Source organism: Solanum dulcamara, chromosome 8 (assembly GCF_947179165.1).
Source record: "Solanum dulcamara chromosome 8, daSolDulc1.2, whole genome shotgun sequence".
Lineage (NCBI taxonomy): Eukaryota > Viridiplantae > Streptophyta > Magnoliopsida > Solanales > Solanaceae > Solanum > Solanum dulcamara.
Genome location: NC_077244.1, coordinates 53,997,884 through 54,142,062, shown reverse-complemented (window position 1 = coordinate 54,142,062; position 144,179 = coordinate 53,997,884). Strand labels below are relative to the sequence as shown.

At 35.8% G+C, this 144,179-nt stretch overlaps 1 protein-coding gene, 3 long non-coding RNA genes and 1 pseudogene across 5 annotated transcripts; 4 read left to right on the top strand and 1 right to left on the bottom strand.

The window, feature by feature from the left end:
- Positions 1 to 34,095: 34,095 nt before the first annotated feature.
- LOC129899962 (DNA-directed RNA polymerases II, IV and V subunit 6A-like) lies at positions 34,096 to 35,028 on the top strand (annotated as a pseudogene).
- A 54,021-nt stretch (positions 35,029 to 89,049) lies between these two features.
- Positions 89,050 to 91,478, top strand: LOC129900611 (BAG family molecular chaperone regulator 1-like). Of its 2 annotated transcripts, none has more exons than XM_055975625.1 (5): positions 89,050 to 89,393; positions 89,589 to 89,799; positions 89,886 to 90,142; positions 90,372 to 90,518; positions 90,782 to 91,478. In XM_055975625.1, the coding sequence occupies exons 2-5, from the start codon at positions 89,604 to 89,606 to the stop codon at positions 91,160 to 91,162; spliced, it is 981 nt and encodes a 326-aa protein (XP_055831600.1). In that variant the 5' UTR covers positions 89,050 to 89,393; positions 89,589 to 89,603; the 3' UTR covers positions 91,163 to 91,478. The 2 variants fall into 2 exon arrangements, with proteins under 2 accessions (XP_055831600.1, XP_055831599.1); XM_055975624.1 differs by having other exon boundaries at positions 89,512 to 89,799.
- A 7,137-nt stretch (positions 91,479 to 98,615) lies between these two features.
- LOC129901643 (uncharacterized) lies at positions 98,616 to 103,212 on the bottom strand. Its single transcript, XR_008769890.1, has 2 exons — positions 101,370 to 103,212; positions 98,616 to 98,933 (listed from the first exon to the last, which is right to left on the bottom strand). It is a non-coding gene; the product is annotated as an uncharacterized LOC129901643 (long non-coding RNA).
- Positions 103,213 to 107,622: 4,410 nt separating this feature from the next.
- LOC129901722 (uncharacterized) lies at positions 107,623 to 110,398 on the top strand. Its single transcript, XR_008769926.1, has 2 exons — positions 107,623 to 108,788; positions 110,089 to 110,398. It is a non-coding gene; the product is annotated as an uncharacterized LOC129901722 (long non-coding RNA).
- Positions 110,399 to 115,384: 4,986 nt separating this feature from the next.
- Positions 115,385 to 119,781, top strand: LOC129901650 (uncharacterized). Its single transcript, XR_008769891.1, has 2 exons — positions 115,385 to 116,296; positions 119,443 to 119,781. It is a non-coding gene; the product is annotated as an uncharacterized LOC129901650 (long non-coding RNA).
- Positions 119,782 to 144,179: the final 24,398 nt, after the last annotated feature.

The window sequence follows — 144,179 nt, the reverse complement described above, 5'->3', positions numbered from 1 at the left end:
GTCTCCCATGATGCCCAATGGTATTTTATTTTTTCTTTGTCCCATCCCCAAAAGAAGTCTGCTATTAGGGATTTTATTTGTTTGAGTGTAGTAGAAGTTGGAATCACAGCAGATAAGAGATGAATTGGAAGGGACTGCAACACATACTTCACAAGAGTAGCTCTCCCCCCATAACTGAGAATTTTGGTATGCCATCCTCTAATTTTGGATGTTACTTTGGACACCATACTAGTAAAGTATATGATCCTTTGACCTCCAATATATAAGGGGCAACCCAAGTAAGTAATAGGGCCATGACTTGTTTTGAAACCAGTGGTAGAAGTGACCCTTTCAGTGATCTCAGGATCAGCATTCAGAGGGATCATGCACTGACTCTTTTTTGTGTTAATAAGCTGGCCTGAAGTCTGCTCATACACTTCCAGTGTCTTCATGATCAGCTTGAGAGAGTAACTACATGTTGAAGTGAAAATGATTATATCATCAGCAAAGCTCAAATGATTAATCAATGGACCTTTCTTCTCCATGTGGAAACCTTTGTACAAATAGTGTTGATGAAGATTATTGAGCATTCTTGATAGTACCTCAGCACCTAAAATAAATAGGGCTGGGGATAGTGGATCTCCCTGTTTGAGGCCTCTTGTAGAGTGGAAGAAACCATGCCTACCTCTATTCACAATAACTGAATACCAGTTATTAGCCATAAGTCTCCAAACCATGTCAATAAATACTTCTCCAAATCCAAACCTTCTCATGACTAGACATATAAATGCCCAGGACACCCTATCATAGGCTTTGGCCATGTCTAATTTGATCACAACATTATCTCCAAGCTTTGTTTTTTTAATGCTATGAGTGATTTCCTGTGCCAACATAATGTTTTCAGATATACTTCTTCCCTTAACAAAACCTGACTGATTTTCAGAGATCAGTTGAGGAAGAATAGGAGCAAGTCTGAGACATAGGATCTTTGAAATAACTTTATTGGTGAAGTTACTTAGTGATATAGGCCTGAAATCTGATAACTTATTAGGATGATCTACTTTTGGGAGTAGGACCAAACAAGCATGTGAGATGAACTTGGGAATAGAATGCCCACAAAAAAAGTATTTCACCAAATTGAATAAGTCTTCACTGATGATATCCCAGCAAGTTTGGAAGAACTTGCCATTAAAACCATCTGGACCTGCAGCAGATACATCACTGAGGGAAAATACAGCTTCTTTCAGCTCCTCTTTAGTTGGCATAGCATTAAGAGCCTGGTTTTGATTATCTGTGATGGATTTGGGGATACATCTGAGGATATCTTCATTGATAGCATCATCCTTACCAGTAAAGATCTTCTCAAAGTACTCACATGCAGCAGTAGCTATATTCTGATCACCTTGAATAGTATTATCTTGTTCATCAGTAATCTGATGGATGAATAATCTTCTTCTCCTTCCTCTAATAATAGCATGAAAGTACTTGGAATTGGCATCTCCCTCCTTAAACCACTGAAGCTTAGTTTTTTTTTAAGGATGGATTGTTCAGTCTTCAAGTATTTAATGTACTGAGCATTCACAAGATTCAGCTTGATCTTGTTATCCTCAGACTTGTCTTGGATGAGATCAACTTCAGCTTGCTTTACCTTCTCTTCAAACTCTTTGACAGCTTCATATATGTCCCCATACTGTTGCCTTGACCAGCTACTAAGGGTGTTAGCCACCCTCTTAAGTTTCAAGTGGAATATTCTCATTGGATTACCCTCTACTGGTCTTTCCCAACAGACTCTAACAGTGTACTGGAAAGTCTCATTATCCACCCAACAGTTGAGGAACTTGAAGTATTTGATAGGATTACTGTGAGTCTCCTTACATTCAAGTAATAGAGGGGAGTGATCTGAACCTGTTGAAGCAAGATGAGCCACAGTAGTCATGGGCATCATCTCTAACCACCTATCATTCACCATGGCCCTGTCCAGTCTCTTCCAAATTCTAACTTCCATGTCCCTGTTGTTGCACCATGTAAATTTCTGCCCATGGAATCCCAGATCAGTGAGACCACATGCCTCAATTACACTTATGAACTCTAAGCTTTTGTTCATGTTGTATGGTTGTCCTCCTAGTTTTTCATCAACATCAGTGATCACATTAAAGTCTCCAATAATGCACCATGGCTTGTCTGTGTCAGCATACTGCAGCATTTTATCCCAAAGAGTTCTTCTCAGGTAATCCTTACACTTGGCATAAACAAATGTAATAATATGAGAATTAGGATTAGCCACATGTTTGATTTCACAAGTACACTGTTGTTCATCTTGGTCTACAATAGAGCAGTCCACATCCTTAGTCCAAAACAACCAAATCTTGTTATTGGGATTATGAATGGCACTGTCCATTCTCAGCTGAATTCTGTAGTGGTTGAGATGTGATTGATTAGCAAATGGTTCCAGGATTGCCAACATAGTTAATTTGTGATAATCCTTGAGTTTTTGGAGTCTATCCAAGGCACCTTGAGTATCAATACTCCTTGCATTCCAGCATATTGTATTCATCATCAAAGTTTCAGGGATTTGGACCTTGTGTTGATGCCACTCTTACAAGTAGCATTATCTGAACTGGTGGAGATGTCTTGTTTCTGTTTTTTCTTCTTCTTCTTTGCTTGCTGACCCCTGGGTGATAAACCCTGCTTCTCAGTGACCTGCAACACTTCATCCTGAGTTGTAGAATCTGTGATATCATCCAGTGCTCTAATGGGAGAGGCACTAGTTTCCTCATCCTCATCATGAGTTTGTTCCCTTTGATCTAGGTCCTCTTCATCTTCAGATTGAATAGGTCTATATTCATCCTCCAAGTCAACTGATATGGCTCTCTTATTAAGCACACACAACTCAGTAGAGCTGGATTGAATTTGAAGAGGTGTAGCATGAATCCCTGCTTGTTCATCAACCAACACATAGTTCACTCTGTGTTGTGTCTTTTCAGACAGAGATTTTTTACTTTTTTTCTATCTTTTTCTTCAGTGCCTCCCTCTTCTTTTTACTCAAAGAAAGAGTATATTTATTGTTCAGTAGCTGAATCACTGCACCTGTATTTTGTTCACTAATTTTTGGAGATTCAACACCTCCCTTATCACTGTCCTCTGAAAACTGTTGAACATCATCTTGTTGCAATGGCATGTTGGACCTTATATCTGCTGGAATAGTGGTGGCAGGGGCTCTAGGGTCTTTCCTATGGTCAACCAATAGACTTTCCCTCCCCTTGGTTTCCCCTTCCTGCAGATTAGTGATTTGCTCCTGTATTCCTCCAACCTGACCTCCACAGACTTCTTCAGCCACAACATTAATACTATTTAAGATATTAAAGTAATTGGGGGAGCCATGGGGGTGTGGGAGCACTAAGTCAATACTTGGGATTTTTCCATTGGCTTTGTTGCTTTCCACATTATTCAAACTAGTATTTGGTGCACACCTGGCAGTAAAATTTTGCTCTTTTTGTTTGTCTGCAGGTCTGCTCTCTTCATTAACATGTAATACCTGCTGTATGGGATTATGGGGGCTGGGATCCAATATTGTATGGGAAGTGGGGAGTAGGCTCTGGACTCCAGAGTCTACATTACAATCTTGGATATTACAAGTATTAAAGTTAGAGTTACTAAGCATACATGCCTGCTGTTGAGATTTTCCTTCTTTGCTGTTGCTGATAATATGCTGGAGTGGTACTGAACTTTCCCCTTTTGTCATGGATACTTGTGTTTTATGTTGTTGTGGTTGTTGTTGGTTGTGTTGTCCATTTTTTTTGCCTTTCCTCCTTTGAATTTGCCAACCTGCATGTTCTTGGTCTCTTTTTTCAGCTTCAGCTTTGCTAGTGTTTTGTTGTTCCTTATTTTGTTTGTCTTCTTGGTGTTTTAGCTCCTTGTTCTGTTGTTCCTTATTCTTTTCATTGCTGGACTTATCTTTGTTTCTTGCTTATTCTTCTTGAACTTGCTTTTTCTTATTATCTTCATCCCTTCTTTTCATAGTACAAACATGAATGGTGTGACCTTGATGTTTGCAGTGTTGACAGTAATCTGGCACCCCCTCATATTGGATAGACTGCCACCTTCCTGCTCTATTTTCATCTTCACCATAACCCATCCATACATGCTGTGGTCTTTGTTTTGTAATGTCAATTTGTACTTTGACTTTTGCAATACTACCCCTTGTTTTCTTGTAGGTTGCCAAATCCAAGAACAACACCTTTCCAATTGGGGATAGTAATGGGGTTACCACTTCAAGACGATAACAGTGCCAAGGTAATTCAGGTAATATATCCCATATAGGAACTAGAGATGTTTCTTCTTCAGGCTTGAAGGTGGGGGTCCACAGCTGGAGTCTCATAAGTTGGCCATTTATGTACATTCTTCCTTTGGACCATACAGTAGAGTGATCATACTCATTGTCCAAGTCTATGTACAGATGCCTAGAGTTAAAATGGGTAAGTTTCACTCCTCCTCTGAGCTCTGTTTGCAAGATGAATTTCTTTCTAATGGTTTCCATCTTAGGCATAGTATTTGTGAATTTTCCTATTAGAGTATACTTACAATCACTAGCCAATTTCACCAGGAAATCTTCTTCTGTAAATACTACAGCTGGATAGCCTTGCTTTGTGGTAATTTTGGGAGGTGTAATATCAATAATGTCTGTTTTCATAGCTTCTTGGGCTCTCAACTTAGTAGCCAGAGTTTGGTGGATGACAGGATTAGGAGGGGTTGGAGTATTAGTATTGGGGTGCTTGGTTTGTTTGGCAGGTAAATTAGTATTGGGAAGCACCACATGATTATTAGGAGTAGGAGTATTAAAACTTGGAGCTCTAAGTTGGTTTGAGTTTCTGGAACCTAGGTTGCTTCCAGTATTCAGAGCAGCAGGTTTGTTAGTAGATTTAATAGCATCAAAATTATTTGACACTTTCATAGGATTGCTATTAGGAACATAAGGTCTATGGACAAGTTGAGATTTCACATTGAGCCCCCTGTTCAACTGGGCAGGTTGTTTGTTTTTTTCAACATTACCAAGTATTATGTTCCCCTGCTCCTTGTGTTTAGCAACAAGATCAGCATCAACATTGTGAGTAGAATTCTGAATTTCCTCATTATTCTTGGTCACAGCAAGATGCAAATTAGTAGGCTTAACAGTAGCAGCATTAGCTAAATTTCCTTTTTGTACATTATTATCAAGTAAGCTAAGTTCATGAGGTTTGACAGTGTCACTATGCATTTGAACAACATTGTTACTATGATCAGCACTTTTTACTAGATATTGGTTGAAATAGTTAGAAGACTTACCTGGATGAGCCACAGTAGGAGCACTGTTCCATTTCTTATCAGTGAAGTTCCCCTTCGAAATTTCTTTTGGGGCATGACCATTTTCTTCAATGCCTTCCAATATTAGCATTCTATTTCCTTGTTGTTCATTTTGAACATGATCCAATACAACAGCCACAGCTTTAGATCGAACAACACTGTGACAGTGTTCTTCAGGGAGATGCAAGTCTTGACGACTTTTTGAATTTGAGCTTGTTGATGGTGATTCGAGGCACTCTATATAGCTTGGAAGCTTCATAACACCTTGATGAGTCTTTTGGAATTGGTCTCTTGCCAATTGGTTCACCGGAGCTCCGGCACCACCAAAGTCGTCTTGACAACTTTTTGAATTTGAACTTGTTTGTAGAGATTCGAGACATGTGTTATAGTTAGAAACCTTATCCACACTGTTATGCGCCTTTTGGTATTGGTCTTGGATGAATTGGCTCGCCGGAGCTCCGGCGACTCCATTGTTGTCAGAGCTCAAGGATAAATTTGAAGAGTGTGGCAGTGATTCGAGATGGCGCACATGGATGGGGAGATTGATAACAGCTTGAGGAACATTTTGGCATTCATCTTGTGCGTTATGGCTTGCCGGAGCTCCGGCGCCGACAACAATTTGTTCGCCGGAGTTGATTTTGCCAGAGATTTTTGTTCCTAGCGGGGCGCCTTGTCCTTGCGAACAAAGCCAGGTGGTGCGAGGGCTAGAATATCGCCGGAGGTGGCTGGAAATTAAAGGCGCAGTGGTGGCGCACTGGCGACGATGTTGAGCTGATGCGCCTCTGCATTTCTCTCAATTGGGACTAAATGTTTTTGTGAATTTTGCATTGTGGTTGGCATATGAGATGAAGAATCATCTCCAATATTGTTTATAACCTTTAGCAATCCACGATTTCTCAAGGATATGATTTTTTCAGCTTGCAGCAGCTCCTCACTCGAACAATGAACAGTGATCACTTCAGTCTTTTGCAAATTTGAGGAGCTGTAGATGGAATCTGAGGGTGAAGTAACTTTCGTTGTGTTCGTATCGACGGAATCTACGATTCCATCTTTCGAACAAAATTTTTCGAGGTCCGGAGGTGGGTCCCACCCCATTTCGTTTTTGTGACTAAAATGCCCTTCCTTAAGATAATGATTACTAGGGTTTGCAGAAAACTACTTTTGTTTGTGATTGTATTCATAGATGATATTTTGGTTTACTCTAAAAATGAGGAGGAGCACGCCCATCATCTTAGAGTTGTCTTGCAAACTTTGAGGGACCAGATATTGTATGCAAAGTTCTCCAAATGTGAATTTTGGCTTGCATCAGTGGCCTTCCTAGGCCATATTGTATTTGGAGATGGTATTCAGGTTGATGCTCAGAAGATTAAAGCAGTGAGAAATTAGCCCAGATCCACGTCCCCGACAGAGATAAGGAGCTTCTTGGGTTTAGCCGGCTATTATCGAAGGTTTGTAGAGGGATTCACATCCATATCATCACCATTGACTAAGCTGACCCAAAATAAGGTTAAGTTCCAATGGTCCGATGCTTGTGAGGAGAGTTTCCAGAAATTGAAGACCAAGCTAACCACTGCTCCTATCTTGACATTTCCCGATGGAACAGAGGGCTTTGTGATCTATTTTGATGCATCTAGAGTTGGTTTGGGCTGTGTGTTGATGCAGAGGGGGAAGGTAATAGCTTATGTTTCAAGACAGCTTAAGGTTCATGAGAGGAACTACCCAACTCATGACCTTAAGCTGGCAGTTGTGGTGTTTGCGCTTAAAATTTGGCGCCACTACTTATATGGGGTGTATGTTAATGTGTTCACCGATCATAAGAGCTTATAATACGTCTTTAGCCAGAAGGAACTCAACCTGAGGCAAAGGAGATGGCTCGAGCTACTTAAGAACTATGATATGAGCATCCTCTACCATCCAAGTAAAGCTAATGTTGTTGTTGATGCTCTTAGCAGTTTTTCTATGGGTAGCACTGCCCACGTGGAGAAAGGAAAGAGAAAATTGGCGAAGGAAGTACACAGACTAGCCCGATTGGGAGTTCTTCTTGAAGAGAACAATGAAGGCGGAGTTATTGTTCAGGATGGGTCTACATCCTCACTTGTGGCAGAGGTAAAGGAGAAACAAGACCAAGATCCTGTCCTTCTCAAATTGAAGGGAGTTGTTCACAAACAAGGGATAATGGTTTTTACCAAGGGGGAGATGGTGTGTTGAGGTACCAAAATAGGTTGTGTATACCTAATGTCAATGATGTTCGAGAGAGGGTTATGGCCGAAGCATATAGTTCTAGATACTCTATTCATCCGGGCTCCACAAAAATGTATCACGACTTAAGGGAAATCTATTGGTGGAGTGGGATGAAGAGGGATATTGCAGAATTTGTTTCCAAGTGCCCAAATTGCCAATAGGTGAAGGTTGAGCATCAAAGGCCATGTGGTTTAGCTTAAAATATAGAAATTCCTGAATGGAAGTAGGAGATGATCAACATGGACTTTATTACGGGTTTGCCGAGGTCCCGAAAGCAACACGATTCGATTTGGGTGATTGTGGATAGAATGACGAAATCAGCTCACTTCTTGGCAGTTAAGACTACTGACACTGCCGAGAATTATGCAAAATTATATATATAAGAGATCGTCAGATTGCATGGGGTCCCTTTGTCTATCATCTCAGACAAAGGAGCCCAATTCACTTCCCAATTTTGGAAAGCCTTTCAGAAGGGATTAGGTTCGAAGGTGAAGTTGAGTACGGCCTTTCATCCCTAGACAGATGGCCAAGAAGAGCGCACCATCCAGACATTGGAAGATATGTTGAGGGCATGCTTGCTTGACTTCAAAGGTAATTAGGACAATCACTTACCTCTCATAGAGTTTGCATATAATAATAGCTATCATGCAAGCATTCAAATGGCTCCTTATGAAGCTTTGTATGGGAGGAGATGTATATCGCCAATTGGATGGTTTGAAGTTGGTGATGTTGAGTTGATTGGACCGGATGTTTTTCACCAAGCCATGGAGAAAGTGAGAGTCATCTAAGACAGGCTAAAGACAGCCCAAAGCCGCCAAAAATCTTACACTGATGTGAGGAGGAGAGACTTAGAGTTTTTTTTTTTTTTTTGAGGGAACAGACCCTATACGAGGCTCCAACCTCTCGTGCACAGTCAGGGGTTGAGCATCACCCCCAAACCTTAACATAAAATAAAACAGAAAAATACAAGGAGGGGGACATAAACCTTACCTCCGATCCTATGTTGGTTCATAAGTCGGCTAACCTATTAAGGTCGGCTAACTCATCCCCGTAGCAAAAGGAGCTATCTATAACTAGAAAGCAGTAAACCTATGAGAGGACTTCTCCCGATACAAGTCGACTAAGAAAGCATAAATGAGGGAGACTCTCCCCTTCCATGAAAAGACAAGAAAGTAACCTACACTAGTCCTATTCAACTATGCTACGTACCATACATAGCTAAATTGAAGAAGAACAAGTATATGAACCTTCTATCTTGCATGGGGTGAAGAAGCTCTTTTCATCTTTGCCCTTTTTCGTCTTGTCGTACCAAGTAAGTCCAAGGGAAGTATGCAACAGCATCGCAATCATGATTATCAGCTAAGGAGGATGAAACGAGAATTTTGCAGCTTCTGATGTTCCAGCAGCCTTGGATATTGGAGGGTTCTTGTGTGCCTGCACAGAATCCAGGAGGGCTGTTGCAGGTGTTGTATCATGGGACTTAGAGTTTGAGGTGGGTGATTGGGTATACTTGAAAGTGTCACCCATGAAGGGCGTCATGAGGTTTGGAAGGAAAGGGAAGCTCAGTCCTCCATACATTGGTCCTTACCAGATTTCGAGACGGATTGGGAGTGTTGCCTATGAGTTGGAGTTACCCTCCAAGCTAGCCTCTATTCATCCAGTGTTTCATGTTTCAATGTTGAAGAAGTGCTTAGGAGATCCCTCGTTGGTAGTCCCCATTGATAGTATTGGAGTTAAGGATAGCTTATCCTATGAAGAGGTTCCGGTCCAAATTCTTGATCGCCAAATCCGCAAATTGAGGAACAAAGAGATCGCCTCAGTTAAAGTCTTGTGGAGAAATCAATTTATTGAGGAAGCCACGTGGGAAGTGGAGGAAGACATGAAATCTAAATATCCACATCTATTCGTGCCTACCGACAAGAATATTGAAGGTAATGTCCATTTTCTTGACTTAAAATTGTTTGCGCATTATGAGTTTGATTGGTAAATTGTTTGAGAATTTGATTGGCTGAATGACTGAATTCTGATTGTGATTTGTACCCTGAGTCCATTCTTGGTTACTCGTCATTTAAGGACGAATGATCCCAAGGGGGAGATAATGTAACCCCTCAAACATTTTTCCTAAGATTCGGACCCTTTTTGTATTCGTATAGGGTCAAACTTATTATTTTGAAGTATGTGCTTGAGTTAAGATGAGTCCCTGAGTAATTGAAGAGTGTTGGAGATGATGTGGGGTAACAAAGGACCCTTAGGACCAAGCTAAGTCCAAAAAAATTCATCGTGGCTAAGTTAGGATGAGTTCGTATATGGGGTCGACTTCTAATGACCTTATCTTTTGAAAGACGACAACCTGGGTGGCCCACGACACATCAAATTAAAGGTCATCGAGTCTTCTTTCCAATGCCACCAAGAATGTAACTTTTAGAGTTCGAAGTCAAAAGATATGACGATCCTAAGATGAACTAGCACAGAAGGGATTTTCAGGCCTGGGTTGCAATTGCTGGAAAACTGGGCTTGGCACCGCAGTGGTGCGATGCGCCACTATCGCGCCAGGAATATGCCTCAGTAGTTTGGCCCCTAGCGCGGCGCGCCACTACGAGGTGTGCAGGGTTTTCAAGCCAATTCCTAGAACCCAGAAAGATTTGGCCTTGGCGCTGTAAGGGCGCGACGCGCCACTATCGTGCCAAGAATGTGCCTCAGTAGTTTGGTCCTTGGCGCGGCGCGCCACTAACCGATGTGTAGGTTTTTAGGCAAAATCGACCTAGCGCTGCAATGGCGCGACACGCCACTATCGCGCCAGGAGCGTTTTAGCCTATTTTCAGAACTTTTGAGGAGGGGCAATTTGGGAATTCACCCAAATTATATATGTATCATCCTTGGGTGTTTTAGGATCACAATTTGCAGCCTCACTCTCTCTCTCTAGAAAATCCCTAGAAGACTCTCTCTTCTTCATCATCTTCTTCTTCTTCTCCATTTTCAACAAAGAATTGTTCCAAGGGCTTCAAGATTCGAGTTCTCCATTGAAGACTCAACAATAAGGCTTTCTTCAAGTCTTCACTAAGGTATGTAAGGCTACTCAAAACATGGGTTGAGTCCACCCATGTGCCCTACTCTTTCTTTGAGGTTAGATGTCCATGAAAATGGAGTTTCTTGGTATGGTTTATGTTTGAATGAGTTTTGTTCCCTATTAATTTGATTCTATATGTGTTGATGTTGTTGAGCTAAGAAGGTCCTAAAATCTTCATTTTAGTATGAGTTGATGGAGGTGATTTGTTAATATGCTTTGTTGATTCCTTTAACCATGTGATTATGTTGAATAAGTTAATTTTCCTTAAATGTGTTATTTCACTCGAATTGTTTGTTTAAAACCTTAGAGTTGTGATGAGTCCTAAGGATGTGATAAGTGAGGAGGGAAATGGGTTGTTATGTTGCGAGATGTTATAAATGCTTATCTATGTAGACTTGCTTGAGTTGATTGGAGGATAGAATTGATGAGTGGACAAGGTCCTAAATGAGACTTGCCATTATGACTTTATTGAGCCGAGATGAGAATAGAGTTGATGAGTTGGCAAGGTCCTAATGAAACTAGCTGTGAGGGCTTGTTTGAGCTGATTGGATGGAGTCTTATGAGCATAAAGTCATGGGAGGAGTATCGAGCACCGAGGTGGGCGAGAGTATTGTCCGTATTGGAACCCCAGTAACTACGCCGCCAACGTAGGTAGGGATGGAACCGTTAAAGTCGGATGCTTCCCGTGGGATCGAACCGTTAAAGTCGGATGTTTCCCCTTTTATTGTCCTAAAATGATAGGACTTGACTAATCGATGGAATCCATGATTAGGGAGGCGTTCATGCCCTGGCAAGGTATGGACGGACGTGGCAACAACGTCTGATTGTTGTACTATCACTGGCTCATAAGTGATGGTTGTCGGATAAGAGAAACTCCCATTTAGGTCTTGATAGTGCTCCGAGTCAGTTGAGTTGAGTGGCATGTGAATTGGTCCAGTCTAAATCACTTCTTGTTAGACTTAGGACCCTTGAGTGAGTTGTTACTTATTTATGAGTTGAGATTTGCGAGTTAGATGATCCTTATCTGATGATTGTTTTATTTGGCCATTCTACATACTCGTACATTCTATATACTGACGCCATTTGGCCTGTATCATTTTATGATGCAGCGACAGGTACTAGAGATCATCAACTGGCGCTCCATTGAAGATCCACATACACTCCCAGCCAATTGGTGAGTCCTCCTAGTTTCCGGAGGATGTTGAGCTTCCTTGTATAGTTTTGTTGTTATTTCCTTATTTTGATTGTTGGTAGCCGTGGGCTTGTCATTGGCACCTTCTAGACTTTGATAGAGTCTTCATAAACTAGAGTGTGGAAAGGTCGGACTGATATTTTGGAGAAGTCTTATTAAATTTGTTTGATGATTTGGTGGTGATTGGCCCTCGGCCCTTATATTATGAATAGTGTGTCTATGATTGATGTCTTCCTCTGAGTGAATATGAATGAATGATAGTGTGGCTGAATCAGGTGGTTCGCTTGAAGGCCAGAAATGGCTTTCGAGTGCCGGTTGCGCCTAGGGTACCCTCCCAGGGCGTGACAGAAGTCTATGTCAAACAATCTCCATGTTTTGAAGATGTTCATTAGCCTCATCATGTCCTCAAGTTGGACAAAGCTCTTTATTACGGCTTGAAACAGGCACCAAAATCATGGTATGAGATGTTGTCCGAGTTCTTGTTGGAAAATGACTTCAAGAGAGGCAAAATTGATAACACTTTGTTTCTGAAGACAAGAGGAAGGGACCTGCTCATAATTCAAGTCTATGTAGAGAATTATTCGATGGGCTATCTTCACTAAGGTTATCAAACTCACCTGTAAATCATATGCATAGCCAAATGAAAAAAAAATAATTAATAGTATGAGTGAATTATAAGATGTAGAATTAATAAATAAATTGTGTACCATGAATAACTTTTTGCTTTTGTTTATTGGGTAGTGTCTCTTCTAAAATTCCCTCTTGGTCATTAATAAATTACGTACCATGAATAACTTGCTGCTACTACTACTACGGACACCACTAATCCTAAACTCTTTGGGAAGAAAGAGAACTCTCTATTATGTACAAACTTTCTATCCTAATCCTCAATCTCCACGCCCTCTTATCTTAGGTCATGTCGTAAGTAAGCTTGAGTTGTGCAATGTCCTATCTAATAACCTTTCCTCGGTACTTTTTCGGCCTTCCTCTACCTCTCATCGCACCCACTATATCCAACCTCTTGCACCTGCTTACTGGAACATCTATGCATGTCCTCTTAATTTAAAAAGTTACTTAATGATAAGACAAAAAATTCAAAAAAATAATTAACTCTCTCTCTATTTCTTAAACTGGACTAGGAAAATAATAATCAACACAAGTCAAGTGTAAGATGTAGAATTAATTGATTAATTACGTACCATGAGTAGTTTTTTGTTTTGGTTTGTCAGGTAATATCTTCTTGGAAGAGCCTTCATGGTCCTTTCCAGATTTGACTTCCCCGTGTTCTTCAAATTTCTTGTTCTTCTTGGCATCCTCTTTGTTTCTCTTTTGTGATTCGAGCATATTGAACATATGCAGTGGAATCAAATACAAAAGGCAAGATCAACCAATTGTTTAAATTCCCAAGGAGTCCAAAGTTGGAAAACAAATAAAATTATAGAAATCAGAAAAAGAAAATACTTAGGCTTATATACACATATCCCGTTGAGGATACATACAACATATCCCAATCATCACTGGATATATTGTATCTCATAAATTGAAAATGACCAAAAACCAGCGATGGATATCACATATAGTTTTGAGAGCAAAAATAGAGCTTTGAGATTCGAGAGAAAAATAGAGGGATGAATATAAGGGAGGGGGACAAGTTTTTCATCAAATACATGGCAATACACAGTCTTTAACACCAAAATTTGAATGTAGTCATGAACCAGTCCCAACACCAGCATAACCTAGTTGTAGCTCAAACTTCTTTCCACTATCCTCCACCATAAAACCGTCCCATCTTTTCTATAGATTTTATTTAACGACATTCACTGTAAATCCAACTTCTTTCCACTATTTAAAATGTGCGTTGCTGGAGGACGAAGATTTCTCGGAGCAAGGGAGAGGAAGCACGATGCCGTTGGTGTGTTAGTTCGTTGGAAATCAGAAGTCAAGGACTCAGGTTAATTTTTACGAATTTGCTATAAAACCTAATGTGTGGCTATTTTTGGTAATTCTTTGAAACTGTCATTATAAAGGATAATTAGAAGGTTAAAGTTAGCTAAGCCAAGTATTTTTTTTCATATATATGAATTACAAATCAAAAAAGGGGAATTTTTGAATGCCAATCATCATTATGCGTTGCTGATATCAGACTTTAGTTTGATCTAACATGTATTCATACAAAATTGTGAATAAAGACATAAAACATGAATATATACTTTTAGCTGTCAACAAAATCTAAAATTGAATTTAGAAAAAATCATTTTTTACCACATAGAGAAGAGACAAACATTTGTTAATCCATATACGTTTTTTGTACCGTTTGTGTTAGATGTGAACACTTGCAATGAATTATTGTATTTCAATGAGCGAATTATTGTATTTCAATGAGAGTGTTTATACATACTAATTTAGCGTACGTGCTTTGCACGTGTGTACCACGTCAATTAATAACATTATATATATGAAGAATGTAAAAAGTAGCAATTGACGTTAAAATAATATTGTTATTTCATTTGAAGGATTCTTTAATTCCTAACGTCAACTTTTTAATTTTTATTAAGAGACTACTTAAGATAAAAAAAAAAGTGCTTCAATGTTTACATTTGTTTTTCTTATTGTATATTTTATGACTTCTTTTTTAGTGTACACAAGGAAAAAGAAAATCTACTAACATTATTTCTCCATATATTTTCCTCTAACCATATATATATATTAGGACTTCTTAATTTTTCAAGATATAATCAATATTATAAAGCTAAATTAAATAGTAATTTAATATAGCATAGATTTTACATGTTACCGGTAACCTACCCAAAGTTCCTAAACCTTATCATGTTAGAACATATTATAATTAATTTAGGATTTATATTCTATGCAATATTCAATATAATTAAAGTAAAATTATAATAATTAGAGGAAAAGGGTGAAAAGAAGATTTTGCCTAAACTAGAGTTTTTTAATGAAGGGTAAAAAATTCAATCAACATTATTAAGATCTTTGTGCTTTTAATATAATATAGATTAATACACAACAACAATAGCAACATACCAGTGTAATCCCATAAGTAGGGTTTGAAAAGCGTAAAGATGTATGTGGATTTTACTTCTACTTTTCGGGATACAGATGTTATTTTTGGCAGACCATTAGCTCAAAAGAGAAGTTCTCGAAATAGGATTGCAAAAAGGAAAAGGAAAAAATATATAGGAAAAAATCAAGCATTTGTTAATGTTACTAATCTTACAAAATTTATTAGAAATAGTCTATAAATTTAGAATCAGGACACTTGCTAAATTGAACTATCAATATATAGATGAAACAATGGCAAAAAGTTGGGAAATAAAATAAGATTTTGATTGAATCAAACTCATCATCATAAATCAGAGTTCTTCCGTGTAAGAAAATAAAAAGCAAAATTGGATTGAACAAAACGATGAAGAAAATCAGTATCGTTTCAATCGCGTTTATATGTTTCCTCTTGACTGTTGATTTATTCTATTAAAAACTCGCAAAAAGTTGGGAAATAAAACAAGATTTTGATTGAATCAAACTCACCATCATAAATCAGAGTTCTTCCGTGTAAGAAAATAAAAAGCAAAATTGGATTGAACAAAACGATGAAGCAAATCAGTATCGTTTCAATCGCGTTTATATGTTTCCTCTTGGCTGTTGATTTATTCTATTAAAAACTTGAATTGAGTGAAGTAGCAAAATAGCATCGCCTATAACATATATTGGTTCACATGTCTCCTCTTGGCCGCTTAGATATTTTCCTGAAAGCTTGAAGTTAAAATAATGAAGTAAATTAGTCAAGTGTCTCGCGTTTTATATGTGGACTATTGGTTGCTGAGCTGTTTCTTGAAATCTAATTGGGAAATTTATTTAAAATAGGCATAATACATAAGTGTGCCTTTTAACTTGACCTCAATTGATATTTATGCCCTCTAAAATAAGTAGACACTTAAACTTGTATAAAATTGAACAAATAGACATATTCATCCTATGTGGCGTCTTACGTGTATTATTGCACGTAGGACGTTTGTATCTACTTTTTCAATTTTATACAAGTTTAAGTGTCTACTTGTGCACACTCAAAGTTAAAGGACATAAATATCAATTGAGACCAAGTTAAAAGGCACACTTATGCAGTATGCCTATTTAAAATAAATTTCCCAATTAGATTTCAAGAAACAACCGAGCAACCAAGAGTGCACATATAAAACGCGAGATACTTCACTGATTTACTTCTTCATTTTAACTTCAAGCTTTCATGAAAATATCTAAGTGGCCAAGAGGAGATATTTGAACCAATATAGGTGATAGGCATTTTTCTACTTCACTCAATTCGAGTTTTTAATAGAATAGATCAACAACCAAGAGGAAACATATGAACGCGATTGAAACAGTACTGATTTGCTTCTTCGTTTTATTCAATCCAATTTTGCTTTTTCTCTCTTACACGGAAGGACACTGATGGAATGATGGTGAGTTTCATTCAATCAAAATCTTGTTTTGTTTACCCACTTTTTGCCCTTGTTTCATCTATAAATTGATAGTTCAATTTAGAAAGTGTCCTGGTTTTAAATTTATAGACCATTTATAATAGATTTTGGAAGATTAGTAACAAGATTAACAAATGCTTGATTTTTTCCAATATATTTCTCCTTTTCGCAACCTTGTTTTGAGAACTTCTCTTTTTGAGCTGAGGTTCTACCAAAAATAACATCTCTATCCTAGAAAGTAGGAGTAAAATCCATATACATCTTTACGCTTTCCAAACCCTAGATTACACTTGGTATATTGCTATTGTTGTTGTGTATTAATATGTATAATCACTCTCATTCAAATAGAATAATTCCTTGTAAGTGTTCAGATATAACACAAAGGGTACAAAAAAACATATATGGATTAAAAAATTGTCTCCTTCTCTATGTGGTAAATATTCAATTCTAGATTTTGATTTAACGGCTAAAAGTATATATCCATGTTTTATGTCTTTGTTCACAATTTTGTATGATTATATGTTAGATCTAACTAAAGTTTGATATAAGCGAAACATAACGATGATTGGCAAACAAAAATCCCCATTTTTGATCTGTAATTCATATATATGAAAAATCTAATTATCCTTTACAATTGTTAGTAAATAAAATTCCTATCTTTTAGGTTTGTCCTAGTCTTTAGGAATATTAGTTTAACATAGTTTATTATTTAGTATTTAGAAGAAAATATTGTGGGGTAGTTCCTAAATTTTAGCTTAAGCTTGTTGTGTTATTTCCATATAAAAAGACTGCAGTCGCAGCTTTGTATGGTATCAGTCAAGGAAATTTCTTTTCACATTTTACTGCCTATCTTTCTTTATTCTACTTTTGTTTCTTGAATGTGTTTTGCTATCAGTGGCATCAGAGCCAAGTGAGATCCAAAAGAAAAAAAAGAAAAAAAAACAGAGAGAAATATTACTAGTTTATGGCTATAGAGAGCAATTACGTTCAAGCAGCTATTCCGCATTTTGATGGTCACTATGACCATTGGAGTATGCTGATGGAGAATTTCTTACGGTCAAAGGAGTATTGGTCAATTGTCGAGGACGGAATCGGCGCTCCGGTGGAGGGCGAAGCCTTAACGAATGCTCAAAAGGTGGAGTTCGAAGCAAGAAAGTTGAAAAATTAAGGCAAAGATTTATCTCTTTCAGGCCATCGATCGTCCCACCCTAGAAACTATTCTTTGCAAAGAAACTTCTAAGGATATTGGGGATTCGATGAAGAAAAAATATCTAGGTACTGCTAGAGTGAAGCGTGCACAGCTTCAAGCCTAGAGAAGGGATTTCGAGACTTTGCAAATAAAGGAAGGAGAGTCTGTAACGTGCTAGAACAATGGAGATAAGCAACCAAATGCGATTTCATGGTGAAAAGATGACTGATGTCACAATTGTGGAAAAGATATTGCGCTCCCTGATGCCGAAGTATGACTATGTCGTTTGCTCCATTGAGGAGTCAAAAGATATAGATGAGTTATCTCTTGACGAATTGCAAAGTTCCTTATTAGTACATGAACAGAAGATGTGTTAGAAAATGAGATTTTCTAGATAGTTTTTTAGTCTAATAGTGTTCTCTTTTAAATATTATGTTTGGTTTGTAAAGGAAGGGTAATCCTTGTTTTATGGAATTTGTTTTGTAAGTGGTTGGATAGGTATAGACTCTACTTACTTTTTGAAAAAGCTTATATAGGTATATGTATTCAAGCCTTATGTAAGATGTCATATGAATGTAAAATCTGTTGCTAAACCTTATTTTTTCTTATCTGTTTAAAAATCTAACAGTGGTATCAAGAGCCCTTCTTCTTGAGGGATGTGTGAAGGCAAGAAAGCCAAGGTTTTCTCCAGTTCTTCTAAGGTGAGCTGAGCAGTGAGCAGCAGTAACATGGCATCCAACAGCTTCTTGGGTGAAGGCCCTCCTATGTTTTACAGGAGAAAATTATCACATATGGGTGATAAAGATAAAGGCTTATTTCAAAGCTCTTAGTCTATGGGAAACAATTGAAAGAGAAGATGATCCTCCTCCACTTGGACCAAATCCAACAGTTGCACAAATGAAGATTTATGAAGATGCGAAGTCAAGGAAACCAAAGGCTCTCACATGTCTTCATTCAGCACTTTCAGATGTGATTTTCACAAGAATAATGACTTGTGAAACACCTAAAGAAGCATGGGATAAGCTAAAAGAGGAGTTCGATGGAAGTGATAGAGTGAAGGCTGTCAAACTCTTAACTCTCAAAAGAGAATTTGAGATATTAAGGATGAAAGAAGGAGATACTGTGAAAGAGTATTCTGCCAAACTTGTGGAAGTTGTAAACAAAATAAGGTTGTTTGGTGAAATCTTTCCAGATTCAAAGGTGGTGGAGAAGATGATGATAAGCTTACCAGCAAGGTTCGAGTCCAAGATTTCAGCAATAGAGGAATCTTGTGATTTAAAGACTTTATCAGTTGCAGAACTGATCAGCAAGTTGCAAGCCCAAGAACAAAGATCAAGCATAAGAGATGGAGAAGTAGCAGAAATGGCATTTCAGGCACAACATAAAGGCAAGCTGCTTGTGAAGGACAATAGAAGGATGGAAGGAGATAAAGTAGCAAAGGGAAAACCATGGAAGAAAACTTCAAAAAAAGGGAAGTTTCCACCTTGCAGCCACTGTAAAAGAACCAATCATCAAGAAAAAGACTGCTGGTTCAAAGGAAAGCCATCCATTCAATGTAGATTCTGTAAAAAGATGGGTCATATTGAGAAAAATTGTAGGGTCAAGTAGAATCAGCCACAACAACATCATGCGCAGCAGGCAAATTTTGTTGAAGAGTCGGAAAAGGAAGAAGAAAGCTTGTTTATGGCTTCTCACGAAGAAAACACAAGCAACAAATCCTCATGGTTCATAGACAGTGGATGTACGAGTCATATGTCACACAATGAGCTCTTGTTTCACACACTTAACAAGTCGTTCAAAGCTAAAGTTAGGATGGGAAATGGTGAAACAGTCGATGCATATGGAAAGGGTTCAGTTGCCTTTCAAACTACACAAGGTACAAAGTTTATACATGATGTATTGTATGTTCCTTGTTTAGCATGTAACTTGTTAAGTGTGGCTCAAATGATGTCGAAAGGTTGTTCCTTAATTTTTAAGGGCAAACATTGTTTGGTTTTTGACTCAAAAGATAGTTTGATTGTTAAAGTAGAAATGGTGGATAAATCTTTTCCTTTAGATGGGAAGTTTGATAATGCAAATTTTGCAAGTATGGATGAGTCATGGTTGTGGCACAAAAGATATGGGCATTTTAACTATGCTACTTTAAAGTCTATGTATGAGAAAGACTTGACTAAAGAGTTACCTGAGATCTCACTGTCTAAAGAAGTTTGTGAGGCATGTCAGATGGATAAGGTACACAGAAAATCATTTCCTAAAAGTGCTACCTGGAGGGCAACTGAAAAACTTGAATTAGTTCATACTGATGTGTGTGGACCTATGCAGACATCATCTTTAGGACAAAATAAATATTTTGTTCTCTTTATTGATGACTTAACAAGGATGATTTGGGTGTATTTTTTTGAGTAACAAGTCCCAAGTATTTTCAGTTTTTAAGAAATTTAAAGCTTTTTTTGAAAGACAAAGTAGTTGTAAGCTGAAGTCTTTGAGATCGGACAATGGTGGTGAATACACTTCAAATGAGTTCAATAAGTATTGTGAAGATATGGAGATTGATCACAAGTTGACAGTACGTTATTCACCCAAACAAAATGGAGTCTCGGAGAGGAAAAACAGGATTGTTGTTGAAATGGCTAGATGTTTGTTGCTTGAAAAGAAACTACCGCAAAGCTTTTGGGCAGAAGCTGTTTATACTTCAGTATATCTTTTAAATAGGTTGGCAACTAAAGCTGTGGATAAGAAAACTCCTATTGAGGCTTGGAGTGGAATAAAACCATCTGCCAAGCACTTAAAAATCTTTGGTTCGATTTGCTATTCTCATGTTCCTTCAGTCAAAAGAAGCAAACTTGAACCGAAAGGTGAATTGGGGATCTTCATTGGTTATTCATCGCAAGCCAAAGGTTATAGAGTTTTCAGCTTGCAAACAAAAAGTATTTCCATCAGAAGATATGTTGTAGTAGATGAGCATGCTTTTTGGAACTGGGATAAGGAGCAAATTGAGAAAGATAATGCAGATTTTCAGAACTTGCGTCCGCTGCCTGAAATCCAATCATTTGGCTCTGAAAATTTGGAAAAAGATGAAGAATCAGATGGGGAATCCTCACTTGATTCGCCCATTTTGAAAATAAAGTCCCTTTCTGAGATATATGAAAAATGTAATGTTGCAATCTCAGAGCCAAATAGCTATCAAGAAGCATCAAGACATGAAGTTTGGATTGAAGCTATGAAGGAGGAGATTGGTATGATAGAGAAGAATGATACTTGGAAGCTCGTTGATAAAGCAAAAGACAGAAATGTAATAGGGGTGAAATGGGTTTATCGAACCAAACTTAATCCAGATGGTTCAGTTTATAAATACAAGGCAAGGCTTGTTGTGAAAGGTTATGCGCAAGTTGCAGGTCTAGATTATGGAGACACATTTGCACCAGTTGCACGACATGATACAATAAGGCTTCTATTTGCTTTGGCAGCTCAATCAAATTGGAAATTGTATCATTTGGATGTGAAATCAGCATTCTTAAATGGACAGCTGCAGAAGGAGATTTATATCGACCAACCAGAAGGATTTCAAGTTGCAGGAATGGAGGATAAAATCTATAAGCTACATAAGGCATTGTATGGATTAAAGCAGGCTCCTCGAGCCTGGTACAGTAAGATTGATTCTCATCTTATTTATTGTGGCTTCAAGAGAAGTGAAAATGAAGCCACTTTATATGTGAAGAAGGCTAAAAGAGGAGATGTGCTTTTGGTGTCACTCTATGTTGATGATCTTCTGTTAACAGGAAGCAATGAAGCTATGATAAATCAATTCAAGCAAAAAATGGAGACCAAGTTTGAAATGTCTGATTTGGGTGAAATGAATTACTTTCTGGGAATGGAGATTCGTCAAGCTACAAATGGAATCTTCATTTCACAGAGAAAATATGCATGGGATATTCTTAAAAGATTCAAGATGGAGAGATGCAAGCTTGTATCGACCCCACTAGTTCACAATGAAAAGATTTCGAAGTTTGAAGGAGGTGATAGGGTTGATCCTGCAATTTATAGAAGTTTAATAGGTAGTTTGCTGTATTTGACAGCAACAAGACCTGATCTCATGTTCGCAGCAAGTCTTCTGTCGAGATTTATGCATGCTCCGAGTCAAGTTCATCTTGGCGTCGCTAAGCGAACGTTGAGGTATATCAAGGGAACTTCTGATTTTGGTATTTGGTTTAAAAAGGAAGAGCAAGGGAAATTGATGGGTTATTCAGATAGTGATTGGGCAGGAAGCATTGATGATATGAAAAGTACTTCTGGATATGCTTTTACACTTGGTTCAGGCATGTTCTCATGGAATTCAAAGAAGCAAGAGGTGGTATCTCAATCTTCTGCAGAAGCTGAATACATCGCCGCTGCTGGTGCAACTAATCAAGCTCTATGGTTAAGAAAGATTCTATGTGATCTGGAGCAAAATGACATTGAATCTACTGTCATTAAGGTTGACAACAAGTCAGCAATATCTATGGCCAAAAATCCAGTGCAACATGGTCGTAGGAAGCATATAAATTTGAAGTTTCACGCTATCAGACAAGCAGAGAAGGATGGCGAAGTTAAACTTGTTCATTGCAGCTCAGATCAGCAGATTGCATACATCATGACCAAGGCTCTTCCTAAGGGGAAATTTGAAGTTCTAAGGGATAAGCTGGGAGTATCCAAGAAAAATCTCAAGGAGGAGTGTTAGAAAATGAGATTTTCTAGATAGTTTTTTTGTCTAATAGTGTTCTCTTTTAAATATTATGTTTGGTTTGTAAAAGAAGGGTAATCCTTGTTTTATGGAATTTGTTTTGTAAGTGGTTGGATAGGTATAGACTCTACTTACTTTTTGAAAAAGCTTATATAGGTATATGTATTCAAGCCTTATGTAAGATGTCATATGAATGTAAAATCTGTTGCTAAACCTTATTTTTTCTTATCTGTTTAAAAATCTAACAAGATGAACCGCAGTTCATCTTCCGAAGAGCATTCCTTGAAGGCTTCTACTTTTATTTCTTCCAATTCTAGAGGAAGGGATAGAGGAAGAGAGTGAGGAGATCGAGGAAATAGAGAGGGAGGCAACCAAGATGGCAGCAGAAATTTTAGAGCCAATGATGACCATGGCAAAGGCAGAGGAAGGGATTTTGAAAAATCCAAGGTAGAATGTTATTGTCGTCATAAATTTTTTCATTATCGTTCTGAATGTCATACTAGGCTGCCTAATGAGAATGAAGAAAAGACAAATTTTGCCGAGAACAAAGAAGGAGAAACCTTGTTAATGGCTGTCCAAATTGGAACAAAGCACAAGTCAGACATTTGGTACGTGGATACTGTATGCAGTAACCATATGTGTGGAAGTAAATTTTCTTTTTTATCTAAACAAAAAATTTCATTCTACTGTGACATTTTGTGACATTTGGTGACTGTTCATCTGTGGAAGTGATGGGAAAAGGTGATATCATGATTAAAACCAAGAATGGTTTTGTGGGAAAAATCTCTAATGTGTTGTATGTTCCTGACTTGAAAAGCAATTTACTGAGTGCTGGTCAGTTGCAAGAAAAGGGTTATGTCATTACGATCAAGAAGGGTGAGAGTGAAATTTATGATCCTGTGAGAGGAGCGATTGCAATAATTCAGATGAGCTCCAACAGATTGTTTCCACTAAAGATTGATAGTATTCAATCTTGTTTGATGGCTGAAGTGAAGGATTCTTCATGGTTGTGGCATTTTCGATATGATCACTTGAACTTTGGTGGCTTGAAGATCCTTCAGAAGAAGAATATGGTGATGGGACTTCCTGAAATTGTTGTTCCCTCCCAACTTTGTGAATAATGTGTTGTTGGCAAACAGCATCGTTCTCAGTTTCCCAAAAGTAAGTCATGGAGAGCCAAGGAGTTATTGGGGCTGGTACACTCGGATATTTGTGGACCAATAAATCCGATTTCTAATGGAGGTAAAAAATATTTTATTAACTTTATTGATGATTATTCTAGGAAGACTTGGGTGTATATTCTGCAAGAAAAATCGAAGGCTTTTAATGTGTTTAAAAGCTTCAAAGCTCGGGTGGAAAATGAGACTGGAAGGACCATTAAGAGCCTTTGGGCAGATCGTGGAGGAGAATATTGCTCCAAGGTATTTGATGAATTTTGTGAGACTCGTGGCATTCGAAAAGCTAGCAACAGCATATACACCACAACAAAATGGTGTGGCGGAGAGGAAGAACAGAACCATTCTCAATATGGTTTGTAGCTTGATGACTCGAGGAAGAGTTCCGAAGGAATTTTGGCCGGAAGCAGTGAACTGGAGCATCCACATCTTGAACAGAAGTCCCACTTTTGCTCTTCGAGATGTGACACCTGAAGAAGCTTGGAGCGGAAGGAAACCTGCTGTAGACCACTTCAAAATTTTTGGGTGCATTGCATATGCACATGTTCCTGATGCAAAAAGAAAGAAGTTGGATGATAGAGGCGAGAAATGTGTTTTTCTTGGTGTTAGCGAGGCATCAAAGGCGTACAAGCTGTTCAATCCATTGACAAAGAAGGTTGTGATCAGCCGAGATGTTTTTAATGAAGAAATCACTTGGGATTGGAATATGCAGCAGTCTACTCCAATATTATTTGATAATGAAGCTGAAATTGTAGCTGCAATGCCTGAAAATTCAGAGAATTCCACTCTAAGGCTGCTGAAACTCTACCAATTGCTGAAACTTTACCAGCTGCTGAATCTTTACCAGCAGCCTTAGAAGAAACTGATGCAACAACTCAGTCTCTTCGTCGTGCTCGGAAAAGGCCTGCATGGATGTCAGACTATGAGGTAACAGGAATAGACGTGAACGATGATGCATTTTCTCACCTTGCATTGTTTGCAGATTGCGACCCAACAAGCTTTGAAAATGCCATCAAGGAAGTGAAGTGGAAGAAGGCGATGGATGCTGAGATTGAAGCTATTGAAAGGAATGATACTTGGGAGCTTGTTGATCTTCCTAATGGGCACAAAACAATTGGTGTCAAGTGGGTCTATAAGACAAATCTGAAGGAAAATGGAGAAATTGAGAAGTATAAAGCGCGACTGGTAGCTAAGGGGTACAAACAGGAATATGGAATTAACTACACAGAAGTATTTGCTCCGGTTGCGAGACACGATACAATCAGATTGGTGATTGGTTTGGCAGCACAAAATTCTTGGTCTATTTTCCAACTAGACGTCAAGTCGGCATTTTTGTACGGGCACTTGGAAGAACAGGTATTTGTAGAACAACCTCCTGGTTATGTTAAACTTGGAAATGAGCATAAGGTGTACAAGTTGAAAAAAGCTCTTTATGGACTAAAACAAGCTCCGCGAGCTTGGTATAGCCGCATTGAGGCTTACTTTCTAAAAGTTGGTTTCCAGAAATGTCCATATGAGCACTCTCTTGTTGTTAAAATTGGAGAATCTGGTAAAATGCTCATTGTGTGTTTATATGTTGATGATCTTGTATTTACCGGGAATGATAGTGCTATGTTCGCTGATTTCAAGAAGTCTATGATGGATGAGTTCGAGATGACCGATCTTGGTAAGATGCATTATTTCTTGGTTTAGAAGTAGTGCAATCTGATGATGGCATATTTGTTTCCCAAAAGAAGTATCTGCGGAAAATTTTAGACAGGTTCAAGATGCAGAATTGCAATCTCGCTAACACTCCAGTTGAGTTTGGCCTGAAACTAAACAAAGCTGGAAGAGGAGAAATGGTAGACAGCACACTCTACAAGCAAATTGTAGGTAGCTTGATGTATCTTACTGCTGCAAGGCCCGACATCATGTACGCTGTAAGTCTCATAAGCAGATATATGGAGAGCCCGACTGAAATTCACCTGCTAGCTGCCAAGAGAATCCTTCGCTACTTACAAGGAACTAAGGATTTTGTTTTGTTCTACAAAAGGGGTGATAAATCTGATTTAATTGGTTTTACTGGCAGTGATTATGCAGGAGATCAAGATGATAGAAGAAGCACTTCTGGTTATGTCTGTATGCTGGGGACGGGGGCTGTTTCGTGGTCTTCTAAGAAGCAATCAATAGTGACTTTGTCGAGTACGGAAGCTGAATTTGTTGCTGCGACAACTTGTGCCTGTCAAATTGTTTGGTTAAGGAGAATGCTTGAAGAACTGAAATTCAAACAAGTAACAGCAACTACAATTTTTTGTGACAACAACTCTGCCATTAAGTTGTCAAAGAATCCGGTGCTACATGGAAGAAGCAAGCACATTGACGTGAAGTACTATTTCTTGCGCGATCTCAACAACGAAGGAACAATAGAGCTAAAGTATTGTCGAAGCAAAGACCAGCTGGCGGATATTTTTATTAAACCTCTCAAGTTACTTTCTTTTCAAATTCTGAGAAGATTGCTGGGACTTTGCACCATGGAAGAACTCAAGAATATGAAGATAAACTGAAGCTTGAAAGCTTTTAGTTTAAGGGAGGGTGTTTGTAAATAAAATTCCTATCTTTTAGGTTTGACCTAGTCTTTAGGAATATTAGTTTAACGTGATTTATTATCTAGTATTTAGGAGAAAATATTGTGGGGCAGTTCTTAAATTTTAGCTTAAGTTTGCTATATTTTTCCCTTATAAAAAGACTGCAGTCGCAACTTTGTATGATATCAGTCAAGGAAATTTCTTTTCACATTTTACTGCCTTTCTTTCTCTATTCTACTTTTGTTTCCTGAATCTGTTTTGCTATCAACAATGATAGTTTAAAAAAAAAGGCACACATTGGGATTTATAGCAAATTCCTAAAAATTATATATGTAATTGTTAATTTAAAACTACAGAAGATATTAAAACTAAAGAGAAACTCAATCTTAAATTGAATTGAGAAACATTTCACTTTTTTCTGCATGATGTTGCCGACGATCTCATGGGAAAATGGATTCAATTAAATGATGAAATAAAAAAAAAAAAATCTTTGTCGTGTTTATGAGCCCGTTTGGATTGGCTTTAAGTTGGTCAAAACCAACTTAAAGCCCCTTTTTAGCTTTTGGACGTGTTTGTCTAATGCTGACTTTAAGCCATAAATTTCTTAAAGTCAGTCAAAAATGAAAAGTTAGGATTCCTAACTTTTTTTTCCAAAGTGCTTAAAGTCATTTTCTTTGACCATGGAAATTACTTTTATATCCCTTATATTTTAACTAAATTCTCAAATTACTTTTTTTTATTCTTTTAACCTAAAATTCACATCATAAGCACTTTCATCTAAACACTCAACTGTTTATTTATAAAAATAACTTTCAGCACTTCAAAGTTCTAAAAGCACTTCATACATAAAAGTTATTTTTTTAAGTCAATCCAAACGGGCTCTATATGTCTCCTCTTCACTGTTGAACTACTCCTTTGAACGGTAACATAATCAAGAGTTCTAGTAAAGAAATTCAAAAAATAGTTGAGAACAAATTTACAACTTGCAAGGATATATCTGGCTTCATTTCACATTTATGCCCTCCAATTTTGGGGGTGCACAATTAGATACTTAAACTTGTATAAAATTGAACAAGTAGACACACATGTCCTACCTGGCACAATACGCGTAGGACGCCACGTAGGACACAAAATTATCATGTAGGATGCCATGGACGAATGTGTCTATTTGTTCAAGTTTTGGATAGTTAAAGTGCCTACTTGTGCATTAATAAAGTTAGAGGTCATAGTTGTCAGCTAAAACCAAGTTTAGGGTCATACTTGTGTATTATGCCAAAAAAAATATGTATATTCTATTTATAAAATATTGTTTCTGAATGAATGCAATCCAATTGAACCTTCTTCCCAACAGGTAGCTCTGTTACTGCTTTTGAAAACTACATGCATCTTAGACAATTCAAGTTTATCGCCTAAACCACTTAACCCCGATAAATTTTGAAGTTATCTATTGTGATAATATTGATATTTAACATTAATTGTTAATCATTTTTCGCTATTAAGTCTTCTTTTAAAGAAACATTATAATGGTTATGAAAATTAATGAATTGGAATATTTTAATTTTTATATAATGACTCTGTGAAAAATCCATATAAACTACATGTGATTATCTATCGTACGCGTGAACTGGTTACTTAAAAATGTGGTAAGTTAAGTGTTGCAACCACCAACAAGTTAAATTAAACTTTTATGTAAGAAAAGTTTCTTTTATGTTGTTAGTATATATTTGTAATATTTAAATTGTTACAAAGACGAGTTTGATGGAAGTTAACAAGTTTGAAAATAATGTCAATGTTTGTATACTGGTGTTATGCTATTCTGCTGAAGGTTTTAGTAGAACTATATCTATTGTAGTTTCACATGGGTGTGAGGTGGGTAGAATGTGTGGATCTTATCTTTATCTTTGTGGGGTAGAGAGATTATTTTAGATAGAAACCCCGGCTCAAAAGAGAAGATATTAAGCAGGATTGAAATAAAATTGTGACAACAAAATATATACCAAGATAGAAAGCAAATGAAGCTACAAATAGTAGAACACCTTGAAGTATAAGAAACTACGTAATTAATAAATACTACTCTAATAAGGCTTCGAGGAGATGGGGCTAGGCCCTCTCCTCTTTCATCTAAAAGGCGACGATACTAGCTATGAACTAACTTTCTATTCTAATATTCTACTTCTTCACCTTCCTATCTAGGGTCATGTGCTCAAAATAAATAGTTTCACATGAGTAAATGTCATAATTGTAGATGTATGTCAAACTTGATTATTTAATATTTTATCAACTATAAAGAAATTCAAATGTCGTCGATGTTTAAAGCAATTTTTTTTCTTTCCCTTCAGTTCTAAGACTATCAGAATTCAAGTTGAAACTTGAAAGTAACTCTTTCCATCTCATAATATTTATTGTATTTTCATTTGCACTCCTTAATAAAAACATTAATTAAGATGGGTGTTTGACTATTTTATTTTTAATTATTTCTTAAGATATAATCTCTTTTCATTGGATATTTACTCTCTGTATGTGTCATAATTAAGGTGTTTGTAATCTTCAAGAATAACTATTAAGGGGATAATATAACAACATACCCAGAGTAGTCCCACACAGTGAGGTTTGAGGAGGGTTAACTGTACGCAGACCTTATCTCTACCTTAGAGGTTTTACTTCAGAGGTGAGGTGGAGAGGTTTCTGATAGACCCCCAACTCAAGGCAAAAACAGTCTAGGAAAATACATAAGGAAAGTACAATAGACAATAGATAGTAACATGATTTCTCTTGCATTTCCCATTCCAATGAGTTTCAAAGATAAAAATCCTCTATTGATTAGCCCATAAACTGACCTAGATAAATCCATTCTTTATGACTAAGCATACGAACCATGAATTGTCTTAATAAGACAATTCAATCAATCTTTCGTTTTGCAAGAACTATTCAAGGACCAAACAATTCCTTTTCGTCATACTTCAGATAAATCAATGTAAAACCCCAGAGTAGGAATTGAATAGTACTCCAACAAAATAATACTACAAAAAAACTACAGGAAATAATAGATAGTCACATAAATCGAAGAACAACAAAGTACAAGAGTAGTCCTACGAATACTAGTTAGGGCAACAAGACAAAAACTAACCTTCTAACCTAATTTGTGTCCACACCTTCTAATCTAAAGTGATGTCCTCGGTAAGCTGCAACTGCGCCATATCTTGTCTAATCAACTCTCCCAGTACTTCTTTTTACCTCTACCTCTCCTGAATTCCATCCATAATCAACCTCTTACACTCCATAATGGGGCATCCGTGCATCTCCTTATCACATGCCTGAACCATTTCAACTTCGCTTCTCGCATCTTGTCTTCCACCAAAGTCACCCCCAACTTGTCTCAGATATCCTCATTTTTAATTCTATATCTCTTAGTATACTCACACATCCATCACAACATCCTCATCTTTGTCTAAGTGGCACCTTCTTGTCGCACAAGATTTCAGATGCTAGCCTTCATTTCCATCCTGCACCAATACGGTGAGTGACATTCTTGTCAATCTCTCCATTTCCCTAGATAATCTACCCAAAATAGACTACCTCTCTTTTGGATGACCTGTGTATCAATCCTCACTTCCACATCAGCCTCATGCGTCACATCAATAAACTTGTATTTTAAGTATTCAATCTTGGTCTTTCTTGTCAAAATAGAAATAGGTATATACAATCCTACTTAGAATTTGAATAAGAATAGAAATAGGAATAGAAATAATATATAGTATCCTACTTGGTAAAAGATTGTATTGTCGTGGGAAAAATGCATAAATTCCCCTATGAAGTTGTACCGAAAAGTCAGTTAGACACTTAAACTATCATGGCGACCTATTACACACCTAAATTACCTAAAAGTGAAACTATTACACATCTGAACGCATAAAACCACTCTCAAAGTATGTGGTGTATTACACTCGCTGCCACGTGGCGCCACGTCAGAAATTATAATTTTTTTCTTTTCTTTTCTTTATTAATTAACTTTTTTTATTAACTATATTTTATACTGATTAACTCCTAATTAATTATTAACTATCCATTCGATTTTTTTATATTTTTTTCTTTTCTTGTCTTTATTAATTAACTTTTCTTTTATTAACTATATTTTATACTAATTAACTCCTAATTAATTATGGTGGGTGTGAAGAAGAAGATGGTAGGTGAGTGTGAAGAAGAAAGGATGTGGGGTAATTTTTTTTTAAATTTTTTTTTTAACTTTTACAGAATCTGATGCACTGCTCCTTTTTTTGGCCACGTCAGTTGTAGGGGGTAATAGTTTCACTTTTAGGTAGTTTAGGTGTGTAATAGATCTCTATGATAGTTAAGTGTGTCACTGACTTTTCGATACAACTTTAGGGAGGAATTTATGTCTTTTCCCTATTGTAGTGTCTATAGATAGTCACTGTGTAATAATGTAAATACACAATTCAGTAACATTCTTCTCCAATATTTCTCACATGTTATCAGAGACTCTATGATCTTGGTAGAGAATCAAAGAGCTTCCGCTGTTGGCGGGCGCCTATTACCTATATATGTCTTTCGTATGGCCAATGATTATATTAACAAAAGTAGTGTCAATGATATATGTATGAATCTCATATTCAAGGAAAGAAAACTCGGTAAGACAGGTCGTTGTGTGTCAATTTTTGGTGACTTTCTAAGATTGTTTTGTGTCAACCCCATATCTGTAATCCGTCAGTGTTTGTGTAGTACCATGCCATCCTTTTGGGGACTACTTTCTAATATCTAATTTGTGTAGCACTGTGCCATTTTTCTAGTGACTACTTTCCCATATCCGATTTGCGTAGCATCGTGCATCTCTTCGAACTACTTTTCATATTTAATTTGTGTAGTATCGTGGATTTTTTCAAAGTATTTTCTCATATCTGAGTTGCATAGCACTGTGAGTCTTTTCGGTTACTCCTAAGATTTGATTTGCATAGTTCCTTGCATCTTTTCGATGACTTCTCAAATCTGATTTGCATAGGGTCGTGCCATCAGTCTGACCCTACCTATATAATTCACTTTTTGTGTAGGGTTGTACCGTCAATACGATCCTATCGATATAATTCTCTTTCTCAGTAGGGTCGTGTCGTTATTCCGACACTACCCATATAATTTTATTTCTCAAATCATGACCACTTTTAGCCATCAAATCTAATAATCCGGCGCATGAGCATGTTTTGGTCAGTTTTTTTTACAGTGTCTTTCTTGTTTAAGATCTACTCATCTTTTAATTTCGAGACGATCCATATATTTTATACTAGATTTCGAGAACTTTCCAACGACCATTGTATTGTTTTTGACAGATCTGAGTTTTTCTGCCTACGTTATCTGCAAATAATATACATCATGGCACCTCACCTTGAATATATCGTGTCAATATATCACTAAGACAAATAAAAATAGGCTGAGGACAACATTGTCGTGAACTTCAAAATAACAAATATTTTTAATAAGAACAAATATTGAGACAGAGAGAGTATGTCAACTGACTGAATTTGAAAATACGTTACATAAATCAATCAAAACCAACCGAGTAGTTTATGAAGGGATTTATATTATTTTTCTTTTCTTCTCCTTGAAGGAAATTACATTTTTAATATTTAAATTAACATGAAAAACAAATATTCATAAGGTAGTAAATAACCAGATAAGGTTTGCGCATACACCCTACCTTTTTCAGACTTCACATGTAAAATTTCACGAGATATATTGTTATTGTTGTATTGAAAATGAGTAGAAATTATTTTAATGAAATCATCTTCCTTTTTTTTTTTTCTTATTTCAAGAAAGTTACTTCCTGAAAGCTGAAATTCCTTATTTCTATACAACAATGTAGGAATAATTTCTTGATGTTGGTTAAGAGTTTGTTGAAATTTTGCTTTGAAGTTTCTGTGGATGGTCCAATTTATTTGAAGATTAAATACATCATGAGGAGGTCCACATCATTTCCTTCATTCAAGAAACCCGCTACCTCAACCGTCAAAGTTAGATACCTATATCACTTCAAAAGTCACTCTTTCGAAACTTGTATAAATTTGACCATCAAAAAATGATTCTGCATTTTATTTAACACATGCTGAAATTATTGACTATCATCACTTAAAATTAATCAGATCTGCTCTGACCCTAACCCAAAACCCGAACAAAACCTTCATAACTCTCTGTGAATATAACGCTCGTTTTAACAACATCGATTTAGTTTTCTAGGGCTAAAAACAACCAAATATATCCTTGAAATATGCAAAATTGGACAAATATCCTTTAAGGGCATGTTAGTGAGGATTTATTTTTTAATATAATAGAAAGGCGGTATTTCCCCTTTAAAGCGGCTGCTATTATTTTATTTTTGCCTGGTTTATGTGTAACACTATTTTATTCTTGACTATATATGCACCTTTTTTCTTCTTCAAGAAAAGTTAAGTGAAAGATTGCCTCTTTCTTTCCTTGTTTTCGTTTTTGACTATAATACCCAGTGTAGTCCCACGAGTAGGGTTTGAGAAAGGTAGAGTATATGCAGATTTTATAGGCCTCGTAGAGATAGAGATGTTATTTTCAATAAATGCTTAGCTTAAATAAAGCTTGCCCAACTACTAGTAGTTGTTGTTCTGAATTAGTTTTTGGGTTATTTGTTTGTACGATTATTATGTGTAGAGTTTAGTAGTGGGTTTACATTTCATTATGAAAAAATCATCTTTTTGATCGAGTGACTTGGGACTCGTGTGTGCAGGGGGGGGGGGGAGCATAAGTTGACATAAATGGTTGAGAACTTCCACTCTTGATTAAATTTTTACTTTGAGCCTTTTGTTTTTTTCTTTCTGGATGGAGATACTTATGCTGCATGCAAAGAGTCTTAGTGAATGACCTTTAAGATTATGTTGAGAGGTGCTCTGTATTGGTCCTAGCACAGATGATGCAATTCCTGATTATTTACTTTTAAGATTTATCTGTTTGTGTATCAGGGCTTACATTTAATCAGGAAAAATGTCATCTTTTTGATCGAGAGATTTGGGACTCTAGTAGGAGATATTTTCCTATCAAAAGAAAACAAATCAAAAGACTGGTATCCCTTTAATGGTTTCAGCAAAAAGAACCGGAACAAAGAGTGTGGGAATAGAATTTGAGAGATTGGCATACCAATCCGGCAATCCCTACCTATTCGTGTAAAAGAATGAAAGAATGCTATAGCTATACAGTTCCAGCATGGGTCAAAGTCGATATCTGATGCCTCAAGTTGTCTGAGTCTGAATGAATCCATTTCCCATTCTTCAAGTTGGATTAGTCCTCTGACCAGTATTGGTGAACTTTCAAACCTTGTAAAATCCATCTGCTGCCAGTGCAACATGTATGTTTTGATTGGTGCAGTCGTGAGTTTGAAGCTGGACAAAGTGGATTTCTCAACTAAAAAAAAACAAAAGAAAGCATTTTAGGCCTTTATGTATTAGCAAAATTCATATAAACAGTTGAGAACTGCCACTTCTTTTCTTTTTTTCTGAGCCTTTTATTTCTCTCTTTCTGAGTGGGAAATGCTGATGCTGCATGTGAAGTCTTAGTGAAGTGCTATATAGTGGTCCTACCTCAGAGGATGCAATTACTGAATTTCCTGCTAAACACCTGCTTTTTATGGATAATCCTCTTCTCTTAGCAAATTTGGAGCATTGTTGTAAGTGCTTACATATTCCTGCTTTGGCAACCAGATAATGTTACAAGCGGGGATGGGGATGGAGGAGGCAGCAGTGCGGGTGATTTGTGCCGTGGGGCTTTTGATTAATAGCTATTTGCATGATGGAATATGCCAAATTCAATAAGTCCAGTAACTTCTTGGCCATGATTTGAGTTCCTAGGGGGCAGGGAGGGGGGGGATGAGTGTCAGATTAAAGATGAAGTCATGGGATGCAATTAGCTAAATTAAGGAGTTACAATTGATGTTTGCTTGCAAGAGTTTCTCAAACCTTCTTGCATGCATATGCCTCAGAAGATGCATTTCATGGAACTATGAAGTCACAAATTTTGGGGGTTCTGGTAGCTAGTGTTGGTCGCATGGTACGTACCTTATGCATAAGTATTGTTTCGACCTTGTAAGTTATACACAAGTTTTATCTTTTATGGTTAAGCATTATTTTACTGGTTTGGTTTTGTCGTCCATTGCTTATTTAGCTGTTATGAAGATGAATTATGTTGCACTGTTGGAAAGGTCATTTGGTCTCTTTTATGTATATATTAGGCTCTTGACTGTGTACATTGATGCAGATATGAGGATGAGCCCATAGACCCTTAGCCTGATGTAAGATAATTTCTTTTCAAACTCTTCAGTATTTGAATGTAATTTATGTTGCGTAACCATATTGATTATGAAACATTATTGGATTTCATTGTCAGGAAGGAGCAAAGGGAGAAGAAGAAAATGGCAACCTTGAAGGACGTACCAGACCCCGTATTGGGTGAAGGTGAGGAAAGACCAGAGCAAGAATCTGCAAGAATCCTGGGTACTTGAGCACTCCAGATTATGTCCTGGCCTTATTCTTCCCCATTTTAGCCTTTTTTTGTAGGGCTCGTATTTTGAATATTGAGAACTTGGGGTTTTGATAACATGGTGATTTCTTATTGTGCTCATGCAGCATGAATGCTCCTGTGATGGTTGAGTTGGAGGGTGAAACTGATCCTCTTGAGATGACTGTCCTTTTTTCACTTGCACACAGTGACTTGTCACTTATTTGTGGTCAATGAAAAACAGGAGTCTCTTCTTGTGAAGTTTATAGAATGTCCGATGTATCCTCCTTAATGTCCATTTGCTTTAAAAGATTGCAATGGAGCTTCGAGAAAAGAAGATACCCTTCACAATTCGCTGGTACTTGCCTGATGGAAGGCAAGTCGACTTCTTTTATGTTCATGAGTTCATCTTCAAAATTGTTCTCTTCCCTCAGTGATGTCCTCATTACTCATTGTTCCTCAATTAAAATAACTTCCTTAAATTTTCTTTCTTCATGGATTAATTGATCGTTGAGGATTCATGGAAGAGACAATTTGGAGGAGCTTGAAAGATCTTTTATATGCTGTCTAGTGCATCTACTTGACTGTTTGTAGGCTTGTGAGAAGAATAAATTAATCAATTGACTAGTCCTGAAGAGGCATTTTGATGTCGATAAATGCTTATGCGCTCCTTGAAGTGATTACTACTAGTCTTAGCTTTCACATCTTTGTTCGATACAGACTCTGGCTTCTTGTTAGAGTCTTAAAATAGCATTCTGCTATTGATTTTCAAAGTTTATCCATGGCTGGAGGAATCAGCAGGGCACGTGGAACCCTAGAAAGAATCCTATAATAACTATTGGAAGCCCGCGGAGCTTCCGAGTTCAAGAAAAAGTCTACTGGAGAAATGAAGGAACAATTGAATGGCCACAAAACTACTCAGATGTCAAAAGGGAGTGCTGAAGATGACAGCTATTAGAGTTACCATGATCTGGATTATCTGCAGGGAATAGCAATGGTATGGCTCATAACTTATATTACACCTGAATTGATAGAGGATAATATATATATTGGTTGATCTAGATAAATCTCACATTGAGAAGGATGGGAAACACACTTGGATAGATCACACCATTCTTGTTGACAAATTTTGAAATAAACCTTTATAAATGGTAGTTAATAAAGACGAACCAAAGAAGTAATTGACAAAGTTTATAAGGTGACTTAAATCTAGAATTGTAAATGAATTGATACAATTCAACATTCAAAGAAATAATTAAAATGCAATTTTGAAGCTAGGTGGAAGAAGTCGCAACCTCCTTTCTTTGTTGTTGTCATTGTTTTCTCTCCCTTTTCTCTTATGACCAACATTCTTTTTGTTAGTTTTGATACTTGAATCTTCTTTTGCTGAATGATGCATATTTCGATCTTCTTTAGTTGGAAGATTCCAACTAAATTCAATTTCAACTGGTGAGAGCCTGTTAGTACACTATGGAATTCAAGGAAACGTGATGAGATAATCAAAATAATTTTAACAATTTCTTTTATTTGTCAATTATCTAATAATCAAAAGTAAAGAAAAATTAAAATATTGTTGAACAATACTAGAAACTTGTTGAAAATATCTGATGTTATAAAGTAAGACATAAGGTTTATGTAATTTACCCTATAGAGGTTATCGATGGAACGAAATTTTATGTTGCTCGATATTCCTTGAGTGATACAATAATTTCCATCCTTTTCATTTCTTGTCATAAGTTTTGAGCCATAATTGACAATATTTTCAATTAAAATATGATCAGAATTATTCGGAAGACTATCTTCACATGTAACCTTGTTGAGTTTTGATTCACCTGAAAAATATATGTGAGATTGCATGATATACATGGAACAAATTATAAGTTCAAAAATTGGGACTGGAGCTTCAATCTAATGACAATATCTAATATCACATATACACGTCTTTAGTCATTTTAGGTTGTCACTATGTTGTGTACCATAAATTTCCAAGGGTTTCAATAACCTTGAGCTCATTGACTTAAAATTTAGGATTCATCTATACTTTCGAATAAACAAAGTAAAAATAATTAACATAAATTTAATTTTTAAGATATAAATTTCTTAAGTACCATTGATATCTTCTTCTTGTTGGTCAGGTAGCTCCTCCTCGAAAGAATCCTTTTGATATTTTCTTATGTTGCTTTCGTTGGGTTCTTCAAATATGTCATTGTTTAACTCCTGTAAATCTACTTATTTTCTTTTATAAATGCTTGGAGATAGAAGAATATGTTGTGGAATACAATAAGCATGCATAATGAAAAGCTCATGTAAATAGATATAAGTGATGATCAATTACCTCGCAAGTGTCAATAAGGGAATTGATATTCTTTTGTTGTTGTTGTCGATCAGGTAGTTCCTCCTCAAAAGAATCTTTTTGATCCTTTCTTATGTTGCTTCCATTTCAGGCATCTCATTATGTAACAGCTTCAAATTTACTTTGTTACTTTTATAAATAATCGAAAATAAAAAATATATTGTGAAATACAATGAGCATGTACAATAAAAAATCATGTGAATAGACATATGTGATGATCAATTACCTTGAAAATGACTATAATAGGATCATACATCCCTTTCCTTGGCATTCCTCATCCTTTTCGTCATTTGTATTGTCAATATTATTATGCATTGTACGATTCGAATTATTCTCTAGGCTATTTTCACCAATGCTTTTAAACTCACCTAAAAATCATGCACAACTAAATGAAAAATAAAATAATAAATAGTATAGTCAAGTCCGATTAACATATTATTCCAAACAGTTTTAAAGGAGATATAAAAGATCCCGTTAATGGTTTACTTAATAAAGGATATTGAGTAATACATTTTTGCCCAATAAAATTTTAATCTGTTCACCAATCAATAATTTGATCCTACAGAAAATTATTATTTTTTAATTAAAAGTTTTCACTGTAAAACGCTCAATGGCTATTTCTATCATAATTTTCACACATGTTTGCGTGGAAAAATACTAACGTATGTCCACTGATTTTTTTAAAGTCTGTCGATTTTCTATGAAAAACTTATAAAAAACTTAATAAAACTGATGAATAAGATGCATTTTTTCTCAAATTTTTGATTAGATCTTGTCCTTGGATTTGTGAAATTACTATTACGAGTAAGATTGGGAAATTCGAGAATGTCCCACTCCCAGTTTGTTTGGTAGAGAGGCCAAATTGATCCCACAGTTTTGGGTACTAGGTAGTATTGAGTGCCCAAGCAATGTCTATATGGAATTGGGAGCTGTTGTGGTGTTGGCTAATATATATATATATATATATCGTTAACTTCAAGATATATATGGATAGAATAATATTTATGTAATTTTATAAAAGAAAATTTATGATAGTTTGTGCATTAATGTTTCAAAAGATTTATTTGTAATTATGTAATAAACGATATAATTATATAAATATTTTTACATTGTCGCTGAATGAAACTTAATTATGTTCGCGTATGTTAGAATGTAGTACCTTGAAGTATTTCATTGATTTTTTTCATCTTCAAGGAGGTAAGAACCTGCAAACTTTGATAAATCTAGGGATGACAAGTGAGCCACTGTGGGCTGGGTTTAAGGCTATTCGGTGCTAGTTTATGAGAATTTAAACTTTAATTTTAATTTTTCTTATTTGAATCACAAATTTTAATGGATAAAAATGTGATGGTCTATAATTATTGTTTGCAACAAATCTTCGTAATGCTAAAATAAACTGCAATAAAAAAAAAATTATTGATGAATTTTGTGAGTACAATTCTATTGTTTTCTTGATTCTTCTTTTTAAATATTTTTTCGTAATTCGAAGATCGTTAATAATGCATTTCTCGAATGTAGAATGATTCAAACCTTCTTGAGATGTGTTAAATCTTCGAGAACACCGGGCAACATTTTGTTGTTTTGGGTCAATCTCTAGAAGAATGACGTTGATCACTCCTTTGAAGAACTAAATAATTGATGTTGTAGCTTTCTCCGATGCTTACTAATTCTCTCTAGAAAGTTATGTAATTCCCCTATTTATAGTTGTAAAGGAGTAGGTAAGGTTGTTTGTGCTTAACTAAGACATGTCATTTTGAACACTTGACAACTTTTGATTGGTTTTTGAAGTTGATGACTAGAATTGCTACATCATTTAAACATATGGCATCACCTTGTTGGTCTTTAATTTTATAAAGATGTCAAGTCAATGCGTGGTATGAGTTTGACATACAAAGTAAAATGAACCTTTGACTTGAATTTAATAATGATGGACTTATTTATTTCTAAAGTCCAAATTAGTTATTAAACTCAAGTGAACATGGATTACATTCAAATTTTGTATGAATTCAACCCAATAAATTTGTATGTTTATAGATGCTCCCTACTTTAAGACTTGCCGAAACTTCATGGTGAGACTTGAAGTATTATGAAGCGGACAATATTACTCTTAAAATATTTGCTTGACTCCATTTCTTGCGAAGAAACAAGTTACATGCTAAGGTCATGTGAAACTCTATTCCAACATGCTCATAAGGACTTTCATTAGTTCAATCCAATCAAAGAATGATACGGAGGGCTTTTGAGGAAGAGATGAACAAATTAATGTTGGACAAAATTGTATGAACTTTAAGTTTTTATAAGTTTTTACCGAGACTTGAATGCAAATTTGGACACCAATACTGTCACTTATTTGAGGGAGTTCCACATGTTCCCAAAGTTGGACTTTAATAAAATATGAACATGGCTTACTGATTTGTACTTTTTTGCAAACCTTCGATTTGCTTATGGTTGTTAATTTTATAAGCATACCAACTTTTCTTTTCTTGCTTAATTTTTTGAGAATCCTTCTTAAGATCTTATAAATTATTGCTTTCATTTTGAGTGTTAGCCATCTTCCATTTAGATGTATAAGAATTGATTTGATTTTCTTTTTTCAATTTTATGATACCTTTTTTTGGACGAAGAATGAGAATTGTTCATAGAAATTACTATATAACGTCTCCCATATACAAAGAATCAGTGGAAAAATCCTTTTGAATCAGTTACCACCATGAATTCTTTAGTTTGACATTCTGACGCCTCCCTTAAATTTTATAGTTTCTTTCCTTGAATCAAAGACAAGTGATGTTTTTGCATGGCTTGCATAACTCAATGTCATGAGCGCGCGGAGCTAATTCTTCAACAGTTTTAACTTTAATACCTTGAATGATATACACAAGCCTCATTGCTCCTTGAATACAAATTTCAACTATAGAAGTTTTAGAATATTGATAATTGCAATCTAAGCTAAGTATTGGTCAAAGATTGTAATAGCCCACTACAAAATCATCCTTATTGTCACGCCCCGTATAACACCCCAAAATTTTTCGTCAAGACCCGAATCATTCTTCATATGCGTATTGACTCGAACTCGATGAATTCTAATTGTATATATATGAGTTAGGATCAATTTCTAATTATTTAAAGTGTATTAGATGTGGTTTATGGTCATAAGGGATCTCTAACACCAAGTCAAGTACAAAGAATTTCTATCAGCTAAGTTTTTCGTATGAGTCCATATAAGGGTCAACTTCAAATGACCATATCTCTTAGCATATAATGAATTAGATATCCCATGACCTATCAAATTAAAGGTTTTTGAGTCTTCTTTCCAACGCCACCAAGATTTTATTTTTTGGAGTTTGGCGTAAAAAAATATGTCCATTTAACCAGAAGGGTATGCGACCAGTCCGCGTCACGGACTTGGCCAATTTAACTTAATTTTTTGGAAAAAAATGAAATATGGGGGAAAAACTCCGCGACACAGACCTTTTCCAACCTAATTCAAATTTCTGCCCGTTTTCAATTTTTGTGAGGGGCGTTTTAGTCTATTTTCCACCTTTTCTAACCTAACCCACTACATTTTGGGACCAAAATCCGCCCCTTATCATCTCCCAAAGAGGTATTCCTCTCATTCACCTTAGGAGGTTTGAGAGAAGAGACTAGAAAGTAGAAGAAGAGCTTAGATTCAATATCTACAAGCTAGATCCTTGATTTTTGGTGAGATAATCTTCATTTCAGATATGTAAGGCTACTCATAACTTTGGATTGAGTTCATCCTCGTGCCCTACATCTTTATTGAATTGAGTGATTATGTTTTGAGGTTCCATGAGTTGAGTTCTTGAGTTATCTATAATTTCTATTGAGTTTTTGTTTATAAATTCATATGTATTGCTGGTGTCTTTGAGTTGAGTATTTGAGGTATACATTCATGTCTTCATTCACATGAACCCAAATTGAATTTTCATTTTTGTATATTATGAAGTGATGGAGTTTTTAAAATATGATTTGTAAAGGTTTTTAAATGAGAAAGAGATGAGTTTTGAGGAGTCCCATAACTACCATTTTGAGTATGAAGGAATTGAAAATTTATATATGTTCTTTTAAAACATATATTTGAGAATGAGTTGAGCTTGAGAAGTTCTTAAATTTTGTTATTTTGAACATGAATATTTTGAGTATAAATGATTGTTGGAGATGGAGTTTTGGAAAGGTATGAATGAGTTTGAGAAGTCTCTTAATATTATTTTGAGCATGAGTATGTTGAGTATAAACGAGTTGAACATTATTACATTATAACATCTATTTTGAGATTGAGTTGACGAGATAAAATTATATATTAAATGCATTCATTGAATTAAGATTGTATCCATTTTAAAGAGAAGAGATGAGTTGAGAAGAGTTGAATTTTGAGCTAAGTCCAAAAGAGACTAAATGAGTATTTTGAGTATTTTACTCACTTGATGTATATGAGCATAATAGAGTATTTGGGAGTAGTATTGAGCATTGATATGGGGTGATCCCATAAACTACGTAGTCAGCGTAGTATAGAGATTATGCCTCTAAGTCCCAAAACGAAGGACTTGATTGATTCTGGATCCAATGAGTTTGAGCGTCCTTTGTCCTGACAAGGTATTGAATGGCTGCGCAATGACAGTTCTTAAGCGTTGTATCATCACTGACTCATAGGTAATTGTTATTGGTTAGAAAAACTTCCCAAGAGAAAAATATTATATTTATATATATTGATTTGCATCTCTTACTTGCATATCATTTAAAGCATTGTACTATTTTACTTCACACTTTATTAAGTTGAGTCATTTCAGAGTGAGTCTCTTGAGTTGAGTCGCATGAGGTTGAGTATCGTTGATTGTGTTCCTTTTCAGCTATTTTACATACTTGCACATTCCATGTACTGATACATTTTGGCCAACATCGTTTTATGGTGCAGATATAGGTACTAGAAATCATCAACAGGCACTTCGTTGAACATCTATTTCCTTCCTGATAGTGGTAGGACCTCCTTGTTTCAGAGAAATCATATTTATTTCATTCGTTGCTTATGAGTAGTTTATTTAAGGTAGCCGTGGGCTTCTCTCGGTACCTTCTTGATAGTGATACAGACTTCACAGACATAAATTGAGTGGATCGAAGTTGAGGTCCCCTTTGAGTCTGTTTTTATGAAAACTATTACTTATGAGATTGGATTGACATTTAAGAATTGTTTATTTTAAAAAATTATTCCCTTATTGAGTATTGATTAGTTAGCCCACTTAAAATCTCCTTGTTATTGGATTTAGTCTTCCACTGAATGATTGAATGAGTGATCAGGCCAAGTGGTTCGCTCAGGAACCAATAACGGTTTTTAAGTGTCGGTCACATCTACGGTACCCTCTCGGGGGGTGAAACCTCGTACCTACTCCTTGGACGTGGTCGACACTCGGAGATCATTGCTAGCCCCAAGCAAACCCTTAGCCTAGATGACTACTGAACGAAAGACTAAAAAGACATGCAAAAGCTTTTTTAAGTTAATCTTTAAAACATTTGAGCAAAACTCAAAACATCTCAATCTCAATTTATGTCAAGTCTGAAAATAGCTCTTAATATAAATACTGATAAGGTTTAAAACATCAGAATAAATAAACTGAACTGACTCACTAACTTTGTCCATGAAGCCTCTACTAAACTGCGATAGGTGCTGAGACAAGATCCACAACTATATGATTACTCCACTAAAATGACCAATAAATAAATGTACTGAACAAACTAAACTAGAGCCCTGCGAAAGCAAGAAGATCTCGACAACTGTTGATGGAAACATATCTTATGAATATCTGGTATCATGAGTGCCTGAATCTGCATCATAAAATGATGCATCGCCAAATGCGTCAAATGAATGGTATGTAATAAAGTTGAATAAAAATACTGAACTGAACAAAATACTCATGCTGAACGAAATATTGAAAATACCTTGACTGAAAGTAAAACAATGCAAGTGTAATGAAAAACCTCAAAAACTTTATAACTGAAAAATATGCAACAATATTAAATAATGAAAATAGTATAATTTTACTTTTCTTAGGGAGTTTCTCTAACCTACAACCGTCACTATGAGCCTCGTGATGATACAACGTACTGCTCATGTTGTCAGAGTCATCCATTATCTTTCCATGATAAAGGGCGCAAACTCAACTCATGGATCCATATAAAATTCTGTATCAGGGACTGAAGAGAAAAGTCGTCCGAACCAACGACATAATCCTATCCTACGCTGGCTATGTTGTTTATGAGGTTTGAATTGTCTAAGCTCTAATTCAAATCGATGCTCAATACTACTCTAAAAAATTATGCATTAGTGAGCTCGTATAATACCGTGAGTACATACTCAAAATACATCTCCTTAACATAAAAATCCGTAATTAATGATCTTTAAGAAATTAATTTTAAGTCATTATCTAAATTTTTAAATCCCAAATAAGTAATATTTTAGCAAGAAAAAAACAAACCTAAAATAATTGTCATCTTAAAAAGATACTATTAAAATAATTAGCTTTTAAATTAATTTTGAAATTTAGTTAGGTCTAAAATTAATTCATGCAAGTAAAGGCAAGCAGTGTAAGTTGGTAAGCTTGACATTGAACCTATTAGCAACTGGTTGGACAGATTCTATATCACAATTAATGATATGATCAAATGTAAGCCAAATGTAAGATGTTCAATCAAAATTGGTAGCTTATTAAATTACTTAACGAGTTCTCAATAAAATATTGCTTGTCTCCATTGAGAAGTGACAATTAGTAGACTAATTAATTAAAGTATCAAGACCGCCAAGCTTTACAATCAAATGTTTGGTGGACTCTTTTAATTATTTTTTTCTAAAGAAGAAAGATCCTATCGCACAAATTTCCATGAAATTAAACCACTACTTGATCAGATACATCGATAAAAACTAGTTTAATCAATATTGAATATACTAATTAGGGTGTCCGGTAGGCTATCCCAATTTAAAATTCTAACTAACTTCCAAATATATTAAAATAGTAGCAAGAAAGGCAACGGAGCCCTAGCTTTATCTTTCACAGGATAATATTAAGATGCATTTATTAAATTTATAAATACATGGACATAGGTTAGTTTTTGTACCATACTATATATCGATTAATTAACTTCGATTAGTGAACACATACATATTATAAATATAATATAAAATTAAAAATTTATGAAAATATATAAAGTTTATGAAGTGAGAATGAAAACTTGTTTATCACCTCTAAGATGCATAATTTAATTCTTTATTTTGTCGTATGACTAATTTTCTTTTATTTTTCCTAAATTTGTTGTCGTTTAATTTAGATCTGATTAATTTAAATTTATGTAAAAAAAAATAAAAAACTCCACCTTTTAGATATAATGTTTTCTATAAAAAGCAATTCAATTCTCGGTAATTAAACTAACAAATCTAATTTATAGTCTCTTTGATTGAGCTTTTGAGATAACATGCTCACCACCCTGCGGCAACTCCAACTTGTGATGGTAGAAAATTTTGATTATTTAGTCAAGTAAGAATGAAACTCTCTTCTCCAACTGCCTACAAGATATTTTCTTAATCTTAATTTATGTGACAGTTTATTATGATACGATATTTAAGAAAAAAAGAAAGATATTTAAAATTTGTGATTTAAAATAATTCTAAATATTCGTGTGATTGTAAAATATTTTATTAAAAAAAAAATCATTTCTAACTATAATAAAAAAATTTAAAAATCACATAAAATAGACCAAAAAAATACAGCATATAATTTTAGTGAGCAAAGAGAGATGCAGACACTACAACTACCATGGTTATATATTTACGCAAATTGTGGGTTGTCCGGTCTCCCTCGGCTAACAGAGGCCCATTCGATCCACGATCCACAAAGTGCCACGTACAATGGACACTAAAAGTACTGCTTTCATCGTGCGGTCCAAAAGTGTCGGTGGAGGCTCTTTTTTTTCCACAATCAAGTGTGCAAAAACATAATTTTCACGTACAAATAAACCTCTTAGGGGTCGTTAGGCGACTTACTAGAATTAAGGGGTAGTTAGTCGACTTATTAGAATTAAGTACTACTTTTTTTTTGTCATTCATTATCCGGAACTCGCATTAGTGTCCTAATTAAATTTGAATCACGCATTGCAGAATTTATTGGGAGGTGGTGCTTCTAACGAATTTTTTTCCATACCTAGGACTTGAACCTGAGATATTTTAGTTAAGAGTGTAGCAGCCCCGCACTATAAAATATTACTACTTTAGGAATTAGATAGAATTTTGGTTATTTATGTAGGTATTATTACTCTCTCTATTTTAATTTATTTGATCTACTTTCATTTTTAGTTCATTTTTTTTAAAAAATTATTCCTTCATTTTTTAGTAATTCTTTGATTTTATTTCACTGTTTTAATTTGTATATCTTATTTTAACTTGACACACAATTTAAGAAAAAATATTTAAAAAATTGTGACCTTAAATTAAAAATATATCAAAATATTTATTAATATTATGATCTTAAACGTGTAAAGTTGAAATAAAAATTGCTAAAAAAAGTTATTCTTTTAAAATTGACTAAAACAAGTAAGCAAAATAAATTAAAATAAGAAAATATATACAGAACTATAAAATGATAACCAAACACTATATTATTTAATATGCTAAATTTGGTACAAAATAATTAAAAACTATTAAATATGATATTATTCATGCTACTTTTAATATAATAATTTCCTTCTTAACGGAGGAGTAACGACCCCATATGGTATTTGATCAACGAAAGAACTCTAAGCAAAATATTTTCTATTAAAAAGAGATGGAAATGATTTTTGTCAATCATAGATAAGACTGACTTTTATACCTACTACTCCAAGAAATACAATAATATATTACTTTTAATTTTTAATATTAAAATATTTCATCCAATAGAGCACATTAGTGTCGGTGAAAAATTGGCAATGCTTTCAAGAGAGGGAAGTAAGTAGCATTGCTTTACATGGTTATTTAGAAAAGTTAGGGTGACGTAGACATCAATTTTTTCCATTTTTGTAAATATGTTTTTTTCTTTTACTTCCTCTGATTTATTTTTTTTGTCAACATGATTGATCATGTAAATAAATTTTAAATTTTTAATCTTAAATATGCATGTTGAAATTAAAAATTTTATTAAATTAAAAAATAAAGAATAAGTTTTTTTAAAAAAAATAAAATAAAATAAACAAATTGAGATGAGGAAAATATGTTTTGTTCCGTTTGAATGACAAGTGGGTCACTGAAAGCAGTTATATTTCAAAGTGAAAGTAGAGACAGAACCTGGATGCCTGGATCTGTAACGGGGGTGATTTTTTACCTCAAAATCTGCCTCGAAATACCATCGCTAGGCAGTCGACTCTCAACCAACTTCAGCCTACTAACACACACAAGCGTTTGACACTTAAATAATATAATATCAAACACACGCACACGAAAACAAGCACACAATATACAGGTAAATTAATCCAACCTTTATTAATCTCTCTCTCAGATCTTACAAAGGAAACACTCAAAATTTGGCTAAGTCTACAAAACTCTTGCTAGTTGACACTTAGCCAAATTATGCCTACTATATATACAAGTCTTGGAAGCAGCCTTAGGGGGAGGGACGTGCATGGCAAGTGCCTGCATTACATGGGGATCATGGGAGAACAGCTTAGGGAACGTGCCCTTAAATTTCGGAGATCATGGGTGTGGTCTTCAGAGAACTGCCAACTGCCTACATGCGCCTCGCACACTGCTCAACCGTCGCATGTGCCTCGCCAACGCTGCCTTGCCAGCGCCATGCCAATGCCTTGCCCGCACTGCCTTGCCAGCACCATGCCAATGCCTTGCCATCACCATGCCAATGCCTTGCCATCGTCCATCAGCCTTGGCCTCAGCACGCCCATGCCAACACGCATGTCTGTCGATGCCAACCCCTTGCCTGTATGCATGCCCACCCGGTGCCATGCGCCTATCTCGCGCATGCCCTCCTAGTGCCATAAGCTTGCCCGCCTAGTGTCATGCACCTATCTCGTGCATGCTTATGCCTCATGCCATGAGCTTGCCTTGCGTCTGCCTGTTTGGTACCATGTGCCTATATCGTGCATGCCCTTGCCTGTTGCCATGTTGCTTGCCTTCCTCCAAGCGCCTTGGCCTTAGTCAAGCTTCTTGCCATCACCTAAGCACACCTTGACCTGTTGCACGCCATGCCATCGATATACCATCCGCACATTGCTTCTGCCAGCCGCAAAGGCCCGTGTCAAAGGGCAATGCATAAGCCCTTGACACTGCCTTCACCCCATACGCCTATGTCCAAACTTAGGGGTCTAAAAAACCACCCCTACCAGTTGAACTCGACGTCCTCGGTGAGACTGTTTTGAGGTAGTCCTCCAATTGCTTGTTGAACTGCCACAATGACTTTGTTTTCTCCCAAGTAGCATCAACTTCCTTCTTACCCTCCCATTGAATTAGAAATTTTGTCCGCCTGTTTTTCTTGATGCCAAGTACCCGATGATCCAATATCCTCTCAATCTCAGCATCAAACTATGTGTACACCACAGTCGGAGCCCTCTTTGATTGATTCCTTTCTGAATTCTCAGGATCCTCATAGAACAGCTTCAAGAAACTCACATGGAAAGTTGGGTGCAGCTTCAACCTTTCAGGTAGCTTCAACCTATAAGCAACTTCGCCAACCTTCTGGACCACTTCAAATGACCCATCATACTTTGGATCAAACCATAGTGTCTAAACTTACTTGTAATCTATTTCCAGATTTGAGGAGTAAGTTTCAACAACACCTTGTCACCAACGTTGAACTCCAGCGACCTCCTCCGCTGGTCAGCATACTTCTTCATGTATTTCTGGGCTTTACACAAGCTGTCTTGCACCTCGGCAAGTATCTCTTGCTTTTCCCTAGCAAAATGGTACGCTGTTGGGCACTTATCTTGCGCCTTCTACTTAACAACATCAAGCGGTGTCATAGGTTGTCTGCCTAGGACCAACTCGAATGGACTCATTTCTGTAGCTAACGACTTGTGCAAATTATAGCAAAATTGTGCAGTGTCCAGTAGATCAACTCAATTCCTCTGACTTGCCATCACGAAGTACCTTAGGTACTCCTCCAACAAATGGTTAATTCTTTCCATTTGCCCATCAGTTTGAGGGTGGTAGAACTTCAAATCGGTCCCCATCATATTGAATAATGTCGTCTAGAACTGACCTGTGAACCTTGTGTCCCTATCACTAATGATGTCCGCCGGCACACCAAAGAACTTAACAATATTTTTATAGAACAATTCAGCAGCAACATCTGACGAGCACACTACCGGAGCAGCTACAAAAATAGCATACTTTGAGAATCGATCCACCACAACCATGACCAATGTCATACCATTTACCTTTGGGAATCCGCCAATAAAGTCCATAGAAACTACATCCATGGCCTCTTAGGAATGGGAAGAGGCTGCAGCAACCCTGCCTCCTTTATGCGTTTAGTCTTGTCTAGTTGACACACTAGACAAGTTTTCACATATGCTTCTAGCATCCGTTCAACACCCGGATGTCCAGCACATGTGGTGTCATGCGCTTCTTTCAGTAGGTCTTTGCGCAATCCACCGCCTTGAGGTACCACGATCCTCCCTCTTTTGAAATGGAGTAGATCGTCCTCGATCCAATACCTCCTTACTGTCCCTTCTTTCACTTGATTCATTAACTTCACATATAATGAATCATTTGCAGCACATAGTCTAATGTTATCAACAAAATCAAACTCAAGTTTAGAAATTGAATACATTGCAGCAAATACCTCCTTTCGACTCAAAGCATCGGCAACCTGATTGCTTCTTCCTGGCTTGTGCTCCCATGCGAAGTCATACTCAACTAAGAAATCCTGCCACCGAGCAGGCTTAGGACTTAGTTTTCATTGCGTTTTGAAGTAAGTGTTCGCAACATTATCCGTCTTGACAACAAACTTAGTCCCCAGCAAGTACACCCGCCATATTTGCAAGCAATATACCACGGCAACCATTTTCTTTTCGTGAGTAGAGTACCTCTGCTCAGCATCATTCAATTTCCTACTTTCAAAAGCCACGGGGTTCCTTTCCTGCACCAACACACCTCCCACGGCCTTGTCCGAAGCATCAGTGCGTACTTTGAATGGTAGCTCAAAGTCCGACAGCCTTAATATAGGTTTTGAAGCAATGATCTCCTTCAACATCTTGAACGCACCATCCTGCTTATCAGACCACGCCCATACTACATCCTTCTTAAGCAAATCTGTTAAGAAAGTTGCCTTCTTTGAATATCCTGTTATGAATTTGCGATAATAATTCGCCAACCCAAGTAAAGACCTCAAGTCTTTCACGCCTTTAGGAGCCTGCCAATCCACAATTGCCTGCACCTTCTTTGGGTCCATGCGCACTTGGTTCTGACTCACCAAGTGTCCAAGAAATTTTATTTCTTGTTGGGAAAATTCACACTTTTCCATTTTGACACAAAGTTGGTACTCCCGCAACTGAGACAGCTCCTTCTTTAAATGGCCAACATGTTCATCTAGTGATCTACTATAAATGACAATATCGTCTAAGTATACTACTATAAATTCATCAAGATACTCAAACAAGACATTGTTCATTAATTTGCAGAAAGTAGCCAGGGCATTGGTTAGCCCAAACGGCATTACAAGAAATTCATAAGAACCATAACTAGTAACACAAGTAATCTTAGGTTTATCCCCTTCCGCTATTCTAACCCGCCAATATCCAGACCTCAAATCTAGCTTAGTAAACTAGCTAGCCTTGCTCAACCTATCCATAAGATCTTGAACTAAGGGAATAGGATATTTGTTTTTCACTGTTACCTTATTCAACACCTGGTAGTCCACGCACGTCCGCATCGTTCCATCCTGCTTTTTTTAGAATAAAACAGGAGCACCATAGGGAGCTTTTGATGGCTGAATTAGGCTTGCATCCAACAACTCATTCAATTGTTTCCTAAACTTAGTCAACTCTTTAGGAGCCATCTGATAGGGTGCTTGCACTGGAGCAATCGAACCTAGCAGCAACTCGATCTTATGATCGATGTCCCTTCTAAGTGGCAAAGTTTTAGGGAGTTCTGGGGGCATCACGTCTTTGAACTCATCCAAAACATGTACCACACACTCAGGCACATCAACTTTCACATCAGGTTTTACCTCCACTAAGGCAGCAAGGAAGGTATCTTCTCCTTTCTTCAGTCCTCTCTTTACCATCATGGCAGAAATGATTGGGCTCTTGTACTTCTACAGCTTTTCCACTTCACCATAAGGATAAACATACTTAATAAAGACAATAATTTTCTCCTGCATCACCATCACGCCATCCATGTGAGGCATTAGAACAAAACAGTTCCTTTGCAAGAAATCGATTCTAAGGATCATGTCAAAATCCCCAAGCGGAATCACCATCAGGCTATGCTTTTTGCCCAAGGTCCAGCACTAATCTTCACGTCATAAGCCATCCTCTCTATCAGTTGGGTAACCTGATTTACAGTTTTCATATAATTGGGGATCTTAGTCAGACTTAGCCTGAATTTTGCCGCAAGTTTGAAATCCACAAATATATGCATAGCACCTGTATCCACCATAGCTACCAACACTTGATCATTCACCTTCATCTCAATGTGAAATGATGAGGAATGAGGGTTGTTTGAAGATCCCCCACTGCATTTACTAATGAAATATGGTTATTTAAGAGAAAACCAAGTGGGTTTGCCAAGACAGCCACGATACTACCTTCCTCATTCACATTTTCTCCACCTGCAATCATGGCATTCACGCATTCGCGGTTTGGGAAGTTTCTGGCCATGTGATTTCCTCTACACATCCAGCATCCCTTGTCACTTGCTAATTTGTTCCTCAAACTACCAGCGTCTGCCACCACTTTACCCTTGTCAGCGCCACCTTTCCTCTCATCCTTCTTCCACTCCTTTTTCTTTTCAGCCTTCTTCTTTTACTTAGAAGAAGTTGGAGTTTCATAAGGAACCCACAAAGAGCGAAAATCCACCAATGAGTCGGCCACTGCAATTGCACTTGGGAGATCCTTCACATTTTGTCTCCAAAGTTCGTTCTGGGCCCTAGCTTGCATATCTGAAATGAAATTATGAAGTTTGTCCTCATCAGACATGTTTTGGATGTCTAACATCAAAGAGGTGAACTCCTTAATGTAGTCCCTGATTGACTGTCTCAGTCTCTTCAAATGATCCCTAGCAATCCATAAGGCAATTTTAGAAAGGAACTGGTCCCTCATCTCTTTCTTCAGTTTTTACCAAGAATCGATCCAGGGCCTGCCAGCACTCACATCATCCGCATCTCTAGTCCGTCACAAAAGTTTTGCATTACTCGACAAGTACATTGTAGTGATGTTCAACTTGTCTGACTTAGAGATACGGGCAGTAGTAAAGTACTGCTTCATATCCTAAAGAAAGTTCTCCAATTCCTTCGTTGATCGTGAACCTGTGAAGGCTTTTGGTTCAGGAACACGTACCTTGGAGCATTTCACATCTTGGTCTGCACTAGGGCTTGCAGCAATTGCCCTCCGCAGCACTACAATCTCCATGTTCATATTTTGTTGGTCTTCCTCAGATATTCCATCTGATCCAAAGACCTTTCACGGAACTCGTCATATTCCACATTTTTTATACACGGCATCTCACAAAACCGAGCAAGTTCAGTAGTTAAATTGTGAATGCAACCCACAATAGTCGTTGTATCATCCACATTCTCAGCCATTCCCACCAGTGTTTCAAGGGCTGCCACTCTATCTTTAGTGTTGCCTGCGTTAGTCATTGTGTTGTCCGTTGTCAAGCTCTGATACCAGTTATAATAGGGGTGATTTTTCTCCTCAAAATCTTCCTCAAAATAACACCGCTAGGCAATCGACTCTCAGCCAACTTCAGCCTACTAACACACATAAACATTTGACACTTAAACAATATAATATCAAACACACGCACACAAAAACAAGCACACAATATACAGGCAAATTAACCCAACCTTTATTAATCTCTCTCTCAGATTTAACAAAGGAAACACTCAGAATTTGGCTAAGTCTACAAAACTCTTGCTAGCTGACACTTAACCAAATTATGCCTACTATATATAGAAGTCTTGGCAGCAGCCTTAGGGGGAGGGACGTGCATGGCAAGTACCTGCATTACATGGGGATCATGGGAGAACAACTTAGGGAACGTGCCCTTAAATTTCAGAGATCATGGGCATGGTCTTCAGAGAACTGCCAACTTCCTGCATGCGCCTCGCACACTTCTCAACCATCGCATGTGCCTCGCGCGTGCCTCACTCGCACCTTGCCAACACTGCCTTGCCCGTACTACTTTGCCAGCACCATGCCAACTCTTTGCTAGCACCATGCCAATGCCTTGCCCGCACTGTCATGCCATCACCATGCCAACGCCTTGACAATGCCTTGCCATCGTCCATCAGCCTTGGCCTTATCACGCCCATGCCAACACGCATATCTGCCGATGCCAACCCCTTGCCTGCACGCATGCCCGCCCGGTGCTATGCGCCTATCTCGCACCTGCCCGCCTGGTGCCATGCGCTTGCCCGCCTAGTGTCATGCGCCTATCTTGCGCATGCCTGTGCCTCATGACATACGCCTGCCTCGTGCATGCCTGCTTGATGCCATGCACCTATCTCGTGCATGCCCTTGCCTGTTGCCATGTTGCTTGCCTTCCTTCAAGCGCCTTGGCCTTAGTCAAGCTGCTTGCCATCACCCAAGCACACCTTGACCTATTGCACGCCATGCCATCCACACATTGCTTCTGCCAGCCGCATAGGCCCGTGTCAAGGGGCAATGGAAATCCTTTGACACTACCTTCGTCCCACACGCCTATGTCCAAACTTAGGGGTCTAACAGGATCCCTCTCTCTTATGATGTTTCGAAGGATTCATTTGGGGTGAGCTATAAGGTTAATAAATATAAGAGGATTATTTTATTTTGTATTTGGTTGAAGGTATAAGATATTCTTTGAATTATTTATTTCACCATTTTATATCTTAGTGATATGATAAATTGTCTTATATACATGTTGGATAACTTATCTGGTGATAATTTGTTTCCAATCAAATGACCATTTTCCCCCCTTTTATATCAGTGGATAATACAAAGAGTATTTTTGTCTCAAAAACAACCATGTTCAAGTTTGCATCTTGTACCAAAGATCAAAGGATGAAGGGTCAAAGTTTGATGTTAGTACAATTAAAAAAAATATTTAGTGGTAATAAAAAAAATTAGCGGCAATTGAGTTAATATCATTGTATTCAGAGTTGTTTAAGCTTTTAACGATATTTATATATAGTGTTGGTTATAAGTAAACATATTTATTCTTTTTGCTAAATATAATATAGTGGCTATTATATTGTTGCCGCTAAATAATTCCTAAAAAATCCTTTATTTGTTGTAATATATATGCAGCACGGTTACCACTATGGGAATCACTCTTTTTTTTTATTTGGTTATTGAACTTATTCTATTGATGGAAAAAATTCTTATATCATAAATTTCAACATTAAAGAATAGAGAAAATATAAGCTTATGGTGAAAATGTTATGAATTGAATAGAGTAATCTGTTAAGGCCAACATAAATTCCATTGAATATTGTCAAATTATGAGAGATATTATACATCTATATCAGATGTTTAGTGAAAAAAATTCCTATAACATATGGGGTATTGACGAGATATATGATATATATTCCAGTATAGGTATAGCTCGATGTGATCGAGTATGCAACCTACATTTGATTTTAATACACTTCAAAGCCCTAAAATAATGCATTATTCCTCTTGATAATTAAGGGAAGGAATAATAATGAATTGTACTCGACCAACATATTTATTAGAGAAATGGATATAATGTAATAATGGGGTGAAAGAGAAAATTCATGTTGGATATACTATTAATCATGTAATTGTGTTATAATATTTTTATCTAATTCTTTGTAAAGACTATTTATGTTATTATAATAAAGACTTGATTTAAATATTTAAATAGATCATTATGTATATATGTGTGTCCATTACTTATATAGTAGATGATTTTTGTATGAAATATTTTAACTCATATATGAAAGATTTAAATTGTCGATTATTATAAGTTATAAATTAAATGTTCACAATCAAAGATAAAGTTAGACAAACATCTTGATGATTGAAGCACAAGATTAAATATAATTTGATCTTAATTATGCGAATGGTAAAATTCCAACTTCTTGTGCTAGCACATTTTGTATGTATTGAACGGACCAATTAGAGATATTTATTTATGTTCTGAATATTGATAAATAAATTCTCTAGTCCATTACATGTACTTATACTCTTAATCTTGATATAATTATTATGATCTATGTATTTGGTTTATTGTTTTAATCTATTAAAAGGTGAAACTCTTTTAACGAGTCAATAAATTCCTAATAGATTGGATAATAACAAATCATATTATTAAAATAATAATTAGTTGATAGTACCGTGTCTCGGTATTGAGAAAACAGACATCCCTTTATGGTTGCTTATAATTTTTCATGTGTAACCCTGCAGGTGGATTTTATACGACACGTGAAATAAGTGAAGTATAATAATAAAGGATTAAATTAGTCAATAAATTAAATTTTCAATTATTTGGTGTCAATAATTCTTACACAGAGAGTTAAATAAGGTGTAATGGTATATTTTGAAATTAAATCAAGGAGTACAATTACAGATTTTTAGTTGAATAATTTATAATTTATCATAATATGGTTAATTTATTCTTTTACAAATTAATATCATGATTGAAAGCCTCTATTAATAAGTCTGTGGTCCCTGCTATGCCTGATTAATTAACTGGTGTTGAAAAAGGAATAAAAGATAAATATTGTATTTACTGATTTTATTAATGGAATTAGATATTTGGTTTTTAAATATCTTAAAGACTGAAAATGTTTTGCCCTTTTGAGCAAAAATGTTTTTGCCTTAACTCCATTTTATTGCCCCTTAATTTTCCTCTTAATTTTGCCTTAATGGTTGAAATCCATTTTAGTTTCTTACCTTGGGGCGAAGGAGATGTATAAAAGGGAAAAGGGGCAGTAGAGAAAAGCATCCCTTTCAGAAAATAAATATTAGTCACACTAAAAATCTAGTAGAGTTTGTGAGAAAAATAGCAGAAGATTATAGCTTTTGCAGTTCTGGATCCTCTGGCTTTGAATGAATTTTGTAACTACTTCAGCAAATAAGTAGCTTTCTAATTCATTTATATTTTATTATTTAGTTGTTATATAAGTCTGTGATCTTGTTTAAAATGCTTCCATTGTCCATAATCTAACAATTGATATCACGAGACCTCTTACATACACTTGATAATGTAATAAGAGTTCATGATGTTGATACATAATTTCTAAAATCTGTATATATTATGTCATTTTTATATGAATTATATTTTTGTTCATTTTACTGTTCAACAAGGATTCGAGAGAATTTAGCATTAACCTGCATATATACTAGTTGTTATGCTCCTGATTAGTTCTAACCTTAGATTGTTGATGGTGCTACTGTTTTTGTCAACAAAGAAACAGTTAGAGGTTTCAAATCTTGCGTTCTTGATTTTCTGATTGTTATTGTTTTCAAATTCAGTTTCTATCTATCTAAATTTAAAAAAAAATTGAAATGGTTTGAACTTTGCCTAACATCAGAGGTTAATCTAGTGATTTGAATAACAATGTAGTAAAAAGAAAATTTTATTTGAGCTTTTTATTTCACCCTAATACTAAAGTTTATCTATAACTATATATATAGTTTAACTATATACATAGTTTTTAGAGATTAAGGATAAATCTGGATGGTTTTTTATATTTTTTCAATTACCGTTGGTTTTTATTTGCCAAAACCAGTAGCTTAGTGGTTAGGCCATAATAAATGCACTACCTGTTTGACCCTCGTGCACAACTTCGTTGATGTTTGTCGATTTGATCAATATTGAAATTTTTTAAATTTTGACAAACTCTAATTGACTTAAATTTTGATTGATTCATCGAAAACGATTCTCTAAGCAATACTCACAATGTTGTGACCTTAAGCCCTCTTTTGGTCATTCAGAGTCGTTTTGATGGGTTTTTCATAGTTTTTGTGTTTTCTAAAAAATTAAAAATTCAGAAAAAAATATTTTTTGCAAACCAATGCTTCAAGGGTTCATCCTGTATGGTTTTAAATGTATTAAAGTATATGTATGAGTTTATATGTTGACATAGGTCTTCTTCCTCATCGGATAAGCTTGTATATTTATATACTGTTTTAGTAGTCTTTTGTTTTGATGACTTGTATTAACTTTCCAACTAAGTTACATGTTGAATCGATGAACAATAGATTATATGAAGTAGATATACAAATATACATAACTAAACTTAACGGATTACTCTCTAACTAAGTTGGACCTATTTTGTTTAAGAAGTGATATATGAACATGCTCATGTATTTGCTAGAATAGTTAAGTTTCCCTATCGAATCTAACTGTTTATTAGCATGCTCATATGTGTCTTGTGGTTATTTATTATACAACATATGACTAATGATCTAAAAAAATTTTATAATCTCTCAGATTAACTATGTCTCATTTTAATCCCCTAACCTTTATCCTGAACCAAAACAAACTAGAAGGTCCTACTTATGTGGATTGGAAATGAAATTTGGATATTGTCCTAACCGCTGAAGGTTTCAAATTTGTGTTGGCTGAGGAATGTTCTGAAAAACCAGCAGATCCTACTTTCGAAGAAGTTCAAGCGTATGATAAATGAGTGAAGGCTGATGAGATGGCAAGATGCTACATTTTTGCCCCAATGGCGAATGTCTTGCAGCATCAACGTTAGTGAATGCCTTCTACTTATGATATGCTTACATCTCTTAAAGAGATGTTTGGAGATCAAAATCGTGCTGCAAAGCAGACTGCTATGAAAGCCTTTCTGACGATCAAAATGGTTGAAGGGTCTTTAGTGAGGGAGCATGTGCTAAAGTTGATGAGTTATTTGAATGAGCTGGAGATACTTGGTGCTGAGATTGATAAGGAATCTCAGATTGAGATGGGCCTACAGATTTTGTCTGATAGTTTTCAGCAATTTCGCATGAATTACAATATGAACAAAATGGACTTATCCTTAGCAAAATTATTGAATGAGCTGCTAATGGTTGAGATTACTATCAAGAAACAAGCTCCTCTATCTGTGTCATTCGTGGTAGACAACTCTATTGCTACCTCTTCTAAACCGGCAAAAGCTCAAAAGAAGAAGAAGAAGCCTCGTAAGGCTGTGTCACCTGGAGGTGATAGAGGTGGTGTGGCTAAGCCTAAGGGCAAGTGCTTCCACTACAAGCATCCTGGACACCACAAGAAGCAATGCCCCGACTATCAAGCCAAAATGAAGAACAAAGGTAATTTTTATTCAAATGTCGTTGAAACCTATTTAGCGGCTATTTCTACCCAACTATGGGCGATAGATTCGGGAGCCACTGACCATGTCTGCACTTCTTTATAGGAGTTTCAAAAAACACGATGGCTAACTGAGAATGAAGTCTGCACTTTTTAGGCCAATGGAGAACTAGTACCAGCCTTAGCCATAGGAAATATTTCATTTTCGTTCAGTAATTCCAAGGTTTTAATCTAGATTAATGTCCTTTATGTTCCTTCGATAAGAAAGAATTTATTATCTGTGTCAAAAATAATGGATGCTGGTTATAATATTTATTTTTCAAATAATTATGTTGTTATTAAATATAATCATATTTTTATTTATAGCGCTCCTAAAATACAAAATTTATTTGTATTTGAAATCTCCCACAACATGCAACAAACCGAATTAAATAACATTGATATTTCTCATAAAAGAAAATGTATTTCTGAATTGAATCAAACTTACTTATGGCATCTACGTCTATGTCATATCAATATAAATAGAATTTCAAGGTTGGTTTCTTATGGACCTCTGAGTTCATTGAAAGTGGAGGTGCTACCAACCTGTGAATCCTGTTTAGAAGAAAAAAGACAAAGAGACCATTCCCTTCTAATGAAAATAGAGTCGGTAACAAATTAGAATTAATTCATTCTGATTTGTGTGGTCCTATGAACATCCAAGCATGAGGTGGTTTTGAGTATTTTGTGACTTTCACAAATGATTACTCAAAATATGGTTATATTTATTTGTTGCGCCGAAAATTTTGAATGTTTTGAAAAATTCAAAGAATTTAAGATGGAAACGGAAAAGCAACATGGTAAACATATCTAAACATTACGATATGATCGTGGTGGTGAATACCTTTTTTCGGAATTCATTAAATACTTATCAAAATTGGGAAATACATCTCAATATTCTGCTCCAGAAATACCACAACAAAATGGTGTTGCAGAGTGAAGAAATAGAACCCTTTTGGAAATGGTTAGATTAATGTTAAGTTATTCTGATTTGCCTTTTACTTTTTGGGGATATACCTTGAAAACTGCACACTATATTCTGAATTTAATTCCTTCCAAATCTGTATCTTTAACTCCATCTGAATTACGAAATGGGTGCAAGCCTAGTCTACAGCATATTCGAGTTTATGGTTGTCTAGCATATGTGCCAAAAGGAAAGACATATAAGTTGGAATCAAGGACAGAAGTGTGCATTTTTATTGGATATCCAAAAGGTACAAAAGGTGGTTTATTTTATTGTCTTAAGGAACAAAAGGTGATTGTCTCAACAAATGCCAAGTTTCTAGAATAGGACTATTTGATGAACCATGTTCCTAGAAGTAAACTTGTGTTACAGGAACTGACCAAAAGAGTAACAAGTACTGACTTAACAGAATAAGTTCCACAAACAGTTGTTGACATTCCATTACGTCCTCGTAGGGTAAGAAATGTCAATAGGCAAGAAATTGCACATGAAATTGCATAAGAGGCTGCTTTAGAGCAAACTAAAGATATTAAACTACCCCAAAGTAGTGGGAGAATGTCGAGCAACCTGCAGCTATGAAGGACAATGTTCAGATTATTTACAATGTTCCAAATTTAGATCATGAAGTAGCAAATTTTGTAGTGGCTAGTCGTCGTAGTGGGAGAGTTATTAGAAAGCCTGAACGGTTTACTCTCTTGAGAGAATCATATGATAGAATCCTTGAAGAGCCTAATACAGAACCATTGAATTACGCTGAAGCACTATATGATAAAGAAGCTGAAATGTGGATTGTTGCTATGAAATCTGAAATGAAGCCCATGTACTCTAATCAAGTCTGGGATTTTGTAAAACCACCTGTGGGTGTAAAGCCTATTGATTGTAAGTGGATCTTCAAGAAAAAGAGAGGCGTGGATGGAAAAGTGAAAGTTTTTAAAGCTAGGTTTGCTGCGAAAGGGTTTACTCAAAAAGAAGGAATTGATTATGAGAAATTTTTTTCTCCAGTAGCAATGATTAAGTTCATTAGGATTCTCTTAGACACTGTTTCTCATTATAATTATGAGATTTGGCAAATGGATGTCAAGACGAATTTTCTAAACGAAAGTCTTGATGATTGCATTTATTTGGCACAACCAGAAGGTTTCAAGGAAAGTGGCAATGAACACATGTTTTGTAAACTTAAGAGATCCATTTATGGATTTAAACAAGCATCTAGAGCAAGGAACATTTGTTCTGACAATTCAATTAAGACTTTTGATTTTGATCAATTTGAAAATGAATCATGCATTTACAAAAAATAGGAGGGAGACAAAGTAGCATTTTTGATACTATATATAGATGACATCTTGCTCATAGAAAATAACGTGAGCATGTTGAATTCTATAAAGAAGTGGTTGTCATCACGTTTTGATATGAAAGACTTGGGAGAAGCGGCTCATATCCTCGGGATCAAGCTTATGCGAGATCGGAAGCAGGGGATATTAGGTTTATCTCAAACACTTTATATTGATACTATTCTTGCAAGATTTAGCATGCAAAATTCAAAAAAGAGATTTCTTCCTTTTAGACATGAAATTACTTTATCAAAGGATCAGTCTCCCAAAATGATAATTAAGATAAAGAGGATGAAGACGGTCCCTTTGCTTCTGCAGTATGGAGTCTCATGTATGTTATGTTGTGCACTAGATCAGATATCTGCTTTGATGTTGGCATAATTAGTAGATTTCAGTCTAATTTTGGACAATAATATTGGACAACTGTTAAGCATATTATCAAGCACCTGAAAAACACTAGGGATTACATGCTTGTATTCCATTCTGATAATCTTGTACCTATTAGGTACACAGATTCAGATTTTCAGTCGGATAGATATTCAAGAAAATCTACCTTAGGATATGTATTTACTCTGGGAGGTGGAGCCATAGTTTAGAGAAGCATAAAGCAATCATGTGTTGTTGATTCCACCATGGAAGCTGAATATGTAGCTATATCTGAGGCGGATAAGGAGGTTGTTTGGCTCGAAAACTTTCTAAAAAAGCTTGGAGTGGTCTCTTCAATTGAAGCACCAATCACACTTTATTATGATAGTGATGCAGTTGCAAACTATAAAGAACCATATAGCCATAATAGAAGTAAGCACATTGATAGAAAATATCACTTGATTCGAGATATAACTCAGAGGGGTGATGTGAGAGTGTTGAAGATTGAATCGAAGAACGATTTGGCAGACCCATTTACAAAAGGTTTACCTTAGAAGACTTTTGATAAGCACGTAGAAGAAATGGGTGTTAAAATTGTTACTTCATTGTTATGAGTCTAAGTGGAAGATTGTTGGGATATACTATTAACCATATAATTGTGTTATAATAATTTTATTTAATTCTTTGTAAAGACTATTTATGTTATTATCATCAAGTCTTGATTTAAATATTTAAATAGATCATTGTGTATATATGTGTGTCCATAACTTATATAATAGATGATTTTTTATATGGAGTATTTTAACTCATACACAGAAGATTAAAATTGTCGGTTCTTATAAGTTATAAACTAAATTTTCACAATCAAAGATAAAGTTGGACAAATATCTTGATGATTGTAGCAAAAGATTAAATATAATTTGATCTTAGTTACGGAAATGGTAAAATTTTAACTTCTTGTGGTAGTACATTTTGTATGTATTGAACATACCAATTAGAGATATTTATTTATGTTCTGAATATTGATTAATAAATTCTCTAGTCCATTACATGTACTTATACTCTTATTATGATATATGTATTTGGTTTATTTTTTTAATTTATTAAAAGATGAGACTCTTTTAATGAGTCAATAAATTTCTAATAGATTGGATAATAACAAATCACATTAGTGAAATAATAATTAGTTTATAGAACCGTGTCTCAGTATTGAGAAAGAAGACATCCCTTTATGGTTGCTTATAAGTTTTCATGTGTAACCCTGCAGGTGGATTTTATCCGACGCGTGAAATAAATTAAGTATAATAATAAAGTATTAAATTAGTCAATAAATTAAATTTTTCAGAAAATTTGATTTAATTGATTGGTGTTAGTAATTCTTACACGGAGAGTTAAAAAATGTGTAATGGAAGATTTTGAAATTAAATCGAGGAGTGCAATTATAGATATTTAGTGGAATAATTTGTAATTTATCACGATATGGTGAATTTATTCTTTTACAAATTAATATTGTGATTGAAAGCCTCTATTAATGTCACGACCCGATTTTTAAGTCATGATGACACCTACCATTAACCCACCAGTAGGTAAGCCTAACCCACAGTCTGAAACCATAGGCAATGGACCATTACAAAAGGAAGAAGAGAAATGAATAATAATAAGAAGAAAAGAAGAATAATAACAATACAATAAGATAACCCCAAGATCTGGTATCAGTCGGTAGTCGAGAAACTAGACCAAATAAGGAAGTACAAGGTTTATACATATTCAATAATAATAATAATAATAATAATAACAATAATAATAATAATAATAATAATAATAATAATAATAGTACAGACTGTCTCCGAATACCAAGTAAAGACTAGTCCAAACCAAAAGAGAGGGAGATAGGCAACTCCGAACACCAAGAGCTCACCCAAGTCTCCAAAATTCAAGAGCTGCTCAGCACGATATCTAAATCAGTAGTGAAAATCTGTACTATGATCTGCAGGGTGCAGAAGTGTAGTATGAGTACCAACAAGTGGCACTCAGTAGGCATCAATTGACTGATCTCCAAAGATAAGGCAAGTATAAAGAACATGTAAGTTAGGAGTATATATCACAAGTAACTAACAAGAATAATATGGAAGTCTGCAATAAAAAATATCAAATATAAGAAAGAGAGAGAGAAAAAAATAGGAAATAAGTAGGGATGTATCTGGTGGCACCATCCCAAGACCTAAACACGATGACACACTACGAAAGGGGGAACGACTAAGTAACACCCTACTAACAAAAGTAAACACAAATATCACATAAAGGCCCAAAGGATCGTATCACTAAATCCCTGCACAAAAGATAGATAAATAAGAATAAGGGTAGTAACTACCTTTAAATAAGAGACCACCATTTATACTGCCACAAGTTTGCACATAGTAATTCAATACCTCCTGAGCCTCTGTGTGTCCAGGAAGTTCACTCATAAATAGGTAAATCCGTACGGCATCCCATACTACCGACAGGTACAAACAATTGTACTGGTGATAGGCAATGCATATATTAATGAGAGTAATGCAGTGAAACCAGTAGTACCATTTGTGCCAAATGCCTTATACCAAGATATATACACTTATTTCTAGTCCCGACCAGGAAGTAGTACCAGTGCGCTACTATGGGATCGCCATGGGGGCTCATGAATGCCCCTATATACCTGCCTGGTTCCGATCTAGGTCTTATATCAATCTGCATATCCGATCATCAAGATCCGCTCCGTTGTGGTAAATGGAGACAAATAGCCAAATCAATATATATAAAGGGATGGAAATCTCTATGACCAGGCCAATATCATAAAATGAGCGCATTCTTGATGCCTCGAATCATTGTCATAAAATGAGTGCATCCTCAATGCCTCTAGTCTACTGAAAATAGTATTAATAAAGGTAATACGACCCCCATTTGAAAATTAGTATAAAATAATTTGGGTTACAACCTATCTTTCTAAAATTAATGCCAAGAATCAATGCATGCATCGGGGTCGACCACATTCGTGAGAAAACAATGATCCAATGCAATGCATGCCATCACCACCACCCAAACAACATGCACAATCACATACAGTAATGACTCCACAAACACCTTACCCTCTAAATCATGCAAACGGGGGTCACAAACACAACTGACCTTTAATCAAGGCCTAAAGCTCAAATCTACTCCTCTAACTCAATCATATGGCCCAACAAGGAGAGGAAAAATGAGGAAACAGGTTCTCAGCCAGTCAATCAATACCTCCATATTTACCTGGGAAATATTATCTCAAGATTTATAACCACAGATAGCCCCACCAAACGACAACAGGAAAGCATAGGGGATTCTAACTCTAAATCCAAAAATGGGATCTAACAAAAATTCACAAGCCTAACTAGATGGTAATTTCTACACTAACGCTTTAAGATAGGTTCTATAATAGTGAAGGACACTAAGTCTCATAACTTAGAGCTAACAATAGCTACATCTACTAAGTTTCATCCCGAAATCAATCCTAAGGCGCAACTCCTCCAATCATTATAAATGCCAAATAAGACACATTAAATGCGTTAACCAAGGCCAAACTAAGGCATAGTCATTATTCTTACTAACTAAATGGGAAATCTCATAAAGGAAAACTAGCCTATAGTTGATACTAGACTATGAGACAATAATTTAGGAGTCAAGCCTAATCCATCTCATACAATCCAAACCACAAGCAAATTATACTAAACAATACCTATTGAAGCTCAATTAAAAAATAAGAGACTATAGCCTACGTCGAAGTCGAACACGCACTCTCTAAGTTTAATTTTTGGTAGCTTTTCACTCCAAATGCCTTCACACTATCAAAATGTTGATCACCTCATCAATACGAATGTTTTGACACTAAAATTGTATTTTTCAGAGATAGACCCAAAATAGGATCTAAAATGAGATTGTGGGACCCACAATGAGAATCCCAAAAAAGACTTCGTGAAAATGTTTTACACGTATTATTGAGCTTGTACCCCAAAATGGGGCATAAATCAATGCTCAAAAGTACCTAAATCAGGCCAACAGTTAAAAACACCATTAAAGCCCTAAAGTAAGCTTGGGCTGCCCCTTTGGGTAAGAAATTACTTTAATCGAACAATCTTCACGCTTCTCCGACCTACCAACACGTAGCCACGACTCCCACATAACCAATACACTTAGAATCACCCAAAATGGAGCTCTATAGCTCCTAAAATCGTAAAAAAGGAAAAGGGGTCAGAGCTGAAAAAGGCTGTTGGTCTTAATTAAAAGGCCAGCTAACAAACCTCCACGAACGCGGGGACCAGGTCCGCAAATACGGAGGGGAGGCTCCCTCTTCTCCGCGAACGCGGGGTAGGTCCGTGACCTCAGAAGGAGAGTTCATTCTTCTCCTCGAATGCAGAGGAAATGTTTTTTTCTTCTTCGCGAATGCGGGTACCAAGTCCGTGAGACCAAATCAGAGGTGCACCAACTTAACTTGGAGTTGGAAAATACTCCGACAGGGTGCCCGAGATCTATTAGGAATCTTGTGTGTGAAATTTGACTATGCTATCCCACTAAATTCGACATTCCAAATTCAACAGAGCAGTCAAAATTTCCACCTGAGGTATTCTCGACAAAATGTGGGTACCACACCCAAGCATAATTTTTGCCAATTCTATAAGTTGACTCGAAATGAGATCGAAAGCCTTGGGACACAAACGAAAGGTCACTCTAGACCAAAATCAACATTTCAGAGCTAACCACATTGACAAAATTTAAATCCAAGCACTTTTTTCAAGAATGTTGAACAAAGTCAATTTTAGGCCAAATTTTAAAGGCTAAAGCGCCAAATGGCTAAAACTCGCACTGATTGCCTCGATACTCATGACGACCATGCTACTAGCCTAATTTTGCCATTCTGGAGCTGATGGAACCATCATAATTCCATTATGAGGTCATATTTTTCCTAAAGTTTTGATCGAAGTCAACCATTCAAACTCCAAGAGCTCCAAAATAGGAAATCGGAGATAAAACTCAAACGAACGACCAAGCAATCGAACTGTAAGTGCCAGAAAGTCAAAAATAGCTTGGAGTCTCTATAGAAAAATTCTAAATGGTGAAAATATCATAGAAAGACAAAAATGACCTGGAGGGTCATTACAATTAATAAGTTTGCGGTCCCTGCTATGCCTGATTAATTAACCAGTGTTGGAAAAGCAATAAAATGTAAATATTGTATTTATTGATTTTATTAATGGAATTTGATATTTGGTTTTTAAATATCTTAAAGGTTGTAAACGTTTTTCCCTTTTGCGCAAAAACGTTTTTGCCTTAACTCCATTATTGCCCCTTAATTGTCCTCTTAATTTCACCTTAATGGTTAAAATCCATTTTGGTTTCTTACCTTGGGGTGAAGGAGATGTATAAAAGGGAAAAGGGGCAGTACAGAAAAGTATCCCTTTCAGAAAACAAATATTAGCCCAAACTAAAGGTCTAGTAGAGTTTGTAAGGAAAATAGCAGAAGATTGTAGCTTTTGCAGTTCTGGATCCTCTGGCTTTGAACGAATTTTGTGAATGCTTCAACCAGTAAGTAGCTTTCTAATTCATTTATATTGTATTATTTAATTGTTATGGAAGTCTATGATCTTGTTTAAAATGCTTCAGTTGTGCATAATCTAACAATTCCAAGGTGCATTTCAAACGAAAATCTACTCTTTCCTTTCATTTTGTGTGAATATATATATTTGATTCCATCAAGAGTTTAAGAAATAATAGAAGATTTTTAAATTTGTGATTTTAAATATATGATAAGATTTTTGAAAGCTATAATCCTTATTGTGCTATTACATTTGTATATATAATTATAAAAATCTATCATTAAAGTTCAAATGATGAGAATTTCTAAATTTAAAATATTTCTAAATTGGCGGAATGACCTAGGAGACCCTTGTACTTGACTCCATTTGTCACTTGAACCCTTCTACTCACGACTTTGCCAAGTAAATATTTAAATTATTAAAACTCGTTCTTTTAAACCCCTCTGACCATAAACTTATGTGCGTTTATTTGCTGAATCGGATGAAATGTGTGATTGTCAAGACCCGATTTTGGGTGTGATGGGACCTGTCCCTTTCCACCGGACAAGTCAGCCTAAAATCCAATATTTCGATAAAAATAGAGGAAATAGTTTAAATAAATAAATAATAATCCAAAAGCGGAAGTGTTTCACTTAAATTCCCCCAAAGATTGATTGTCACATGTACAAGCCGCTAAAGAAAGTAAACTAAAATGAAAGAACAAGTCTCAATATGTCTTCAACTCTCAAATAGAGTACAGCATACGAATAGAAGAAGTACGAGAGTTCGCTGGATATCGATGGCTCACTCTCTCAACTCCAAAAACCTTGAATGATCAAGAAAAGAGATGGTGATCAAAGTCCAAGGTCGGAATCTACACAAGTATAGAAGCAAGGGTGAGTACCAAACAACGCGGTACCCATCAAGCTAACTAGAAAAACTAAGTAAATCTAAAAGAATACACGAAATTCATTTTCAACCCAACCGAACATCTAGACTACAACCTGCATAGAAATTAGCCCAACCTAACAGTTCATACTATACTACTCAATAAGATACAGATCATAGCTCAATAACACAAAGATGTATCGTACAAGTACTCACAAGTCACAAACAAGCATCAAATTTCAACACATATATATAGAATATGTATATGCACGCTCAGTGATCATGCATATGTGCAATTGCTGGCAAAATCTTCCGCATGATAAACTCTGGATGAAAATGACCTCGACCTCATAATCTATCATCGGAAGTGACCTCGATCCCACAATCTCACAAAAAATGACTTCGGCCATATGCACTCGCTAGAAATAACCTCGGCAGTGTAATCTCACCGTAAATGACCTCGGCATATCAATCTCTCATAAAAAATGACCTCGGTAATATAATCTCACCAAAAATGACCTCGATAATATAATCTCATTGGAAATGACTTTGGCTTATAAATCTCTCACCGAAAATGACCTTGGCATATCAATCTCAACTCCAAAATGACCACAATAATATAATCTCACCGAAAATGACCTCGACAATATAATCTCGCCGAAAATGACCTCTACCTATCAATCTTTTGCTGGAAATGACCTTGGCCATATCATATCTCTAACCAGAAATGACCTCGGTCACATAATCATATACCTCTTATCACTATGTTTCAGAACAAATGCAACAACATGCTCATACAAGTAACGAGAAATAATTAAATTCACGTAAACCGCAATCATAATTAGACTATCAAGTAGTTCATCAAATACACATAGATATACAGATTACGGCTTGTAAGTTTCAACACTCAATAATATCACACATCATCTTTTATTAACCCCGTCGATTCATTTTTACATTAATTCATATCATAATTAAACCCGTAACCTCATCCCCATTACACCCCAACACATGTACAATGGGATATTCAGAAATTCTAAGAGTCTATTTGCCTTAGCCAATACGCGATCGATCACTCCACATGAGCTTTCCCCTTCCGAATGCACTCTAATTCACCATAATCTATACAAATTCAAGTTCCCAATCAAAATACGGAACCAACGATATCCATATCATATTTTGTTGGAAATGAGGCCAAAATTGACTCGAAATGCCCGAAAAACCCAATTATGAACGAGCAAAAAATTTCAGAAATATTTTATATAAACAATATCCTCAAGGTATTTGGAGTTTACTAGTGAAAACAAGAGTGGATTTGGACTTAAAATGAGCTTACAATCATCAAAACATTGAAACTAATTCAAATTCTTGAAAATCCCAACCTCTCCAATTGAAAACCCTCAATTTCATGTTAAAACTCTCAAATAATCAATTTTTAATCAAGATTGGAGGTTAGAATCACTTACCCCAAAATTTTCCCATGAAATATCCTCTGAAAATCGCATCTCCAATCTCCAAAATCATCAAAAATGATGAAAATAGGCTACACCCCAGCTTTGTCACTATTCAGGGGTCATTTGCTCTCCGCAAACATGCAGGCTAACCAGACGTCACTTCGTGAATGCGGCATAGAACGCGGAGGAAAGACAACTATCCTTCCTCGAACACGGACAACCTTCGCGAAAGAGGAGAAGGAACTTCGTTCCTTCCGCGAATGCGGGCAAGTCTCCACGAACGCGGAGAAGGACACTCAGGCACCAGATGACAGCAATGTTACTTAAGTCTCCAAGTCTCTGACTGATCCTCGGGATTCGTTCGGAATCCTATATATACAAACCATATATGCATCCTCATTAAAATCGACATTCTGGACTCAACGGAACCATTGGAATTTGATTTCAAGGCCTCCTTGACCCGTAAACCAAAAGACACAACTAGACCAATATTATGCCTCAAAAGATCAAAACACCCTCGGACCTTTCGAAAATTACACAGGAACTCTCCCTAGGCCTATAATCACCCTCCGAATCCAACTAAGTCGTCGGAATTCAATTCCGAGCATCCGATCCTCAAATATTGACCAAAACCAAACCTATGGCCAAATACTCAACTATTTCCAACTCAACCCCTCCAGTCCATGATATGACCCCAAATGTAATTTCGTCAACCCTCTTAGATCAATTTCAACATTATAGAACTGATGAAATCAATGAAATTTTGTTTTGAGACTCAAAACTCTGAATGACCTCAAATACCACTTTTGAGTCATTCTAAACCTCTAAAACTCCAAGTTTATCAAAAACTTCAACTTTTCAAGGAAACTATGGAACCAACATCAGATATCAATCAAATCTGATTCGGAAAAACTATTGAGAGGGGTAAAATTATCTTTTTATGAAAGATTCCAAAAATGACCTTCAGGATCATTACATCATCTACCACGAAAAATCATGTTTGTCCTCGAACATAAAGTAAAAGAAAGTACTTGAGGCCTCAAAAAGCTATAGATATCAGGCCCACATGTCATCCTCTTACTCCCAAGTCGCCTCTCCGACTGAGCGGTGCCTCCCTAGTACTTTTACTGAAGCTATCTCCTAGGCTCTAAGCTTATAGACCTGTCTATTAAATATGGATATGGCTCCTTCTCAAAGGTCAAATCTGGACCCAACTCTACCGTGTCAAGAGATAACACAGGAGACTCGTCTGGCACAAACTTCCAGAGCATGGAAACATGAAACATAGGATATATCGCCGATAAGCTAGGTGGCAAGGCCAATTTGTAATCCATCTCTCCCACTTGCCCTAAAATCTCAAATAGGCCGATAAACTGAGGGCTAAGCTTGCCCTTCTTTTTGAAATGCATCACAACCTTTATGGGCGACACTCGGAGCCAAACATGGTTGCCCTTCATGAACTCTAATAGTCGAACCCTCCTATCCGCATAGCTTTTTTACCTATTCTGGGTTGTCAGGAGCCTACCCTGGATAATCCAAACCTGCACCATGACATCTCTAAGAAAGTCTGTGTCTAAGGAGCCTATCTCAATTGATTCAAACCACCCAATAGGATATCGACATTGCCTACCATACAATGTTTGAATGGGGCCATCTGAGTACTAGAGTGATAACTATTGTTGTAGGCAAACTCTGCTAAGGGAAAACGTTAATCCCACCTAGCACCAAAATCAATAACATAAGCTCGGAGCAAATTCTTCAACATGTGAATCGTCTACTCGGACTGACCATCAGTTTGTGGGTGAAAAGATATACTCATATCAAGACCCCGTAAAGCCTGAAAAAAGTGCAAAGTAAAGACTGAGCCTAGATCCAAAATAATGGATACTAGAACTCCATAAAGCTGAATGATCTGACTGATATACAACTGAGCTAGTCTATTAGCCGTGTACTTTACCTTAACTGGAATAAATTAGGCAGACTTGGTTATTCTATCGACCACCACCCATATAGAATTATAACCACCCACGGTAGGAGGCAAACCCACCATAAATTCCATGGTAATCATCTCCCACTTCCAAGTAGGAATGGGCATCCTTTGACTCACACCTCCAGGCCGTTGGTGCTCACACTTGACCTGTTGACAGGTCAAACACATGGACACAAACTCGGCGATGTCCCTTTTCATCCCATACCACTAATAATGCTGACTAAGGTCATGATACATCTTTGTCACGCCCAAATGAGTAGTATATCGAGAGCAATGAGCCTTCTCTAGTATCAATCTGATCAAGTCACCCACGTTGGGCAAAAAAATCCAGCCCTCAATCCTCAAGACACCCTCTGAATCAAGTCTAGCCTCCTTAGCTTTGCCCTTCAATACCTTGTACTGAATGAGACATAAATTTTTATCATCAAACTCCTCTCCCGAATCTTCTCAACTAAGGAAGAGCGGACCTCAATAGAAGTAATGAATCCTCCACCCTCCTTAGAAACTCGCAATCGAATAAGAGTATTAGCTAACCTCTGAACATCTCTAGCCAAAGGCCTCCTATCAATACTAATCATTGAGAAACTCCCCATACTAGGAGCTTTCCTACTCAAAGCATCGTCCACCACAGTGGCCTTCCTCGGGTGGTACAAGATAGTCATGTCATAGTCCTTCAGTAGCTCAAGCCATCTACACTGCCTCAGATTCAGATCCCTCTGACTAAAGATATAATGAAGACTCTAGTGATCAATGAATACCTCACAATGCACACCATATAAGTAATGATGCAATAGCTTCAACACAAATACCACCGTCGCTAACTCTAGATCATGGGTAGGGTAGTGCTTCTCATAAGATTTCAATTGTCTAGACGCATAGGAAAATACCATCCCTTTCTCCATTAGAACTCTACCCAAACGAACACCAGAAGAATCATAATATACGATAAAGTTTACACCCTCCTCGAGTAAGGTCAAAACAGGAGTTGAAATCAACAAGGTCTTAAGCTTTTGAAAGCTCGCCTCATACTCATTGGACCAATGAAAATCTACTGACTTGTGATTCAGTTTGGTCAGTGGGGCCACAATAGTGGAAAATCCCTTCATGAAGCATCAGTAATATCCAACCAAACCTACAAATCTTCGAATCTCAGAGGGGGAAGTAGGTTTAGTCCAGCCTCTAACTGCCTCAATCTTGGTCGGATCCACCCTAGTACCCCACGTGTCCCAAAAATGCTACAGAATCAAGCCAAAACTCACATTTAGAAAACTTGACATATAACTTTTGCTCACTCATTTTCTGAAGTACCAACCTCAAATGACTAGAATGATCCTCCTCTGTCTTGGAATACACCAAGATATCATTAATGAAAATAATCAAAAAAGATTCTAGATACAGCCTAAACACCCCATTCATCAACTCCATGAATGTTGCTGGAGCATTAGTTAGCCCAAATGACATAACTAGAAACTCATAATGGCCATAATGAGTCTAGAAAGCGGTCTTAGGAATACCTGATGGTCTATCCTCAACTAATGATACCTGGACCTCAAATCTATCTTGGAGAACAAGGCCGCTCCTTGAAGATGGTCAAACAAATCATCAATACGAGAAAGAGGATTTTTGTTCTTAATTATCACTTTGTTCAACTGTCTATAATTGATGCATATCCTCATAGATCCATCCTTATTGTTCACAAACAGAACTGGTGCACCCCAAGGTGACACACTAGGGCGAATAAACCCCTTACTTAATAGATCTTATAATTGGTCCTTCAACTCCTTCAACTCTGTCGGAGCTGTGTGATAAGGTGCAATAGAGATGGGCTTAGTGCCCGGATCCAAATTAATAGCAAAGTCAATATCCCTATCAGGAGGAACTCTTGGAAGATTAGTAGGAAACACATCGGCGAACTCCTTAACCACTGGAATAGACTCCATAGGAGGTGACTCAGCACTAATATCCCGAATAAAGGCCAAATAGAAAATACACCCTCTATCAATCAATCTTTGAGCACACATATAAAAGATGACCTTACGAGGATAGAAACCACTAGTGACCTTCCACTCGATCCTTGAAACACCCGATATCGCTAAGGTCATAGTTTTAGAATAATAATCAAGAATAGCATGATAAGAAGAATTCTAATAAAGGCCTAATATCACATCAAAGTCTACCATCCATAGTATAATCATATCTACCAAAGTATTATACCTAGCTAAAGAAACAAGACAGGATTGATACACTCAATTCACCACTAAGGGCTCACCTATGGGTGTAGAGATATATACAGGCATGGGCATGCAATCACAAGTCAAAACAAATCTAGATGCAAAATAAGTAGACACATAGGAGAATGTAGATCAAGGATCAAATAACACAGATGCAGGTTGATGAAAAACTGGAATGATACCTGTAATAACCGCATCAGAAGCCTCAGTCTCAGGTCTCCTAGAAAGGCATAGCACTGAGCTCTTCTACCAATACCCGCCTGAACCATACCCCTGCCTCATGGAACCACATCACCATACTAGAGGCTCTACCACTTCTAACTGTCTGAGCTTTACCCCAACCCCTAGTCGGAGATGCTGAATCTCTCTCTGGAGCTATTGAATAAATACGCTGGAAACCTGGATAAGTCTATAGTGGGCACTAGTGCATCAAATAACCCAGATATCCAAAATTAAAATATGACCTCAGGAAAAAAGACTACTGCGATGACCCTGATGGAATACCATAACCACCTCGGATCAAACTCAAAGACCCTTGGACTAACTAACCTCTATCTGTTATCGGCATAGAAGCATGAACAAGTTTTTAGCGCTAAAACTGACTGTCGTATCTATGTGACCCTCTACTTCTAAATGAGGTACCCAAAAACTAACGACTAGCACGAGCCCTCTTGGGGTCCCCAAACTCCTCTCTAACCATCGATTCTGCCTCTTTGGCAGTGCTCATAATGGACTGGAAGAAAGCCCCCTCACGAGCTGATCTGAACATAACTAGCAGAAATAGGCCTCATACTGGGAAAATGACATGCCGCATTGAGTCAAACTCTTAAATTTCAATCTACTCTCCTCCCGTACGCTCTATGGGATAAAGCAATCCTCAAAAGCACTAGCAAAAACTCCCCACTCAACCGAAGGGGATCCAACTGGTCTAGAACTCATGAATGTCCTCCACCACTCCCTAGATGACCCATGGAGATAGGGTGCAATAAATATAACACCCCAAGAATCATTTATGCTTACTGCCTCCAACATCTCACGACATAATGTCAAAAACTCATGTGCATCCTCACTCTTACCACCTTAGAAATAGGTGGTTTCATTTTCTGAGACCTCTCAAAGCACTGTTGATCAACTATAGTCATAACCATGTCTGGGGAAATCTGTGTATCAGCAGCTAGTGTAGGAACCAAAGGTGGCTGGCCTACCTGAACATAAGTTATGGGGACCTGATGCTGCTTTGGAGTCTGTACACCAACTTTAGTTTGTGAACCCTGTGGTGTGCCTGCAGCACCTTGATTGAAACTCTCTAATATACCTAGAATCCTCAATAAGGTCTCTTGAAGCAATGGTGGTGCGGACTCTGGAGGAACTTGGTCCTTAGCAATCTCAATTTATAGCTCTAGGGAGGCCTTTCTAGCACGACCTCGGGTAGGTACCGCTCTATGGCCTCGGCCTTTCACTCGGATCCTATTTCTACCCTAGTTAGGGTCTTAATAGCTGCCTCAGTGACTGTATTCCCTCTACCAATAGACATGGATCTATCCTCGACATCTTCTAAAATAACAAGTCACACTCAGCTCTAGCAATAATGTTTTGGTACGAATATACGACTTGGCATAGTCTTCAGCACTATAGGATATTTTAACCAGTAGGAAGTGAGCCGACTTAGTTATTCTATCAATAATTACACAAATCAAATCATGACGCTTCCGGGTATGAGGCAAACCTACTATGAAATCCATTTTCACATCTTCACACTTTCAAGTAGGAATTTCAATGTCTTGGGTTAGGCCACCAGCCTTTGATGTTCGACCTTTACTTGTTGGCAATTCGAATATTCGAACACGAACCTTGCTAGGTCTTTATTCATACCACCCCACCAATAGAACTCTTTTAAGTCTCAGTATATTTTCGTCGAACTGAGATGAATTGAGTATGTAGAATTATAAGTCTCCATCAAGATCAAACTCCTTAGAGAATCCACATCTGGAATACATAGCCGACCTTGGTAGTATAGCACCCCATCTCCCCCTTGGGAAAAGACCTCTATCTTCTTTTCCTTCACCAACTTCTTTAACTTAATAAACGTCGGGTCAAGATCTTGATTTGACTTAACATCCACCACCAAAGAGGATTCGGGCCTATTTTGAACAATCATACCACCATCATCGGTACCATAAAACTTCACCCCTAATATAGCCAACCGATGAACATCTTTTACTAACTCCCTCTTTCCTTCATCAACATGGGCCACACTCCCCATAAAATATTTACTAAGTACATCGGCAACCACATTGGCTTTACCCAGATAATAGTGCACACTTATGTCATAGTCCTTAAGGAGTTCTAGCCACCTCATTGCCTTAGATTAAGGTCCTTTTGGGTGAACACATATTGAAGACTTTTATGATCGGTATACATATCCACATGCACCCCATAGAGGTAATGCCGCCAAATCTTTAGAGCAAAAACTACAGCCGCTAATTCAAGCTCATGGGTAGGGTAGTTATGCTCATGCACCTTTAATTGCCTAAAATCATAGGCTATGACCTTGACATTCTGTATTAAGACACAACCTAAACCAATCTTTGAAGCATCATAATAAACCACAAATCCTTTTAATCCTTCTGGTAAAGTCAAAATAGGAGTGAAGGTAAGTTGATCTTTCAAGGTCTGGAAACTCTTCTCACACTCATCCATCCATATGAGTTTGGCTTTCTTTTGGGTCAATTTCATCATAGGAGATGAGATAGAAGAAACCCTTCAACGAACCTTCTATAGTACCCGAATATACCCAAGAAGCTCCTAATATATGAAGGAGACAACAATTTAGGCCAATTCTTAACTGCCTCTATTTTTTTAGCATCAACTTTTATCCCATCACCGAACACTACGTGACCAAGAAATGCCACCTCCTTCAACCAAAATTCATACTTACTAAATTTTGCAAATAATTGTCTATCCCTCAACGTTTAAAGCACAACTCTCAAGTGATTCCTATGTTCTTCCTCACCCCAAGATTAAATCAAACTATCATCAATTAAAACTACCACAAAAGTATCAAGGTAAGGTTTGAACACCTTATTCATCAAGTCCATGAATACCGTCAGCGTATTCGTCAACCCAAAACTCATCACCACAAACTCGAACTGATCATACCTTATTCGGAAAGCCATTTTAGGAATGTCACACTCCCTGACCTCTAGTTGTTGATAGCCGGACCGAAGGTCGATCTTAGAGAAGTGACTTGCCCCTTACAATTGATCAAACAAGTTATCTATTCTAGGGATTGGGTACTTGTTCTTATGGTCATCTTATTTAATTATCGATAGTTTATGCACATTCGAAGCGACCCATCCTTCTTTCTCACAAATAACACGTGAGTACCCCATGGCGAAATACTTAGTCTTATGAACCCCTTTTCTAATAAGTCCTTTAATTATTCCTTCAACTCTTTTAATTCCGTCAGGGCCATCCGGTAAGGAGGAATAGAGATATGTTGGATATCGAGGAGGAGATCGATACCAAAATAAACTTTCCTTTCGGGAGGGACACCAAGAGGGTCATCGAAAAAGACATTAGGGAACTCATTGACAATGGGAACCAACTCAAGAGGAGGACTTTCGGAGTCGACATCCTTAACCCTCATAATGTGGTAAATAAAACCCTTAGCAATTAATTTTCGTGCCTTAAGATAAGGAATGCTTATCCTTCACTATCAAATCACGACCCTTCCATTCAATAAAGGACTCATTTAAAAATTGGAACTTGACTCGATGAGTCCTACAATCTATGGAAGCATAAGATGTATGTAACCAATCCATCCCAAGAATGAAATTGAAATCTACCATGTTAAGCTCAATGAGATCACAAGAAATAACTTTATGAAATATAGACACGAGACAACCCCTATAGACCTTTCTATCAACAACCAACTAATAATGGGTTGTTGAGAGGGATAAAGAAATAAGGCCGATTGGATGGGAAGAGTTCAAAGGTGCCTTCCTAGAACGCTTCTTCCCCTTGGAGCTAAGGGAGGCCAAAATCTAAGAGTTCATCAACCTCCGTCAAGGGAGTATGAGTGTGAGGAAGTATACTCTCAAATTCACTAAGTTGTGAAAGTATGCTTCATTCATGGTCTCCGACCCAAAAGCTAGGATGAGCAAGTTTATTTTTGGTGTCTCAAGCCTGGTGTCCAAGGAGTTCAAAATGGCCATGTTGGAAAAGGAGATGGACATCTCTTGATTAATGACTTACGCAGAACAAATTGAAGAAGAGAAGCTGAGAGAGAGCTCAAGGGAGTTCAAAAAGGCTAGAGCGGATGGTGGAGGGTTTAACCCTCAAAGGTCCGGTTATGATAACAATGGAAAAGGCCAAGGTGGGCAATGATTTATAGGACAAGGTTCTACCAATACTCCTCCTCCAAGGTTCAACAAGGACAAGGGTGCTAACCCAATGGTCCAAGAGAGAATGTTAGTGCTCAAACTTTCCCCGCTTTCAAGAAGTGTGAAAGAACTCATAAATAGAAATGCTTAGCCAGCTCCAATGCATGCTTCAAGTATGGCAAGACGGGCTACCATTATAGGGATTATAGAGGTGGTGGTGGTAGGCCTCAAGGACCAATTGCTCATGGTCAACAAGCTCAAGGAGGTGGCCAACGCACTAACTGCTTTTATGCCTTGCATGGGAGACAAGAGGTTGAGGACGCACCCAATGTCATTATCGATATGTTAAAGGTATTTTCTCTTGATGTGTATGCATTATTGGATCCGAGTGCAAATTTATCGTTTGTTAATCCATTCTTTTCTAATAGGTTTGATGTGTCACCCAAAATGTTGTTAGAGTCTTATTTGGTGTCTACCTTCGTTGGTAGTTTTCCTGGGGCCTAGTTGTCCAGTACCAATCCGCTTTGGAGGTTTCAGTAATAGTTTTTGAGTGTCGACCACACCTAGGGTACCCTCTCGGGGCTTGACAAGAGCCCTAAGTTCATTGATCTTGTTATACAAAAATGAGTCTAGTAGAGTCTTGCGGAACCCTATGAAGACATTTGTACTTTTCTTCGAGAGGTTATAGGACTTGACAAAAATTTCTCTTTCTTCTATACTTTCATGCTATAACTTGATTCCGATTGGTATTTGGCAATCCAAATTATATATAATCTTCTTCACTCTTCTGTCCATTAATGGGTCCAGTGACGACTGACACTAAACACAAGATACTGACCAAGTTTTTAAGGTTAAAGCCTCTAGTATTCAATAGTTCTAAGAGTGAAGATGCTTATGGGTTCATCATTGACTTTTACGAGAGGTTGCATAAGTTGGGGATAGTACATCAACATAGGGTGGAGTATGTAACTTTCCATCTGCTGGCTGAGGCCAAGCAATAATGGAGGGCTTATGAGGACTATCGCTCACCAACGTTACCCCCACTTACTTGGGTCCAGTTTCATGTTTTATTCCTAGATAAATATGCGTCGGGTACCTTGAGAGACCACAAAAAGGATGAGTTCATGGCATTGGAGAAGGGTGGTATGTCGATGGCTGCTTATGAGGCCAAATTTCATGTGTTGTCCAGGTATGCTACTCAACTGGTAACTATAGAGGAAGAAATCAGATTGTTTGTGAAGGGGTTGAACCCCAAATTATAAATGTTGTCAGTTTACATGACTTTGTCAGGCATGAGTTTCAATGAAGTCACAGATTTTGTGAAGAAGGTAGAGGATGTGAAGCGAGATGGCCAAGCTAGAGCTTTGGCTAAGAAGACTAAGAGCACAGGTAATTTCCATGGATCCTATTCTAGAGGGTCAGTTAGGCCGGTAATTGCACCCCGGTTGATTCAGTCAGCTCTACCCACTTATACTGTAGTTTTTCAGGTACTCCACATCAGCATCTGACCCATGAGGGTCAAGGAACATCTTTTCCAAGTAGAAGTCCATCCACACTCAATCCACACCTTTGAGTTTATAGGCCACTAACTCAACCTTCTCATTCGGTGATACACTCATGATAAACAATCCAATACACCTCATCAATGAACTACATAGGGTCCTCATCTAGTTTAGAACCATCGAACTCGAGTGGATTCATCCTTTAGAAATCCCAAATCTTAGAGGCTAAATTTGGTATTTGGGGAAGAAGAACACCTTGATACCCTTGGTTAGCTATGATTTGAGCCAAAAGCGTAATAATATTGCAAAACTCAGCATGGGTTAGCCCTTTTTCATGATGTGGGGCATTGGTAATCGGAGGAGATTGGTCATCATTATTAATCCTTGCTCTTAGAGGTGCTCTTCCATGAGTCATTATCTAGAGAACACGAAATAGGTTGTTAGTTAGAAGGAAGTTTAGGACACTCTAAGGCACGACATAAATTTGAAAGAAATGAAAACTTTCCTACACGTCTCATAGTCTCCTATTCATAGTTATGGCGTGCTTCAAGACCATGAACAAGATCTTATTTGACACGGTATGTTGGACTCCGAGGACCATTCAAAACCTTAGACTCAAATACCAAGTTTTTCATGACTCAAACTAGGGACTAGATGTGACATGGCGAATATAAAACCAGAAATTACCTCAAATAAGCCTCTTAGAATTCTTTTAGCTAAGAGTAAATAATAATAGTAAATCTTCAACGTACATATGTCCAATAATACCTCTAACTTTTATATTTAATGGGGCTAAGACAAGTCCCTAGCTCACCCTCAATCATAATAGAAAGAAATGTCATAGTAAGTGTCTAAAGATCTCAACATGTCATAAGCTAGAAAGATAAAGGAGTATTATTTCCGGAACATGGGAACTCACCAAAAGTAGTCTTCAAACGAAATCTCAACTAGTCACGTGAAGGAGAACGAGAAGGAGCACCTATCCCTACATGTGATATCATGTAGGCAAAAGAGTATGTGTTAGTACTTTGAGTGTACTAAGTATGTAGGCATGCAAGAACATTGAGGAAACATTAAAACATTTATGTAATATGAAACATACTGCAATTCATGCATAATCAATCATATAGATATTCTTTAAAACATTCATTTTGTGGGAAGATGACCATAACCGATATTTAAGACCATGCAAGCTATTACATGGAATCTAACATAACCCCCTACGTTGGCAGGGGAAACTACTTGCCGGGTAGAACTCTGACAACTTCATTCATTTCTTTAACTTTAAGGGCTATTTGTGGATCCATTAGCCTAAGCCTACAAGGGCTCCTATGTTGGCACATAGTTAATGAGATGAGGGGTTGCTACTAGGATTTTCTTATCGAATCCCACCTCAATGCCTCATTCAGAGCTAAGTCAATCCCACAAAATAGTTTAATACTTTAAAATATTCATAGCATATAGCTTGAGAATTTAAAACATCACATTCGGTGGAATAGCTCATTAAAATCTTTAGTGATTCAAATATGCAAGAATTGTCCTTATAGCATAAAGAATCCATCATTCATAGCATTTCATCATTCTTTTATTTTATAAGACTCTTTTTTTATCATAGACATTGCTTTCATAAACATTTATTTAGAGTCAAAGCTTTCAAGTCAAATTTCATTGAAAATATAGTAAAACTAGTTGGGTTTAAGTCACTTCAACTTTCAAACATTTATGTAAATGAAATTATGCATAAATACTTTGAAATCCATTAATTAAAAATCATGTTTTAAACAACCCACCATGAATTTCAAGAACGTTTAAAGAGATAAATAGAGAAATTACTTGCAAACCATCAATTCATACATATAAAATTATTTTGCATTAAAATAGACCAATAATCATTAGTTTAACCACGATTCATGCTAATAAGTATAAATAAGAATTACCCATAAGAAAATTTTACTTTAAATCAAGAGATTTAGTTGAAAGAGTTTTGAACTACATGAGAGTGGAATGAATACTCTCATTAAAGCCTTACATACCTAGAATCAGAAGCGCTACTCAAAATCGAAAGACTTAATGAACATTCTTGAATCCTAGCCTTTTCTCCTCGTCGGAGTATTTTGTGTACTATTCAGAGTATATGAATCACCAGAATAGTATTTTTACACTACTAAAAACTAAAACTATATTTTGAGAATGAGTAAAGAAGTGTATAGAGAGAAGAGTTGTTTGAGAAAGCTTGATGATCAAAATTATGAAATAAGGTGGGTATTTATAGGTGTGAAGGAGGGACCTAACAATAATAAAAATAATTATAAAGAAAAATTTAAAAATTTAATAGAGGATTGTAATGCCATGGGTGATGTAAAATGGATCTAGATCTTCTATGGTTGGTGAGATGAATCTTCTTTTTACGAAATACCTTTTTTCGAAGCTATGTTTGAACAAGATAATTTCCTAATTAAGATTTGATGTCCTTCATATGAACTGTAGCTCTAGAAGTCTTCTTTCATATCGTTCAAGAATAAACTGATTTGGAGCAACTTACAGTGAGATATGATATTTTTTCTATAATTATTCTATTTCGTCACAGCACAAGGTCTTGCAAAGATTAATTTATTTGACCTACTTAGCCTCCGAATCGTAAGTTATGATACATGAAAGTTGTAGGTAATAATGTTAGAGTTATTCAAAAATTTAAATCACCTAATTTAGACCATGTTATGAAATGTTATGCCTAAAATACAGAAGCAATATCATTTTCATTGAGAATTGGAACACCATATACAATGTTTTTAAGGGGTATTACAAATGGCTACCTCTCTCAACTCCCAAAAACCTCGAATGATCAAGAAAAGAGACAGTGATCAAAGTCCAGGCTCGGAACCTACACAAGAATGAAAGCAAGGGTGAGTACCAAACAACGAAGTACCTAGCAAGATAATTAGAAAAATTAAGTAAATCTAAAAGAATACATGAACTCTGTTTCCAACCCAACCGAACCTCCATACTACAACCTACATAGAACTCAGCCCAACCTAATAGTTCATACTATATAGCTCAATAAGATACAGATCACAGCTCAATAACACAAGATGTAGCATACAAGTACTCACAAGTCACAAACAAGCAGCAAACTGTCAACACAGATATGCAGAATATGTATATGCACGCTCAATGATCATGCATGTGTACAATTGCCAGCAAAAAATCCGCATGATAAACTCTAGTCGAAAATGACATCAACCTCATAATCTTTGATCGAAAGTGACATCGGTCCCACAACCTCACCAAAAATGACCTCAGCCATATGCTCTCCCCGAAAATGACCTCGATAATGTAATCTCACCGAAAATAACCTCACTTATCAATCTCTCACCGGAAATGACCTCACATATTAATCTCTCATCGTAAATGACCTCGACAATATAATCTCATCGAAAATAACCACGACCTATCAATCTCTCACTGAAAATGACTCGGCATATCAATCTCTCATTGAAAATGACCTCGGCATATCAATCTCTAGCCGGAAATGACCTCGACAATATAATCTCACCGAAAATGACCTCGACAATATAATCTCATCGGAAATGACATTGGCCTATCAATCTCTCACCAAAAATAACATCGGTCTCACAATCATATACCTCTCATAACAGTGTTTCAGAACCAATGCAAAAACATGTTCACACAAGTAATGAGGAATAATCAATTAACCCAAACCCCAACTATTTCATCAAATATACATAGATATCTAGATTATGACATTTATGTTTTAGTACTCAACAATATCACGCATCATCTTTTATTAACCCCGTTGATTCATTTTTAGATTAATTCATATCAAAATTCATAACCTCATCCCCATTACGCCCCAACACATGTTCAACGGAATATTCGAGAATTCTAAAAGATTAACGGAGTTATAAAAGTCCACTTGCCTTAGCCAATACGCGATCGGTCACTCCATGTGAGATTTCTCCTTCCGAATGCACTCCAATTTACCACAATCTATACAAATTCAAGTTCCCAATCAAAATACGATATCAACGATATCCATATCATATTTTTTTGAAAATCGGGCCAAAATTGACCTAAAATGTCCAATAAAATCGATTTTGAAATGAGCAGAAAATTTTAGAAATTCTTTACATAAACAACATCCTCAAGGTATTTGGAGTTTACTAGTGAAAACGGAAGTGGATTTGGACTTAAAACGAGCTCACAATCATCGAAACATTGAAACTAATTCAAGTTCTTGAAAACCCCAACCTCTTAAATTGAAAAACCTCAATTTCATGCTAAAACTCTCAAATAATCAATGGGTAATCAAGATTGGAGGTTAGAATCACTTACCCCAAAGTTTTCCCACAAAATCTCTTCTGAAAATCACCTCCCCAAGCTCCAAAATCACCAAAAATGGTGAAAATAGGTTAGACCCCGACTTTGTCACTGTTCAGGGGTCATTTTCTCTCCGCGAACGCGGAGCCTAACCAGATGTCCCTCTACGAATACGGCATAATCTCCGCAAATATGGAGGAGAGATAACTATCCTTCCGCGAATGCGGAGAAGGACTCTCAGGCACCAGATGACAGCAATGTTAGTAAAGTTTTCAAGTCTCCAAATGACCCTCGGGATTCGTTCGGGCTCCCATATATACAAATCATATATGCATCCCTACTAAACCCGACATTTAGGACTCAACGAAATCATTGGAATTCAAATTCAAGGCCTCCTTGATCCGAAAACCAAAAAATCGCAACTAGACCAATATTATGCCTCAAAAAGACCAAAACACCCTCGAAGCTTCCGAAAATTACACAGGAACTCTCCCTAGGCCTAAAATCACCCTCCAAATCCAATGGAGTCGTCGGAATTCAATTTTGAGCATCCGATCCTCAAATGTTAACCAAAGTCAAACGTATGGCTAAAAACTCAATTATTTTCAACTCAACCCCTCAAATCCACGATATGACCCCAAATGCAGTTCCGTCAACTCTCCTAGACCAATTTCAATGTTTCAGAACTAATGAAATCTACAGAATTTTGTTTCGAGACTCAAAAATCTGATTGACCTCAAATACCCCTTTTGAGTCATTCTAAACCTCTAAAACTCAAAGTTTACCAAAAATCTCAAATTTTTAAAGAAACTACGGAACCAACATCAAATATCAATCAAATATGACTCGAAAAAACTATTGAGAGAGGTAAAATAATCTTTTTACAAAAAATTCAAAAATGACATTTAAGGTCATTACAGTGATTACACATGTTTAAAAGCATGTGAAGACAAAATTTTAATTAAAAAATATTAGAATTAAAAAGAAAAATATAATATTTAATTAAAAAAAGTTTCAAATCTTCTCATTCTCATTTACTGTTCCTCTTGTTCTTCCTCGTTGCCGCCGCGGCCATTGCCCCTCACCCTCCTTACTCCCCCACTTCTTCTTCAATTTTTATCTTTCTCCATCATCTTTCTATCATCTACTTGTTTCTCTATTTTTCTCTTCTAACACAAAAGATTTACAAGAGAAAAAAAAAAGAAAAAAAAACAAAGAAGAGAGAAAATAAAATTTAAATAGAAAATAGATGAAAAAGTTTAGAAGAGAGAAAAAAATGGAAGTATGGGTAAGATGAATATTTATTCTAGTTAATTAAAGAAATCAAGAAAGAAAAAGAAGATAAACTTTTACTCCAATTCAGTTTCAACCAAACAATTCGCCGGCGGTGACTAACTTTGAATAAAGTGGTCGGAGAGATATTTTTTTTGGTGAATCAGTTTCAAAAGGCTAATTTTGGAGATGAATTTGAGATTTTCTTTTAGAAAATAGTATTTGTAATGATAAAAATGATGTGATAATTTTTATCTATGTAGCATTTTTTTTCTGATGTGGATAGTGATGTGTTATCTAATCAACGCGATTGAGAAACTCATGGTCAGAGGGGTTTAAAAATACATTTTAATAACTTTAAGTGTTCACTTGGTAAAGTGATGAGAAGGGTTCATGTGACAAAAGAAACTAAATACAAGTATCTCCTAGGTCATTCCGCATTTTAAATTTAGAAATGAATTATTTTCTTTAAGTAATAGATTGAAAAAAATGTTTGTACTTGGGAGTAAACAAAATGCAGTAGAAACATAGACTACTGACAAAAAAAAGACAAAAAAAAAGAAAGACGACTTGCTTTTGCGCAAACAGTTAGATGAATGGTGAGTCACAAAAAAAAAAGTTGGGAAGGTGTAACGAAAAAAAAAAAGACGACTTGCTTTTGCGCAAACAGTTAGATGAATGGTGAGTCACAAAAAAAAATAAAGTTGGGAAGGTGTAACGAAAAAAAAAAAGACGACTTGCTTTTGCGCAAACAGTTATATGAATGGTGAGTCACAAAAAAAATAAAGTTGATAAGGTGTAACGTAAATCAGTGTCGGATGCATAGCAGTGACATAATAAAGGCTTTAATGTGACTGCCTGACTAAACCGTGGACACGCATGTCATCGGCCCCATCCAAACACATCCTCCAACTCTTTTTTATTTACTTATCATTATTCCTATTCAAAACTAGTAGTATTTACAATTGTCTTACTATTACTAGTCCCTCTGTTTCAATTTATTTCTCATATTTTTATTTGACATGAATGAAATTTAAGAAAATAAAGATAATTTTTAAATTATATAATCATAAATTAAAGATATATTAAATGTATTAAAATGTTATTTAATTTTAATATTATAATCACAAATATATCATGTGGAAAGTTGAAACGTATAAATAATCACTTAGCTATTTGTATTAGGAGTTCCACAATTCTGATTAATCACAATATATGCTCGGATTCTCTTAAGCTTCAAACTCATTGTTTTTCATTTCTCTAACGACTACCACATAGTCAACAACCTTTGATTGTAATATCAGCCTTACATTTCATTTATTTCAATACATAACTCTTATGCTTATTGTTCAATTTCTATAATTTATTTTACTATTCGTATTATAAGAATAATTTAATTCACGTGCATCTAAATCACATTAGAAATAACTATGTTATTTTATGGGCAAATAGTCTGACCACAGGATTTGGTACCCCAATTTTATATTTTGATTTGAAATCAGTGTTTGTTTATGAATTGTGCACAAAATCTCAACTTCAATTTCAAATCATGATTTCAAAATTTTAAATAAAACAAAAGGTAGAGCGCATTCTAATTTTCAAATTGTGATTTTTTTAAATGTAAAATTTAACTCATAAGTTTATAATTTGTTAAACCAAACCCACCATTTTAAAATTTGTAAACCCCCTGTTCAATATGAATAGATTGTTTGTACCATATGAAATGATTATATTAAAAGACAACTAATTACTACTATTATTGATTTTTTAGGCAAGTGAATCTTTGTAAACATTATGTGTATGTGTATTTAAAAACTTGAAATGACATGCGTGTAATCACAAACGTTTACTTATAAAAAAAAAAGGAGATATGTGATTTATTAATGTGGTGTCTTGTCATGACCCAACCCACCAGGCCGTGCAGACATCCACTCTAAGACCTAAGTAGGAGAATCCTTAAACTCTTACATGAAAATATTGTGAAATTTATATCAAAACTTAAGTAATTAAGTTAGAAATTTATAGGAATCTGTACTAATATACTTGTACAAAAATAACACGTAAAACCCCCATGAATACTGGTCTAAAACAGGTACAAGAGCTTCTAAGAGTGATAACATAATAAAGGAACAATGACACAACTCTTACCATAAGGAAGAAAAATAAAAGCTGCTAGGGAATCGCATCCGTCTTTACCTAAGAGACATAACTGACCCTACAATCAGATTATGTCAAGTGGCATAGCAGGAATAGTATCAGTATAAACAACACGTACTGATAGGCATCATCGTTCAAGTTGATACCCACTGCATAATCTATGAACAAAAAAATAAGAGAGATCATTCATAAGCCTGTCCACCCAGCCAAATAGGTAAACTCCTTACTCACTCTCTTATAGTCTTCACCACTCTACTACTCACTTCACTCTATCAGTTACCATCTAACAGTCTTAGCCACTCAATGATTTCACCCCATTACTGCGGGTCTTGATCTAATTGTCTCACAACATAGAACCCTAGCCATTCAATAACCACACCTCATAACTAATCCCGATTTTTAGTGACAACCACTACTACTACAACTAATGGGGAAAACTTCAATGAGAACAATTCTCTATAACCAAACAACCTTCTCCGCTAAGCCTATAAGTATAGGATACTTCATATTACATATATGTCGCATCAAGCCGAATATGGCCCATCCTCTTACACACATGAATAAATTTATACATGTTCACAATTCTTTTATTAACACGCCTCAACTTAAGGGTTCCTTTATAGGTCTTTATTCCATCTCTCATTTACCACTAATCTTCTTATTACACGAAAATACAACAATCAGCAGGTCCTCTCATGGGATCAACCACACACACATACTTGGCCCTTTCATGGGAGCCAATCAAGTCATATATGTATCAGAATATGACACCCGATCCAAGAATATATCGAAATGTGACATCCGATCCAAATAGGTTTTGGAACGTGAAACCCGATCTAAATTTATATAGAAATGTGACACTCGAACCAATTATGCAAACCAATCACAACTATCAACAATTAGACCACATTATATCACCAGAATGGTGTCATTACAAAATAGGCCAGTAAGTGATCATTTGCATAAAGTCTAGCATGTTTCCCCTTATCCATACACACCTACACACATCATAAGTAACACAACAAGTACATGAAACAGATACGGGAAACAGACCATCGACTACATTACCAAACCCTTAAGGTTTATCTCTAGTATCTACTTATTTTATATCTCTGCACACACTATTATGCCCATTATAATTTAACCGTCTATATGCACTAACATCACAATCAATAAACTTTCCCATTCATTACAGCGCCTTCTTAACTAGGTCACATTCGAATTAAACACTAATATAACCAAAATCCCTGCTCGTGACCCCTGACCCATAGCTTAGTTATATGCTTCCTCATTAAATTTCCTTCTATACTACACAATGGGTATAGATTTACTACTCAAAAAAGAGAAGCCTAGCTACCTAGGTGCCAAACAACTATGGAGGGATAATGTTGTTGAAATCTTTGGTTCCAGATGTCCTAGTGCAAGATAGAATTGAATTCCACTGGTTGAAAGCCTTTCAATGTTGAAACTCCTTCCCCTCTTCTTCCCAAGACAAGAGCAGCCTTTTGTAGGATTTTTGGAGTAACTCTCACATCTAACCTACCCTTGGAAGAAGTGGAGAAAATAAGAAAATCGCGACTTAAGTTCTGACCCACGTCCTCCCGCTCTAGCGGCCATATTCCTGCTCTGGCGGCACCGCTAAAGCGGAACCATCCCATTCTGGCGGCATGGTGGGACCCAGTTGAGTAAATTTTCTTATGATTTCTTCTACTCTAAATTAACAACGATTTGGGTCGTTACATGTCTAAGAATTTTTTATACTTATTTATGAATTATGATTCGCTCACTTGGTAAAAATGTATAAGAACAAAATTTTGATAATTTTCACAAATTATGAAATTTGCATGTTTATAAAAAAGAAAATTAAAAATTAAATTACATATTCAAAATAAAATTTTAACCTCAAATTAATTTGATTTAAAATCATATCTAAACGAATCCTTAAATGACTATACGTATTCCTTGCAAAAATCCTTCACAAAAAAAAACAAAAAAAAAGGTAGCAAAACTTTAAAAAGTTTTAACTAATTACATATATTAGATAGTTGCACTCACCCGTCCGTATATTCCAATATTTACTATCAATGTGACGTAGCTTTGATCCCATCTCAAGGTAAAAGTTCAATACTAAAAATTTAAAAGGTCAAACTAATCGAATTGAATCATACAAATCTAGGGAAGAAAAGAGTTCACTTACATTTTGTTTGATTTGGAGTATTAGAAATAATATGTATGGCATGATTTCTGATAAAATATATGGTGCAAAAAATGTAAAGAAAATTTTGATGAGCAATTATGTGTTTAACCTTTTGCTAATTCATTCATTAAAATTCTTTGTAATACAAATACATTGGATTTTCATGTATTAATTATAACTTATACATACCTTAATAGTACGAAATAGAGATACATATATTAAAAAAGTTTACCCGATAAAATACTAATAATACACAAAATTTATATATGCATTAATTTTTATAATATACTCTACCCAACAGCCCCTAAATCTTATAGTATTTCACTAATTCACTCTTCTTCCATTCCAATGTTTTGTTTAGAATATGTAACAATCATTCTCTTCAAGTGTTATAGATTGGATTCTATAATCAACATAACAATCATTAGTGCAATTAAAGTGATAAGTATGTACTTACTTCACAGAGCCCACATGTCATTTGTCCTTCTATTTAACGTAGGTTTTTAGTTTTCCTCTTTCTGCCTTTTTTTTTGAAAAAATTAATCAAATTACACACTTTATATTCTTATATTTTCAATTATTCTCTATCATTTGTAAAAATTTTAAAAATCTCTCTTATGATACATAGAAATGATACTGATACATCGCGATTTAATACATAAGTCATTTTCATAATACATCGCTAGTTGATACAAACCAAATACAAAATGTATCAGTAAAATATAAGTTTTACTGCTATTTTTATTGTGTTCATAATATATTAAGTGTTATAAGTTGATTTATAAGTTTTATTGATATTACAATATTTGATTTGTATCAATTAGCGATGTATCATGAAAATAACTTATGTATCAAATTGCGATGTATCAGCAACATTCATATGTATCAGAAATTCTGAAAAAAAAAAAAGAAATTCCGATAATTATCAAAAAAGTCAAAATAAATTATAATTAAACTTTTTCATTATAAAATTTAAGTAAAATACGTTTTTTTTTTCTTTCTTCATGTTTCTTATAGGTTTTATGCACAAGGCTTCTTAGCTGCTTCTTTTTTTAAAAAAAAAAAAAAAAAAATCTCCCGCAGAGTTCTCTACTCTTTTCTTCTGTTTCTCTGTCCACTCATATATATCTCTCCTCCTAATAACAAAACCCAACAGCCAGCAGATTAGTTACTACTTTTTTGAATTTCATCTTTTGTAACGTTGAAATCAGTAATCAGATAAATCTGTGGACTTTGTGATTGGCTAAGTGTCTCGTCAATTTGGGCAAAATTTGTCACTACTTTTTTATCTTTACATTTCTAGCGCTGTCATAAGATCTGCAATTTCTCCTCAATTTCAACTTTCTCTCTACGCATTTTCTCTGCCGCCGACACTTCTCCGAGTTCCATATTCTTCGGTTAGAATTTCTTCTTTCTTCTATTGTTTTGTTTAATACACAAACGGAAAGTTAACATTTGTTGTAGTCAACTAATTTGTTTTAGATGGATATTTATCTATTTGTTTTGCATCTGTAGATCGTTCAGAATGCTTTTGATCTGTTTCTTCAGAATTGAAACTTAGCAATTCAAATCTATCTACGTATTTGCTTTAGCTTACAACTCAAAAAATGATGGGAACGAAGACCAAAATGAATTGTAGTTCCGTTGGTAGCGAGAATGAGTGGGAGCTGAGGCCAAGTGGAATGCTGGTCCAGAAACGCAACCTGGATTCTGAAAACTGTCCTCCTCCACCTACTATTCGGGTTCGGGTCAAGTACCGCTCCGTTTACCACGAGATCAATATCAGTTCTCAAGCAACTTTTGGTATATATTTGAACTTAAGGAATACATTTATTTATTTATTGTAGCATATTTATTTTTTCCAATTTTGTTTGTGAATCAAATTGTAGGAGAATTGAAGAAGATGTTGAGCGGTCCAACGGGGTTGCATCACCAAGATCAGAAGTTACTGTATAAAGAGAAAGAAAGAGAAAATAAAACATTTCTTGATATAGCTGGAGTAAAGGACAAGTCCAAAATTGTTCTAATTGAAGACCCAATTAGCCAAGAAAAACGGTACCTCGAGATGAGGAAGACTGCTAAAGTGGAGAAGGCCGCTAAAACTATTTCATACATCACTTTGGAAGTCGACAGGCTGTCTAGACAGGTAATACGTAAATTCCTCTGCCCCACCTTTGAAAGTAGTACCATACTGCGTATACAACTGAATAGAGTTGGGGAAATCATGGTGTTGAGTTGAATTTGGAAGTCAAAAGTTAAATGAACTGGTTGCGCGAATTATAATTTTATGGGCTAATTTTGGCACAGTTACAACTCAATTGTCTATGGATATGTATGTATTGTTGTTAACTGTTACGTACATTTTAATTTCTTAGGTTTCTGCGCTGGAATCTGTAATTTCTAAAGGTGGGAAAGTTGTAGAAAAGGATGTGATTAATTTGACAGAGTTGTTAATGAATCAGCTCCTTCAATTGGATGGTATTATTGCTGAAGGTGATATAAAACTTCAGAGAAAAAATCAGGTATTAAACTTAAATCCTGCATAGCATTTGTTGACTTTTAGCAAAGAAATTTTTAGGGAAATAAGGGGCAATGCAGTCAAAGGATTTATTTTATTTAATAACTCAGAGACATACATTTATAGCCATTGATAATTGAATTTCTGCAGAAGAAAACTTTTAGAAATAATGCAGCTATCTTTTTTTATTTCTGCAATATCCTGAGACATAAGCTCAACCTGTTAATTTGAAACGGAAATTCTAAAAGATGCCATTTATGTTTGCAGGTGAGAAAAGTGCAAAAGTGTGTTGAAACACTAGATATGTTGAAGATGAAAAATTCAATGCCAACAAACAATGGAAATCACAATCCAAAAGAGGGATCTCCCCCAGCTCATCAGCGTCAAGATTATAGGTATTCGAATGAGCAGGCACCATCACCAGTTCAACAACATCAAGACAGGCATTCGTTTGGGAATTCCCCGGTACAAAGCAAACATCAGGAGCAATCGAGGCACTCGACCTCAGGGTCTGTTGTCATAACAACCCAATGGGAAACATTTGATTCCACTCCAGCGCCATTGCTGGATCATTTCTCATCACCTACAACCACATCAAGCACCCATGCTGCAGCTGCCCAATCACGACTCAGTTGGGATTTGCTTTAAGTTATAGACAAAAAGTGTTTCTGCTAGTTTGAGGGATCGGCTGGTGTGAATTTCTCCTTTCCCTTGTTGTTTTGGCACCTATTCTCCATTCTTTTCTGTATCTATGTTTCATTTTAAATCCCCTTTTAATAATCTCCAACTTGAGCAATAACTGGGGGTTACCGCATAATAGTTACTGGAGTATTAGGTTGTATTTCCTCGTCGTTGGTCATCAATTTTCTATGTAATGTTTTTGGTGTTGATATGTATGATTATACTATTATGTATCTCGGATTGTGGTCGATAGATATAGTATGTTCCTTAAATATGCAGATTATACTTGAAATCATACAAAAATGCGTATACAATTGAGAGCTCTGGTGCTTAACTTTTACCAGAGGTGATAGAATTGTTGGCTTTCATATTTGTGTTGAGTTGATAGTTGATGTTGATGAGGCTTCTTGTGACAAGGAGAAGTGGCTTTTACCTACGCAATGCAATAGATTGGGAGAGTGTTCTGGTATGTTTCCTCTGATCGATTTCTCAAATAGGTAGGTGAGGATAACTGCTTGATCTTCTTTCGTGGTTCATATTCGTGTTTGATCCTCTGTATTATTTTCCGATTCAGATTAGGTCTCGGAAACCTATATACCAATTGATGCCTTCAACTCCGTTGGACTTTGAGAGCTAGTTTGAGGCACAAAGAAATATAAGCATTGAAGTCTCTCAATGTAGAATCTATCGTATTCATGATCCTAGTTTTGTCAATAGCTCCGAGGGTCTGTCGAAAACATCCTCTCTGTCTTCTCACAAGGTAGGAGTAAGGTTGCGTATACAACATCCTCTTCAAACCCCACTTGTGGGATTATACTGGTATGTTGTAGTAGTAGTTTCTTCAATAGCCATTAATGTAGAGTGTGTCAATTGCTTTCATCGGCAGCTCTTCATCTCTAGTACTTCAATAGTCAATGCATTATTTGGCTTTTGTATCAAGTTTGATGGAGCCATGAAGGACTCTTGCTTTCATTTTTGTGTAGGTTACTTAAACTGTACGAGTGCCTAAATGAAATTCTGGTCATCCTTGTTGGAAAAACACCGACTAACACAAAAATATATATGGTCAAAATAGCGGAAATAAAATGAAAAATAATGATACTAATAATTTTACGTAGAAATTCTTTTAAATAAAGGAAAAACTACGGGTCAAGAGGAGTAACTGATATCACTATAGTAAGAAATGTTACACTGGGTAGTCACGAGTACAATACTCAAAGCGTCACAACACACTCAAAAGGAATAATACTCTTTTGGTTTCCACCTTACAAAAATATTGCTCACACTTTATTTTTCTTCACAAACTATTTTCTTATAGTCTATGGAACACCTCACTTTGCTCTCTAATATTTTCTCTCTCTATCTCGGTGTGTGTTAAATGAGTAGTCGAAGATCTCCTTTATAGGTGAAATTTGTAACCGTGAAAGAAATTGTGTCACTTTCTTTGACCTTTGCAGAAAGATTGACAATCATTTTTAACTAAGAAGGAAATTGGCAGCAGCCCTTTATGACTTTTGAAAAGTAGGGACTAGACCCCACAAATCTCCCCCTTCAGTCTCATTCACTAGAAGGAGGTATTTTCATCTTCTCAGAAAGAGCTCATACCAACAAGTTCTTTGCACCCTCGTTATTACTTTGGTCAGCATATCTGCAGGATTCTCATTTGTAGAAATCATTTCAACCTGCATAGATTCGTTTTCTATTCTTTTTTGGATCTAGTGATATCTCACGTTTATGTGTTTCGTCCTTGCATGGTACATTGAGTTCTTGCTCAAGTCTATTGCACTTTGATTGTCACAATAGACGACATACTCCTTTTGATGCAAGCTTGAAGAAATTGCTTGAACCATATCATCTCCTTGCCAGCTTCAGTAACCGCAATATACTCAACTTCAGTTGTAGACAGTGTAACACACTTCTGCAATTTTGACTGCTTGATATAGCTTCCCCTGAAAAAGTAAACAAATATCCAGTATTAAAGTCACCTGCCATATCAAAATCTGTATAACCCTTTAAGATTGGATTTGATCCTCCAAAACACAAACATTTATCTAAGCTTACTCTCATATACTTGAGTATCCACTTTACAGCTTCCTAATATTATTTTTCTGGATTATCGAGAAACTTGCTGACAACACCAACTGCGTGAGCAATATCATGTCTAGTGCATACCATTGCATACATTAAACTTCCGACGACAGAGGAATATGAAACTTTGGTCATGCTCTCTTTTTCCTCCCTAGCTGTAGGACATATCTTCTTGCTAAACTTCATATGACCAGCAAGAGAGAGGTGTGGTAACAAGCTTAACATTCTTCATGTTGAAGCGCTCCAGTACACGTTCAATGCACTTCTCTTGTGACAGATAAATCTTCATTTCATTCCTGAGACGAGTAATTGTCATGCCCAAAATTTGCTTGGCATGACCCAAGTCTTTCATGGAAAAAGACTTACACAACTCTTTCTTTAACTCGTTAATCTTGGAAGTATTCTTCCCCACAATCAACATATCATCCAAATATAGTAAGGGGATGATAAAATCATCGTTAGAAAATTTTTGTATAAATATATAATGATCTGAAGAAGTCTTCTTGTAGCATTGCTCCTCCATAACAGATTCAAACTTCTTGTACCGCTGTCTAGGAGCTTGCTTTAGCCCATAAAAACTCTTTTTAAGTTTGCATATAAAATTTTCTTTATCATTTATTTTGAATCCCGCAGGTTGTTCCATATAAATCTCCTGTTTTAGATCACTGTGAAGAAAAATTGTCTTCACATCTATCTGCTCAATCTCTAAATTAAGACTAGCAGCTAAACCAAGAACTATACAAATGGAGGACATTTGCACGACAAGAGAAAATATTTCTTCAAAGTCAATACCCTTCCTTTGACCAAATTCTTTAACAACCAATCTAGCTTTGTATTTGGGCTTCAAGCTGTGTTCTTCAACTTTAACTTTGAACACTTACTAATTCTTCAAAGCTCTCATGCCCTTAGGCAATTTCTCCAACTCATAAGTGTGATTCTCATGCAAAGATTTCATCCATCTTGCATGGCTTCAATCCATTGATCCTTATGCTCATCTTCCATGGCCTCCTCATAACACTCAGGTTCACCCCCGTCAGTGTCACGCCCCGAGAGGGTACCCTAGAAGTGGCCGGCACTTAGAAATCATTGATGGCTCCCAAGCAAACCACTTGAACTGATCACACATCCGTTCATTCATTTAATCAGCGGAATACTTAAAATAAAGAGGTAATTAAGTGGGCAACTCAAATTAACAATCTAGCTCAAGGAAGAAAGGCTATGAGCCAACAAATCAAGCTCCAATCTATGTCATTAATTAGTTTGACAAGAACAATTCAAGGAAATAAAATACTCAATCGACCCATCAATATCTAGTCTATGAAGCCTCTATCACTACTATTTAATTGGTACCAATGACATGTTCATGGCTACCTCAAATCAGAATGAAAAAGACTAAATTCAATGCAAGAATAACATAAGTAGTGTCCTCCGAATATAGGGGAGGACTCACCAATAAGCTGAGTGTGAATAGATCCTCAATGGTGCGCCTATTGATGATCTCTTAAACCTATCTCTGCATCATGAAACGATACAGGTCCAAATGGACGTCATTACATGCAATGTACGAGTATGTAATATGGCAGAATGAAACATACATCAAGGTAGAATAATATCAGTTCAGATATCTCAAATCAGTAAGATAAGAGAGACCCAATCAAGGTGTCATAAGTCTAAAGTAAGAACACAGTTTAGACAGAGACCGATCATATACCATCCAATCCAATCCAATCATGTACGATACAATTCAATCAAATCATTCAATCCAATCCAATCATATACAATCTGATCCAATCCAATCATATACGATCCGATCCAATCCAATCATATACAATCGGTCCAATCCAATCATATACAATTCGATCCAATCCAATCACATACCATCCAATCCAAGCATATGTAATCCAATCATATACCATCAACTCCAATCCAATCATATACAATCCAATCACATATCATCTAATCCAATCCAATCATATACAATTCAATCACATATCACCCATTCCAATCCAATCATATACAATCAACTCAACAATCAAGTCAAAGGACTCAATTCAATAGATATGCAAATTAGAATTTTAGCAATGTTTTACAATTCGACTCAATCATCTACAATCACAATCAAATCAATCATATCATGCACAATCCACTCAATTTGAGAGTTTCTCTAACCGACAAACATCACCTATGAGCCAATGATGTACAACAAGCCGACGTTGTTGCCACATCCGTCCATACTTTGCCAGGACTATACTCATATCCAATTCGGTGCTCAATACTCCTCTCAAGACTCAATATGCTCATATCTATCAAGTGAGTAAAATACTCATTTAGTCTCTTTGGACTTAGTTTCAAATCAACTCATTTAGTCTCATTGGACTCTTTTCAAAATCCCATCAATCTGGTCTCATTGAACCCTTTTCAAAACTCAATCAATCTGGTCTCATTGGACCCTTTTCAAAACTCAATCAATCTGGTCTCATTGGACCCCTTTCAAAACTCAATCAATTTCAAGCATCACTTCATTTAAGACATCCAAAATCATGCTTTTAAACTCAATTAATGCGGTAAGTATTAAATTAATTTAAAACATAATTTTAACTCTTCAACTCTATCTCAAAATAGATATTTTAATGTAAAAATGTTCAACTCATTTATATTCAAAATACTCATGCTCAAAATGATAATTAAGAGACTTCTCAAACTCAAATCATGCTTAAACTCTTTCTAAATCAAGGATGAAAATAATCATTCTTTAAACTCAAAATAGTGCATAAATAATTTATGCAAAACGTTCATAAATCATTTTCAAAACTCCTTCTCAAACAATCATTTATACTCAAAAATCCTCATATGACTTCAATCAAATCAAATTATACAAATCATATCACATAGTCACATTAGACTCCAATCCATTTCTTTTCAAAACATCATCATCAACATAACCTCTTCATCAATCATTTTACCTTTGTTAAAGATAAACATCATTCACATCATCATCAAACATCTTGCTCCAAAATCCTCATTTAACTCAATATTCAATTTCATCAAACTCATATAAAAAGAATACCTCATTTCATTTTGAAAGCAATATTGTTTTTATTATACATAAAAACCATCAATCTCAACCTCAAGACAAATTATGACCAAAAAGGAAATCTCATCTTGGTTTCATGTGAATGAATACATGAATCCATAATCTCAACAAACTCAACTCAAGAACATCATTAATACATATGGATTTATATACAAAAATTCAATACAATTTATAGATAACTCAAGATCTTAGCTCATGAAACTTTAAAACTCAACTCGAATCAATGAAGATGTAGGGCACGTGGGTGAAATCAATCCAACATTGTGAGTAGCCTTACATACCTGGAATGAAGATTATATCACCAAAAATCAAGACCATTGCTTGAAGATCTTGAATCTAACTCTTCTTCTCCTTCCACATCTCTTCTCTCAATGTTCTTGGAGATAAAACTCCTTAGAAACTGATATGGGGCGGAATTTAGCCCTAAAAATGCGTCCAAGATCATATATATATATATATATATATATATATTATTAGGTAATTTTTCCAAGATGCACAAAATCTGAAAAACTGGACAAGTCCATGATAGGTCCGCGATGCGGACTTGTCGCGCACCTTTCTGGTCGACAAATAAACAAAATCTCGAAAAATTGGTCAAGTCCACTGCAGGGCCGCGTCGCGGACTTGTCGAGGACCTCTCTGGTCAACCGGACCTAACTTTATACTCCAAACTCCAAAAAATGCAATCTTGTGGCTTTGAAAAGAAGACTCAAAGAACTTTAATTTAATAGGTTATGGGCCACCCAATTCGTTATATTCTAGGAGATATGGTGGTCTGAAGTTGATCCTTATACAAACTCATTCGGAGACTTAGCCGATAAAAATTTTTTGGACTCGGCTTGGTGTTAGAGATCCCTTATGATCCTAAAACACATCTAATATACTCCAAATACTTAGGAATTGATCCAAACTCATATATACAACTAGAAGTCACCGAGTTCGATCCTACATGCACATGAAAAATGATTCGAGTCTTGGCGAAATTTTTTTGGGCTGTTACAGTCAGTGAGTAGTACATACTCATTAGGTGAATAACGAGAGGCAGGAATACGTTGTCTTGTGAACCTCCTAAGAGGAATATTTGATTCATCCACAACTTCATGAGCAGAAGTATCATCAATAACAACATCATTGTTATCATCAACATCAACATGTTGATCTGGGACTTGATTATGAGCATCACCATGATCATCAAGCCCATCAACATCATGCACACTTGTATGAGGAACTTGATCAAGATGGACTACGCCATCAGAACTTGAAGGTTCTAGCTTTTCTACTTTGTCAATATCTTCAATGATTTGATTCTCTATGAAGATGATATCGCGGCTTCTTATAAGCTTCTTTTCGATTGGATCATATAGTTTGTAACCAAATTCATCAAGGTCATATCCAATAAAAATGCACTGCCTCGTCTTGGCATCTAAATTTGACCTCTCATCTTTCGGCACACATACAAAAGTTTTGCAACCAAATACTCTCAAATGGTCATAAGACACATCTTTGCCATTCCAAACTCTATTTGGAACATCACTTTGCAAAACAACGGCAAGAGATAAGTTAATAACATGTGCATCGGTCAATAAGGCCTCACCCCAAAAGGAGTTCGGCAACTTTGCTTCAGAAAGCAAACATCTAACTCTTTCCATCAAGGTGTTGTTCATCCTCTCAGCTAACCCATTAAGCTAAGGAGTCTTAGGATGAGTCTTCTGGTGTCTAATACCTTGATGCTTGCAGTATTCGTCAAATGATCACTACTAGAAAAAAGGCCTATGACAACGGTTCTACAACCGTTGCAATAGATAGGAAAACCGTTGCAATAGACCTATGACAATGGTTTAGGAACCGTTTCATCTGATCGCGTTGCTATAGGTCTACGACAACGATTTTGTGCACACGATTGTAAAACCGTTGTCATAGTTGTCTCTATTGCAACAGATGTATAGTCGTTTCCATAGGACAACCTATAGAAACAATTTAGCCAAATGTGACGGTTCTAGAGTGTTGTAATAGCATTTTCATGAGACAATTGTTGAGGCTAATGCAACGGTTTTTGAAGCTATAGCAACAATTTTTCGAAGCTATAGCGACAGTTCATTTTGCATATTGTAACTGTTTGTTAGTGTATTGCAATAGCCAAATGACATTTGCAACGCTAATTAACATCTATTGCAACAGTTCAATATAGCAAGTCATTTTAATTTGATAGTAATATTTATTCATCTATATAATAAAATATAGTACAACAAAATTTATATAAATTATGAAAGGAATTTATTTTTGGTCTAACACATAATATTAAAACAACAGTCAAAGCAAAGTTGCAATTAAAGCAGCCAACAACTAGCTCCTCCAACTAGCCTATACAAATCCTCTATATAATTTCTCTATTTATATAATTCTTCTATCCATACCTTATCTTTACATTTATGTTTACTATTAAGAATGTCAAAATAATTATACTTGTATCTCCATTTTTCTTTGCTCCTTGATCACCTGTGGTCGAGGCACTTTCTAATTCCACAATGCATTGTTTATGGCCATCCAAATAAGAATCTGCACAACCATTAAGTTTATTCAATGAAACATATATTCAACTCTTGAAATTTTATAAACATAAATTAAAATTCTAACCTAAATTGAGTAGGGTAAACAATTAACTCAAAAGTTCAAATAAGAGGGGAAATAAACTGACACTATCTAGTTGATCCATACTCTTAAAGATAATTTTCCAACAAGCATATCCATTATCTAGTTCATGACTTCACCATGTGTGCCATTCTTGTAGGCATGTTTTATACTCAACAGAACCTTATGAGAAGCCAGATATGCACAAAGAAATATTGCACCGACTTAAATAACTGAGTGTCATTTTAAAAGATCCGTTGGATGCCTAATCCAACTCTCTAAACTAAGTTGTTGGAAACAGAGCTGAAATCTTAATTGTACCATAGGAATTAATACAAAATTTTAATTGAAATTTAGCATTAGATAAACATGTCCCTTTCCATTATATAATTTGAAATACATATATTATAGAGTTTGAGAGCACAATTCATTTTCAGATGCCTTATCTCAACCTCTGAATCACTATCATAAATATATTCTCTCATTACTTATTTCGGGAAAGACATATACTTTCGTATAATAACATACCCAATGTAATCTTATAATGGAGTCTAGGAAGTGTAAAGTGTTCACAAACCTTACTCCTACCTTGAAAGGTAGAAAGCCTATTTCTGATAAACCCTCGGCTCAACAAAAATAGATTAATGACATAATTAAGAATTTTTAGGAATCATAAGTTAGCAGCATATAAGCTAACACTTAAGTTTAAAGATCTGAGAACCCAATTTGCTGGAAAAAAAACTTATTAAGACACAACTTTACCAAACATGGATGTTATCACGATAAATGACCAAATTCTACAATAGTTAATCAAGTATTCCAAATAATCGTCAATTAATAACCAAAGAGGACACATGAACATAAAAAGAAAAACAAAGTTTAAAGATCAATCATATTGGAAGAGATAGTGAATGGGGCTACCACGATCCATGTTCCAACGTTGCACAAGTTCAAAAGCTTTCAACAACCTTAGGCAGGGCCAACTATTGGAGGAGGCTAAGGCCAATCCTTGTGTCTGCCTAGGCTTTCAGCCAGCAGAACAATAGTAATAGAAACAATTCAGACAAAAAACCTACTAAAAAGTCTTGCTCAAGCATAAATATACTAGACTTGGAATATACTTATAAGCAGCTATAAATGGACAGTCTTTAAGGAAAAGTTTTTCAAATAAGTTATACTTTTTCACATATGCACATCATTTTAGAACCTCATAACTTGAATTTTAGTTGTGATTCTAAACACTTCTGAAAGAAAATATAAATATTAAACTAGTACATGACTAAAATTCTAAAAACAATAGAGACAAATCAAGAAAAAAGACTCAAAAAATAAAGCATTAGATTCCTTTTTGTCTAATAAAAAAGTGGTACCAAAAGTGTAAGATTTGGGTCTACTTTCTTGTGAGACAAAAAGAAGCCTTACACAACTAAAATCAGTGTTGTCATAAAGAATGGGGTTGATGGATTAGGAAGTATACATCGCGATATGATCAAGATATATTTATAAAATACAGTCAAAAGTTTAGAGAGTGACATTAAATTAGTTTATCTTTTGATAGGAATAACAACCAGTGGACCTATCTTAATTTCAGAGAATTTGGTGACAGTTGGAAGCTCCAAAGGATATGATCACCACCAACTAGTTGTGAAACATTTTGTTATTGGGTTAAAACTTACACACTAGTTGGATAAGAAACAATTTTTCACAACAAGACAAAGAAGAGCCATTTCCCATCATTGAAATTATTTGATGTACTAGTTGTCATTATCCGGAAAGTCTAAAACCACAAAATTTACAAGCTTACTAATATTGATTTGATTACTGTATTCCCCTTTCTCTTACGTATACATTATTTCAAGATGTCCCCTTTATCTGTTTCGCAATGCATGTGCATAGACTAACATACACAAATACAGTGTTATATAATTTCTTCTTGTAGCTTGTTTGGATTGACTTATTTTTAAGCAGCTTATAAGTTGAAATTGCTTATAAGTTAAAAAAAAAATAGGTACATGCCAACTTTTTTTTGACTTATAATCTGTTTTCAACTTATAAACTGCTTAAAATAAATTCATCCAAATAAACCCAACTATTTATTAGGGCTTCTTTTAAGCACAAAATGACTTTAAGTTGGTCAGTCAAACACTCAAAAAAAGCTGAAAACAGCTTATAAGCAGTTTATAAGTCAATCCAAACGGCCTCTTAGTTGCTTAATTCTTGATAACAAATAAAAAAATTGATTGAGAGTGTAGCGTAAGAAACATGTATGATAACTGTCAACATACATATTTCCAAAGAGAGAATGAACTCTACTTCTAAAACTGAGTGCAAGAATGAAAAGAATCATGTTCAATGACCACTAACCTATGTTATGGCAGCGAACTGAAGTGGTGAGCCTCAAACTTGATTCCTTCACCAGAGTCGAGCGAGATTAAAGTGTTGGCCAAGGCTTTTGAGTATAAGCGGCGTCTCCTCTCGCTTCACTGTTTCTCTACACCCTCAATAGTGAGTATATTTATAGAGAGAGACAAGGGTTCTTATCTCTTGAGCAGGAAATCGTATTTGATTTCGAACTTTTTCCAAAGTATGGACATTCACATTTGAACTTTTGAGACAACCGGCTCTTGCTCAACATAGAGTTAACAAGGATAAGGAACAAAAGTGAGAATCCACACATATATACTTCCTCCCGTAGATAAAATGCTGATATAACATTCAACAATTGAAAAGATATGGTAATCAAGAATTACCATAGGATGATTAAAAATCACTAAGTGCAAGAACCTCACAAAGACTACAAAATATCAAGTGATTAATAGTTAAGCTTCAGTATTTAATAATGTTCATTAGCTACAAGAGCAGATTACCACAAACACAGTGAAATCCCAGCTACAAGAGCATATTAAAAATGGAAAAAAGTAACTGCATTTTTAGCTAAAAATAGTGCAGGAACCTTTTTTGAACATGAACTTTGTAGCTCTGTCAAGTATAAGATCAGTGAATGTGAAGGTGTCTATAACACTAAATAATAACTTTTTTCCTCTTTTAAATTAAAGTGTTGACGTATGATATCGATAAATGTGCATTCATAGTTACAAGCAGTTATACAGTTTTTTATTTTTTCAACTGCTTTGCATTCATATCATAATAGCCTTTAGTATTTAGAGACTTGCATCACTTTGTACAAGAAAGAATATGGGTTACTTGATACTAATCCTCAAAAGAAACTTCTTATCATTTTCTTTTTTATACTTCTTCTATTCCTCTTACAATAAACTATATGTATATAAACCAATAATTAGGTGCATAGAGATAGTATATTGTGGATAAAGAAAGACTGAAACTCCAATACCACATAGTTACATAAACAACCTGAAGCTAAGAATAATGCAAGGCAAAAAGAATACTGAAAAGATCGATTGTATGCTTACTATTCCCACTGTTATTGAGAATTTGAGCATGGCTCTGCAAGAAGCACCAAAATCTTCTTTCGATCAAGGAGAAGACATTTACTGCAAGTGACTTTCTTAATGAAATATTCCACCAAAAATATTACTCTAATTAGGTTCTAACCAACACACAAAGCAACCAAAAAAACAGAAAACAATGGAAGCCAAAAAAATTGCAATTCAAAACCCTAACTATGAGAATAAAGAAAAACTTTTAAGAAGATTCATACCCTATTTTGTTCAGAAAACAAGAATTGTTTCAAATTTCATACAAATTCGAACCATGACTATAAAAAAAACACATAAACTATCAACATCGAAAAATCCTTTGCATAAAAAAATGATCGAGAAATACCTGGGGGGGGGGGGGATGAAATCGAGAAATTGAGATCTGAGCCAGGGTTCTCTTTCTTTTTATTTGAATAAATAATGAGAAAAATTCCAGAGCAGTTACAAATTCGTTGATGATCTTCCGATTAGAATTCTTTACTCAGTTCTTTCGTGACCAATCGTACTTATTTGGAGACCTTTTATGGGTAATCTTTTGAGAGCTTCAATGTGTTCCAAGATACAAATGCCTAAAACACATAAAAGTGGCTATACTTTTATTTTCTTCTTTTTTTGTAAAATTAGAAGAGGGAAAATATGGAGGGAATAGATAAATATTGCAGTAGATAAAAAGTTCAAGAGAACCGTTGCTATTGGTGTATTTATTACAACAGTTAAAACTAGTGTTGCAGTAAGTACCTCTATGGCATCGCTTTTTCCCTAATGAAATGGTTTCATTGCATAGTGTTCTAATAGAATCAATATTCTTTTGCAACGGTCAAAAAGCATTGGGATAGATTATCTATAGTAAAGGTTATATAACTATTGCAAAAAAAGTGTTGCGATAGACCTAATTTTTAGTAGTGAGTCCACAATATTCACCATCATTATTAATACAAATACATTTTAGTTTCTTTTCAGTTTTTCTTTCAATTGAAGCTTGAAACTGCTTAAAGACACCTAAACACTTGATCTTTAGTCTTCAAGACATAAATCCAAAGCTTTCTTGAGCGGTCATCAATGAAAGTGACAAGGTGGAGTGCACCACCCAGAGTCCTTGTCTTCATTGGACTGTATAAATTAGAGTGCACCAACTCAAGCAACTCTGGCTTTCTTGAAGGAGGATTAGACTTAAAGAAAATTCTATTTTATTTTTCAGCCAAGCAGTGTTCATACTTTTCTAATTTAACACTTTAGAAATCTGATAGCAATTTCTTCTTGGCTAGAACATTAAGTCATTTTTCACTAATATGGCTAAGCCTTTTGTGCCATAACGTTAAAGAGTTATCGCTCTCAACTGCATTCACCATATTGGCACAATTAGAAGCCGTAGTCCAGTATAGACAACGATGTTTCTTACCACGAGCCACAACCAAGAAAACCTTAATGAGTTTCCACTTTCCACCGCCATTGGTACTAACATATCCTTCATCATCTAGAACACTAACAGAAATTAGGTGCAGACGAACATTAGACTATTTTCTTATAGTCTATGAAATACCCCACTTTGCTCTTTAATATTTTTTCTCTCTATCTTGATGTGTGTTAAATGAGGAGCTGAAGAGTTCCTTTTATAGGTGAAATTTGCATTTCACCGTGAAAGAAATTGTGTCACTTTCTTTGACCTTTGCATTTTCCAATTGCAAATTGCAGAAAGATTGATAATCATTTTTGACTAAGAATGAAATTGACAATAACCCTTTATGACTTTTGAAAAATAGAAACTGGACCCCACAATCCTTTGGGCCATGATCGTACTCTCCTCTGCTTTGAGATCACAGTTATCCTGAAGAGTGTAAAGTGTAAATCATATATAAGGATGATAAATGAGCGGTTTGGATTAAATTTAGGTGGATGAAAATAGAATGAACCAATAATTAGGTCATTACCCAGCCTTGCCCAAATGTGACCTAAATAATGGATCATAACTCTTGATTCAACTCTTTATCATGATTTAATTTCTTCACTTGTCTTCTTGAATTTTCTTAATTATAATAACAATAACATAACACAAAAATAAATTTATTTAAATATTTTAATAAGACTTCTTATGTGTTAGTTTGGGCTACATTCTTGGCACAAATGACTTCAATGTTTAGATGGACTGAATAAGACAAGTCAAATATGAGTGAAATTCTTCCAAAGTGACTCTAATTTGAGTGGGCGGAGAAAATTATATTTTGATGGGTTTATTTTGTCACCCTAATTTGAGATCATTTTGTTTAGTGAGAATGTGCTGTCAAGCATCTTTGTTGGTCCTTTCTCCTCTTTTCCTCACCTTGAGGTACCAGAGCTCCTTGTATTCTGGCAAAAAAGTGTAGTCCTTACTCTTGGTATTGGTTGTTTGTGTCAGTGTTACTCTGTACGAGGGATTCAAAATTATCACAACTGAGTATGACATGAACTTACACCCTTCGTCTCATATTGAATGAACATTTCTAATTTTATACGATGATTAAAAAATTTTTAATACATTGAAAAATTTTATCATTTTTTCCTTTGCTTTTATATCAATGTAATGTATATAGAGTATAGAAATAGCTAGTATTGAAAATTATTTATATTCAAAATGCTATATTAATTATAGGGGTAAAATAGAAAAATTTTATTTTATTCTATCTTGATTTAGTAAGTGATCAAAAAATATAGGACAAACAGTTTTAGTAAGATGCCATTTAATATGGGACGGAGTAATATTATTTTAAGAAATTTTTGTTCTTTTGCTGCCATACTAAAATATTTTCTTCATGTCTAGAGTATTCAAGTGCTTATATAATCAGTTTTTACCTCTACTTGCACGAAAAAAATAAATTACGATCAATAAAGTAAATGTTTATATTTTCTAGGACAACAAAATCATCATATATATATATATATATATATATATATATATATATATATACCTATGTCTAATATAACATAACCAAACCGTAATTCATCAGATTTCTTAGTTTGACACACATTTAAGCTCTCATATTTGTAATCATAAAACCGAAATGAAATTTATTACAATGGCTAAAAGTAGTAGGGATAATTTAGAGTCAAATTTCTAGTTAAGAATAAATATGCGGAATTCATTTCAATTAAGGTGTTGTATCTCCAGTAAAATCAGCATATCCCGACTATGAAATATAGGATTGATTTAATATGTTGTCACATTATTAATAGCTTAAGTTAATCATAAACTGCACAACTGTTATGGGAGATTCATAAATCTTGTATATAGGGTTTATTGATCTAATGGAACAATAATTGTGGTGAGACGACTTTCTTCAAAGTCAAATTTCAAGAAATTTGTGTTCTTAAGAAATTGGTATGATTTGCAGTTTTACATCCGATTCTCATAAGAATCATGGATGTTCATGTTAGTTGTTTATACACTTGACATTGTTTATCTGACTGAACTGGTTTATTTTCCTTTTTTTAAAAAAAAATCTTTCTCATACAATAGGCAAATTAAAGTGGGTACATTTTATATGATTTTGGTCTTAAGATTACAATATAGGTATTAAGATGGATTAAATGGGCGCCAAATTAAAAAAAATTGGTAAGAAATTCATTGGGTTTTGACCTGATTTATTTTAGTAAATTTTACCTAAATACCATAGTGATTCTTCCTAATTACATTTTATCCCTACTCTTTTAAAAATTACCCGAAATCTCTTCTTTTTGATCATTTTCGGATACATCACGTACGTCTTGATACATCACGTAAAGTGATGTATCCGACGTCCTGATACATCACGTAAATGATGTATCCGACGTCCTGATACATCACGTAAATGATGTATCCGATCGATACATCGCATAAATTGATGTATCTGACGGCCTGATACATCATGATAAGTGATGTATCCGACTGATACATCGCGTACAGTGATGTATCAAAGAATATGAGAGAGTAGAGATTTTTAAATAATATGATAAAATAAATTGTGTATTTAGGTAATTTTTTTCTTTCTTTATTTTATAAGAGATATGAGCATACTTGAATGAGTTTATAATCTCATTATTTACTCTCTCCTTTCCTATTTATATGTCACCATTTTAGATTTCATGTGCATTAAGAAACTAAGTAAGTCTACTATTCTATCCTTATTTAATGTTTTTTTGAAGTCAAGTTTTCAAACAATGAACATGAATTAATTTATTTTGATTAATTAAATTTGACCAACGGACATGAATTATTTACTTAGTTTTTCTATGTTGGTCAAATGTATATTTTCAAGGCTAATAACTCACAAGGGTAAAATAGGAAGAATAATGTTATTTATGCATTGATTTTGTGAAATGACAAATGTTAAGGACCATCTATTTTTAGTAAAAATGTGAAGAATGCTTGTTAAGCAAGTTTTGATGATTAGGAAAAATCTATTTTTGGTAAAACATGTAAAAGGTAGAAGTTCTTAGCAAATAAGAATTAGTATTCAACTAGGAAAGGTTTATTTTCTTCCAATCGAGTTTGTGTTCAACTAGGAAAGGCTTTGCTGTCGAGAGAAGGTTGAGACTATTGCAACTATAAAAGGCACAAAGGCTACACAACTTGAAGTACCTTTTTACACACAAAAGATTGGGTTGTGTTTAAAAGGCAATAACAAAGAGCAAGCAAGTCTGTTCGTGAAGGTTTAGAGTTAGGTTGTTTTGATATTGTTTTCATTTGAGTTTGAGTCAAGGGTTCTGTTGTGAGGCTTGTAACAAGGAGTGAATTTGGCTTCTTGAGAGAGTTTTACACTTAGAAACAATTCGAGTGAATTATTTGATGTTAGGTACTAGGGGTAGTTCCTTTGATTATCGAGTTGTAATTGTTGACACCCAATTTTGGCTCTTTACCACACAAATTAATTATCGAGCTTCTTCAATTTTGAACATTTTGAAATAATTAGCTTCTATTAAAAAATTAAAATATTTTCATGTTATTCTTAATTAATTTTGTCATTTTTTTAATATAATTTTTGAATAATGTATATATTTCTATATAATTATACCTTTAATTATTACTTTTATGATTATTGGAAAATCATCTCAAAAAGATTTTAATTTTTATTAATTATTTCTTAAATTAGTAGCTTTTTTTTGAATTAATTAGCTTTTAATTAGGTTAATTAATTTATTTTATTAGAATTAAGAAGCTTGTTAATTAATTAGTGTTAATTCATTTTATTTTAATTTTAGCCGAATTCCCTAATTAAATTCATTTTGGCTAAATTCGAAATTCGAATAATTATAATTTAAATGCATATGGTCTAAAATTGCAAAGATCAACCATTTTAGGCTCTATCCTTTCCCAATTCTATACCAATAAAGCCCATTTTCTTTTTAACATTATACTCACACACGCATCACACCATTTCCAATTTCAATTTGGACAGATCCCACTCAACAATATATAATTTCCTACACATTATACCTATACAACAACTAATCTACACCTCACTATCCTACAACCTACGTGCCAACACTACACTACCCAGCAACATTCCTAATACACTCACTCAACATATATACCACATCAACATGCACACAATTCCTACTTCTTATATACACCACTCCACCGCCCCAACCCACCAATAAAATTCAAAATCCCAAAACAAACCCACGACAATACAATACATCACGAAGCCCACCCCAATTTCCAAAAGAACTCCAGCCAACAACGCATACATACACCGCATACAATACATACACGCCCAGTATATATGTCCATCCTTCGCAGTCTTGTTCTTCATCCCCGACAATAGTACATCAGAAGACAACGACTCCTGCACTTCGTCCTTTCATGCGTGAAGATTTCACCACGTAGTGATTCCAAGGACGCGTGAATCAATCTCGGCCATCCACATTGCTCGTTTCATCCAAATTTATTGAAGATTTTTGGCATTTATTTGGAGGAATTTGGGTATATTTCTTATCTAACGGGAGGAATTTGAATTTTGAATTTTAAAATTTCATCTAAAACCCTCATTTCATTTGAAAATCCCTCCCCCCCCCCATTTTTGACCCCAAAATCCCTTCAATAAAAGACTTCAAACTTTGGGAAGGAGTTAGGATTATTCTTTAAAGAAGAAAATACATGTTCGATTAAGAGGGTTACAAATTTTTACCAAAAAGATACAAATCTTTAAAGTAGTTAAGAATTTTTGAACAAGAACGAAGGGTGTTTATTCTGAGAAGACTGATAAAGTGCAAGATTTTTGTTCGTTTTCTTTTTGAGTTTGCTCTAGTGGGTCTCTACTTATGGTGATGAAGAAGCTTCAGCTCGCTCATCCCAGTTCCTGCTCCGAAGAAGGTAACATCTTCGCTCTTTTCTCTCATGTCGTTTTCTTATCGAATGATGTATGATATATTTTGACACTTTCTGAGCAACCTTCTCTAAGTTTCATTTAAAATTATTGGACTGTTATGCTTCTCGATATATCCTATAAATGGGTTGAGTATAAAGTATTAGCTTGATTTTCAAAAAATGCTAAATGATGTTTTATTTGATCAATCTCAAAATAGTTTGAGTCTGTTACTCATTGTGTTTGTTTATTCCTAATACTCTTCATTATTCTCTAATAATTTTCATTTTAGCATCGCCATCGATTTAATAACATGTAAGTTTGCTATGAGTTTTTGAAATGAAATCATTCTGTCAACCAAAAGTTTGAAGCTCTCAGTGTTGTTTTCACTGTCTAGGTTCGTTCAAGTCTAAACTTTGCTTGTTGCTTTGATAGTCTTAATCTCTTCTTGGCTATTCTGTGATTCGGCCTTTCGTTTAAATAAGTAGTTTATGCATTATAAATTTGAGATCTAATTCTTCATATACCCCTGTCCTGAATCCTCTCATTTTCTACTTTTGATTTCTGCCTCATTTTACTTGAATCCATTCTCTAATCACTCGAGTAAAGGTTGTCTTACTATCACTATTTGTTTTCAAGTGATAATATCAAGTCATTTGCTTGCTAGAGATCAAATACCTGATAGTCATTGGCATATAATTTTTTCATTGAATCTGCTTTAGTTTGGTGGGTATAATGTATTTCTCAATTTGTGATAAGTAAATATAAAAATGGGTGGACTTAGATATCTCGAGATATGATTTGTTTGGTTAAGTGTAGTAGTTTGTATGACGCTGAGTTTGTCTGCAGTTCTTTATTTTTTTTAGCCATCTACCGAGCATGATTCGTCTATTCAATCAATATAGCGATGACCAGTCTCTCATGCCTATAAAAAATAGAAATATGAGTCTTATTTGAAATCCACTAGATGTTCGAGAATGTTATATGTAGTTATTGTCAATGTCTATGTCTTACAGTACATTTAGACTTAGATTTCTCCTCAAATGCTTTCTCATTGCTTTAGAATACATCATTTGTTTACTCGATTGCTCTGTTTGCTTAGAATAATTAAATGTACTGAGTGTTGTTTGTTTCCTTTCCAAAATTACATGCCCATTATTTTAACATTCTTTTAATGTGAAGGATATAATTTGAGAAATGTGATATTTTGTTGTTCTATGCACTGCTATGAATATTAATTTTTTTTTTCTTGCATGAGCTATATCCAATCCATGATGGACTCTTACCTCCTTTGCATTTCTGGTTTAGGGCCAAGGAGGCCCAAATCACCTTTCCTTCGAATCTGCCTCACAAAAGTCAGATGGAAGCGGATGAACAACTCCTGTAAGCTGAATTACAGGTTGTGGAAGTAGAAAATAGGCTGTATAAACAACCTGATATACATAAAAACAATGTTGTATAACTGATATACAATGTATATACAGTTGTGATACAGAAAAATTGGGTCTAAGACCCAAAATACAGGTGGCCCAACAGCTTAGTCCAGACATACAAAAATTAAGTGTTGGGCTAAGTTTTCATATTTTTATTCTTTTAAATTTAATTTGGATTGTAATAATTTATTTATTTACGTTATTTATATTTGCTTAGATGCTGATTGTAGTTAGGTTTAACTTCTTAAATTCCCCTAAAAAGAGGAACCGTTTTCTTTTATGACAAATTTATCTTTTAAAAATGATTTTACTTAAATGATAGCTTTTACTTAGTCATTTTGACCATAAGTCTTCCTTTCAAAATATTTTAATTTTTTTTTCGAACGAACCTAAGTGTCTTTTCTTTAAATATTTTTCTAAATAGTCAAAATGATTTATATCGTTGGATAACTGCATGATAGCGACTATTTTAAGTTCTAAACCCTTCTTAAAATAGTAATATGAACCTCGTACCATTTTCTCTTATTTTTTTAAGACTTGTTTCTATTTAAGTCTTTTAAATTAAAGTTTTCTTATTTTTTTAAAAAAATTAAGTGGTGACTCTCTTTTAAATTATTTTTTTTGTCTAAATAAATTTTAAATAGTCTTTTCAACACATAACAAAAATGGTGACTCCGTTGAAAAATTTAATAGGTTCTAACCATTAGATGTGATGATCTGGCAATGTAATAATTTTATTTGTCATTATTTGTTTAACTTCTACAAATTATAACTGTCGCATTTCATGACATTGAATTCCACCATTAGGAATAAATTGAATTCCACCATTAGGTATAAAGATGATTATGTGGTCATTCGCGACTGTTCCTTCGAAAAATAACTATTTATTTCTTAAAGTAATAATTAGATAGTTGGTTCATGGTTGTCCAACGTTGTTTATTATATTCACCCTATAATTTATCTGACTCAGATAACTGGTCTTCAAAGCCCATTCTAGTCCACCTAACGTAGAGCAAAATCAAATTGCAATTTAAGTATTATCCTAAGATGCCTTAATACCCATGGTGTATTAAGTCCATTAGTAAACCGCCAAATCATGTCCAAAGTCCACAACCTAAAGGCATATCATTCTTATGTGATATTTGAAAGATGTATGGGTGGTAACCAAAGTGTTATCTATGGGGGTGGGATGCAAACGGTATCGTATTTTGTAGATATGGCTCGTTCTCTCAAATTTGACATGATCATAGAAGCGCACCTGAGTCTTAAATTTTTGTCCACAATCTCAACAGAGACCACAAAAGGACACTTAATCAACACATGAGGCTATTGCTATCACTTTTGGAAATGCCCGCTTGATCCGAATTGATCGAAGCCTTCACCGGATACTAGAATAATAAAAAAATGGTATTCCATTTCAGGACCGTAGAAATTACCTCGACAATTGAGGAAATTCTAGATGCTATAGATACCGTCGGTACAGGATTAAAGAGAAGAGTCAAAAAAGAAGAGAACATTTTGATTCCCAATAAGCCGACCATCGAAGATATTATAAGGTACCTCAAGCTGAAATAGGATCGGGTCGATTGGGTTCATGGATCAAACGTTGCTTTCAGGGATCTATACAATCAATTAATATATAACTTTTAATCAGGATTTTTAGTTATACAAAGAATGGGATGAAATGCGACCTCTAGCATTTGCCATTGCACTATTAGGAACCATGGTGTTTTCTTAGGGTCCGAGCCTTACTATCAACACTCGAATTATCATGTTTGCTCATACCATCTTCTATGGACTTACTAGTCAAAGAGTGGTAAAGTACTATCCGTTTGCACCCACTATCTTAACCGACATGTACCGTGCCTTGGAAAGGTGCAGGAATGGGCATCATTATTTTTAAGGATGTAATATGTTCCTCCAATAGTGGATAATAAATTACTCAAGGTAAAAGGAGCTCTTGGAACTCAAGAGCTCACTATCCTAGACAATAGAGATCTTCTCTTGGGTCTTAACCACGGGCTGTATTGGAAGGATCTTGATACGAGAAAAACTAAGGCGGAATGGGCTCAAATTTTCTCCGGATTAAAAGAAGATGACATATAATGGATTTCAATAGGTTTATTTCAAGGAAAATCATGATACGAGACCATAAGCATCCATTTTTGCCTTTTCCGGGCATTCGAGGTATTCGTCCATATGCGCTAATCCGAGTTTAGGCAGTTTGGGAGAAAGAAAATCATACCTCCAATAGGGTATCCCAATATTTATATGTTCGACCATAGGGATGACAAAGTCCCAAATGGGGATATATTAAATGAATGAAATAATCCCCCAAGGTTGGTTTAAGGTACTTTTGCCGAAGAACGATTCAACGTCGGATATGTGAAAGGGTAAAAGAAGTTGCTAACAACAACGTGCAAGGTCTTTCCTTTTCAATTTCAAACATTTATCACAGTATTGAAGATAAAGAGTCAGAAGCAATGATAGAATTGGAATAAGTCAAAAGTGAAGTGCATGAGATGCAAAAGGTTTTCATCCATAAGCAAGAGGAGGACAAACATACTATAGAAGGTCTGATCCAAGAACTAGAAAACTTGAGAGGTATCTTGGGAGATTTTGATACTTGGATGGAAGAGCGGAAGGAGAGCACGAGATTTCAAACTTGGGAAGAAAAAGGGCACAGTTATGATGGTTATTGGTTAATGGCTCAGTACACGCTTCGCCATGCTATGGGACAGATCAAGAAGAGCCGAGAAGATGAAGGACCACTAGGAGCACCTCAGTAGTTTCGCCTTTGCTTAGGCTTGATTCTATGAATTTTCAATTATTTGCCCCTGCGAGGTTTTGCTTTTATGTATTTAATTTTTATGCACTTTCCTGAAATGAACCCTGTATGGGCCCTTTTGCTTTATGTATTTTCCTATACGCTAAACACCCTAGGTTTTATTTTGCTTTTTGTCCTCTTGGAAAGAACTCTTTATTATTTATGCAAAATTATTTTGGGGAAATGGAATGGTTTGAATGTCACACATACATCTTTCAAATTCGCTAGGCCTACCCTTGACATAAAAGGGCAACCTACTTGTTTAGGACGTGCAATTACTATTTGTGTGATAAATAACTGTTTTATGTGAATATGTTGCTTTGAATGAGGAAATTTTAGCCTACCCCTTTTGAAATTTTTCTAAAAATCCCTGTAACTGTAAAAAGTCAAGTCACTATCAAAATCCGTCCAAATACTTTTCGAGTATCTAGTTTGTCAAACAAATCCGAACTTCTTTCCAATTCTTAAAGTATTATTCTCTCATCTCAGAAAAGGTTGAGCTTGCCTTCAAGATGGAAAGAAACTTGAATTTTGAGATTGAAGAAGCTGAGAAAGCATTAAGGATGAGGTTATACAGAGTTACTCGTGAGATCCTCGAAGTTGAAAAGAATTCCAAGAAAGTGGATCAAGCCACAAAATTCTAGTAGTTAAGACCACCAAGGTTGAGCTGGAGTTTCAAGCCACAAAAGAGAAGATTGCTATGGTAGATGAAATGCTCAAGATGCTCAAAGAATGTTCCTACGCCATAGACCAAGCCACGAAGATCGTGATAGCTAGAACCGAAGAGGTTGAAGCGAAGATTGATGCAATTGGAAAGGAAATAGCAAGTATAGATAAGATAATGCTATTTAAAGAAGAATCTTGAAAAGGAAACCGATGAAGAATCCGCAGGAGAAAATGATATTTCATTGACTAGGAAATTTGAAAAGAAAGAAGACACATCTCTAAAAGAGGATAATATAACCCTCGAGGCTCTTTATCAGGATCATGGTTGGGTTCCCAAAGTTTTTTTGTGTAGTTCTATTTATCACATTCTGTGATTCATGAAGATTTCACACCCAGTTAGAGGAACGAGTTCTAATTTTAACCGTGATAGCATGCACAATATGTGTTCTTATCATCAATATCAGAGAGGTCAGACTACTGATGAGTGAATGAAGTTGAGGACTATAATTAATAGAATGTTCAATAGTAGGACCATTAGTCATATGTGGGGGCCTCGTGCTGTTCTTGTTTGTGACCTAGTAGAACCTAGTAGGACAATTACAAAAGATGTCTTGATTCATCTCTATGAATTCATACCTTTCGTAGAATTGTAATTGAGCATATATCATAAGTTGATTCAAGCAAAAATCTTTGTTTCTGCTGAAAGGAAAGAAGGGGAAGGCCCCAAGGTTTAGTGTGAACTGGCTGAAATCTGTCTCCATCACAATGCTAGAGGTCATGGCATCGAGATGTGTCATGAGTTTCTTTGCAAGTTTGAGGATTTGATCGATGAGGGAAAAAATTAGCTTGAGTTCCCTCCCATCATCCTTGAAGTCAAGAAAAAAGAAGAAATTAAGAAGTTTGAAAAAGAAGCCTCAGGAAAGGCACAATATATGTTCCTAGAAGTTTTCATATTTCTTATTTTTCAATTTCCTTGTAATGAAGTATGAATGAAGAATCAAAACCTTTATATAGAGTCAATCTACGTAGGGCCTGATTTCTCCTCCGTAAGATACTTAGGCAGCTTTCAAGGCATGACCTCTAACATTAAAAAACTTTCTTTTCCCTTGGTTCTATAAGAAATTGAGAATTTTATGACAGCGGACCTCGCAACAGTGGAAGATGCTAGAAGACCTTGATTCAATGCAAGTCGATCTTTCTAGATACACTAAATACCAAAATCAATAGGCAAATTCTTGTCTATTTGGCTGTTTCTCAATACTTATAGGTTATCTTATCCTCAAGCAGTGTGACTCTTATGTGTTTATTTTCTCTCTCTATGTGATATTTTACATTATATGTGGTGAACACAAATTAACATGTTTGCCTTTGCGTATTTCTTCTATACAGGTAGTTAAAATTGATCTGTTTGATAAACTAGCTGAGCATTCCTACTTTACGCTATCCAAAGCATTAAAAGATTCATTCCCTGACCGTGATCTGTTGAAAGGAAAAATATCTGAGGATGGTGAGAATATTAGCTCGACTAAAATCATCATAATGGATCCCATCGTTGCTAAGAAAAGTGAGTTGATTGCACAACTGGTGCAACAAATAGCTGAGCTGTAAAGGAATCAAAATTCATCAAATCTAGGTGCCGACACCGATAGTCTTACTCCAAAAGACGCAAGGGCTCCATCCCATTTCCCTCCTCCAACCTAACTCCTGAACATGCTCCAAATAACCCACCTGCTACTTTTATGCAAAAGCCTCCCACCATAGACTTAACCACCCCTAACCCACACCACAACTCTTCCTACCCAGCATCACTTTTCTTTCATACATCTTACATACACCGTACTCCACCTCCCCAACCCACCAATAAAATCCAAAATCCCAAAACAAACCCATAATAATACAATACATCAGGAAGCCCACCCCAATTGCCAAAAGAGCTCCAGCCAACAACGCATACATACACCGCGTACAATATATACGCGCCCAGTACATATGCCCATACCTTGTCGTCTTCTTCTTTATCCTCGACAACAGTACATCCAAAGACAACGGCTACTGCATTTTTTCCTTCAACGCATGAAGATTTCACCAAGTAATGATTCCAAGGACACGTGAATCAATCTCGGCCATCCATGATTCTTGTTTCATCCAAATTTGTTGAAGAGTTTTGGCATTTTTTTTGGAGAAATTAGGGTATATTCCTTATCTGATGGAAGGAATTTGAATTTTAAATTTTAAAATTTTATCTAAATCCTTCAATTTCATCCAAAAATCCTTCTCCCCCCCCCCATTTTTGACCCTAAACTCCTTTCTACAAAAGGTTTCCTCTTCAATCTTTCGTATGGGGTTGGGATTATTCTTTAAGGAAGAAAATACATGTTCGACTAAAAGGGTTAGAAATTTTTACCAAAAAGATACAAATCCCTAAAGTAGTTAATAATTTTTTGTCAAGAATCGAAGGGTGTTTGTTCGGAGAAGACCAGTAAAATGTGGGATTTCCATTCATTTTCTTTTTGAGTTAGCTCCAGTGGCTCTCTACTTGTGGTGGTGAAGAAGCTTCAGCTCGCTCATCCCAGTTCCTGCTCCTAAGAAGGTAACATCTTCGCTCTTATCTCTCATGTCATTTTCTTATTAAATGATGTATGATATGTTTTGACTTGTTTGAGCAGCCTTCTTCGAGTTTCATTTGGATTTATTGGACTGTTATACTTCTCAGTATATTCTAAAAATGGACTGAGTATAAAGTATTAGCTTGATCTTCAAAAAATGCTAAATGATGTTTTATTTGATCAATCTCTAAATAGTTTGAGTTTGTTACTCATTGTGTTTATTTATTCGAATACTCCTCATTATTCTTTAGTAATTTCCATTTTAGCATCAACATCAATTTAATAACATTTACTTTTGCTATGAGTGCTCAAAATGGAACCATTCTGTCAATCAAGTGTTTGAAGGTCTCAGTGTTGTTTTCACTGTCTGGGTTCGTTTGAGTCTAAATTTTGTTTGTTGCTTTGATAGTCTTAATCTCTTATTGGCTATCCTATGATTTGGCTTTTGTTTAAATAAGTAGTTTATGCGGTATAACTTTGAGAGATCATTCTTCATGTACCCCTTTCCTGATTTTCTACTTTTGATTTCTGCCTCATTTTACTTGCACCCATTTTCTAATCACTCGAGCAAAGTTGTCCTTCAGTCACTGTTTGTTTTCAAGTGATAATATCAAGTTATGTGCTTGCTAGAGATTAAATACTTGATAGTCATTGGCATATATTTTTTTCATTGAATCTGCATTTGTTTGGTGAGCATAATGTATTTCTCAGTTTGTGATAAGTAAATATAAAAATGGGTGGTCTTAGATATCTCGAGATATAATTTGTTTGGTTAAGAGTAGTAGTTTGTATGATGTTGAGCTTGTCTGCAGTTATTTGTTTTTTTAGCTATCCACCGAGCATGATTCGTCTATTCAATCAATATAGTGATGACCAGTCTCTCATGCCTATAAAAAATAGACATATGAGTATTATTTGAATCCACTAGATGTTCGAGAATGTTATATGTAGTTATTGTCACTGTGTATGTCTTACAATAGATTCTGACTTAGATTTCTCCTCAAATGCTTTCTCATTGCTTTAGATTACTCCATTTGTTTACTCGATTGCTCTGTTTGCTTAGAATAATTCAATGTACTGAGTGTTTTTTGTTTCCTTTCCAAAATTACATGCCCATTGTTTTAACATTCTTTTAATGTTATGGATATTGTTTGAGAAATGTGATATTGTGTTGTTCTATACACTGCTAAAAATATCAATTATTTTTTCATCTTGCATGATGTATGGCCCCGTAAGTCAAAAAGTTGGAAACAAGGAGAAAATTCTCAAATCTTGAACTGGACCCAAGTTCACGGCGGTCTCTACGAGTCGTAAAAGTTCCCACGACCCATAGAAATGAGTCATAGAGGGAGTCATAGTGGTTAGTCATGACCAACCTTAAAGGTAGGTCCTACGACTCATGATTATGGTCCGTTCTTCAGTACACGACCCGTAGAAAGATACGTAGGATGACTTCGGAAGCCTGGTTCAAAATTTTCCCTAAGGCCAAGTCTTCGGCTTGTCAGGACGGGTCGTAGAAGTTGTTAGGGGTCGTAATAATGACTCGTGACAAAACATCAGAGACCCTAGAATTTGTAGGTTTTTGTGACCTGCAGGACGAGCTTCTGGAATGACTCATTTCCAAGTTTATGGGTCATAAACTTGACCCATTCCCAATTATCAGAGACTCGATTTTCAGACTTTTTCTCAGACCTGCAGGACAAATCATTTAGATGACTCATCATCTCTTGGACGACCCATAGGAGTTGGTTTGTAGGTTCAAAATTCGGAGTTTAATGAAGGGCAATTGTCTCTTTACCAAAGTTTGGTTCAATGAGTCTAGACACATTGTTCAAAGTCTATAAATATTCAATTCTTCAAATTCCCCTCCTGTTTAATTCATTCTCCCAAAAATTTTCTAAGGCAAACAATAAGAGTTTCTCAAGGTTTCTCTCCAAATTCAAGTTAGGATTTTCAGATTTCTTCAAAGTTCTTCTTCAATTATTAGTGAGTTCAAGCAAGGTATGTGGGTATTGATTCATGGGCTATTTTCACCCATGAAGTCCCAAAGATTTCTCAAGTTTTCATTCAATTTATAATTGACTATGAACCCTAGTTTTGATGAATTGTATTGGTGATTTAATTTCATTTTTAGATGTTTTCAATGATCATTATATGCATGTTCTCATATGAATTGCATGATTTTAAGTTGAGTTATAGATGCCCATGCATAAAGCTATTTGCAAGTTATGATTATGAATTAAAGATGACTTTATGAGTTGATCATGAGTTAAATGACTTACAATAAATGTTTTCAATGATTTAAAGTTGAGATTATAATTCTAAGGTTGAAGTTATGATGATGATCAAAGTTAAGATCAAAAATGTTATTATAGTGTGATAAGTCCAATTCTCACACAAGCATGTTTTAAGATGGTGATAAGGACAATTCTCATCGAAGTTATGGATTCTTATGAATCACTAAATAAGATGTGTTATTCCTAATATGTTTTAAAGATGATTGATAGACAGTTACTATCTTTTCCTATTATGTTATGATCATGTTTATGAGTTTCATTGAGATATTAACTAAGCACCGAGAGGGCTTCTAGGTGGGGTTCATTCTAGTAACGCAGTTAGTTACCCAAGAGAATCCTAATAGCAACCTAAAGTCCAAAACTGCATTGCCCATATAGGTAGCCTTCATGGCCTAGCTAGTGGATCCACATAGCCAGTTGAATAGTTACTTTTGGAGTATACCCTGGCAAGGTATCCTCCCATTTCGATGCAGGAGTCATCGACCTGTCTCGATGCAAAAGTCATCGAATTCCATGTAATAGCTTGCATGGTCTTAGATGTCGGTTAATCTTCCTATCCCACACTAGTTTGAGATAAGTTAACAGATGTCAACTTATGAGTTTATGATAAAGTTTTTCTGATATGCATTGACCAAGAGCTTCTTATGTTTTAAATTGCTTTTAAGCCTTACTCATATTCATCATTACTTGTCATGCATCTTATAGCATATTGATTACATTTCGTTACTTGTTCAGGCATACTTCACATAAGTACATTCAAACGTACTAAGGCCTATTTTGCCTACATTCAAACGTACTAATGCCTATTTTGCCTATATTGTCTTATAATGTAGGGATGAACGACACTCATGATCATCATGTTTGTGGATAGAGATTGCCCTATATTCTCAAGGAGTTAGTGAGTCCTTATTCTATCGAGGACATGTTTTATTCATATTTCTACTATTTTGACTTCTTCTTTTGTTAGGGTGAGCTAGGAACTTGTCCTAAGCCCCTATCAAAAACTAGATTAGAGGCATGTTTATATGATTTATGATGTAGTCCAGATTGGACATCTTTTGAGTTGTTATCCCTTAGTCCCATCCCTTTTGAGTTGATTACTTTCGCTTAACATTTTCATATTCTTTACCTTATGTATGTGATTTATGATAAGATGGCTTATGTTTGGGGTCCATCGCATCCCGATCATTGAATCGGGATTGGTCTTAGTTCAGGTCTTGATAAACTTGGTATCAGAGCATAAAGTTTAGAAGAGTCCTAGGGAGTCTAACATGCCGCATTAAGTAGAGTCTTATTCATTGGTTTGAAGCACGCCACTTCCATGAATAGAGGGCTACGAAATGTCTTAGAAAAAGTCTCACTTTTTTCATGATATATCGTACGGTATAGTGGTTAAGACTTTTCCCTCTAATGCTTGTTCTTTGCAATTTTCAGAATATGCTTCCATGAAGTTACCCCGTCAAAAGGAACGTGGTTGAAGAGGAGCAACAAGCTCCTAATAATCCTATGAATGATCAAGTTTCCAATGCCGAGTTTCGAGCGGCCTTTCAAGTACTTGCTCAAGTTGTTATGGCTCAAGTAAACCGTGAGATGGTGGTTCCCATGAACCCAAATGTCGGTACAGCGATGACGAGTTCAGGATTTCATGAGGATTAATCCTCCAAAGTTTTGGTGTTATAAAGTTGATGAGGATCCATAAGAGTTAGTTGATGTCATCCATAAAATTGTTGAGATCATAGGGATTAGCTTGGTTGAGAGGGCGAAGTTGGCTATGCACCAATTAAGGAGTGTTGCTTAAATTTGGTTTGATCAATAGAAAAGTGAGAGGCCTAGAGAGATGGAGTCCGTGATTTAAGATGAGTTCAAGGAGCTGTTTCTTGATTGGTTTTTTCGACTTGAGTTGAGGGAGGCCAAAGTGCAAGAGTTTATCAACCTTAAAAAATGAGGTATGAGTGTGAAGGAGTATGCCCTCAAGTTTAATCAATTGTCAAAATATGTCACATTCATGGTTGCTGACTCAAGAGCTCGTATGAGCAAGTTCGTATCTAGTGTGTCGGACATGATCACGACGGAGTGAAAAACGGCTATATTGATTCGGGAGATGGATATATCTAGACTCATTACCTATGTGGAGCAAGTAGAGAGTGAAAAAATGAAGGTGAAGAATAGAGAGTCCAAAAGGCCAAGCATCGAGGATAGTGAATTCTCTCATACTAAGTCCGGAAGTGGTGGACGTCCTTATTTTCGCCAAAGGTACTCCGGCTAAGGGCCTTCTAATGCCACTACTCCAAGAATTGACAAGGATAGGGTGCCCAACCCTTGCCTTAAAGAGGTGCTCTTATTTGTCAAGTTACTCCTGCATTCAACAAGTGTGGTAGGAACCACAAGGGTGAATGTCTAGCCGGTTTAAATATGTGCTACCGGTGTGGTAAGTCAGGTCATCATGCCAAGGAATGCAAGGTAAAAGATGTTTGTCCTCAAGGTGCCCAAGTGCAACCAAAGGGTGGTCAACACAACAATACATTTTATGCCCTCCATAGTAGGCAAGAGGTGGAGGAGACTTCCGATGTTGTTATCAGTATGTTATGGGTCTTTCACTATGATGTTTATGTTTCACTTGATCTGGGTGAAAACTTGTTTTTTATTTCCCTTTATGTGTCTATGGGATTTGATATTAGTCCCGAGATATTGTTTGAGCCTTTCTCTGTTTATACTCTTATAGGTGAGTCGGTTGTGGCTAAAAGAGTTTATAGAAGTTGTCCAGTTATGGTCTTGCATAAAGTTTCTTTATGTGATCTAGTTAAGCTTGAGATGACTGATTTTGATGTTATCCTTGTTATGGATTGGCTATATGCTTGTTATGCTTCTATTGATTGTAGAACCCTACTAGTTAAGTTCCAATTTCCTAAATGAGCCGATCCTAGAATGAAAAGATAGTAATTCCATATTTAAAGGTCAATTTATTTCGTGCCTTAAAGCTCGGTAAATGATTTCTAAGGGTTTTATTTACCTTCTTGTGAGGATTAGGGATGAAAATTCTGAAGCCCTTATCTTAAAGCCGGTCCCTATTGTTAATGCATTTATGATGTGTTTCTCGATGATTTACCTGGTGTTCCTCCCGAAAGGGAAATTGACTTTGGCATAGACTTTCTTTTGGATACCCAACCTATTTATATTTTTCCTTACTGGATAGCTTCGACGGAGTTAAAGGAGTTGAAGGATTAATTGAAGGACTTGTTAGACAAGGGTTTCATTAGACCAAGTATATCCTCATGGGATGCTTTCATATTATTTGTTTGAAAGAAGGATGGCTCATTGCGTATGTGCATTGACTATCAACAATTGAACAAGGTAATCATCAAGAATACATACCCGAATTTGAGGATAGATGACTTGTTTGACCAATTGCAAGAGGCGAGTTACTTCTCCAAGATAGATCTTCATTTTGATTGTCACCAATTGAGGGTAAGGGAGTGTGACATTCCTAAAATGACATTTTGGATGAGGTATGACCATTATGAGTTTCTAATCAAGTCGTTTGGTTTGACCAATGCTCCCGCGATTTTCATGAATTTGATGAATAGGGTGTTCAAACAATATTTGGACATGTTTGTAGTTGTGTTTATTGATGATATATTGGTTTACTCCTGGAATGAGAAAGAGCATACTAATCACTTGAGGAATGTGTTGTAAACTCTAAGAGATGAGTAAATATTTGCAAAGTACAACAAATGTGAGTTTTGATTAAGTGAGGTAGCTTTATTTGATCACATTGTGTCTAGTGAAGGGATTATGGATGATCCTAAGAAAATTGAAGTGGTTAATAATTAGCCTAGACCATTATCTCCTTCAGATATTAGGAGTTTCTTGGGCATAGCCTGATACTATAGAAGATTTGTGGAAGGATTTTCATCAATCTCGTCACCTTTGATCAAGCTAACTCAAAAAAGGTGAAGTTTCAATGGTTGGAAGCTTGTAAAAAGAGTTTTCAAGAGTTGAAAGATTGCCTCGCTATCGCTCCTATCTTGACTCTACCAGAGGGGTCCGAAGGGTTTGAGGTGTATTGTGATGCTTCAAGGGTTGGTGTTCGTTATGTATTGATGCAACATAGTAAGGTAATAGCCTATGCTTCTAGACAACTTAAGGTGCATGAAAGAAATTATCCAACCCATGATCTTGAGATAGCAGCGGTTGTGTTTGATTTGAAGATTTAGAGATACCATCTTTATGGTGTCCATGTGAATTTAATCACCTAGCACAAGAGTTTACAATATGTGTTAAAGGAAAAAAAATTGAACCTTTAGCAAAGAAGATGGCTTGAATTGTTGAAGAATTATGATATGAGTGTGTTGTACTATCCAGACAAGACAAATGTAGTTGTCGATGCACTACGTAAGTTCTCTATGAATAGTGTGACACATGTTGAAGAAGATAAGAAAGAATTGATTAAAGATGATCATAGATTGGCACATTTAGGTGTGTGTTTGGCAAATTCTAATAATGGAGGTGTTCTTGTTCATAATGGCTCGAAATCATCTCTTGTAGAGGATGTTAAGGCCAAGCAAGACCAAGATGCAATATTGGTTGAGTTAAAGAAGTCGGTTGCCAAAAACTCCATTTAGGTTTTCTCCCAAGGGAGAGATGGTGTACTACGTTACCAAGGTCGTTTGTGTGTACCTAATGTTGATGAGTTGAGAGAGTTGATATTGAATGAAGTCCATAATTCCCAATATTCGATTCATTCAGGTTCCACCAATATGTATCGTGACTCGAGAGAAGTGTATTGGTGGAATGTCATGAAGAAGGACATAGCGGAGTTTGTAGCTATGTGTCCAAATTATCAACAAGTTAAAGTTGAGCATCAAAGACCGAGAGGTCTAGCCCAAGATATTGAAATTCCCTACTTGAAAGTGGGAAGATGTGAATATGGATTTTGTAACGGGTTTGCCTCGCACTAAGAAGCAACATGATTCCATTTGGTTGTTGTAGATCAGATGACCAAGTTGGCTCATTTTCTACCGGTTAAGACTTCTCATGGTGTCGAAGATTATGCTAATTTGTATGTTCTTGAATTGATAAGACTTCATGGTGTTCCCTTGTATATCATATCAGATCGAGGTACACAATTCACTTTATACTTTTGGAAGTCATTTCAAAAGGGTCTCGGTACAAAGGTTAAGTTAAGTACCACTTTTCATTCTCAAACTAACGGTCAAGCCGATAGAACGATCCAAACTTTAGAGGATATGTTAAGGGCGTGTGTAATTGAATTTATAGGAAGTTGGGATGAACATTTGTCATTCATTGATTTTGCCTATAATAATAGTTATCACTCTAGTATCCAAATGACTCCTTTCAAAATATTGTATGGGATGAGATGTAGATCCCTAGTGGGATGGTTTGAAGTAGGTGATATAGCCTTTATTGGTCCAGAGATGCTATGGAGAAGGTAAGACTCATAAGGAAGAGGTTGAAGACATCTCAAAGTCATCAAAAATCCTCTTCTAATGTTAGAAAAAGAGAACTTGAATTTGAGGTGGATGATTGGGTCTATTTGAAGGTTTCACCCATGAAGGGTGTAATGCATTTTGACAAGAAAGAGAAATTGAGTCCTAGATGCGTTGGACCTTACAAGATATTAAGACGTGTTGGCAAGGTGTCTTATGAGTTAGATTTTCCACTTGAGTTATCTATGGTTCACCCGATATTTCATGTGTTTATGTTGAGAAAGTTCATAGGTGATCCAAACTCCATTGTGCCATTGAAACATGTAAGTGTTGAGGAGGATTTGACTTATCAAGAAATTCTGGTGGAAATCTTAGACCGGCAAGTTAAGAAGTTAAAAAACAAATAAGTTGTGTCCGTCAAAGTGTTATGGAAAAATCAACAAGTAGAAAGTGCTACTTGGAAAGCGGAGACGGATATGATGAAACGATACCCATACCTCTTTCCCTCTACTCAAGCCCAAAGTAGTAAGTTGTCCTTATTCAAGTTAATTGAACTCTTAGTATTCAGTTCTTCCTATGTCATTCATATGCATGCATGTTCATGAAAAAGTTGATTTTAAAGTCATGATTTTATGTTAAGTTGAAGTTTTCATGTTCCAAACATTTTAAGATGTCATCATGTTCCAACCATTTTAAGATGTCATCATGTTCATATTGGGTTGCTACTCCTCTTTCTGTGTCATTCCTATGATAAGTTTATCTCATTTGAGGATGAATGTTTTCAAGGGGGAGATATTGTAAGGCCCCATCTCTACGAGTTGCAGAAGCTCCCACGACCCGTATAAACAAGTCATAGAGGGATTCGTGGTGGTTAGTCATGATCAACCTTCAAGAGAGGTCCTACGACTCATGATTATGGTTCGTTCTTCAGTAGACGACCCGTAGAAAGCTCTGTAGGATGACTTTAGAAGCCTGGTTCAAAAGTTTCCCCAAGGCCAAGTCTACGGCTTCTCAGGACGGGTCGTAACAATGACTCGTGACAAAACTTCAGAGAACCTAGAATTTGCAGGTTTTTTGGACCTACAGGACGGTCCTCAGGAATGACTCATTTCCAAGTTTACGGGTTGCAAACTTGACCTGTTCCCAAACTTTAGAGACTCGATTTTCAAAATTTTTCTCAAACCTACAGGGCGAGTCATTTAGATGACTTGTCATCCCTTCGACGACCCATAGGAGTTGGTTCGTAGGTTCAAAATTTTGAGTTTAATGAAGGACAATTGTGTCTTTTCCAAATTTTCATTCAATGAACCTAGACACATTTATGTCCAAGTTCAAAGTCTATAAATATTCAATTCTTCAAATTTCCCTCCTATTCAATTCATTCTCCCAAAATTTGTCTACGACAAAGCACGATAGTCTCTCAAGGTTTCTCTCCAAATTCAAGCTAGGATTTCTAGATTTTGTTCAAGGTTCTTCTTCAATTCTTAATGAGTTCAAGCAAGGTATGTGGGAATTGATTAATGGGATCTTTTCACCCATGAAGTTCCAAAGATTATCACGTTTTCATTCAATTTATAATTGATTATGAACCCTAGTTTTGATGAATTGCATTGAGCTAATTTAATTCCATTTTTATATGTTATCAATGATCATTATATGCATGTTCTCATATGAAATGCATGATTTTAAATTGAGTTATAGATGTCCATGCATAAAGTTATTTTCAAGTTATGATAATGAGTTAAAGATGACTTTATGAGTTGATCATGAGTTAAATGACTTACAATAAAAGTTTTCAATGATTTAAAAGTTGAGATTATAATTCCAACTGGGGGGGGTGTGGAATCTTAAGAGATCACATGGGTAAATTCATCTTCGCCTACGCCATACCGCTAGGGGAGGGAACCAACAATCAAGCCGAACTAGAGGCGACAGTTTATGGGCTTAAATGGTGCATTCAAAAGGGCTTTCATCACGTTATCCTAGAAGTTGACTCGGAGTTGCTCACTAAATGGATCAATCATCAAACGAAACCTCCATGGAACCTTCACCAGGTAACTCATGACCTTGTTGTTATTTCCAAATTATTTGCTTTCTTTTCTTGCAGGCATGTATACAGGGAGGCAAACTTCACTGCGGATGCTCTCTCCAAGCACAGTCACATTCTTACCACTCCAGGCCACTACACCACCCTCCAGCAGCTACCTCCTGGTACTCGAGGATACTACATGCTAGATAAAGTCGGCCTGCCCAGCTTCAGACGGAGGAAGACCAAACGGATTAAAAAGCCTCCATGATATATTATTTCATTTTGCACCCTTGGATTGAGCACCCAATTACAGTGTTCCCCCTTATTTATGCTTTCCTAGTTTCTTTGTGTCGAGAGGAGTCCTCTCCTTTAGGTGCATAGTTTTTAGGTTCTCTTCTCGTGTGCATGTATTGGGAATGAGTTGGCTGACCTTAGTAGGATGGTCGGCTTATGAATCATTATAGGATTGGAGGTTAGGTCTATGCCCCCTCCTTGTAATGTTTTTCTGTTTTATGTATAATACAGCTTGGGGGTGAGCGGCTTAACCCCTGGCCGCGCACAAGAGGTGGGAGCCTCGTGTAGGGTCTATTCCCGGAAAAAAAAAGAAAATAAAAAAAAAAGAAAAAAAAAAGATGTTATTATAGTGTGATAAGTGATAAGTCCAATTCTCACACAAGTATGTTTTAAGATGGTGATAAGGACAATTCTCACTGATGTTATGGATTCTTATGATTCACTAAATAAGATGTGGTATTCCTAATATGTTTTAAAGGTGGATTGATAGACAGTTACTATCTTTCCCTATTATGTTATGATCATGTTTATAAGTTTCTATTGGGATATTGACTAAGCACCGAGAGGGCTTCGGTCTGATAACATAGTTAGTTACCTAAGGGAATCCTAATAGCAACCTAAAGTCCAAAACTACAATGCCCACGTAGGTTGCCTTCATGGCCTAGCTAGTGGATCTACATAGCCCAGTTGAATAGTTACTTTTGGAGTATACCCTGGCAAGGTAGCCTCCCCTATTTCGATGCAAGATTCATCGTCCTGTCTCGATGCAGGATTCATTGGATTTTATGTAATAGCACACATAATTTTAGATGTCGGTTAATGTTCCTATACCACAAAAGTTGGAGTTAGGTTATGAGATGTCAAGTTATGAGTTTATGATAAATTTTGTATGATATGCATTGACCCAAAGCTTCTTATGTTTAAATTGCTTTTAAGCGTTACTCATATTCATCATGATTGGTCATACATCTTATGGCATATTGATTATGTTCCGTTGCTTATTCATGCATACCTCACATACTTAGTACATTCAAACTTACTAATACAGATTTTGCCTATATTATCTCATAATATAAGGACGAACGACACTAACGACCATCCTATTCGTGGCTAGAGATTGCCCTAGATTCTAAAGGAGTTGGTGAATCCCCATTCTATCAAGAACATGAATTTTATTTGTATTTCTATTGTTTCGACTTTCTTCTTTGGTTAGGGTGAGCTAGGACCTTGTCTTAAGCACCCATCAAAGACTAGATTAGAGGCATGTTTAGATGGTTTATGATGTAGTACAAATTGAACATCTTTTGAGTTGTTATCCCTTAGTCCTGTCCCCTTTGAGTTGATTCCTTTGCTTAACATTTTCATATTTTTTACCTTATGTATGCGATGTATGCTAAGATGGCTATCAGAGAGAAAGGTTATGAGGCATATGATAAGGATTCCCACAATCAGTCATTATTTTCTATGATTAAAGTAAAGGAGGGAGACACTTTAGCTCTCCTGGCCATGGAAGAAACACCTACTATCATGGAAGGAGAAATGTTCAACAATAACATTGCTCAGAATCTGTAGAAACTACTCTTTTTCTTATGGCAAGCTCAAATTTAGAACACGATGAACCCAAGGTATGTGTTTCTGATCTAAGGCCTAAATTGTACTCTTACTCTAAAGGAAAACTTGAAACTCTATCTGGAATTCGAGTAGATACTTATTATTCACTATGTTCTAAAAAGGAGAACCTATTGATGACTATGCATCCATAAGAATAGAATGTGAAGGTCTTGAGAAAAGCCATGCTACCTTAAAAAACTCCTTGAAAGAATTTTAGACAAAAGACAAAATCAGGCTACTACTTTTCAAAAGTCCTTGGAAGAAGATATTGAAAAACTAACCTTGAGACTCTTTGAGTTAACTAAAATGAACAATGTCCAACCAAGGAACTAATCAAAGCCAAGTTTGAGTTAGAACATAATATAAAATGGACTAAATCCTCAAGCCTTATTACACACATACAAGCCAGTCAGTCTTCTTTTAAACATGGATTGAGATTCAGACCTAAAACTTGCAAGGAAAAGTACTCCATGAATATGGTGTGTACCACTTGTGGTAAGGAATTACATCCCAAAAACAAATGCCCAAGTCATCAGAGGGTTGTACAAAGAAACATACACTTTGTTAACAATCAGAAAACTTATGAACTAAGAGGAATCATGTCCATTAAAAGGGAATTACCTCAATGGGCCAAAAGAAACTTGATTCATCCTTTATTTCACAAAATGGGACCCAAGTTAATCTGGTTACCCAAGACTAACAATTAGTTTTTTTCTTTTAGGAAAAGAAGAGGAGGAAGGAAAAGTCCTGGTACTTAGATAGTGCTTGTTCTAGAAATATGACTAGAAATAAGGAGAACTTTCTTTATCTCACAAATTATCAGGGTGGAAATGTAGGTTTTGGAAATGAAACAAATGGCGAAATTATTGGTATAGGAAAGGTTGGAAGATCTGGCACTCATGCAATAGAGAATGTGTATTATGTGAATGGATTGAAGCATAATCTACTGAGCATCTCTCAAAAGTTTAATAAGGAAAATAATGTGTTGTTCACTACTGCTGATGGTACTGTAATAAATGAGGAAAGTGGGAACTTAATGCTGAAGGGAAGAAGACACAAACATGTTTATATTATGGATCCTTTCGAATCAGAACTGACATGCCTCAGTGCTTCATAAAATAACTCACTACTATGGCACAAGAGGATGGGACACATAAGCTTCTCAACTATTAACAAGCTTCTAGCAAAAGAACTGATGTTAGGACTTCCAAAGAACAACTTGATGAAACTATTGTGTGTGGTTTATGTGCAAGAGGGAAACAAGTAAATCTTCCTTTAAACCCAAACAAATGGTAATTACTACTAAACCACTACAATTATTGCATATGGAATTTTGTGGACCTATGAGATTTCTTAGCAAAGGAGAAAAGAGATATGGGCTTGTGATTGTAGATGATTACTCAAGATTCACCTAGACACTTTTCTTAAGCTCCAACGATGAGAGCTTTGAAGTATTCCAAGAATTTGTCAAGATGGTACAAAAGAAATTAGATGCTAAGGTGGCTGGAATAAGATCAAATTGTGGCACTGAATTTGAAAATTCAAGTTTCCTTAACTTTTGTTGTGAGAATAGTATTGATCATAACTTCTCTACTCCAAGAACTTCTCAAAAAATTGGTGTGATTGAAAGAAAGAATAGATCACTGGAAGATATGGCAAGAACCATGCTAATTGTAAGTGGACTTCCTAAAATTTTTTAGGCAGAGGCAGTAAACACAATATGCTACTTGCTGAATAGATGCATGATCAGGCCAATTCTTGACAAAATTCCTTATGAGTTATTGAAAGGAAGAAAACCAAACCTAACCTATCTAAAACCTTTTAATGCAAATGTTATATTCATAATAATGGAAAAGATGCACTGGGTAAATTTGATGCTAGAAGTGATAAAATCATATTCTTAGGGAACTCCTCTCATAGCAAGGTTTACAAAGTATTCAACAAGAGAACTAGTTGTATAGAAGAAATCATACATGTCATTTTTGATGAGGAGAATTGTGAAATGCATTCCACCGATGATGATCCTAAAATTAGATTGGTCCAAGATTCAGAAGATGAATAGAGCCAGAAAGGTCTTAAAGATAAGACTTCAACTAAGGCAATAGAAGAAGCACATGAGATAGGGGAATCATCAATACACACAATCCTAAAGAAGAGTTGTAGGCTTCAAGGAGAACCAATCATGAAAAGGAATCAACATATAAACTAAATGCATTTGTCCCTTCTCAAACTGGGGCAGGAAGGATATGGAAACAAAAAATCTCTCATCCCCTGGAAAACATTATCTCACCTCTAGCCTCAGGAATGCAAACTAGGAACAAAGTGAGAAACATGTGTGCTTATTCAGCTTTTCTATCACTAATAGTACCAAAAAATATCAAAGAGGCCCTACAAGATGTTGATCGGATCATTTCTATGAAAGAGGAACTAAATTAGTTTGAAAGAAGCAAGGTATGACACTTTATTTTCAAGCCTACTGACAGAACAATTATAGGAAAAAGATAGGTATTCAGAAAAAATTTGGATGATCAAGACTAGTGACAAGAAATAAAACTAGATTGGTGGTTTAAGGATAATCAAAAAGAAGGAATAGACAATAATGAAATATTTGCACTTGTAGCCAGAATGAAAGCAATAAGGATGTTGATTGTCTTTGCTGCCCATATGGAATTTAAATTGTTTCATATGGATATCAAAAGTGCCTTTTTGAATGGGTATCTAATGGAGGAATTCTACGTAAAATAACCACGTTCATTTGAAATCTTTGATCAGTCAGACTATATGTAAAAATTGGGCAAAGCCCTTTATGGTCTAAAGCAAGCCTTAAGAGCATGATATGACAAACTATCATCATTTTTTGGATCATAGGTATGTCAGAGGTAAAATAGATAATACCATGTTTATTAGAAGAGAAGGTAGAAGGTTTCTTATTGTACAAATATACGTTGATGACATAATCTTTGGAGCTACTGGTAATGAGATGAGCCAGAAGTTTGCATCCTTAATAAGTAGAGAGTTTGAAATGAGTATGATGGGTGAGCTAAATTTCTTTCTAGGACTTCAAATTCTCCAGGAAAAGGAAGGAACATCAATTCATCAGCAGAAATACATCAAAAAACTTCTGGAAAAGTTTGATATGGATGGAGAAAAGAAAAATGACATTCATATTGCAATTACTACTAAATTAGACAAAAATGAGGCAGGTGTAACTGCAGCTGAAACCAAGTATAGAGGAATGATATGATCACTACTGTGTCTCACTGCTAGCAGACCAAATATTATATTCAGTGTTAGATTATATGCAAGGTTTCAATCTTCCTCCAGAGAATCCCACTTAAAGGCTGTAAAAAGAATTCTAAGATACTTGAAAGGGAATGAAGAGTTGGTTCTTTGGTATCTTGCAGAAGACTCATTTGATCTTGTGGGATATGCTGATGAAAAATATGCTAGATACTTGGAATAGAAAAATCACCCCAAGGATGACACACTTTTTAGGTTCACTCTTGCCCCTTGGGCAACAAAGAAGCAAAACCCTATAGCATTGTCAAATGCTGAAGCTGTATATGTTGTTCTTGCCTCATGTTGTTCCCAATTACTGTGGATCAAACAACAACTTAGAGACTATGGCATAAGTTTGGGATTTTCTGTGAAAGCACAAGTGCAGTTAATATGAAAGAAATCATGTCCAATATAAAAGAACCACGCACATTAATGTGACACCATTTTCTCAGAGACTGTTGAAAAAGAGGTTAATTAAAATGATGCACAGTGGGACTGATGATCAAATTGCTAACATCTTCACCAAAGCTCTTGGGAGGGAGGCATTTGAGAGAAATAGACTGGCCTTGGGATGATATATCAGCTATAAATAGAAAGGAAAAGGAAACCCTCTCCAAAAAATGATTTAAAAGGGGGTTAAGTTGATAATTTCTCAATTATGAATAATGCAATTCACTAAGTTTGATTTGTTTCTTATAGCAACATCTTCACTGAAAGAAGAATGCATGATCAGGATACAAGGACTTTATTCCTTTTGCAAAGAACTGCTGGAAAGTTTTTAAGGATCTAGTCTTCAAGGTACGCACATCCTTTTCAAAACTGTCTGAAATATGTATAAAACTTGTTATTGTCTTAAAAATGAGAACCTGATCCCCAAAGCCCCTCCTTGATCCAATAAATAAAAAATAGAAAAATTAAATACTACACTTGTAATGATTACACCTTCTTTCAAAATGGACAACCGTCATTTCAAAACTATCACAACACTCCTTCCCTCACAAAACCTTCTACCTTCCTCTGGATCATAAAGACACCCTTCCTTATACACAAACCTTTGTCCAAATTCAAAAATGAATCTCAAAACCTCTCATTCACAAGAATACATTCATTAATGGCATATTCATCTTCCAAATCCTTTATCCTACTGATTGACTACTCTAATGATGATGAATATGACCCCTCTATAACTCAGGGGAACAAACTTCTTACTCTCCATCGTCTACACTTCCATTTTCCCTTTCTAAATCACTAATCATCAATTATATTTCACCATATCCATCTTATATGCCTTAAAATTTTGATTACCTGAACTATTCCTAGACATAAGATGAATTGGAATCCGTTGTTCCTCCTGACACTGTCTCTAAACCCTCATCTTCTGAAGACGTAGAAATAGACAATGACAACGACATTACTTTAAACCCTAGGTATACTAGGACTGAGTCTATCCCAATTCTAGGTACTAAAAATAAAGGGTCAATCAAACCCCCAAGAAAATTAAGTTCTAAACACTCAATGTACTCTACATCTTCTCCATATCTCCCTCCAAAAGTACCCTTCACCAGAAAAAAAGGTTGTTGATTCCCTAAGAGAAGAAGGAATGCACAGAGTTTGCATCGCCGAGGGAAGAGAAAAATTGGGGATGATGATGAGCCAATCAATGTTGATGAATAATAAGTGGAGGAAGAAGTCTACACTCTCCAGGCTGGTAAGAACAAAAACTATGAGAAGTTCTTTCGACTTGGTCCACATGCCTACTATGCTACTCAAGCTCTCCTCAAAGGGATTGTTCTGGATGATAAGGTAATGACTAATTCCTTCATGTTAATACTACTAGAAAGACTTATCTTTTAGGGATGATATCACCTAGTTAAGATCTTGAAGTCAGTGTTGCATAAAGAAGAGGTCATTGAATGTTTTGCAAATTTAAATTTTTTTGATGATTTATTGGTTAGCAATAGGGCTAAGGAAGTAGAAATTGTGTTTGACTATGTAAAGTTGGGTGAGGTATTGGTCGTTCCTTCATATGGGTTGGAGGAATATGTGTGGAAACATGATGAGGACTGCTTATTGACTAGCAAGTTCTCATAGGAAAAAGAAAAGAGAGTAGCTAGGAAGGTAATTAATGGGGAGATGTCACCTGATCAGAAACTCCTTTTTGAGATTGTGAATAAGGAGATATTGCCTCGAGGAGGGAGGAGACATGAATCCACTTTTAGAGAGATAGGAATTATAAATGCTCTTGACTTGAATGAAAAGATCAACTTCCTTGCAGTTATTATCAAACATATGGGAAGGGTGACAACTTTTAAAACTGGTCCACATGAGTTGGCATATGATTTCTTGTTAACTGGGTATTTAGGTTTTTTTGGGTGCCTTTGGAAAAGGGTACAACATACACTAGGAATGATAGAATCACTCTCTCTACACTAGAATAGTGTGATTGTGCTTCAGCTCTCACACCCAAGAAAAAAAGTTACAGCCCAATGACTCAATCTTTGTTGGACTTAAAGAATGCCTTGAAAGAGATTGATCAATTAAAAGAAGAAAATGTCTGTTTAAAAAAGTGTTTGGTATCTTCATAGGCTTATGTGGACTCTATCAAGACTAAGATGATTGACCAATATAATAAACATCTTCAGAACATCCAGTCTTTGATGGACCTGCTTCCTAAACCCAAGCCTTCCTCCTGATCCTCAACATGATACTCATTAAATATATATATATATATATATATATATATATATACTTCTCTAGGAGAAAGGCTTGGGTTTAGGAAGCAGGTCCATCAAAGACTGGATTTTCTGAAGATGTTTATTCTATTGGTCAATCATCTCACTCTAAAAAACTATTACTCTCAAATAGGGACATGTTAGTTTATCACTGTTCATCTTGGGACTGTAACCTTCCAATTCTTTAATCATATCTGGCCAATTACTGGTATATTTCATATTAGGCTTCCTCATTTGTATCGTCATGAAAATGTTTCTGGTAATATTATGAATAACTCTCTGAATTAATGTCTTTTTCCCTCATGCTTCATTCTATTCCTCCTTCGCCAAAGTTCTCATATTCTAAAGCTAGGGATAGCTCTACAGTATGGACTTTTTTCTTTTTTAACATCTGTCTCCCACCATAGCATTATCACTTTCCTCAAGTGCAGTCCTTTAATGTTAAAACCTATAAAAGAACAAAAATAGGATGAAGTCCAGTTAGCTAAAAAAGATCTCAGGAACACATGAGTAAGTGTCTCCTAAGTAGGTCTTTCGTAACACCAACACCTAGATGGACCTTACAATGCCCATCTTCTCACTCTATCATCTACATGTAATTTGAATTTTCATAATCTCCATATTGTGAAAGCCACTTTAAAAGGGGTGCCTTTTGTCCAGATCCAATTGTAAATTTTGTTTTCTCCTTTTTATGCCTTATATACTACCAAGCTAATTTGTAAAAAAGGTTTGTTTATTATCCATTATCCATACTGGCTTATTTGACTCAATCATTTGTCTAGGAGGTTGAATACTATGACTGATATTCTCTACTAGCTCATGTGGCAGTATATCATTCAAAATTTCTATGTCCCATTCTGCCCTCTTTACTAATTCATCAACTTTTTTGTAATTATGTTCTCATTCATAGTCTTCTCATGTAATGGTGTACAAGTTCCCCATTCCCGTTCGGTTATCATGCCACACTGATGCTGATCCCTTTTTTTAGTATAAAAGATTTGATGCTCAATGAGATCTCTAGCCTATAGCATTTTCTTCCACACCTGTGATCCTCCATTTCCTATTCTACACACCACTTCATTTGTATGTTCCTTTCGACAGTACTTATTCCTCATATACTCACTCCATAGTGATTGTTTGTTCGAAAATTCCACCATAGTTTGCAAAATAGGGCCATTGATACATCTTCTATTAGTCTGAATCCTATTCCCCCTTCCTTCTCTGGCAAGCATAAATTGCCCTACTTTGTCCAATATCTTCCTCTCCCTCCACTATAACTGCTCTAAAAAAATTGTTCCATTATTTTTTTTAGCTTGATTCAGTACATTCATAGGAGGATTCATGAATGATAGGCAATGAATAGGAGTGATTTGGAGCACATGTTTTATTAGAATAGCTCTTCCTCCATAGGATAGTAACTTTCATTTCCATGCTTGAATTTTTAAACCAACCCTTTGTAATATCTGCTGATAATATGCTTTTTTCTTCCTTTTATAGAAAATAGAGCATCCCAAGTAAGTGAAACAAAACTCTTTTCTTAGGATTCCTGTTGCTACGTCAGCTATCACTACTTCTCCTCCTGCTACAGAATAATGCATATAAATAGCATTTTTCTCCTTGTTTATTTTCTGCCCAGAAGTATCTTTATATCTCTTTAAAGTATCTGTAATCATCTTTATTATTTTCACTTCTGCCTTGCATATTATAACCATATCATTTGCAAATGCCAAATGCTTCACTTTAAGACTACCTCTTGGCATTCCAAACCTCTTAAAGTCCTTCTTCTCCATAAGAGCATTTAGGGATCTAGACATAACTTCAGCTACCAATATAAACAAGGTAGCTGAGAGAGGATCACCCTATTTAAGTCTTTTAGATGATTTAAAGAATTCCTTTGGTTTTCCATTTAGTATAATTGAGTACCAGTTGTTACTGATTAGTCTGAACACCATATCAATAATGCTTTCCCAAAACCTATTCTTCTTAATACCTTAGTCATGAATATTCATTCTACCTTGTCATAATCTTTCATCATATCCAATTTTATAACTAGATTTGGTGGTTTTCCTCTCTTTCTGATTTCAGCAATGATTTCTTGCACTAATAGCACATTCTCTGATATACTCCTTCCTTGCACAAATCCTGCTTGTTCCGAGAAATAATTTTAGGTAACACTGCCTTAAGTCATTCATGATTAATTCTTGAAAAGATTTTATTCACGAAATTATTTAAAGAGATAGGTCTAAGATCTGAGAAAGTATTCACATTAACTTTCTTAGGAATGAGCACTAAATCCGTATGGGTTATAAACCTCGAAAGTTCTTCCCCTCAAAAGAAAGTCCTGACCATACTATAAATGTCCTCTCCAATGATATCCCATGTTTGCTGATAAAAAGCTCCTGTCATTCCATCCGGCCCTTTTGTAATTTCCCTATTTAGTCTCATGACTGCCTCTTTGACTTCGTCTACAAAATGTATTCCTTAAAGTTGATCTTTTTCTTCCTCACTAATCATGATTGGCAGTTTATTCAGCATTTCAAATCCATCCCTATATACTTGTTTTGTAAACTATATTATGTAGAACTCTTCATCCGCCTTTGCTATGTCCTCTTGATCCTCTAACCATTCCCCATCATCATTCTAAATATTGTTCACTCTAAGTCTGTTCCTTCTCCCATTGACTATTTTATGAAAGAACTTTGTATTTCTCTCCCCATCCTTGAACCATTCTATCCCTGCTTTTTGTTTCCAGAATTTCTCCTCCCTAGAAAGTTGTTTATTTTAAGCTCCACTTGAGTTTTCTGAAGCTTCTCCCTATTGGCTTCTGATGGGTCTATCTCAAATTGAGTTTCCTGAACTTGACATCCTCCAAAGTGGTTATCTCCTGAAATATATTCCCAAAAGTATCTTTACTCCATTTTTTCAAAGCTTTCTTTAATCTTTTTAGCTTCTAATGGAATAAGATAAAAGGATCCCCTTCAAAAGTTGTTTTCTAGTGTAGACATGCATGCATATGAAAGACATATGAAACTAAAACATAGGAGCTTAATCGACTTAATCATGTACAACTTAGTACCTTAGGCTTGAGTGTAAGAAAAGAGATACGGATAACCCTTTATCATGTCTGTTTTCGCTTCCCAAGTAGCACTCTGTACTTGTTGATTTGTCCATACACTTTGACGGATACAACCTCTTTGTTTCTTAACCTCTTCACTTGCCAGTCAAAATTTTCTACCATAACATCCTTATAAGTCAAATTCTTTTCAACATTCACATTCTCCAATGGCACAATCGAATTCGGATCACCCATGAATTTTCTTAACATTGATACATCAAATACTGGATGAACCATATTCAACTCAAATGGAAAATCTAACTCATATATCACTTTGACAACACGCTTCAATATTTTATAAGGTCCTACATATCTAGGACTCAATTTCCCTTTCTTACCAAAATGCATTACACTCTTCATAGGTGAAACTTTCAAATACACCTAATCATTTACATTAAATTCAAGTTCACTTCTTCAAATATTCGAATAGGACTTTTAACGACTTTTAGTCATCCTTAATCTTTCTCTTATGAGTATCACCTTCTCCATATAATCCATCACCTAATATGGACCAATCAAGGCCACCTCACCTATTTCAAACCATCCCACCGGGGATCTACACCTTCTCCCATACAAGGCTTCAAAAGGAGTCATTTGGATGCTAGAGTGATAACTGTTATTGTAGGTAAACTCAATCAATGGAAAATGCTCATCCCAACTTCCTTTAAAATAAATAACACAAGCCCTCAACATATCCTCCAAAGTTTGAATTGTTCTTTAGACTTGTCCATCGATTGGAGGATGAAAAGCGATACTTAACTTAACTTTTGTACCAAGACCCATTTAAAATGATTTCCAAAAATGTAAAATGAATTGAGTACCTCGATCCGATATAATAGACATGGGAATACCATAAAGCTTTACCAATTCACGGATTTACAACTTAGCATAATCTTTGACACCATAAAAAGTCTTAACTGATAGAAAATGTGTCGAATTAGTCATTCAGTCCACAACAACCCAAATAGAATCATATTTCCTCCTTGTATGAGGTAAACCCGTCACAAAGTCCATTTTCACATCCTCCCAGTTCCAAATAGGAATTTTAATGTCTTGAGCTAAACCTCCCAATTTTGGATGCTCAACTTTTACTTGTTGACAATTAGGACACTTAGATACAAATTCTTATAAGTCCTTCTTCATTCCATTCCACCAATACACTTCTCTCAGATCACGATACATCTTTGTGGATCCCGGATGGATCGAATACCGAGAATTATGAACCTCATTTAATATCAACTTTCTTAACTCATAAAAATTATACACACACAAAAGACCATGGTAGCTAGTACCCAATATCCCCGTGGGAGAAAGCTTCAATAGCCTTTTTGGCAACCGACTTCTTCAATTCAACCAAAATCGGATCATGGTCTTGTTTGACTTTTACCTCTGCCATAAAAGATGATTTTGAGACATTATGTACAAGAACACCCCCATCATTGGAATTAACCAAATGCATATCTAAACGTGCCAATCTATGGACATTATTTATCAACTCCTTCTTACCTTTCTCAACATGTGCAACACTATCTATGGACAACCGACTAAGAGCATCGGCTACAACATTTGCCTTATTCGGATGGTAAAATAGACTTATATCATAGTCTTTTAGCAGTTCAAGTCACCCCATTTGCCTAAGGTTCAAGTCCCTTTGGCAAAACACATATTGCAACCTTTTGTGGTCAGTAAACACATCCGCATGCACCCTATAAAGATAATAACGCCAAATTTCCAATGCAAACACAACCGCCGCAAGTTCAAGATCATGGGTTGGATAGTTTTATTCATGCACTTTATGCTACCTAGAGGCATATGATATAACCTTACCATGTTGCATCAAAAAACAACCCAAACCAACACGTGAGGCATCATAATAAATGACAAACCCATGCACACCATTGAGCAACATCAAAATAGGAGCTGACATAAGATGATCCTTCAATAGTTGTAAACTTTTCTCACATTCTTTCAACCATTGAAACTTCATTTTCTTTTGGTTCAACCTATTCAAAGGTGAAGCAATAGATAAAAAAAAACCTCAACAAACCTTCTATAGTATTCAGACAAGCCCAAAAAACTTCTAATATCTGAATGAGACAATGTTCTGGGGTAATTCGCCACTGCCTCCATTTTCTTTCTATCAACCATGATACCATCACTGAAAACAATGTGACCATTGATTGGAACTTTTCTTAGCCGAAATTCGCACTTACTAAACTTGGTAAATAGTTGCTTATCTCTCAATGTTTGCAACACAATCCTCAAGTGATCCAGATGATCCTCCTTATTCCGAGAGTAAATCATGATGTTATCAATAAACCCCACTACAAACATGTCCAAGTATGGCTTCAAAATATGATTTATCAAATCCATGAAGATTACGAGAGCATTAGTCAATCCAAATGACATAAATAGAAGTTCAAAATGATTATACCTTGTGCGAAATAGCATTTTGGGAATATCACACTACCTTACCTTTAGTTGACGATAACCAAAATGAAGATCAATCTTTGATAAATAACTTTTTCCTTGCAATTGATCAAACAAATCATTTATCCTCGAAATTAGATATTTGTTTTTTACAGTGACCTTATTCAATTATCGGTAGTCTATACACATTCGAAGTGACCCATTTTTCTTTCTAACAAACAGTACGGGAGCACCCCATAATGATATACTTAGCCTTATAAAGCCCTTATCCAATAAATCCTTCAATTGCACTTTCAACTCCTTAAGTTCCGCCGGAGCCATACGTTAAGAAGGAATAGAAATAGGTTGAGTATCGAGAAGGAGATCTATGTCAAAGTCAATTTCCCTTTTAGAAGTAATACCGGGCAAGTCATCGGGAAACTCATTAACTATAGGGATCAACTCAAGAGTAGGAGTTTCAGAATCAACATCCCTAACTCGCACTATATTATAAATTCACCCTTTGGAAATCATTTTTTGAGCCTTAATACATGAGATAAATCGACCCTTAACCACCAAATCATTACCCTTCCATTCAAGAGTAGGCTTATTAGGAAATTGAAACCTGAACCTATAGGTTCTACAATCAATAGATGCATACGAGGCATGTAACCTATCCACACCAAGAATGATGTCAAAATCATTCATGTCTAATTCAACAAGATCACAAGGGATAACTTTATGCAAGACCAACACAATACAACTTCTATAAACTTTCTTGGAAAACACTGAATCACCAATAGGAGTATAAATCAAAAAAGGTTCTAACAAGACTTCGGGGCACACAGATCAAGCAATGCATAAACATCAAAGTTAAAGACCCATGACCACATCGGGAGTCTCATCCACATCTTGCCTAGCATGGAGAGCGTAGAATTTATTATTGCGTAGGCCATTCTTAGGTTAAGCTTGAGTAACTTATTGCACTGGGCCTCTGTGAAGACAACCTTCTACACCTTTGTTGGTAACAAAAGGGCACTCGAATTGCTTATGGCCCATCTTTCCATATCCATAATACGTACCTATTTCCATCTAGCATTTTCCTCCATGATTCTTTCCATACTTTGTACACTTGGGAAAAGAAGGGATACTAGTATTCACACCTCCTCCTTGAACTTTAAGGTATGACACCCTATCTTTAAACAACTTTTTCTCTGAACCTTAGCCTTTTTGAGAACAACCACTACCACCGCCACTGATCCTAGCATTAGAGAACCCACTTTCATACTGGGCCTTCTTAGAATCCCTCATTCGCATATCTTTGAGTTTCTCTCCCTCAATTTGTTCAGTAAAATTCATAAGCCAAGATATGTCTATTTCTTTGACAAGCATGGCAGTACGACACTCCTTTGCAAATAATTCGAACACCCCCAATATGATTTGACTCATTCGAGCACTTGGATTGGCAACCAATGAAGGAGTATACTTGAATAGCTTAGTAAACATGAGGGCATAGTCCCTCATACCCATGTTGTCTTGTCGAAGATTGATAAAATCTAACACCTTTGCCTCTCATAGCTTAAGAGGGAAGAAATGATCAAGGAAAGAAAACTTGAAGGATTCTCACTTGATAGGACCTTCATCAACTCTCTCCAACTTCCATTGAGTATACCAAACTTGAGTCACACTCTTGAGTTGGTAGGCCATCAACTTTGCTTTCTCTTCCAAAGTCACCCCCATAATACTCAGTATCTTATAAACCTCATTAATAAATATTTAGGGGTCCTCGTCCACTTTCGAACCATGGAACTTAGGAGGGTGAATTCATGCAAAGTTCCTCACTCTAGAGACTGGAGTAGGTACCTAGGAGGAGCCCTAACTCCTTGGTTGTTCACTACTTGGACTAGCATGGTAAAAGTAAGCCAGAACTCCCCATTAGTCACTTGGTCGGGTAGGGGGCCATTGTCTTGAGAGACTAGAGGAACTTGGTCCTCATTAGCATTGACCCCTCTTTGCATATATGCTCTTCTTGGAGGCATTTCTGAAAAATCACAAAGGACAATATTTAGGGAAAGCAAGTCTTATAACATACTCTATCGCACGACATAGATCATTAAAGAAGTGAGAATTTCCTAAAATGTCTTATAGCTTCCTATTCATAGATGTGGTGCGCTTCACAACTATGAATAAGACTCTTCTTGATGCGGCATGTTAGACATCCTAGGACATCTTAAATCTTGTACTATGATACCAAGTTTGTCATGACCCGACCAAAGGCCTAGTCATAATATGATGATCGAAACCCCAAAAGTCTCTAACCAAGCCTCTTGAAATATCATTAAGAATACATAAGATAAAGTAAATCAAAAATAATATAGAAAGAGTCTAAACATAAATCATAAAAAGATCGTAAAGTTGACTACATAGACTCTATTTATTTTTTCCAACAAATGCCTCTACTATTTAAAACGGACGGGTTCTAAGACATGTCTTTATCTTACCCTCAAAACAAAATATAACAAAGTCTTTGAGAGAAATGATCAACTAATAACTAGTCCCCAATAGATGAGGACTCACCAAAATACTTCACCGGAAAGAAACTCTACTACCCACGTATGGTAGGAGCGTGATACTCAACCCCTTTATTATGAGATAATATAGACAATAATTTGCATTAGTACATTTCCATGTACTAAGTATGTGGGCATGATATAGAATATAAATCATAGGATGCAATAATTAATTAATGTTTATGATAAAAAAGGTTAAGTAAAGTCACAAAAAAATCATAGTGATCAAACCATTTAAAAGACATAGTTGAAATCGTAGAATAGCATAAAGGGAGTATACATATGTGGGATAAAACCATAATCGATAATAAGACCATGCAAGCTATAACATGGAATTCTGATGTCTACCCATACAATGGATACAATGGAAAAAAAAGGAATCTACTTACCGAGGTAGACTCTACACCGCTAGGCGGGTCATGTACATTCGCTATATGTGGATCCACTAAGTAGGCCAAAAAGGGAAATCCAACGGTGGTATGTAGTTATGAGAAAAGATACTTTATATAAGGACCTCATAGGTCGATCCCCCACCTCAAGTTATCATTTGGTGCAATGTCAAATTCCATGGAATACATACATAGTGATCATACTTAACATATATCATGAAACTTGTACATTAGGTTTAACATTCATAAAGTAGCTCATTTTTTATAACATACTTTCAATGTGAGTATTAGCCTTTGAACATTACAATGTCATACTTACATAATTCTTATCATGAGGTTCCTTCATCACCAACATAAGTCCCTAAGTCATCTTTTCCATAACTTGCATGAAATTCATAATTTGATCATAATTGGAATTCGTAATCATAGTTCATACTTGAATTTAGGGTAAAGCTTGAATACGTAATAAATTTGATTGAAAACCATGAGATACTTAAAAATCATTGGACTTCATAATCATGATTCATGTAAATCACCATTGAAAATAGATTCATGCATGAACATTCATAATTCAACTTGAAATCAATGCTATTAATGTAAAATAATACTTATAATGATCATTGATAATATGTAAAAACATAATTGAAACAGCCCAACACAATTCATCAAAATTAGAGTTTAAAGACAATGAAATTTCATGAAATATTTTAGGAAAACCTTGGGACTCCTTGGGTGAAAGGAACCCATGGATCAATCCCCACATACCTTGGTAAAAATCGACTTGAAATTGAAGAGGAAACCTTGATGAACTTAAAACCCTATCTTGAATTTGTAGGAGAAGCTTGAGAGAGAATTTAGAGTTTTCCTTAGGAAAATTTGAAGAATGAATTGAATACAAGGGGAATTTAAAGAATTAGGTATATATAGACTTTCAAATTGGCCATAAAAGTGTCTAGGTTCATTGAGACAAACTTGAAAAAAAAAACTTATGCCCTTCAATAAATTGTGAATTTTAAACCTACGAGTGAGACTCTACAAGTCGTAGAGGTTGTGATGAGTATTAGAAATGATTTGTCCTGCAGGTCCTTCAAAAGAACTGAAAGTTTTGGTCTCTGATCCTTCTCTACAATTCATTTTTACGACTCGTCCTTTTTTATATGAGTCGTAGACTTCACTCATCCTGCACTCCCTTGAAAACCTAAACACCTAAGCCTCTAAACTTTTGTTACGAGACATCTTTACGACTCATCGAATGGACGATGACTCATCCTGTTGAGTTGTAGAACCTTTTTTGAGGTAGGTCTTGGATTCCCAAAACCCACTTCTACGACTTGTCCTTATGAGTCGTAGGAATGTGTACAAGTCGTGGTCCTGAGGTCAGTTCCTTTATCTCAACTTTTTTTCTTCCTTCTAACTTTCTAACTTCGGAGGTCTTACATGAACTAATAAAATAATTATAAGTAATGGATCACATCTAAACATTACACATGTTAGGAGCAAAATAAAACCAGGGTTAAAAGTTAAGGAGATGCTAGTAGTATCCAAGTTAAATAAGAATCTATTATCTCTTAGCTAACTTGCTAAGAAAAATTCTTGATGAATCTAATTTTGTTGTTAAGGACAAGAAGTCAGAAAAATAGCCCGCCAAGAGACCTAGGAAGAGAGGACTCTATGCATTGGAAGACAATGATATCT

Bases quoted from the DNA above. Each gene is read 5' to 3' on its own strand.
- LOC129900611 (XM_055975625.1), top strand. From the start codon at position 89,604: ATGATGGGAACGAAGACCAAAATGAATTGTAGTTCCGTTGGTAGCGAG. The intron at 89,800-89,885 runs GTATATATTTGA...ATCAAATTGTAG, and splicing joins CAGTTCTCAAGCAACTTTTG to GAGAATTGAAGAAGATGTTG. The intron at 90,519-90,781 runs GTATTAAACTTA...TTATGTTTGCAG, and splicing joins AACTTCAGAGAAAAAATCAG to GTGAGAAAAGTGCAAAAGTG.